General features: G+C 45.5%; 1 protein-coding gene across 3 annotated transcripts; it reads right to left on the reverse strand.

Annotated features, from left to right (window-relative positions):
* Positions 1–827: 827 nt before the first annotated feature.
* On the reverse strand, positions 828–117742 carry FBN3 (fibrillin 3). Of its 3 annotated transcripts, none has more exons than XM_080566182.1 (65): positions 117650–117742; positions 114383–114685; positions 93438–93520; positions 91059–91157; positions 85745–85840; positions 82869–82964; positions 64361–64558; positions 62986–63111; positions 52106–52231; positions 43617–43769; positions 42733–42930; positions 41945–42088; positions 41223–41342; positions 40621–40746; positions 40007–40129; positions 39035–39310; positions 38589–38642; positions 36062–36187; positions 34965–35090; positions 33294–33413; positions 32346–32483; positions 32207–32257; positions 31556–31681; positions 30602–30829; positions 30335–30460; positions 29938–30066; positions 28704–28829; positions 27634–27759; positions 27135–27257; positions 26192–26317; positions 25930–26055; positions 25463–25585; positions 24842–24964; positions 24361–24486; positions 23662–23784; positions 22346–22468; positions 21886–22047; positions 21308–21376; positions 20880–21005; positions 20416–20541; positions 19848–19997; positions 19349–19420; positions 18073–18198; positions 17441–17566; positions 16852–16977; positions 16483–16599; positions 16078–16206; positions 15429–15548; positions 14913–15038; positions 14081–14233; positions 13626–13691; positions 13260–13385; positions 12923–13042; positions 11649–11771; positions 11218–11349; positions 10500–10625; positions 9822–10028; positions 9433–9558; positions 8008–8130; positions 7167–7283; positions 6810–6938; positions 6169–6288; positions 5625–5856; positions 4223–4391; positions 828–3446 (listed from the first exon to the last, which is right to left on the reverse strand). In XM_080566182.1, the coding sequence occupies exons 2-65, from the start codon at positions 114550–114552 to the stop codon at positions 3072–3074; spliced, it is 8622 nt and encodes a 2873-aa protein (XP_080422308.1). In that variant the 5' UTR covers positions 114553–114685; positions 117650–117742; the 3' UTR covers positions 828–3071. The 3 variants fall into 3 exon arrangements, with proteins under 3 accessions (XP_080422308.1, XP_080422306.1, XP_080422307.1); XM_080566180.1 differs by having other exon boundaries at positions 117565–117721; XM_080566181.1 differs by lacking the exon at positions 117650–117742 and adding an exon at positions 116472–117483.
* Between the last annotated feature and the right edge of the window lie 26437 nt (positions 117743–144179).

Raw genomic sequence — 144179 nt, forward strand, 5'->3', positions numbered from 1 at the left:
GATGGGCTTCCTCGCAGTCCTTGGGATGCTGTGCCCTCTTGTGGCACATGGCTCCACAGCTGAAAGTGCATCTCTGGCTCTGCGAGGGAGGCTGAAAACCAGAACGTCAGCCTGGAACTAGGAGTTTGAGCTGAACTCAACCAGCTGGACCCTGGCTCCGGGACATACGGCCGAAAACCTGAACACACAGCATGTCACGTTCACCGCACAGTCGAGACAACCTTTGTGTTGCATGACCTCAGCACAGGCACCGTTCAGCACGTATACGTTTATGCACACCCATGTACACCCCCACAGCCCTGCACAGCTCCACCAACATTCTTACACATGCCTGCACCCACACATCCACCTCCAGGATACAGCTACAGCCCCACACCTCCTCACATAAACCCCCTTGCACATATACCGACACAAAGGCCACCCTACCCCTTCAACTTCCCTCCTGCATGACCCACCACATGTCTGTAGGCTCTAACTCTTCCCCTCTCCTTCTAGTCTCCTGCATGCCCTCTGTCTCCTCTCCAGACCTCTGCCAGAGGTCTGGTCTCCAGGCGCAGACCTTTGGCATCATTCTCCTTTCCCTCTGGGAGCAAGAGCAAAGGATCAGGTAAGATTGTTAATGTGTCTGTCCTGCCTCCCTCAGCTATCTTCTGCTCTGAGGCTTTTGGAGGGACCTCCAAAGCCCCTACGGGTACCCAGGGGTGCTGAATTATGCAAGGGTAGAAGAGCTGGGTGAGGCTGAGAGTACAGAAGAGAAACCAGCAGAGGGGCATAGTGCTGCCACCAACCACGGCCGTGCCCAGACTAAGAGGAAGACTCAGAACCACTTAACCCAAAATAATTTTATTGTTGCAGTTGCTTCTGATACAAAAAGGAATTCCACAAAGAGCCATCTCTCTCTGCAGGACAAGGGGGGCACAGGTTTCAGTTTCAATGCTTCCCAGAAACATCCAGCAAGAAATGTCAATACAAAAAACACCACACCAGAGAGGAATGAAGGAAACCTTGAGCTTTTTCATTTGATAGTTTTGGCTCAAAACACACACACAAACCCATCTCTGCTAATTTATTATTATTAAAGTTTTTTTTTTTTTAAAAAAAGCACCTGTTGGAAAAACAAAATCAAAACAAAAAATAATAATAATAATAAAAAAAAACAAAACAAAACAAACAAAAAAAATTTCAAACATCAGGCCACCCATCCTGTCACGAGCTCTGGAACTCTTGCAAAACCAGAGTCTGGAGCTGCATTATACAAAAGAGTTTTCAAGTTTGACATTAGCCCAAATACAGTATACATACACTTCCCCCACCCCATGTGGTGGCAGCGTACCAGGAAAAAACAATCCCCCTCCTCGCAAGTACCAAAAAAGCTACAGGAATATGCACTCCTCACAACAACAAGCAATCATAACTTTGGTGGTTAAACATAAATACGGAAGGGTGGATGGATACAGTGCACTCACGTTGATGATTCAATACCAGCACCAGCTTCTGAAAGCACCTTAGATTTGTCGATCAGGTAGTTTTGTGTGTTACCAGAGTGAATTAGCACCTTTCTTTCTTTTGCTGATGCACAGCGTCGATGCAGAACTGAAAACAGATTCATACAAAACTAGGAAATGGCATTGCAAAGACCAGCTGTGGGAAGAACACTCTTGAGGGAGGAAGAAAAGCCCACCTGGACAGAACAGTCTGGACAGACTAGTTGAGGCAGCAGGGAGACCTTAATTTTCTTAATTCATGTTTTCCAGACTCTTTTTAGTGCATTTCCTTTGTCTGCATTAACCAAAGGCTGCGTATTTCAGTTGCTATGCTGGACTGACCAAGATGTATGTAATAACCAGAAGGGAGTGACTTCCAGTCCCCATTTTCAGAAGTGCTCCTGACTCAGGGGAATCTGGTTGTAACCACTGGTGTCACAGAGATGTGGGAGCTCAGAGTCAAAGGCTGTTTGGAAAATGAAAGCCTCACTGTCCCTGCCTCTCTCTCTCCCTGCCAGGCTGCAGAGCCCACCCACCCTCATCTTGCTCCTTATGGTAGGATGTTTTTTTACAGGATTTTCAAACATTCTCATCAGTGATGGCCAGCAAACCTGCCTCTGCAGAGTGCTCTCAAATTCTCCATCCCTCTGGCAAGGGAAGGATCCAGATGCTCTGAACCAGACTCATGACATTTCTCCTGCCAGTTTAGTTTGTTCAACCACATTCAACAGTGCAATTATTTGTCTTCCTCCAGAGCTCCTCCTCACTTATATAAGGACACACTAACCCCTGGACTTGCTGGAGCTCTGGAAAAACCCTTCCAGCTCCAGTCTTTGGAGGGAGTGCACATGTTCAGCACACTGTAGTGCGCTGAACCCTATGTTCCCTACAGGATCTTTCCTCTCTGTGGTCTGGCTGCTTCATGATGTGAGGTTAGCAATCTGAACTGCCCCTTCACTCACCAGTGACCTTTTCAGTTTGACAGAGGAGCCTAAAAGGACCACAGGACATGGACAGGACAGAGAGAGAGAGAGACAGAGCAGCCGTCGTAGGTAAGGAAGGGTTTCTGCGGCACCACAATGACAATGCAGAAGCAAAGAAGGAAAAAGAGCTGTTGGGAAATGCACTAACATCACACTGTGTTGTAGCTCCTTCCAAAGCTGCCCCCAGACCTCCTCCCATTTTTTTGGGCTGTGGGGTGCTATATGGCCTGTGACCATGAAGGACAGGCAGCTTCCCCGTGGTACTGCTCTTGCCAGCTCAGACCAACAGTATCTTGTTTAAAGGAGACAGGCAGGAGCTGAGCACAGGGAGGGTGTCCCTGCTAACAAGGTTGGAACCTTTGGCAAAGCTTTCATGAGATCTTTTGTGGTGTGGTTTGGTTTTGACCCAAGCAACCCATGAAGTGGAGAATCCCTGTGCGGCCCAGGCGAGCGCTGAGCCCAGAGGGACATTTCCCATCAGTTGTACAGTGCAGTGGGGGAGGTGGTGGCAGGGGGTGCAGCGAGAGAAAAGGCAGTTGTTTCCAGATGTGGATGGCAAGGCTAAGGATTGTACTGTCGGTATGGTGGGTGGGTCTCATGGCTGTTAGTAGAGCTGGAGCTCGAGCTTCATCCTCAGTGCTTGGCCCAGCTCCCCTGCTAAGTAGTTGAGGTGGTTCTTGGCCTCCAGTTTCTGCAGTTCCCTCTTGCGGTACAGGGGTACGCTCACGATTTCTAGCAAGTAGGTGCCAGGCACTATTTTCTTGCGGCCAAGGTGCAGGTAGCTGAGCCCCTCTTTTTGGTGGATGCGGAAGTAGCCATCCTCATTCCCATGGGAGATGAGGTACCGCACACGGTTCTCCAGGGGCTCCACAGCTGGCAGAAGCTCCAGGATGTGCTCCTTGTGAGCCAGGTCGGAGAGGTTCAGCGTCATGGACAGAGGAGCATCCACATCCATGCTGGCCAAGTTCACAGTGTGATCCTATGGAAGGAGCCAGACATGTTACTTACAGATAACAAGAAAAGCTCATGGCCTGGTAAAGAAAGACTTGATTTAGGAGTTTCTGCCTCATGGGCCACCCCAAGGCAGCTCAGAGAAGTGAGTGCAACTTCTATGGTCCTTACTGTCCCCTAAGAGTTTTGTGGTTCTCTGTATCTCTGAGACAAAACCAGCGAGTCCACAGCCCTCATCTTCAGGGAAAGCTCCAATAAATCTATGTGCATTTTGCTCGGGGCCTGAAAATGCCTCCAAGTCCTATGTGTCCTGAGAAGGCCTGTGAACTTGGACAAGCCGTTGACAGAGGCCAAAGCTTCCTTTCAAGGAAGAACCCGTATTTAGACTGACAGGTCCAGTCTGGAGTCGAACACTAAGCACTGATAGTCCCCTATGGCCCTATTGGACCTGTTGCCCTATCAGCTCCTCTTGCAAGGGAACGTGTGCCTTATTTCTAGGTTGCATGCATCTCCAGCCATTTGTGGCCAAACCACGCAAGTGTGTGTCACTTAGAGTGTCCTGACCCTCCTCTGATATATTGTGAACGGTCTTCCATTTCTGCAGGAACTCTGGATTTGGTTGTCTCCATAAACACCCAAGCACTCAGTGAAGGCAGGTACAGAGAGAGCTGGCATCTCTGCCTCAGACTGAGACAACCCCACAGGAATGGACACGCTGCATGGGATCCACTACAGACAGCCATCCACCAAGTGACTCAGCTCTTGTCTTGCTCCACTCCATCCAGGATGACATAAATTTTTTACCTGGTGCCTCTCAGTGCCATTGATGCTGCGTCGCTGGCGACCCCTCTTGGGGTAGCCATTTATCTTGCACTCATAGCAGGTCTCAGGGGAGAGCAGATTGTCTTCATCCTCTTCCTGGGGGGCAGGAAGGTAGGTACCTTTCCCAAAACCCAAGCCAGAAATACAGTGTCTGGTGGCAGAAGAGCAGAGAGACCCATCTCAGATTCATGCTTCAGGAAAGAAATCTTACCATTGCCCTCACAGGTTCTTCGTGTGGCACCCAAACAAACACAGGGGATTCATGTCTTGCATGGTTTGTGCAGTGTCTTGTGTACAGTACGTGCCTGGGGGAGATCAGGCCACATCTTATTTAATAAGGCAGTAGGTTTAATCTGTTTGCACCCTGGATTAGATTGCACCTGTGGCAACACTGCAAAACATGCATCCCACACCTCAGGTCCTTGGCTGCCAGTCTCAGGGACCTGAGCTACAAATTGTGGTGGAGTTCGGGCACCATCGCCTGGTACCTGGTTACCTGCAACCCCTACAGAGAGCAGGAGGGACCTCTTAAAAGTGATTTAGAGCACAGGAGAGAAGTGTGAGATTGCTCTCTGTCAGTAGAGAGCACCCAAGCACTCTGCTTCACAAAGTGAAGCTGGGCTGGGCTGGAACAGCATCTGACACACAGCTGCACTTATTAAAGATTCATAATGCTGAAAGCTGGTCACTCACAGACAGCGAGTCCTGGGGCAGGAGGTGGAACTGCATAGTGCTGAGGGTCCTTGCAAGGAAGCAGTTCCAGGTTCTGGATCCACCTGAGTCTAAAGGCATCCAAGGCTACAAAAATGGCTCAAGAACCAGACTGGAGATGAGCTGGGGTGAGAACCAGTTACCAGTCTTGCTGATAAAGCTGGGCCAAGGTGGGTGAGTCCTAGCCTCTGAACATCACTCTAGATGCACTTTAAATGTGCTTTATCCAGAGATGCTTAAACAAAGTCTAAGAATTCCCTGCAGCAGAGTCAGCTCAGGAGATTCCCTCTCAGGGAACTGGCCCTGACACAACAGTCAGAGCTCCCTCCTTTCTTTCTGTTTTTGCTATTACCTCCAAGGTAATCCAACACCCAACATTAACCTGAGCTCCTGTGGGTTATGTGTGGCTGGCCAGGCCTGTCTGTCTACTAGCTCGGGAGTATATGTGAAGGTGTGTGAGTGTGTGCAATCTGCTTTGTACAAGTAAGGCCTGTGGGGATCTGGTGTGGAAATTTAGGCAAAAAGATACAGAGGGGTGGGCTTGGTGCTGTCACAACAGCAAGCACGAGTGGGTACATTCCCATGTTAATGTGCCCCCAGAAGTGTGCCTGGCATCTTCCTAATGGAAAAGATACCAGGTGCCCCAACACTGACCTGCTGGCTGCTCTCTTACCCTTGCCCTGCTCGGAAGTAGCCTCCAGGACATCCACAGAGATAGCCTCCGTCTGTGTTGGAGCAGCCGTAACTGCAGGGGCTGCCACCTGCTGAGCATTCATCCACATCCTGGCACCCCCCGAAGGCCTGGTCAAAATCGAAGCCAGATGGACAGACACACTTGAAGCTTCCCAGAGTGTTGTAGCAGGAGGCAGAGCCACAGGCAGTAGGGCTGGAACACTCGTTTTCGTCTGCACCCAAAGACAGCAGAACTAGTTAGAAACTCAGTGGAAGAGGATTGCCTTCATTCCCCTTCAATACAGAGCGCTGCTGGCATCAAAAGCAGTGGGAGTTCAGAGACTGGGGCAGGGCAAGAGCAGCAATTCTGGGTGAAGGCATGGCCTGCTTCTGGGGCAGGGCAGGAACTGCAGTGCTGGATTTGCAGAGATGAACCCAGAACCCACCGTCAGAGATGGTCAGGGTGGCTGGAGAGAGACTCAAAGCTAAGGCTCTTTCCCACACCCTACAGCTCCAGTATCCAAGAGCCCTCATCCCACACTCACCCACGCACTGATTCCACTGGTAGTGCTGCACGTAGCCCTGGGGACAGCCACAGCGGTAGCCTCCGAGCACATTCTGGCAGCCATGCTGGCACCGATGGTTTCCATCACACTCATCCACATCTGCAGCAATGTAACACAACAGACAGCAGTCAGATAAATTGCTGTCCTGTGGGCAGCACCAGGCGCACAGGGACCATGTGCACGTGGTACATGCCTGGGACTCAGCATCCATCAGGGTGTGCATGTAGGTGGGTGGTTCTTCTGCCTAATTATAGCTCTGCGGCTTGGACTTGAATAAAACCCTCAGTCCCAAGGTCCATGTACATCCCCTTGTAGCTTCTGCTTGGATATTTTTTGCTTTACGGCCTTTTGGTCTGCCTGGACTATTATCAGTTTGTTCTGCCTCATGCTGCCTGCGTTGAACACAGACTTTCCTTTAGCTTAGCACTTGGTGTTTTTTTGGGGAGCATGAGGTCTCTCATAGTGAGACACAGGTCAAATCCTTTCCTGGATTTCTGGGCTCCCACAGTAAGGAGTGAACCCTTCTTGGCTGGGCAGAGCTACCCTAGAGACTGTGAGTGAACTAGGAACTCTTCCACATGGAACACGTTTCTGTCAAAGTTCCAGAGACAAAGACCCACCTTCACAGTTGACACCAGAGCTGTCCAAGGAGAATCCTTTCTGACACTCACAGTTGTAGCTCCCTGGGGTGTTCAGACACTGTCCTTTGGCTCCACACAGAGAGGGCTGAGCTGTGCACTCATTATTGTCTGCAAAACACCGGCAGCTGCCTGTAAGTCCAGCCCCAAGGATAGCGCAGCTTTACGGACAGCTGCTTGGCATCTTGGTACTTAGCTAAACCTCCGTAACAGAGACAAGTCAGATGCACAGTACCAGGGTGGCTGGAGAGGGGCAGGTAAGTCTCTGATGAGGTTGAAGCTAACCCCCTGGGCACACTTGTGGTGCTGCACAGCATAGCAGTGAATGCTTCTACTCACCAATGCAGGATGAGTGGTGCTGAGTGAAGCCTGGGGGACATTTGCAGTTGAATCCTCCAATAATGTTCACACACAGGAACTGGCAGTTGTGCTGCTTGGTGGAACATTCATCCAAGTCTGAAGTAACAAGCATAAGAACATGCGTCTCAGTTTATTTTACTGAGATAGCTGATCTTTGGTGTCTGAGTCAATGATACCCGCATGTACATGGTGGTTCTGGGCATATACAGTGGTCCTGGGCAGATCAGGAACTGACACAGACCAGCCTCAGAACAGCACACACAAAGTTCTTGCATGAGAATCACAAGTCCAGGTAGCCTCTCCCCACCTCGACTACCTTGACTTCCGATTGCATACAGACATATTTGGGAGCCAGATTTTTCTCTGTCTCTCCTGTAAGCCCCAAATCCCGGACCCTCCCAGACTCTCGGACCACCTTACTTGCAGCCCGATATATCAGCACTGGGAGAGGTGGGCAAAGCCCCAGCCTGGCAGATGGCAGCACAAGGAGGAGCCCTTATGGTGACTCTGAGATGCCCGACCCACTTGTAGGATACACACTGGATTAAGGCTCCAGGAACTCAGCACAGCTCGCAATATGCTGTGCAATCTGTAGGAAGGGGCAAGGAGTATATTTTTCCTGATGAGACATATCTAGTGTTTGTAGAGGGATGAAATCAGTTCAGGAGGGTCCAGTAGGGCACCTTTCTCCTTCCCTAGTCTTGTCCTGTGTCTGAACAAAAGGACCTGACTGGTCTGTCACATTTAATCAGCTCTTGCAGTCTCCAAGTTGTCAGAGATGAGACAGGATCTCTGCTGCTTCCTTCTCCTGGGTGAATACCTTTGCAGATCTTCCCATCTTCTTGTAGAATATACCCTCGGGGACATGAGCACTGGTAGCTGCCCTCTGTGTTCTTGCAGATGAAGTTACATGGCTTAGGGGACTGGTTACATTCATCCAGATCTGGATTCGAGAGACACAAGACAGAGCATTCACAGGCTGTGCTGCTGAATGGGGTCCCAAGACAAATGCATCTTTTGCATGGGGTCCCCACTCCCTGCCTCAGACAAATGCATCTTTTCCACTCTCCAGGAAGCAGGTGAGCAGAGGAGCAGAGACAGAGGCGTTGAGGGAGCATCCCTGTTGGAGCCAGCACAATAAATCTATGAGATCTCCTAAGGAAAAGGGCTGAATCACCTCCCTGCTCAGACATATGATGTGGTGTGACCTGGTGTACCTGAGTGACATCTTGCCCAGTTCCCTCCTGGCTGAGGAGACGGGTGTATGCTCCTCTTGAGTGCTAGGAACATCAGGGATGGGGTCAGGCCCCTATTTCTGGGTGCTGTCACCTCTGCCCTGCAGGGAGCGGCAGCAATGGGCTCTGAAAACGGCCCATAACTTCGAGCAAGGCTGGATGGCACAGAGCTGGAGAAAGGTCCCAGATGTTCAGAGAAGAATCCTGACCCGGTGCTCAAGGTCGTATCTACCCTTCACACACAGCTTAGTTTCTGGGAGCTGAGACCTCTTTTCCACTCTGTACCTAGGACAATGCTGCTGGCATGGTCCTGAACACCATCTCAATACTGGACGTGTGGCACATCCTCCTCCTCCTCATTTCCTATTCCTATTTCCTATCGTTTCCCAGAGACCTGCAGCTATGATTCCAGGGGTGCCTTTTATGTCAACATTCCCCAAGCGGCATTCAGGCTGGCTGGAGCCTGTTGGTCTGCCAGTGAAAGGTCTGGCTGCTCACAAACCTTCATCTCTGGATCTCTTCACACACCCACCCCCTGCACCCCCATGTCCCTGTGACCCCTGCAGTCAGTGGGAGAAAATAAGGACCCTGGGTTTTAAAGAGTTAAACAGCAGGGAGGGATGACTTTGATGTATTGCCATACAATAGGACAAAGTCTGCAGAGCCCTGCCATCTATACACAGGGCAGTAGGGACAGAGGTGGAGACCAGGACCCAGGTGGGGGCTACAGGACCCTCTCTGCATGCTGAAAAGCAGGGGAAGAGGGAGGCCTGCCAAGGCCAAGGGCTGTATGGAGAAATTACAGTCATAGAATGGTCAAGGTTGGAAGGGACCTCTGCAGATCTAGTCCAACCCCCTGCCAGGCAGGGTCACTTAGAGCACGTTGCACAGGATGGCATCCAGGAGGGTTTTGAATATCTCCAGAGGAGACTCCACAGCCTCCCTGGGCAACCTGTTCCAGTGCTCTGTCACCCTCCTGGGAAAGAAAGGGTTTCCTTCTTCTGACTTACCCACACAGGCTGTGCCTGTGATGTCTGCGGTGTAGCCCAGCCTGCAGTGGCAGCGGAAGGAACCGATGCTGTTGATGCACTGCCCATTCTTGCAGAGGTTGGGCAGTACCTTGCACTCATCGATGTCTGTGAGAGGGAGAGAAGGACCCGTTACTGCCAATGTTGCCTTGGACCCCATGCTCCTGTGACTACGCTCTGCCAGGGCAACTCAGGCCCTCCCTGAGAGCCAGAGATTACATGCAGGGAATTGTAAATAATGTCACAGAGGCATCTTGTCTGCTCCAGGCACTGTGTAGACCTGTCCCAGACAGTTTCCAGTGGAATTCTGCTTGTACCCACGTCTCTGCTTTCTCTTCTCTGCACTAAATTTGCTTTGGCCCCCAGCTCACCTCTCCCATCAGTAGAGTACCCTGGACCATGAGGACACATTTTCTTGTACTGGGCAGTTCCAGGAAGGGGGCAGAGCTCACACTGGGGGCCCCAACTGCGCCCACTGTTGCAGCAGCACTCAGATTTGGTGACCAGGTTGCGGTTGGTGGAGGACATTTGGCACATGGTTTGCAGCACTTCGGTGAAGCAGAATCCCTGGCGGGTGTCTGGATAGAGAGAGTGGGGAGACAAGTTCAGGATGTGAGACAATGTCAGCACCAAGGATAACGGAGCAACCTGACCCGCCTGTGTCAATTCCAGCATGGAGCTAGGGTGCTTTGGACAATGTGAAAGGCAAAGCTGATGCCCCAGCAACCCGTCTTCTGGGGCAACCCAGGCCATTCCCTGCACGCTGGGACCTGGGTGTCCAGGCTAGTCCCTGACTCTACCCTTTCCAAGAGTCCTTTCACAGACTTTATCATCTCTTGTACTCAGAAACACTCTCTGGCACTGCTTGAAATTGCAGCCTGACCCGAGGATGGCAGCTCCCACTTTCTGTATAGATGAAGTGATTCAACATTTTCAAATATTCACTTGGGCAAATTCCCCTCCGATATCCTGATATCCTGAAGCACCTGAAAAGCGACACCTGCTGCTAACAAGAGACTGCTCAAGACCCACCAGGACATGGTAGTTACCGATACACTCTGTGCCAGAGGGGCTGACTTCAAAGCCTTCATTGCAATCACAGCGGTAACTTCCCACTGTGTTGATGCAGCGGCCGTTGGGGCAGATTCCAGGCTTGGTGCGACATTCGTTCTCATCTAGGAAGGAAGGAGCCATAAAGAGCTGCAGTGAGGCCCAGGACAAACTGCAGCTTTCCATGAGTTCCCATGCTAGCACTCAGTTTGAAAATCCCTCACACAATCCCTGAGGAACACTCCCACATTCTCAGACAGCTGAGAAACACATTCATTTTCCTTGGACCTCCCTCAAAGCAGGGCGGCTGAGTGCCCAGCCCTGGTTTGCACATTCTCCACCTGCAAGTGGCCAAGCTGCCAGACCAGGAGTGGATCTGGGCACAACACGCATTCCGTTTGTACCTAATACTGTACAGGTCTGGGTTAGCCAGCACTGGCCCTTCCAAAAGCAGCTCAGTGCAAAGAGGCTTGACACAGACATGGAAAAAATCAGGAGAAAGGACACTAGGTGCAATGTGTCATCCTGTGCTGGAACACATGGGTCCACTGATGAGCAGAGATTTGGGTGTGCAGGCATCTAATAAAACAAGAACTTCTGACCCATGAGGTACCCCAGAACGGACTTGTTTGACAGGATATCAATGAAGGCTACAGGTCTCCACCTAGGATGGTCTACAGCTCCACTGGGAAACCCTCCCAGCATGGTCCTTGGTACCTGTGCAGCCATCTCCGTCAGGCCTGCGTTGCATTCCTGGTGGGCAGATGCACATGAAGGTGCCAATGAGATTCTTGCACAGCATTCCTCGAGACTCACAGTCGTGCAGACCCTCTACACACTCATCCAGATCTGCAAGGGAGAACTTCATGAGACCGTGTTCATCCTTCCAGATCTACACCACTGTGGGGGCACCTAAAGACCGAGCGCTCACATCTGCAGTGCTCTGTCAATCCCTACTGCCTTGGTCAAGGCTGGCTGGCACACAGCACAGACACCAGGGTAGATGTGAGAGTGAACACAAGCCAAGAGACACCAGCCCAGAAGTCCTGCCTTCTCTCTGTACAGCACCAGAAACAGGCTAAGGGCCGGGCTCTTGGGAGCGTGTGGGACCCATATGGGCCCAGATGGCTGCAGAAGGGGTATTTTACCTCTGCACATCCTTCTGTCTTCTCGGAGGGCGTATCCAGATGGACAAGTGCACTCGTAGGAGCCAAAGGTGTTGATGCAGCGGAAGGCACAGAGCAGGGGATTCAGTGCACATTCGTTGATATCTGGGAGGCAGGAGAGAGGGGAGAGCTTGACTCTGTGCTCTGAATGGGATCAGCTGGACAGTAATGTCAGTGGACCTCCCCAGGAAGACTCTCTGCCTGTGCAGGCATCTCAGGAGAACTTTCTGGGCTTCACCAAGGCTTCGTGTCACGGTCTGCTCTTGCAGAAGGACAGACGCGTGGTGTCTGAGCAACTGCGATGGAGACAGGACCTTGGTGAGGCAGCTCCTGCCTTCAGGTAGGCCTCCAGCACTCACCCTGGGCTCTGGTCTCAGAGGAAGCCAAAGGGGACCAGCTGTGATGTACATGGAGGTAGGGACTAGCCAGGCTGACCTGACTGCTGCTCACTCACCCAGGCGGTGACGAAGTGGGGACATGAACACAGCCTAGATATGGCTGTGATTTTCTGGGTACCCAATTGGTACCCAGTTCGTGTACAGGTGGCTACGGAGGCAGGTGGATGAAGGACCCTGTGGGAATCACTGCCACTGTTGGGGCTAGGCACAGATTTAGCAAAGAGAATAAGGCACTTGCTGGCCCCAGAGAGTCTGTAGAAGTGTGAGAATTATGGAAAAGAGGCAGGGGACTGCAAGGACCATCAGGGAAGAATAAAAACCTTGTAAAGGACAAAAGAGACTCCCCAGATATCTGCTTCACACTTTTCTATGTGACATTAACCCCCAACAACCCAAGACAAGAAGACCACAGCTGCAGCGTGTCCCAGGAGAGCTAAGAAGACTCGTTACATCAGCCCTACATGTCCACCATTCTTCACTGGCTGGGGATTTCCCAGGTGAAATACCCCTCTTGTGTGAGAGAGAAAGCAAAAAACATGTCAGCGATCCCTGCCAGTTTGGCTGTGAGAAACATTCTCCCAGGCCTCAGCCAGACTGGCTCCTAAAGTTTGAGCAAAATCCATCATTTGGAAGGAAGCTGGAGCAGGAAACCCATGGGCTCCTCACGGAAAGTTCAAACTCTTCAGCTCTTCCCTTACATCTCCCAGCCAGGATGGAGTAATGTAACATGACTTCGGTAAGTGAAAGACTGCAGAGTCCAAATCTGGCTGGGAGAGTGTTATCCAAGCTAAAGGGATAGTGGAAGGAAGGAACGTGTTTACTTGGTTTCTCCCACCTCTCACCCCACAGCAGTGTTACCTTCGCATGTCATCATGGGACCTGGCTCAAAGCCCTCGTCACAAGCACACTCGAAGCCTCCCACCACGTTGGTGCAGGTACCATTCCCACAAGGGTTGCCGATGGAGCATTCGTCTGTATCTGAAGGAAGCCAGGACTGTGTTAAGCGGATGAGTTACATAGGAAAGATGCAGGCAGAGCATTCAAAAAGGCCCAGCAAAGTCAGGAGCCAGGGTTAAAAAAGGAAGGGGCAGGGGAGAAGTAAATTCAAAAATCTTTCTTTTCACACATGAGCATGCTCACAGACATCAGGAGGATAAATGCAAGAGGGAGCGGTTCTTCCCACTCAGACCCTTACCTACACAATTGACTCCTGTGTAATCCAGGTTGTACCCAAAGGGGCACTCGCAGCGGAAGGAGCCGTCAGTGTTAATGCAGGCCCCGTTTATGCAGACACCCAGGTTCTCTGAGCATTCATTCACATCTAGAGGGGAAACCAAGGCAACAAAACCTCATGTGAGCGCGTGGCCAGAAACATCTCTGTCTTCTCCAGGGCTGGTGAGCAGAGACAATGGGCTTGGGAGGGCACCCAGTCCTACGTCCCTCCCTTGCTGCCACTGGGATGCAACCCTACTCTCCAGATAGCCTAAGTTTGGTTGCTTCTACACTGATGTCCTTCACACCCACAGGACACATTTCTTCTCATCCCTAGATCAGATCTTACCTTCTCGGGTGTCACCTGGGCCTGGGATGGCTCCATGACCATAAGGACACAGCTCCTGGAAGGCAACTGGAATAAAGTAGAAAAGTGAGATATGCTTAGACATGCTTACATCCTCAGAGCTGTATGGGAAACACTTATGCCCACCTCGCATCTGGAAGCACTGAGATACTTTTGCCTTATCTAAAGTCCCACCAAGAAACAAGAGCATATCCAAAACAGAACTAAGCAATCCATTTCCCAATAACCTGACTATGGTTGCTGGAGGCTCAGGGAATATTGCAGTCTAGTAAGGGCTACTAGGTTTCAAAGCAGTACTCCCGAGATGAAGGAGCCCTCTCTGCTGGACAGCTCTCATTGCAGGTTGTCTGGCCTAACCTGCACACTTTCCCCATACTGCTCACGTTGGAGGCACACACAGACACATCTCCCATGGAGCTGGGGCTCAGCACTCCTACCATTCCCTTCCTGTGGGCACAGCTCACACGGGTCTCCCCAGCCTTCTCCTGGCATCTTGCTGCAGCAACACCGAGCCTTGGTGGTGTTGAAGGCCTTCGGGACAGAACACTTCCCATTGTCAAAACGAGTGAAGCAGAAGCTCTGGCGAGTGTCTGTGGAAGGACAGTGAGATGCACAGGTCATTGCAGACATCCAGTGGTTATGCCATCCTCCCCTTTCCCTTTCAGTATGAGGAAGGTCCTCTTCTGGACGCTTGTGTCCAGGATGGCTCTAGAGGCAGGCAGTGCTGCTGCAGAGGAAGGGAGCAGCCCACACACCCCTAAATTTTGGCTCAGAGACACCAAGTTGTCTTGGAGCTGTGCATAAACTGGTGGTAAACCAGGATATTTTATTATCATGCCTCTCTTCCTTTCCTCCCTCTCCCCCCAACACTTTCTGTCTTGAGCACACCCCTAAGGGGGCACAGCAGGCAACAATAGCGCTGTGCCAGCTCCTGACTCTATCTGTGGTGTTTGTGTTCCATAGAATCATTCAGGTTGGAAAAGACCTCTAAGATCATCTAGTCCAACCATCCCCCTACCACCAACATTGCCCACTAAACCATGTCCCCAGGTACCACATCTACCCTCTTCTTAAAACACCTGCAAGGATGGTGACTCCACCACCTCCCTGGGCAACCTACTCCAATGCCTAACCACTCTTTCTGAGAAGAAATTTTTCATAATATCCAACCTGAACCTCCCCTGGCACAACTTGAGGCCGTTCCCTCTTGTCCTAACGTTTACCATGTCCTGTACTTCCTCACCACCCTGCAGACAGAGCCACACTCACCAAAGCACCGTCGTCCGTTATCAGACAGCACAAAGCCAGGAGGGCAGACACACTGGAAGCTGCCAGGAGTATTGGTGCACGTCCCGAAGAGGCAGATGTTGGGCTCCTCCTCACATTCGTTGATATCTGGGACCATTGCAGATGCATTACTTACAGAGCAGCCAAAGGTCACTCCTTTGCTCATTGCATTAAAAGCAGGTGAAGTCAGGATGTTTGGGGAGCTCTGTTGCTCACAGGTCATCACCCCTCTTGGGGACGGAAAGCCTGGCCTTACCCTTTAACCCACCTTCAGGGCAAATGGGACAATTGAAGAGGTCAGGGTACAGCAAAACCACTGACCCTCTCCTGTCCTGGCAGCAGGCCTTGCCTTGCTCTGTGCCCAATTGCTTTCAAGAGGATATTTGGGGGTGGTGATGCATGCCCCAGGCCACCCAGGAAGAATATGGTTGCTCTGAGAATAGCCCAAGGTGACCACATGCTGTGCTAAGAATGGAGGAGGCAGAGAGCCAACATTACCGATGCAGTTGTCGTTCTGTACTTCATACCCAGGGGGGCAAATACAGCGGAAGGAGCCCTCCAGGTTCTGGCAGGTGCCGGGGGAGCAGGTCCCAGGCAGGCTCACGCACTCATTGATGTCTGCAGAGGAGGGGAAATAAGCAATGGCAGTGTCTGTGCGCAGCTCTGAGAATTCAGGTGGAGGGTACCTTTTCTGCAGTGTGGTGGACATAAGTAACCAGGGTACAACGTGCCTGTCTGTCCCTGCAGCCCCAGGGGCTGCACCAGCACAGGGACCATCTCAAGCAAAGCCTGTCCTGGCTTGCAGGGTAGTTCTTAAGGTATTGCTGGTACGACTCTGCATGCTTTAGGAGCGTGGACAAGACAATATTTGCCCTCTCTGTCTGCAGGTCTCAGCTGGTTGAAAGGCACTAGCATGACTGTTCCTGGCATCGCTGGAACAGAGATGCAGATGTAGTGGGGTCCAATCCAGTTTTCCATTGGCAGTCAAATGACGATGCTTTGACTTGACAGGACTTGGGGCAGACCAAGTCTACCACTTTAGGTAGACCAGCTTGGGGACCGGGTCTCTTAGCACTACACCGTGCCAGCCATGCCAGCATACGGCGTAACTCACTGAGAAGGACTAGCCTGCTCCCCATACACTCACCTACACAGTTCTTCCCGTCAGGGGTCCGGTCATAACCCTCTTGGCACAGGCACTGGAAGGAGCCGATGCTATTGATGCACTGACCATTTCGACATACCTGCCCCACCAGGGAGGAACACTCATCAATGTCTGTGGGAGGGAAACGACAAGAACAGTGGGAAGAGATACGCACAGCGTGAGTGTACCACCTTCACCAGCCCCTTATTTCTGACTGGTAACACATCCAACTACCCCCATAGCCACTGACAGGTAACCCTCAGCCATCACTCTTATAACAGCTGCCATGTGGCACCCAGAGTCACCCCCTGCATGCCACTGTGTGACACCCAGGGAGTGCCCCTCAGCTCTTGCCAGATGACACCAATCATCCCGTTACCCGTGTGGTCGGGACTGCGTGTAACTCACCCATGCAGTCATTGTTGTGTGTTAGCTCAAAGCCAGGGAAGCAAAGGCAGTTGTAGGAGCCAACCGTGTTCTTGCAGGTCCCATTTCCACAGGGCTGCCGGTCACATTCATCAATATCTGCAGGGAAAAGGACACAGATGATTGAGGGGCGATGTGAGCTGAGAGACACTGTCTTGGATGTGCAGACAGGGTCCAGAGAGCTGCACACGTCTATGGATTTGCAAGGCCAGCCTAGGATTAAGAGGACACAGAGGCCATGTCCTTGGCTGTCCTTGGCACTACCCAGCAGATGCTGGGGAGAGCTCACGTCCATCCCGATATCGTGATTCACTCAAAAGGCCATTGCAGGGCTGGGGCAGTCACACTGACCCATGCACATGGTCTGCTCCCCGGTGGCCTTGAAGCCGTTATGACAGATGCAGATGTAGCTGCCCTCGGTGTCAACGCAGTCCCCATGGCTGCAGACATTGGGAATCTCCTGGCATTCATTGCGACCTAAAACAAAGCAAAGTGGGCACCAGTGAGCAGAAGGGATGAACCAAATGGGAGAAGTCAGGGTGCTAACCTTTTGCAGACCCCTGCTTGCTGTGTTTATGAGCAACAGCGCAGCAGAATGGGATCTGAGTTTTCTGAGAGATGGCTCTTCAAAGAGAAGAAGCAAGAGGATTTTTTGATCTGCAATCTCTAAAAAAGTAAGTTTCATTAAAGCAAATGGCCTGAGCTGCCAAACTAAAGCTGTAATTCACAGAGATCCTTTTTCACCCCCAGGGGCCACAGTCCCCCTTTTTATTCTAAAAGTGTAAGCATCCCATAATCACAGCACAGGTCTGGCATATCCTTCGTCCTGTCCTTCCTTGGGTCCACACAGGGTGGTCTGCAAATCCAGATGAATAGCCTAGGGGAGTCAGCACCTCTCACACGTGCCTTTAGAATAGGTAGCAAACGGCTCCCATCTTACCCACGCAGGCTCCGCTCGGCGACAGCTTGTATCCAGTTGAGCATTCGCACCTGTAACTGCCGGGGATGTTGATGCAGTCAGCATTGCGCTGGCAGAGGTTCTCCCCACTGCTGCATTCATCAATGTCTGCGGTAGGAGAGAAGTGCACACCTTGACTGTGCAGAGTGCCAACAACTCACCAGGCATTATCCTGGTAGGGCTGGAGAGGCTAATTGGAATCAACTGAATTTTTACCCTTGGTTTGTTCCAAGAAGTCTCACCATTTTTCTATTGTTTTGCAATAAAATAATGCATCTTAGGTATAATTCAACTCTTTTAAACAATAGCATTTACAAACACACAAAAAACCAAAAACAAACCAAACAAAAGAAAACAAACAAACAAACCCCACTAAAACCAGAGGAGGAGAAAACCAGAAAGGAACATTCACAAAAATCAGCATTTTTTTTGTCCAAGATTTGATGTAGAAAAGTCAAATAAATTCAAGAAGGCTGAGAACGTGTGGATTCTATCTATGTCTGGCTGACAGCGCTGACCCTGATGCCCCATGAGCTGGGGAGATGCTAGTGCTACGTTGAGCTCCCCCACCCCCGTAGGCACCCTTGGCAGCACTGTCCTGGCTGCTCTGTTACCTTCACAGATGAGCAGGATGTTGTTGTAGCTGAATCCAATGGGGCACTCGCATCGGAAGCTGCCAATTTGATTGATGCAGACACCATTCGTGCAGATAGCAGGGATCTCACTGCACTCATCGATATCTAGACACAGATAACATTTGTCATCAAACTAGGAAGGCACAAAGGAAGAAAGCACCCCCCACAACTGGAATACTATTGCCCTTGTTCATTCTAGAAAGAAGATCTATCAGGGAAAGGCCACCAGGCAACCAGTGGAGCAACTCTTGCAGGATTAGTACTGGATCCTGCAGATAGTGCCAGGCTAGGACTGCTCTGCAGAATTCTGCCTACCCAACAGAGCCACACAAGACTGTAAGTCACAGGAGCCATAGGATTGCTGGCAGAGCCTGCACAGCACATGCTGGGAGGGATCCTACTCAGGACATCCACCTTGCTTTCTCCGAGTATACCGCTGCAGTAACATAGACACTAGCTCAGGCTGTGATACCAGGCTGGAACTGGGAAGATCAGGGAGGCCAATGAAACACTGAGATGGCTTGAGGGGCCCTGACTCTTATCTCTGTGTTCAGTACAATTCACCACCAGGCCTGCCAGCCCTTCAGTCCCACACAAGTGACTGACACGTTCTGTAGCATGGCCCATGCTTCTGAACTCTTGTTTCCTTGGAGTGGAAGATGAAGTCATCTCCCTCCTTTTCATTCTCTTGGGGTCAGATTGGCAATGCCATGACCAGGTGAAGCAATGATTAATTAATCTGTTGTCCCACAAGCTTCCATCTTTCAGGACTGCAGAACTTCCACAGACACTCCGCAAATTCCATAGCTTTCACCAGCACCTCTGACTTTCCATCTACCAAAATACAAACCTGAAACTTCAGCTCTCAGCACCCTGAGGCTGTAATGCCTGTGCTGCTAGCAGTACAGATGCCAGGTCTATCACACGTGAATTCTAGATCTACCTGGCTACAGGCTACTGGCTACTGTCTGTGGTCACTGGCCACCCATCTGTCCAGGTAGCACTGAGACCAACAGACAACTGCAAATGTGGAGAGCTCTGAGCAGCCCAGGCACTCTGGACACAGTCCTGAAGGCTTGGTGAACTGCTTGCAACTATGTTTGCCACCTCTTTCCCTTCTCTCTTCTACTCAAGGCTTAATTTGCTGAGGGAATGGAAGCAAACATGCTCACAGACACTGTGGGGAGAAAGTAGAAGGGTAGAGAGCAGACCTCGCGCTGCACGTGTGGGGTCAGAAGGGGCTGGCTGTACTCACCGATGGGCTTCCCTGTGTGGATGTCGATGATAAAGCCAGGGGCCTGGTTCCCACACAGGATCTGGTACTCAGCTGGAAGGGAAACACCGCAGTCATGGCCATGCCTGCTGGGCAGGCAGTGAGGAATGAGAGGGACAAGGGCCAAGAATGGCTGGAGTGAGTGGAGAGAGGATGTAACAGGTCAGAGGGGATCTGCGTGGTGCCTGGCCAGGAATCTCAGGGGCTGGCACATGGGGAACTATGAGCACGCGTATGGCACAGGGCAGAGAGCTTACACATGTACTGCAGGGCACAGTCACACCTACAGGCACACACAGAGACATGCATGCACGTGCATGTCCCCATAGTGTTCACACCTGTAGGCACTGTCTGCCAGCCACGATGCTTTCCCTTGTCCCCCATTATTTTGTTACTCCCCCTGTGCCTGAGTCTCAAAGTGCACAGAAAAGTAAGAGGGTAGCCACGATCTCGAGATGCCTTTCCAGGAAGTTTGACTTACAGCTGGCTGGCGTGGGACAGGGCTCGCACGGCTTGTTCCAGGCCTTGCCGATGTTGTAGGAGCAGCAGCACATCTTCTTGGTCATGTTGAAGGACAGCTCATTCTCACACGTGTCATTGTAGTTGCGATAGCACACACTCTTCCTCATGTCTGCAAAGGCAGCCCAGACAATGTCTTGTGCCCACCCTCAGAACGAGTGCTGCAAGCCCGAGCGAGCTCATTGCCAGGGATATGTCAGACGGCCCAGTCCTGGTGCTTAGGGACTGCAAGTAATGCACAGGCCCTGCAAAGTGGCTGCAGTGATGGGCTGAAGCTCTGCTTGGTGAGAGCTTTGGATTCTGTCCCAAAGCAGGCAGTGGCAATGCACGTCCTCTGACATGGGCAACGTGTGTGGTGTAGGGGCAGGGATGCATTCAGGCATCCTGAGTCCCAGCCCCTGCTCCCAGCACTTCCCACTCCTTCCACTCAGCCAAACTGCTCATGTCATGCTGCCCACAGCACCACCCATAAGTAGGGCACAGCCAGGGCGCTGCTGGGCCCCTTCCCGGAGTTTTGGATAATGCCATACCCATGCAGTTATTTCCTCCGTTGACTTGCATGTACTCAGGGGGGCACACACAGGTGTAGTTGCCAAGGGTGTTGTAGCAGGTCCCAGGGCCACAGATCCCAATGTGAGCAGAGCACTCGTCAATATCTGCCAAACAGAGGAGACGGGAGGTTAAAGTACTGACTGGGCACAGGTAGAGACAGGCTTGATGTGGGGTGGAGGATATGGGCTTGGCCCTAGGTATGGATAGGCCTGGCACAGGGCACATGCAAGCTGGCATAGGGACTAAGATGGCCTGGCATAGAGAAAGGGGCCAGGGTTTGTGATAACAGGAAATCTGGAAGAGAAAGGGGAAGAGATTCTGCCAACCACTCCTACAGCATAAAGGGAAAGCCCAGCACAGATACAACCACGACTCTGTTGCACACACATACACACATGCATGCACACACTTGTGCCACAGGCACCAAGCACAGTACAGCTACCTTCACAGATGCGTGTGTCCTCATTGAGGTAGTAGCCGAGGGGGCACTCACACTGGAAGCTGCCAAAAGTGTTCACACAGTTGCCACCCTGGCAGAGGCCCGGCAGCTCCTGGCACTCATCGATATCTGTGGAGGGAGAGCAGCCAGGAGGTGTTCACTACCTGGTAGACCAGACCAGGGAGCGTCCTCAAACCAGGACCCCCCTCTTGTGCTGATCACACTGCCTGCAGCTCCTGCTGACACCCAAGCAGCTCTGTCAGGTGTCTGGAAAATATCTGAGCATCCACTTGCTGTTTACCATTGGGTGGTCAGGGCTCACTCAGCAGGCACTAACCAGCCCGGTGATGTGGCAGACGGTGCTCACACACAGCTAGGCTCCCCCAGCTCCTGAGCCCCTTGTGAGGGTCCGGGTGGCCAGGTGGGCTTACCTTCCAGGATGACAGTGATGGGGTTGGGCCGGAAACCTTCTCCTCCAGGGCATAGGGTCTTGTACTCAGCTGTGGAAAAAGTCAGTCAGGGGGGTCCTGAGCTGAGTGAGCTCCCATGAAACAGGACAGGGAGGGAAACCCAGGGGAAACCCAGGAGAAACCCAGGAGAAACAGGACATGGGGGTAGTGATTGAGGTACAGATGGAGCAGCCTGACTCCTGTCACACTCTAAGCCAACTCAGCCTCCCTAGCTCTGCCTGTCCAATCCTGAATGGGATTATTCCACATTTCCCAGCCTTGTTACAAGGAACAAAGGATCCCAGTCTGGACCCCCAAGTCACAACCTGCCTGGTCTCCCCCCACCTTTCCCCAGCCTTGGTCTACATGTCTAACCTTACACAGCAGGGTCAGCCTCTCCTCTCTCATCTTCCCTTGCTCTACCATAATTATAACAAATACTGGACCCAGGACTCCTACCCTGAGCTGAGAAGCCACAGGGGCACAGCCCCTTCTCTTCTTTCTGCCCTATGCTGCCCATCCAGCCCATCCAGTTCATCCCAGATGACTTCTCAACTCACTCGTGTTGGCTGGAGGACAAAGCTCACAGGGGTTACCCCATGCACGACCCAGTGAGCAGCAGCAAGATGCCCGGGTGACACCAACTCCAATTTCTGCACTGCAGGAGATCCCCCCATCTCCTCGATCCTGGGTGTCCAGGAAGCAGTTTCCAACACGGGTATCTATGCAAAGAAAGTACTGTGTGAGTAAGCAATGAATTGCGTGCACAGGAGGAAAAACATCTCTCCAACCAGGAGAGCACCCACATTGGTGACACAAGGTGGGCCAGTCGTAACAGAAGGAAAGGACTCTGCTGCTGCTGCAGGGTTAAGCCCATCATGAACGGCCAGGTATTTTACAGGGCATATTGTGGTCCACCACTCCAGGCTCTGCTAGTGGCTAATCCTGGGCCACTACCAACATGAAGGACCACCAAGCTCTTGACAGGAAGGTGTGTTTACCAGACAGGTCCCCACTCACCCACACAGCCCACACCAGTGGGGTTCAACTCGAAGTCTTGTGGACAGTTGCACAGGTAGCTGCCAGGGGTGTTGACACACAGGCCATTGATACAGTTCACAGGGTCTGCACATTCATTGATGTCTGAAAAGATGGAAAGATGAAGACTGAAAAGAAAGATGAAGACTGCCACAGAAACCACTCATCTAACCTGGTCTTGAACACCTCCAGGGATGGGGCATCCACAGCCTCTCTGGGCAACCTGTTCCAGTGCCTCAACACCCTCTGAGGGATGAATTTCCTCCTAATCTCTATTCTAAATCTCCCCTCTTCTAGTTTAAAAATATTCCCCCTCGTCATTATCTGGTTGAGCAAACAGTCGCTCTCCATCTTTTTTATACGTCCCCTTTAAGCACTGGAAGTTCTCAATGAGGTCTCCCCAGAGCCTTCTCTTCTGTAGGCTGAACAGCCACGGCTCTCCCAGCCTTTCTTCGCAGGAGAGGTGCTCCAGCCCCTTGATCATCTTTGTCCCTCCTCTGGACCCATTCTAACAGATCAGCATCCTTCTTGTGCTGGGGGCCCCAGACCTGGATGCAGCACTCCAGGTGGGGCCTCACAAGGGCAGAGCAGAGGGGGACAATCACCTCCCTCCACCTGCTGCCCAATCCTCTGCTGATGCAGCCCAGGGTTACATCGGTTGGTCTTCCTTTGACATCGGTCGGTCTTCCCTTGTTGACTGATGCAGTCAGTATTAATAAATCTTAAAATGCTGCTAAATCAAACCTGTGTAAAAATTTCTTGAGTGACAGTACAGCTGCCTGACCTCTTCAGGGGTACCCAAAAGCTAAAGCATATTATTGAGGGCATTATCCAAATGTCTCTTAAATACCAACAAGCATGGGGCATCAAGCCACCCTCTCTAGGAAGTCTGTTTCAGTGTTTGACCACCCACACAGTAAAGGAATTTTTCCTAATATTGAATCTGAACTTCCCCTGGCGCAGCTTCGTGCTATTTCCTCAAGTCCTATCATTGGTCACTAGGCAGAAGAAATCAGCACCTCCCTTTCTGCTTCCCCTCCTCAGGAAGTTGTAGAGAGTAAGGAGTTCACCTCTTGACCTCCTTTTCTCCAGAACTAGACAACCTGAGTGTCCCCAGACTCTCCTCACAGGCCATGCCTTCCAGCCCTTTTACCAGCTTTGTTGCCCTTCTCTGGATGCTTTCAAGTACCTTAAAATCCTTTTTATATTGTGGAGCCCAGAACTGAACACAATATTCAAGGAGAGGCTGTACCATGGGTCAGTAACCCTCATCCAATGGACCCATGCAAGTCCTGTACCTGTGCAGTTGCCTCCACTCCTGTCCAGTTCATAGCCATCATCACAGGCGCAACGGAACATCCCAGGCAGGTTCTGGCAGGTCCCAAAGACACAGATATTCTGGAAAGTGCATTCATCAATATCTGCAAGAGAGGGAGAGCTGGGTACTCAGGATCTGGCAAGGTGAGGGACGGGACAGGACTCTCCTGCTCCCATTGCAAAGCAGAGCCACAGCCTAGTCACCCACTTGCTAACCCATGTCCTCATGATGGTTTTAGTGCTGAGGGATATCACCTCCTGGGTGAGCAGGACCAGGAATGCTGTGTCTATGCCTTCTCCCCTCACTCCTGTCTAGTTGATTGTTCACATATTGCCTGGATCCTCAGCTTAGCCCAGCCTCTCTGCAGGCTGGGGACCAAGGCCTGGAAGTGGAAGAGCTGACATGTCTGAAGAGTAGGTCTCACCTGGAGCTGCCAGCCTGGGGAATAGCACCTTGGAGTCAGAGCAGAGCCTACAGTTCAGCACTGACATTGTGGTACCCAGCACTGATGGTCAGGGTTCTGACTACCTTCAAGAACCCAGTAGCCTTGCACCACCAGATGATGGTGTGTCTTGCTTAGTGGTGGATCAGGTGGCTATAGTGCTGAGGAAAGACAAAGGCCAGAAAGGAGGTAGACCCTGGATATCTTGAAGTAGCTAACAAAACTCTGGGCACTTACCCTGGCAGGCCTTGCTGTCCTCTGTGGGATTGAAGCCCATTTCGCACTCGCAGCGATAACCCCCAGGTGCATTGAGACACTGTCCGTTCTCACACAGGTTCACATTGTCCGCACATTCATCCACATCTAGGGAGAGACAGGTGTGAGACTGAAATGGTGTCCACCCAAATATAGGAGCTTTTTCCACCCCGCCCAGGAAAATCCCACAAGCTTGTTCCCATCCCTCTGCTAGGAGGCTGCAAAGAAGGGGCTGCGATACTTCTTGATCCCCCCCAAACACCAGCTGAGAAGAAGGTGGATCTCTGCTGAAGGTACCTCAGCAGGCTGTGGTGCAGGGCAGGCTGCAGTGGGTTTTGGAGGTTATCTGGTTTGGGGAATCCCACACATGTAGCCAGGTCCTGGGTGAGTTTGAGAGGGGTGAGACCTTTGCCTCAGCAGGACACTCAAGCCACATTCCTGCTGCTGAGTCTGTGGGACTTACCTGTGCAGGAGAAGCCATCCCCATTGAAGCCTTCTCGGCAGGCACAGCGGTAGGACCCTGGTGTGTTGATGCAGTTGGCGTTCAGGTTGCACTTGTGCTCTTCAGTTGCACACTCATCCAGGTCTGGGGAGGGAAAAGCACCCTGTCAATTCAGACACACATACCCACGCATACACCCTTACATCCCTTTATATATACCACACACATTGATCCAGTGAGTCCCTGCACTTGTATATGTGCACCATACATACACCAGCACATCCCTACACACCTCCTACACCCACATATCCCTGCATACCTACTACACCATGCCCCAACACCCCACCAGCCACATTGCCAATTTGACATTTGTCCAAACACATCTCAATATCACACACCCACACTCCACATCCCACAAACATATGCCCTTGCTGCCACCATCACTTGTATCCTTCCCAGACAGTCACAGAGCCTGACAGTGCAACACCTGCAGCCCCCCTTCATCCTACACCTACACTTTGAAGAATCCTCATGCAGGACCCCTTGGGCTCAAGACCATTGTAAGCCAACTCAGCCCAACCTTCACAGGTACCCACAGAGCACCTGGACACACCAATATGCTCTCCTAGGATGAGAACTCACCATTGCACTTCAGCCCATCTCCAAGCCAGCCTGTGCGACACTTGCACTTGAAGCTCCCAGGCACATTGATGCAGGAGGCATGCATGTCGCAGTTGTGAGCCCCAATCTCACATTCATCAATGTCTGCAAGAAGGAAGGATATCAGAGCATGACACAACTTAGCTTCCCCAAGAACAGGTTGCCCTGGGGTTGTATCCTTGAGCTGAAGAGCTGATCTTTGTTCCCCTCTGGAATATAGAGACAAAAGGAAGGACAGCTCCCTGGCTTGGCTATAAACCAGGAAAGTGTCACCCTGACTGAAACTTCCCTTTCTGCCAGTGTGTGCCTGCCCAGGAGGGGCTCCCAGCCCCAGGGGTGCCCACAGTATCCCCCATCAGAGGGATGGTGTTCCCTCCGGGGCAGCTGCAGGAGGTGTTTGTGAGGGCTCCCACCACCACCCCAGGGCTTCACTGCTGGTGTGTTCCCACCTGTGCAGCCTGTGGTTCCCTTCTTGACGAAGTAGCCCAGCTGGCAGTGGCAGATGAAGGAGCCCTTTGTGTTTTCACACTCGCCGTGCAGGCAGATGTTAGGGTTGAGATCACATTCATTCACGTCTGCAGGAGAAAAAGGGCTTGCTTTGAGCACCACAACAACCATGTCCTGACTTTGAGGCAAGCTTCTGCTTCTCTCCTTCCTTCCCTCCCCCAGCAGCCTCGTGTTGATGTGCCCAGGGCACAGCTATGTCCTTACCGATACAAGTCTTCATGTCCAGGGATGCCATGAAGCCATCGAAGCAGAGGCAGCGATACTCCCCAGGGATGTTAGTACACTGCCCACCATCACAGATGTCTGGATTATCCTCACATTCGTCAATATCTAGAGAGAAGAAACCATTCCTGAAGTCAAGAAGTTAGAGCCAGGGAAAGATTATTGTGGGAGCAGTAGGGGGCAGGATGGAGTCACAGGAGGGGCTGTGTAACAAGTTATATACAGGCCTGGGGGGGCCTGTAAGGAGGGGCTGGACATTGAATCACAGAATCGTAGGGGTTGGAAGGGACCTCCCGAGACCATTGGGTCCAACCCCCCTGCCAAAGCAGGTTCCCTAGAGCAGGTTGCCCAGGTAGGATTCCAGATGGGCCTTGGATATCTCCAGAGAAGGAGACTCCACAACATCCCTGGGCAGCCTGTCCCAGCGCTCCGTCACCCTCACCGGGAAGAAGTTCTTTCGCGTGTTGGTGCGGAACTGCCTGGGCTCCATCTTGTGGCCATTGCCCCTTGTCCTGTCCCCACAGAGCACTGAAAAGAGGTCGGCCGTGTCCCTCTGTCTCCCACAGCTCAGGTATTTATAAACATTGATAAGATCCCCTCTCAGTCTTCTTTTCTCAAGGCTGACCAGACCCAGGTCTCTCAGCCTTTCCTCGCAGGGGAGATGCTCCAGGCCCCGTATCATCTTTGTGGCCCTCCACTGGACTCTTTCCAGGAGCTCCCTGTCTTTTTTGTGCCGGGGAGCCCAGAACTGGATACAGTACTGCAGGTGAACTGACAGCAGTGCAGAGCAAACCTTAGTCCAGAGAAATCACCTCTCCAGAAGTGACCTAAAAACGAGACCCCCTCACTCTCACACTACGTCTGGCAGGCAGTGGATGCAGAGGACCCTGGGACAGCACCTACGAGAGCCAAGCTGAACACTCACCTGCACACGATCTCTTGTCTGGCATCAGTGCATAGCCTTCACTGCAGCTGCACTCATAGCTGCCCTCTGAGTTGGAACAGTGTGTGTCACAGCCACCGTTGGTTATGGTGCACTCATCAATGTCTGGGGGTGAAGGGAGAAGTCAGGCATCGAGTTAAGTCATAAGCTGGGATGCATGCACTGCAGCAGACCTGCTCAGATTCAGTGCCAGCATGCAAGAACAAGGTGGGAGAGATGCCTTCGTGATGGGCTTGTTGCAGAGGGAACAAAGCTCCCCTGCCCAGGTGAAAGCATTCTTGCCTTCACTGTCAACCACTTCCCAGCTCATAAGTTTCATAGCTGGTGATAACCCTTTGCCAACAGGAAGGAGGTTCCCCCCACACCTGATGTTAACTTATACTCAGGCACCCTGCTGAACATCATAAGAGGTACGAAGCCAGGAGGGTCCTGGATGCATACTGGGGTCTTGGCATAGCATTTGGAGAAGTGGAGCACTCACCGACACAGCCCTGTCTGTCTGGTGTGGCCTGGAAGCCCGAATCACAAGCACACTGGTAGGTACCGATGATATTGACACAGCGTCCATTGCGACACAGGTTGTCACTGAGGGAGCACTCATTGATATCTGTGGTGGAGAGAAGAGTTTGAGCAGCCAGCCATCCTGCTACCATGTCAAGCATCATTTCATACACAGCCCTGGGTACCCTGATGTACTACTGGCTCTAAACTCAATTTGTCCTTGCTTTCTGACCTGATACTCTCCCACGTACTTTCTGTCCTGAGAAGAGAAAGCAGGCTGATTCCCCAGAGCCATGACCTGCAGTCCCTAGGCTCAGCCCCAGGCTGGTCTGATTTAACTCTACCTTCATTCTTCTGTCCTCTCTGAGTCAGCAGTTCACTGCCTCCTCCCATCATTACTTGGTGCTGTTTATGATTCCCAGGAGCCTGAAACACAGATTCCTGATCATGCTAGAACCCAGCTCAGCTCAGACTGCCCTAGGCAAGTTCCTTTTGCTTCCACACTTATTGCCAGCTTGCAGGTTATGGCTGTGCAAATGGTCTAAACAAAGCTACAAATGAGCACTAAAACTTGGTTGCTTAACACATAACAAGCACTTGACACTGCCTCACACTGCCTAGACCAATCTCAGAGATTAAAAGGGACTAGGAACCATTCCTACTTGGGGTGTCACCAACTTGCTTGGGAGGCTAGACCTTGGTTGTATGGATACAACCACAGAGTTGTTGTGTGGGTAGAGATCGTGGGGCTTCAGGCCCAGAGAATATTTAATTTACTGGTAGAGATATAGCTATAGCAGCCAGTAGAAAACCGAGATCTGTCTTCTCCTTACCAGCACCCCACTGCTCTGTATTCAATGAAGAGCAGGTAGAACAAGAGACATAAATGCAGTGAAACCCTGGGAGTCATCTCAGAACTTCCTGGTTGAGTGTGTTCTACACATACATGGGATTGGAAGAAAATTCATGGGCCTAGTATGAGACTCAAGTCTCCCTGCATCATTACCCTTGATCAGACTATGGTCATAACATAGCTTTCCATCACCTTACCTACACAAATGTTCCCTTCAGAAGTCAGCTCGTGTCCAGGCGGGCAGATACATTCAAAGCTGCCATCTGTGTTCATGCAGATCCCGCCTCGGCACAGCAGTGGGTCCTGCTCGCACTCGTTGATATCTGCAGAGTGACATGAAATGTGGTTAATTGTTCCCTTCAGCTGGGTTTTCCCAATGTGCCAGCCAAAAAAAGCCCCCCAAAATTTGTCATCATCAGAAAGAATTGTAAGGACAGAAAGAATCAGTTTGCTGCTGTATAAAGTGTGCCCACATCTTGAGCACTGTGTGTGTGCAGCTGGGATCTTTGCAAGTTAGGATATACTGTGAAAGCTAAGCAAAAGAGCCAAGGGGGTGGAGTGGCTGCCTTATAAAAAGACATTAAAGTAACTTAGACTCTGCTGTTTGAAGAGAAGTAGAATTTGATTGATGCTCACAGAATCAGCAAAGCAGTGTATATGCTGAATTTAGAACAACGGTTTACTATATGCTTCCATACAAGAAGGGTGCCTTTGGTGAAAGTAGAATGGATCATTTAAATTGGTTAAAAGCAAATACTTCTAGCCCCAGGAGGTTGTAGAGATAGATAGGATCAGCAGGCAGCTGATCAAAATATAATTAGACAAGAAGTTCATAAATGGATGCAAAAAGGTCTGGGTGGAGACATTGCTTTCAGCATTCCTAATAAAACTTGAGAACTTCCCCTGAGGCTGACATGCAGGACTGATGCACAGAGAGCCTGTGTTGTGTCTCACGAACGTCTGACTTCAATTTACATATGTTTTGCTGTTCTCCCAGGACCATCTATGGCACTCTCAACCCTTCACACAGAGCCCTTCCTCTACAAGTACTGCCATTCAGCACAGTTCTGCCTTTGCAACCAAACAAAGGTAGAAGACTCACTGCCCTGGGGAGAGCAAACACTGTCAGGGATCTCTCCTCAGCATCAGGACTCCTGCAACGCCCCTAGAAGGCAATGTAGAAATTTGGCTTGATACCAGGGAACAGAGAGCTAATAAACTTCTCACAGCATCTCTACAGGCCCAGGTCATGTGTTGTGTAATCGACAGTGCCCAGGTGCAGCCAGAAGAATAAGACAAACAGGTAGCTGGACAACCAGACACACAGACAGCAGCTTGGAATGAGGTCATTTGTCAGATCTGGTACCAGAGACCCTCTTCCCCAGGGAAAAACAGTAAGGGTGCTGCTCTGCCCTAGAGATGAGCCCTTACCCATGCAGTTCTTCATCATCATGAAGCCGCTCTCGTAGCCTTCAAAGCACTCACACTCGAAGCTGCCCGGCGTGTTGACACAGGTACCATGGCCACACAGGTCTGGTGAGATGCGGCACTCGTCGATATCTGTGGGGGATGAAGACCAGCTAGTGGTGGCAGGACAGGCTACAAAGCACAACAGCTGGCTCTGGGCTGCCTCTCTCTGGTGCAGGGCTGATCCTTCCTACCACAAGCTGGAGGAGGGTCACAGGTTGTTTGTGACTCTGCCCTTTGCTTCTCTGAACATCCCTAAGATAATTGCCACGACTCCTCTGGGTGCCACCATAATGCTAAGCATCCCACAAGGCAGTGGGATGGGCAAGAGTGGTTCAGAGGAACATTTTTTTTCCCTTACCTGTACAGTTCCTTTCCTCAGCATCCAGAGCAAAGCCACTACCACAGAGACATCTGAAACTGCCGATGGTGTTCCGACAGGTCCCATGAGTGCACAGACCAGAGAAGACCTTACATTCATTCACATCTGTACGGGAAGGTTGAACAGCAGTGTTTCAGGAGAGGGATGTCTGCAATGAACTTAGGGTCCCGGAACCAGGTTCCTTGGGCTGTAGCTGAGATAGGCTGAGCACAGCCCACAATTAACCACTCCCCTCTTTCTTCTCACCTTTGTAGAAGGGCCTGCCAGAAAGCACATCTCCTCGGTTGGCAAAGCCAGGTCCCCTTGGGCAGATGGCTTTGTACTCGTTAGAGCCGATCTTGGGACATTCTTCACAATCGATGCCCCAGGCTGAGCCCACAGAGCAGCAGCACATGTCAATCCGGTACTTGCCCGGCAGAGGCTCCGTGCACTCATCTTCATCCCACTTCATGTAGCACTGTTCCACACGCACATCTGGTGAGAGAGCAGAGCTGAGTTCCTGCCTGCAGCACCTGACCTCTGGAAAGGCCAGAGGTATTTTTTTTTCTGGGACATCAGCCCTGTGCCATAGTTAGCATTGTCCTTAGAACAGCTTTGGCTGGGGCCAGAAAACATCCTCCAAACAATGCCCAGGTACGGGCCATTTGGATAAATGGCCACCTTATTTGGGACGATATTAAAGATTATTGATATGGACATGGCTGGCCTGTGGACTGTTGGCACAATGGCCAGAAAACAGTCCCTCCTTGGGGGAGCTAGTAGTGCAGATGACCCTATGAAGGGCACACGTTTTTCATGATGTGCCCAGAAAGCAGCTGGGAGTTGCTTTAGGGCTCCTGGGCAGGGTCATTAACCTGTATTGTTAGGTTATCTGCTTAAAGTCTGATCACTGTAACAGACGTGACGTACAGAAGTGGTGGACCTTTGAAAACATAGCACGCAGAATTGACTACTCCTGATATCCACGCAAGGACAAAGGTTGCACTACTGGCTGGACCTGGGACATGAAGCTGTGGCACACTTGCTTTGATTGGGCTGCTTGCTTGGCTGCTCCTAACAAGTTTTACATGCTTCAGACAGCAGCACTCTTGGGGATTGATTGATGGCATGTGGTTGGATACGGGATGGTTGGGCCTATGTGGAGATGGCCGAACAGACATCAGGAGTCTTGCTCAGACGGACCAGATGAGGTGTTCTTACCCACACATGTCCTAGCGGTGCCGTCGAGGGTCAGCCCTTCTGGACACTCACACCGAAAGGACCCGGCAGTGTTTACACAGCGGCCATTTGGACAGACGCCAGGGAAGACTTCACACTCATTTACATCTGTTGGCAGGAAAGCAAGAGGCAGGCATGAGGGTGGCACATAGTTGTGCCCAGTATGGCTTTGAGGGGCTCCTGGAGAAGCTGGGAAGAGCCCAGAGCTGCCCACCTGGCTAGCACTGGAAGCATGTCACACTGAAAAACATGCTGCAGGCACAGGCACTGCCATACCCAGACACTTTTGCAAGGAGGCTGCATCATGAAGCCTTTTCAGAGAGGAACAGACAGAGAGTGTGGTCCTGTTGCACAGGTCCACAGCTGGCACAGAGCTGACAGAGCAGCACCACGACGCATAAACATAACTGCTGTGTGTACACACACTGGTGCTACACACCACTGAACGGCCTCCATTTAGAGCACCCCGTCTGCAGTGTTCAGGGCAGATGCCAAAGCAAGAAAGCACGAAATAACACAGAAGGTATGAGACTCCAACCAGCCGTGTCCAAACTCAAAGATGCAGAAAAACAACAAATAAACAATGACTATGTTCCCAATTAAAAAAGTCTTCTGTGTCCTGCAACGCTTTACCTTCACATGTGACCCCCTTCATCCTGGCATAGCCCCGGGGACAGGCAGTATCTGCAAGAAAACAGGAAAACAGAGGAACGTTGGCAGATAAATGGGCTGCATCCTACTTTCATGATTTGTTTGCCAAGAAGAACCTTACCAATCTCACAGCGCTCACAGGGGCTGCCCCATGCTGCTCCCAGTGTTGCACAGCACTCTGATTTCAATGTGGCCCCATTGATGTTCACCTCACAACGTCCATCCTGGATGTTCAGCCAGCATGTCCCTTTCATGCTGTCTGTAGGGACAAAGGCAAGGCTTTGAGTCAAGAGCTGCTCCTTGGCTAATGTTCCCAACTTCATAACAGCCAGCCTTTCACAATAAGCAGGTAGGAGAAACTATCCATAAGCTGCAGTGTGACTATTGCTTTCTGTCTCTACTTTATTTATCAGGCATGGGGCCAAGCACTTTGTAGCATGGACCCAAACTGCTGTTCCTTAGAGCCGTGTCCCACTGCTATGCTGTGGAACAGCATTTCTGTGCTCTTTGATACAACTACAATTGCATCAGTTCCGTGTTCTGCCCTTTTTCTATTCTCAGCCTGCTCCTCTTCTGGATAGAAAGAGTCCCTTCTGCATAGCTGCCCCAGGTTGCTATACACCAACGCCATGCAAGGCCCTGACCATCTAGGAAGTGAGTACCTTCTCATCATCTTGATGAGAAAGGATCTACTTCATCTTGATGTGCCTTAATCTCATCACACTACAAATCCATCTGGTGAGTGAGAATACACCATCATGAGCTGTAGGGTCCCCTTGGGCCCCATGCCTGTGCTTTGTCTTGCTGCAGCACAGTTAGGGATTTCTGACTGGTACAATGCCCAGAGCACTGTCTGAAGTTTCAGCATTTCAGGTTTCCTGGATGCATAAGAGATATTAATTGCTACAATTAACAATAAGAAAACACAAGATGAGAAAGAAAGGCCTCAAAGGATATCCACCCCTGGGCCAGGATCACAGGACTTGCTTCAGGTGAACAGCAAGGTCTGCTGTAGGGCAGCGCTGATAATCAGTGTCCTGGAGTTGCATCCAGAAGGCCATATCCTTACCCACACAGATGGTGCCACTGGGGTCCAGCTTGCTGCCTGGGGAGCATTCACAAGCAAAGGAGCCAGCATTGTTCCTGCAGACACCGTTCACGCAAGGGTTAGAGGTGCACTCATTGATATCTGCAGAAAGAAATGGACTGTCACTGTGGTAAGTAAGTGCTGTGGGATGCAGTCTTCTGGGCCAGGGACTTGGGGAGGCAAGAAGCAAAGAACATGAAGAAGGGAAATTTTCAGCTGCTCAGAAGTTCACCAGTCCAGGCTGTAAGAATCCTGCATGTACAACTCCAAGTATGCGCCATCTCAAAGTGGATAGGCCCTGACAGCAGGCACTGAAATTAGCAAGCTTCTTCAGCGTTGGGGGAATAGATGGATTGAGGCTAGTCGATGGAACTACTGGGAAATTGTAGGGCTTTGGCTTTCCTAATCTGGTCCCTGGCTGCTCAGACAATGTCTCTACATCTCTTCCATGCTATCTGTCCTTGCTTCCACTCTCTGTAGGACTTGTTTTCTGTTTGAGTTTGGCCAGGAGCTCCTTGTTCATCCATGCAGGCCGCCTGGCATTTTTGCCCAATTTCCTCTTTGTTGGGATGCATTGCTCCCAAGTTTGAAGGAGGTGATCCTTGAATATTAACCAGCTTTCTTCCCTCCAGGGCTTTGTGCCATATTACTTTATCAAGCAGATCCCTGAAGAGGCCGAAGTCCAGGGTTCTAAGCTTTCTGTGCTTCCTCTTTGCTGCCCTCTAGATCCAAAACCGCACCATTTCATGGTCACTGCAGCGAAGGCTGCCCTTTGAGTTTCCCATTCCCCACCAGCCTTCCCCTATGAGGACTAGGGCTTGTGAATGAAAGGCTGCTTCTATCTGTCTGTAAAAGGCCTCATCTGCTTGGTCTTCTTGATCAGGTGGCCTGTAGCAGACTGCTGCTATAATGTCCCCTGACCCTGTCCTCTGGACTCACTCACTCAGGGATGCTGCTGGCTAAGGGGGAGCAGCCACAATGTTGACCATGGCCTTTACGTGCTTGTCTGCATCAGATGTGAGGCTTCTTAGCATTTGCCATTTATCACGTTCTTTACAGATAATGAGGGTTTTGTCTAAACAGATGCATAAAGTGCCAGTGTTTTCATAGAATCATGGAATCATAGAATATCCCGAGTTGGAAGGGACCCACAAGGATCATCGAGTCCAACTCCTGTTACCACACAGGTCAACCCAAAAATTCAGACCATGTGACTAAGTACACAGTCCAAATGCTTCTTAAACTCCGACAGGCTTGGTGCAGTGACTACTTCCCTGGGGAGTTTGGGGCTTTGCGGTCAGCAAACAAATCTCTCCTACTACAAAACTGTAAGCTTTCAATCAAATACCCCAAATTTGTAATTTTGGTCAGGTTCTAGCTACAATTTTGGGAGCTTGTAGGAAATTGTTCTGGTTTGCAGTCACTGAAAAGCTTTTGGGGTTTGTATGTCCACTATTTTGAATAAAGAGTGAAATTCCCCCTGGAAAAAAAAAATAATCCCCAAATCTGGCCCTGCTCCAGCTCAAACCACTGTGGGCAAAAAAGAACCAAAGACACATTAAACTTTGAGCTCATTTTGGGCAGGATGACAAGACATAGCTCACTCTTCATAACTTGCAAAGATGCTCTCTGTTGTCTTAAGAGCCACATTACCTTCACAGGTGTCTGTCTCAGTCCTGAAGACAAAGCCCTTTGGGCAGGTGCAGGTGTAGCTGCCAGGTGTGTTGCGGCACAGTCCGTTGTCACACAGCAAACGATTGACAGTACATTCATCAACATCTGTGAAAAAGATAGGGTTTCTGAGCTACAACACCAGGGTCCGTTCTTTCAGTTTGCCAGCCCTACAGCACTCCAACAGCCTGAGAGGCACAGAAATGCTCCTTTTTGCCCAGACCAATACTATACAAGGCATGACGTGTGTAAGCAAACACATATAGGTCTGCAGACAAAACCAGAAGGTAGTTGAGACAAAAAGACATCAGCCTCGCCAACACTGACTGCTTTCAGCAACACTAGGTAGTAGGATGCACCTCTCTAGGGACTTAACCCAGCTTAGGCAGTGCTGGTATTTCTAGAGTAGGCTAGTCCACCCCATACAGCCCAGCATCTTTCTTAGCGCTCACTGCCCTTGCTGTCTCTTGAGGGTCTGGTGTTTTCATGCCTGACACCTTGGTATCATCACCAGGGAAAGTTTCTTGTACTGGTGGCAGTTCTACTCTGTGTAGGAGGTCGGAATGGGTCCTGAGGGTTCCTCCACAAACACTCCTGTGATTTATGTCATCTATCCCTCCCTTCTATTCAGGTTCTTTATCCAGTCAATGGAAGGTGGACAGCAGGTGATCTGGTGTGCCTCAATCCACACTTAGGGGGGGTCTGGACTGTGTTCCAGAGTGGCCTGCCCCTTTCTTGACTGTAGAGCAATCCTACAGCAATAGGTTTAGCGAGATGAGCAGGGGGAGATATAGTCCCATCCTCAAAACAATGCAATGTGGAAAGTATGTTAAACCCCATATGTACATTTTCTCACACAGTACCTTGTGCTTTTCCACATGGACAAGGCACCCCTGACTACAGACAGTGCTGAGGGCATCAGCTGCTGTATCACCTCAGGCTCCTGTGCAGCTGCACTGTGAAGGTCTGTGTCTGGGTCCTAGCCTCATACGCTACATGTGCACCCCCTCCCTACTACCACGGGACTATGCCACACTGCTTCCCTATGACAGACTGGGCTAGGGCTGCCCTGAACTCACCCACACAGTTCTTGCCCGTGGGATCTGACTCATAGCCCAGGTTGCAGATGCAGCGGTAGCTCCCACGCAGGTTCTCACACATGCCGTTGGGGCAGATGTCTGGGTTAAGGGCACATTCATTGATGTCTGCACAGAGAGAGAAGTCAAATTAGATGGATCATGGCCAACCACAGACAAAGAAATCTTCCATACTCTAATTCTCCATTGCTTCTTGATGTCAGTAGCCAGCTAGGGCACCCCTCTGCAGAAATCTCTCCTTCTTGTCCCACCGACCCTCTTGGTGTAACCTAGTAAGCTCTGGGGAGCCTCACCCCTTTCTTCCCAGTACTTTGGAGCTGGGGATACACAGCTGATATAGTACAGGGCTCTGAGCTCAGGAGGAGAGAACTGGACAAGGAGTTGAGATGCACCCAGACTCTTTACCACATGGAGGGCTCTCTGGTCCTTCTGTTATCTTCTTGAGTCTACTGACAGTGCCCGTCTCCCGCATACTCAGGTCAGACCATTTAATTGTCCTGCCTATTTCAGTAGGCAAGAAGGTGGAAGGTGCTGTGAGCAAGATGCTGGGGACAACTGGAGTAAACACAGAGCATGATGGGCAACCTACCTGTGCACATCCAGCCCTACCACGGAGGACCATTGCTAGAGGTAGAACAGGGAAAGAACACCCAGACGTGCTGGAGAGCACCCTGTGGGCAGCTGGACTGGCAAAGGGTCATGTCCATGGCTAGATGGTCACAGCAAAGCCCTTCCATTGGCACTGAATCCCTGTGGCCCCTAACCTAGCTGTGGTCCCCAGACTTGCATAGACTCACTGACCACACAGTCACCAGGCTGGAAGAAGTCCCAATCAGGCCAAAGTGAATTTCCTTTTCCTACTGTTTGACATAAAAAACTGTTTGAGAACAGCTTGGCACCCTGGAATGAGAGATGTGAGGACCTAAGGCCCTGGAGAGTGTGTGGTGATGGCAGGGCAGGGAAAGAGGTGAGTGTTATGTTCGGGTGAGGGCAGGGCCATGGGCCAATGAGCCTGTAGGATGTCAGAATCTCGGCTTCAAAGACTTGCGAGGTGCCTTGGACAAACCTATCCCAGCCTGAGAGATTTTGGGACTGTTCTGCAATGATGTGCAGTGGGTATCACAGGCCACTGCTACCCACTTGCATGGTGGGTGGACTTAGGCCTGCAGGAGGTCTGATAGTCAAGAGATGTGGGTGTCCCTGCCATCACCAACCTCCTGCCCTGGAGGGAGTTCTGTCCTTAAGAGGAGAGCGCTCCATGTCAACAGAACCAAGAACATGAGGAGAGCAACACGGAGGGGTGGCAGCCATATGGACAGCTCCTCCTGCTTTGTGCTGATATCATTTCACTGCCCTTTTTTGCAAACCTCTTTTTTTGAAGCAAACCTCTCGTGGCCAGGCAAAAAGATATTATCATGGCAAGAAACAGCCTCCCCACTGAACAAGGCACATTTTCATTTGTACAGCAGTGTCCTCGCAGTGCCATAGTGCCAGGTGGCAAGCAGCCCAGGCTGGGGCTTTCCAGACACTGCTGGCCTTTGTCTCCATGCAGTTGGAGTTCAGTTACATCCCCAGGGAACTGCAACCCTGGAGAGGTGCTGAGTGTAAATAGCCCTGGCTGCAGGCAGTTCTGGGCTGACCAAAGCATGTCTGACATTAATATCTTGCTAGAAAGCATCTTATCATCAGCCTGAGACTGATTTCGGCCAAGAAATGGTACCCTGGAAGGAAGCCCATGAAGCCACCAGCATTTTGCCTCTGGCTCATTCCCATTTGGAAAGTTTTGAAAGACCATAGATAGCTGGCTGCCTTGTGTTCTTCCTGCTAATCCAAGCACTGCCCAGGGCTGGCAGCATAGCTGCCTGCCTGACATCTTGCACAGCTGTCTAATTCAAAGCAGCCCCTTGGCAACATGTCTCATGCAGCACAACATGCACTTATCACCTCCCTCTCCTTGGAAGACTGTGAACCCTCTTCTGCGACCTAGGAGCTGGAGGACAGAGGAGGGAAATAAGCAAGAGGATGCAACTGGTCACACTCTTCACTCCTATCAAAGCAGTGCATAAAACTAAACTCTGTGTTCACATCCCCAGAAACGGAGTTGCTGCAGGGTGCCAGAAATCAACTACTTGATTCAATATGCAGTCTGCAGGGTTGTTTGCTTAATATTAACTCAAGGTTTTGTAGGGAGGAAGAAAGACATAGAACATCCCTATCCTCTTGTGCCCAGGCTCATGTCCACCCACAGACACTCACTAACACAGAGATATAATCTTGCATGCACTCACAACCACCCAGGCTATGCAGCCTCCCCCGAGCTTACTCACAAAGTGCTCTCACATACACAGGCATAATGGTCTAATGCTCCTCCACAGCACTGAGTCCCTTATGGCACACGCTCCCACAGTCACACAGATGTATGCACACTCAGTTAAAAGCAGATGAAAGAAAGAGCTGAGAATGACTTTAGATGCGTCTATCTAGAATATAGTATTTGGGATGCATGTACCTCTGCCATCAGCTGTTATTCCGATGCCGCTGCTGCAGAGTGCCTGGAATTCAGCTGCGGAGAAAGCACAACAGAGCCATTAGCTTTTCTGGACAGTTCAAGCACAGTGGCATTAATCTGGGATTTATTGTTTGTTTGTTAGAATGTCATTTGTGGGCTTCCAAGCAGTGTCTGTTTACACTTAGGCAATGTATATTTTAGAGCTGGTACTCACAGCTAATAGTCCAAAACTGTGAGAATCTCTGCAATGAGATTGGCATCAGATTTGCTTGTTGATTCAACCTAAATTTGTTGACTGCAAGGTTACACCCGTTTCCCCCTGCCCATGGCTTTTCCGTACCATTGCCAAGCTGTCTAGGCCATCTCGTGAAGAACCTGTCACAGACTCAGAACATCTCTGAGCACCTTCTTGGCTTTTTGCAAACCCAGACGGAAGAGGAGCTCACCAGAGTTTTTCGCAGGACAGGGTTGGCAGGGCTCTCCAAAACCATGATCTGGGTTAGCACAGCAGCACTCGGACTTCGTGACTGCTCCTGGAAAGGGCCGCGCACACGTGCCCTTTTTAATGCCTCCGTAACAGGTGCTGCGCATGTGGGTGTCCACACAGACTCGTCCATCCACCCCGATAGCCAGGCCTCCAAGGCATTCACATCGGAAGGAGCCCTCTGTGTTTATGCACCAGCCATTCATACAGATTCCTGGTGTCTCACACTCGTCGATGTCTGGAAGAGGAAGCACAAACTGGCTGTTAAGCTACCCATGGGCAGGAGAACACAGAAAGGGGCTTTAGCTTATTGCATTAGCTTATTAGCATTATTATGATGCTTTAGCATAATGTTCTGCCAGGCTCTGCTGATGATTCAAGGAAAGGAATAGGGATCTGGAGGTCTTCAGTCTCCTGAGACCGAGCCCCTTCTCAGAGCAGCAGGGTCTGTACTCTGCTATGTTAATGGAGCAGTGAGACAGAGAATTCACCTTGTGTCACAGCAGTGTGTTAGAGGAGTGCTACATTTTCCTCTTCTTCCTTTCTCCACTCTGCCTTCACACCCTAAACTTCCTGGCTTTGGGAGGTGACACACGAACCCTGGTGGAAGATACTGTAGAAGCTGGGGAAGCCATGAAGATGATGGCTTCCAGCTAACACTGTGTAAGCCATACACAGCTTCACAGCCCTGCTTAACCTCCTGTGGAAAGAGGATTTAAGCTCAAATTTGCACCGAAATAGTTGAGGTGCAAAAAAATTTTCCCTTGTTCCCACTCTGTTGTTAGGGAAGAATTTCTGGCAGCAGAGCAGGAGATGCCTGGAACCAGGCTTGTTTTTTCTTATCTTCCCTTGGCCTCAGACTCATTGCAAGTCCCCAAAAACATGTGTGACAGACTGGGAAGAGGGCAGAGGCCAAGCTCAGAGGCCTACTCACCGACACAGTAGCGTCCGTTGGGAGCCAGCACAAACCCTGGCTTGCAGATACATTTGAAGCTGCCATCTTCATTGATACACATCCCATTGAGGCACATATTGGTTGTGGCACATTCATCGTGATCTGAGGAGGACAAACAGAAAAAATGAGCAGGGTCTGAGAGCTCCAGCAGGACTCTCCTGTGCTCAGACACTCCTGTCACCAAACTTGTAGTCAAATTGCTTCTTACAGCAGTAGGTGCTAATCCTCAGGCAAAGTTCTCACTGCTACTCCTGTTAAGAACTGTCCTGTACCTCAGTCAGCTGGTCCAGCTTGCAGTAGGACTTGTACCTTAGCTTCTGGAGGCAGCAACTCTCAAGGTGATAGAGAGTATCTTGCTTCCATACCTCTGCTCTGCTCTGCTCTGCTCTCCTACCAAGAGATACCCACTCAAGATACACTCTGCCATAGCAGTGTCTATCCAGGATGAAGGGAGATCAGCACAGATTAAAGTATCCCCCCAGGCAGGATGTAGTCTCAGCTCAGATTAAAGTATCCCCCAGGCAGGATATAGTCTCAGCTCAGCTCCAACTTCCCCAAGGCGATGGATGATGACATATCGGGAAATAGCTTACCAACGCAGTTCTTGCCATCAGGGGTGATTTCAAAGCCAGCATTGCAGATACACTGAAAGCTGCCATCAGTATTAACACAGCGTCCATTCCTGCACATCACTCCATTCATGATGCACTCATCAATATCTGGCAGGGAAATAAATATAGGAAATCAGCGGCAGTTGGACTGAGGATCAGTTCCAGCTTAATCAGCTCCATAAGAAACCCAGAAAAGTGCTCTCAGTCTTTCATAGTGTATTCTGCTCCAAGATGACAGTCTTCTCCTCTGTGCAAACTGCAAAAGGTGGAAATGTATGAAAAGCTCTCTGCATGTTCTGGGAGCAGCACTAATTTTGAGATTTTAGAGCTCTGGGATCTCAGGACTTCCATGATGTCCTGGTCGATATCCTGCCCTAGGGCTCCCCTTGTATCTGAAACGATCCTATGCCTGTTCGAGCCCATAGTAGGCAGCAAAAAAACTCACACAAAAAGCCATGGACAGGCTTACTACTAAGTGTCTCAGAGACACTTAACTAACTATTAACTTAACTCTTTGATAATCCTGCTGAAATTAGTGTAGCATACAGTGTCTCCCCCAAAAGGCAGGGACAGAGAAGACATACCGATGCAAGCCTGCTTTGTAGGGGTGCTCTGGAAGCCTTCATGGCACTTGCAGTGATAGGAGCCAGGTGTGTTCACACAATCACCGTGCACACAGGGGCTGCTGGAGCACTCATCCACATCTGCAAGAAGAAAAGCTTAAATCTGTGAGTCACTAAGGGAACACACACACAGCTACTGGGAAAGGCGACAAATGCTGGCTTCTGTGAGTTGCTGCACCCATTGACAGCATGGCCAGCAAGGATGAAAGCAGTCACATTCTGCATTGAGGAGCCAAAAGCTGGAGCTGGTTGAAAGGTAAAGCCAGCCAGGCCTGAATACATGATAATGACCACGTAGAGAGTACAGTTAGAGGAGAAAGGGATCAGAAGCCTGCAGACCAGAAAGCTTGACCTCTTTCATGTCTTTTTGGAAGCTCTGCCCACTGAGCGAAGGAGGGAGAATATAGGTTGTCTTGGGAATCTGCTAAGCAGTGACAAGCAGCTAAGCCAATGGCAATGTTATGGCTACCAAAGGAGAGTTGTCACCATTGCTGGGTAGACAAATCCTTTCCATCTTCTTCCAGCTTCATTAGCTGACATGAGCCCAACTACAGCCTCTCATAGGGAGCTCTGTCTGGGATGTGGGTTGTTGGGGCAGCAGCCTAAGGTGATGTCGGGAGCTTGCATGGGGCTGGTGCACGGTGGGCGCCGACCTGTGTGTGTGTCAAGCAGATTCCACTCACCAATGCATTCTCCACGCACATCTTGCTTGTACCCCATGTTGCACTCACAGCGGTAGCTGGATGGGGTGGGGATGCAGCGTCCGTTCAGGCAGAGGTTAGTGAAATGCTTGCAGATGTCAATGGTCTGATTTAAAGTGGCAGTTCCTGGAAAGCACAGAGACAGCATCAGACAGATATTACAGCTCCCTTCCCGTTTCTGTCCTCTTGAAGGAGGAGCAGTAAGTCCACCATGGTGCTGCAGACACAAACTGAGCTGCCTCAGAATGCCCTGCAGAGTGCTGTGGTACCAGATGTGCCCTCACCCTGCTGGCATCCACAAGATTGCACAGCAAGTAAGGTGAGAACTGCTATTTATTGTCATCCAGTGCACTTCTGCAGGCCTCAGCTCTCGGCCAGGAGCTATACAGAGATGCACAAAAGAAGAGAGTCCAAGGTGGTGGGAAAAAGTCTGTTTTGGGGAAGCAGAGAGTGAAGCAGTGACGTGAAAGCTTCATTCCTGTTTGGTAATTAGAAAGATATTCTGCACTGGAGCCAGCTTCAGCTCCCCTGCTCTGCCAGGAGATGCTGTTTGATCTGCTTCTGGGCTCAGCATTCTGCATAGCATTAGTGTCACATCCCATCACCTCCACAATGTCATAATAAATCTTGTATCTGGCTAAGAGCAGTGGTGGTTTGCTCATGTGTGCACAGCTCAGAGAAGTGGGCCGGCACACAGGCAAACACGCTGTGTATGTTCTGAGACAGGCAGCCAAGTTGGGTCAGCACAGTAAGAAAGTAATTTTAATTACCAATGCTTGAACTTCCTGGGCCCATTCCAGGCAGACCTGGGATCCCGCCTTGTCCATTTGCCCCATTTGGTCCGATGCCTCCAGGTCCGTTGAGTCCCGGCCCAACTCCATTGGGCCCAAATCCAGGAATTCCTGGAAAGCTCCCAGGGAACCCTGGCACGACTGGGAGTCCTTCAATGCAAAGCCTGCGGTACTCATCTGAAACAAACCAGCTGCCTTAGTGCTTTTCCAAGAACGCCTTAAACCCCCCCGCTGCCTCCGCTAGAGTGCAGAGAGCAGAGGCAGAGGGGTGGAGAGGCAGACAGCAGGTAGGGTGGATGCTGCTGGGAACAGGGCAGATGGGTAAGGAGGGCTTTCATGCTGCACACTCTAGACCAGATGATGGGACAACTTGCCAGGGTGTTTGGCAATTGCTTCTTGGGGTGTGTTGGGCAGATGGCACCATGGGTTCCCTTCATGCAGGAAAGGAGGGGACACAGAAGGGTGATAGACTGGTACTGTAAAGCTCCATCCTTCTCAGAGGAGGGGTTGCTGGTGATGAAGGAAAAAAGACAGGGAGATAAAGATAGCTACGGTGTTACGCCTTCTGAAGGCATCCTGATGTGTGGTCTCACCATTATTGGGCCCCAGTGTTCAATTATGGTGGGAGCCAAAAATTGCTGAAGGGGTACGAGGAAAGGGATAAATTCGTGCCTTGGCTGAAGTCATCTGGCTTGCCTTCGGATGAACCCCAGGCACAGAAGCCAGCATCCCCACGCAACGTTTCTCCGGGTGTTATGTTGATGGTGTACCATGTCTGTGCAACCCTGGGGTATAACTAGGGCAGGGCAGAAGAGCCACAGGTTGGACCAGCAGAAGGTGGAGAGCCTTTGCATTGTACTTACCAGACCCGCGGACAGGGCACATTTCTGGAGTCTGACCGATGGCCCAGCAACGCCCCGAGTCACAGCAACACTGCATCTTCGTGTACTGGCCAGGGAGGTCCCCAGCACAGCGGCCCCCGATCAGAGCAGAGAAACATGTCCCAATCCGCTGGTCTGCAGAGAGGGAGAGAAGGAGACACATTCAGAGGGGATCATCATCACACTCTTGGTCAGGTTCCAAGGGCCTGTTCCCATTGGTATTTTTTCTTCAAGTCCATTATCCTAATCTGATCTTCTGTTCTGCCTCATCCTCCCACATCGTGATGTTCTCCAGCACCTTCATCTGGTGCACAGCAAGGCTGTAGGAGACAAGCTTCACCCTCTAGTGTTAGATCCCAGATTCCCGTTTAGGCTCCTATAAGCAGCCTGACCAAAACCAGGAAGAGGCAGTAGGTTGGCAACACCTCTCCACTGGATTCTCTCCGTTGGTTATTGCCCTGAACCCCGCAAGAAGGACAAGCTGGTTCTGGTTGAATTCACAGAGCAGAAAACAGATGAGATCCCCCACTTCATCTCGTGTTTCCTTACCTTCCCATTTCAAATAAATGAGATTATTTACAGGTGTCTCCTTTCTCTCAATAGTTTCTGCACTGATGGTGGATGTCAATAGTCAGGTCTGGGTTCCTTCACTCACCCACCATACACCCTGAGTTACCAGCTGGGAGAGAGAAAAGGCTGAGGATAGCTGGTCCACAAGAGACATCACTGCAGACATCAATAATACCACCACCGGACAGCCTGACTCATCCTCTCAGCAGGGGCAGATAAACTGTTCTGGAGTAAATCCGTTATTCAAAACTGCATCCTGGGGCTGAGACCTCCGTTATTCAGGTTCCTCCTGACATTGGTGTCTGTCTTGCTTATTTAGGTTACACTTGTGACCAAGGACTGTCCATCAGTGTCAACATAACAGTCCCTGAACACGACCACATCCCAGAAGCTGTAATAACAAATGCACCTCCCTTCCTTTGTGGACAAACCTGCTTAGCCTCTGCAGAAGTCTGGCAGATCTGATATTTGATTTTGACATACTTTAATTTCTTGACTGTGTTTTAAGAATGAAGTGCTCCAAAAAACAGTGTTTGAGGGACCCTTTGGAGCCTCTCCATCACCTCTAAGCATGGACTGGGACAAAGTCCCTCCTTACCATTTCATGTCCAAATATACTGCCTCAAAGGTAATTCAGACCTGCTAATGAAATCCAGGAACAAAGAAGGCTTGGTGAAAATGGAAGGAAATGTATTTGTAAATATATTTTGGAAAGTCATTATCATGTCTGAGGTATACAGAAAGCTGAGCAACACCCTCATCTGTTGACAACAGCATAGAGTCAGAGACAAACTCAACCAGACAGAGGGAGTACTGGGAAGAGTGAGCCTGGCTGTGTAGCTTAGTGATTGCAACCTCTAAAAAAAGGACAAATTTCAGCAATGTGCAAAGTGGGCAGTATTGCACCTCACTAAACCTTGTTCTCCTCTGGGAAGGTGTGGGTGCAGCGGCGTACAAGCGTGTAGGGAAAGTTCCCTGTTGACTGCTAAACTAATGAAGGTTAGAATTGCTGTTTCTTTGTTTTGTTTTCACTTGTAGCAGGACAGAACTGGTAGACCAAGGTGGCAGACCAAGGTGGTTAGCCACCACTTTGGCAAGGCTGGGGATCAAGGTACAACACTTCCAGCATTAGCCAGTGATCCCCAATGTTGTACTTGTACTAAGCAACGACCTTTCCACAGCCACCATGGTCCAGTGTGGGCCTGCACAACTCAAGCAAGGCCGTACCTTTTCTTTCCAGAATGGTTATAATGGTACCTGCCCCAAGTTCCTAGCTTCCCACGAGGAAACACTCCCTGCCAGGTTCCAGCGTCGCTCCCTAACCAAATGGACTGTTCCCAATCTCACACGCCTCTCGTCTGATGGCCTCCCATTCCCAGAGGATGCCTGTTTCAGGTCATGGGTCAGTTCCCACAGCCTGGACGGAGCGGTAAGAACAAGCCCTGGATGATGGTCAAAGCCTGCAAGCACAGCCAAAGCCACAGACACCAAGCCTGGCAGTGGTGTTTAGTGTGTGTGGCTTCTGGACAAGGCCCAGGAGACTGAGGGTCTTTCATATGTCTCGCAAGCCTTGTCTGGCACCAGGCCCTTTAGGAAAACCTGGAATCTTCCACTCATTCATCTCCTGTCCTTGTTTCTCAAGTAAATTAATGAGGGGGAAAGTCTAGTCTGATTTGTCGTCTGTGCTTTTAGACTGAATTAGCCAGCAGGCTGACACTTTCCTGAAATATAACTGAAATTAATTGCATGGAACTGTTTGATCTGTGGGCTGTAGTTACATCTCTTCTTTAATCACATCTCGGGGACTTGCAGAGGACAGTAACCCCGTTTAAAGCCAGGGTGACTATACCAGCAGTTCTTTTAGTAACATTCCTTCAGCCATTCCCCAGCACCGAGTTCAACATGAACTGTTCCTCTAAACAGAAATGTTATCCACGAAAGGGACTTGCAGTAGGGCAGACAGACCAGGAGAAAGGAACTTTGAGCAAGGGAACTGAATGCAACACAGGAATAGCTCCTAATCCTAGCAAAGCAAAGTACTAGCTGTATGGATGTTTGGGTCATCCCACATCCTTGATCTCTGGCAAATGAAGAGAGTTCAAAAACAATGCCCATATCTTTGTAGGTTTTGGTGACAGCTGCTGGTGTGTAGAAGAGAGTCTTATTTCCACACCACCTTGACAGGTTGAGCGTTATTTAACATCAGCATGAAGCCCACTCCTATTCCAGAAAGCAGCTGCTCTCTGAACGAGCCAGGGCAGCATAGTGGGGCCACTTGGAAAAATTGCATGAGCCCCTTTACCTCAAACCATTGGTGTGAATTTATCTAAATGAGCCACTTAGGACAGAGCTTAGATGAACTTCTAAACTGGAGGGTGGTAGTTTGGAATAAACCCTCTGGGCATTAGAAATAACAGATTCCACCCAGCCCTTCTGTTCTTCTATGGGATGCTTGCTGCCATAAAGGCAGTGATACATGGTGACAGCCAGCCAGTTAATGAGCAAGAAGTCATTTGGAGAATGCAACTTCTTCTCCTACAGACAGACACGTGTTGACAGGTTTGACAAGGCAGGGAGGTCACAGCAGTTTGTGTAATGGAGGGAATGGTCCGGCCTTTACTCATCTGGATGAACATTTATTAAATTCAGCTGTCTTTGCTGCAGTTTGTAATAATCTCTTTCAGAAATGAAGGTCAGAACCAATTGAAAACCCATCTGGAGCTGCCTTGGGCAGAGGCAAGGGTGGATGGAAAGAACAGTGGGTCCCTGCAGTCCCTCTGTGACCTCTTCCAGGACCACCCACATGCTGGAGGTACCAGTGAAAAGCCATCATGTTTTTGTTCAGCCTTCCTCTGCAGCTGTTATGGGAACAGATTTGCACAATAACCTTAGTAAATCAGATAAAGCTGCAAGTGAGAAATAAGGTGCACATGAGATTACACAGTGCACAGAGGTGGTGGATAGACCCACGGGTCAGTGGTCTCTGATTCAGGAAGGCTGTGGATGCTTTATAAGGTCCCACCAGGAAGGTGGAAATAGAATGCAGCAGGAAATGGAATTTGGTCTGCATATCATTTTGGGACAGATGCAACTCCAAGACGGAGCTGCCTGTCAGTGTCTGGCAGAGTCTGCACCTGTATGGCTGGGCCTGCATCTCAAAGGCAGAGGTGTGGCATGATGCCTGGGACAAGCATTACACCAGGAGCTGCACACTCTGGGTAACGGGTGATAATTCATCACGGCAAGTCTCCATTCGTGGCAGTGTGGACATCCTCTCTGTGGTGGGCACAAGGTGACTAGGATCTGCCATGCACCTGCAAATGACTGGCATTTCGGGGGGGTTAAGACATCTAAAAACTTGTTGTCTGGTTCCAGTTTTTAAGCAGCCAGTAGAAGAGATAAAAGTCTGTGCAAAGGAATTGCATACAGCAATGGATTCTCACGGCATACATACATAATTTTCTTTGATTTGATCATGAGTACTTTATGGAAGTCACTTGAGAAAAAGTGAGACACTTAGAGAATGAAAATAAATTTGAAAACTTATTTCTAGTTGTTTCTGGTTTAAGGGAATAAACTTTTTTCTTGATTTTTTAAAATTTCATTTGTTTTTCTCCACATTTACCACATTCATTTCATCACAGAACATTTTTTTCCCATCAATTCCTTTTTGTTATTTGTAAATTCCCCAAGGACTGGGAAACTATAAAAAAGATCAGGGCAAAAGTTGCAAAGGGGCAAAGGAAAATGAAAACAAGGGGAAAAATATTATCGGCTTGCCTTTACCAGTGCACAAATATGAAGACAAGTATAAAAAGTTATTATAGTTTTTTAAATTACTATTTCCCTAGTTTTGCACTTTTCATCCTGGTGAAAAACTGATCTGTTTCTTTGGAGGTGGGGCAGAAGCAGGCAGAGAAGGAGGAATAGGAAGCACTGGTACTGCATCCCAAGGAAGAACTTTTGAGGTTAATTATTTCTTCCAATTTGTGTCTTGCCTTTTACTGAAACTGAGAATCTCAAGCGGCCAAAACCAAGCAAACTAATGGTTTGAAAAAGGCGTTTGGCTCTGACTATAAAAGGACCTGAGGGTGATTAACTCAGCAGGGAACTGCAACACAGACATCAGCATGTAGCCAGAGGACTACCACCCAAGATGTCCAATGGTGTTTGGTTTGCATGGAAGAAAGGTGCAAAAGGAGCCTCATGCAGTGGTGAGGACTAAGGATGTCATCACATGTTCTCAGTTTCTGGAAACCTAACCAATTTCATTCTTGTCTGAGTAAGATAGTATAGATGGTGGTGTCCATCTCAGTGGAAAGTGATGTGAGAACAAAGGAATAATGCATCCTCTGGGTGCAACTCCCACTAAACCAATATCCATGACACACCTTGGCCACCAGTGCCACTTCTGCCGTCTCACTGAAGGAAGGCTGCAGTGCAAACAGGGAAGCTCTGGATTATCAGAAGGCAGTTTCTTTGTTTGCAAGTGATACTGTAAATTCCCTTCCTCCCTGGCTCCTGGCTGTTCACTGTTTTCTAAACTCACCTTTCAGTTCAACTGTTTTAAGCCTGAGGTATAAATGCATCCTTGAAATAATTCTCCCTCCTCTTTTTCTTGTCATTGTCCCCAGCCAAGGTCCCACCAAGTCATGGACCCCCTTGTCCTCCTGGGCCTGGACATGATGGTGCTCACCAGAGGTAGGAGGATGGGAGTCCCAGTGACTATGGAGCCTTTCTATACCGTCAGTCCCTGAAGGTATCTGGGAAGAGCTCCCCTTGGCAGCATACCCAGTTCCCTTGACCCCTTAGGAAGTGCTGAGAGCTGTTGGGGGGCTCTGCTCATAGTCCCTCCAGCTGCTTCTTAATCCTTTTGAGCCTGTGACCCTCACACCGCTTCCTTTTTGTCATTTCTTACCATCATAAATATTATCTTCTCATATTTCCTCTTTCCTGTTGCTCTTTCCCTTCCTGGACAATGACCAAAGCAGTCAGAAAGGGTTCTCCGGGCAGGTGAGGCCCTCAGTGACACCCTCACAACCTCCTTTCAATCTCTCACAGTCTCTCTTTCAGAGCACTGCTGCCCTATCAGGAGAAATGAGCAAATAAAGCAATGTGCAGGACTGCTGGCTTGCACTGAACAAGAGAATACCACGTGCATGACTGGAAATGCATCCGAACAACCATTTTACTCATTTTAAAACTATGCTTCTAAGCAGTTCTTGAAAAGCAAACCATTGTACAAACAAAGCTCACAAACTGCTAGAGCAGATTCTTCTGCTGCCTGCAAAGCACTGAGCCTGTCTTTTACAAGCATAAATGAATGAAACTGTTGTGAATACACATGGAACTGGATTCTTTGTGTCAAGCACAGATGGTTGAATCATTCAATAAATGTTCATTTCAAATGATGACGGACTTTCTCCAGCTACGCCACTGTTTGCATTTTACTGAGGAAGGCAGCTAATGAGATTTGGGATCAACTCAAGCTCAGTGTCTTGCTGTTTCAGCTGCAAAAACTACAGGAGATTATTCAAATGCAATAAAAAGGTGTTTACTTTTCTAAAGAGGGAGGGGAAAGGGATGGGAATATATGAAGTTTGCCACCATAAAGTCACCACATACCCAGTGTGGGTTCCCCATTATATATAAAGCCGTATGTGGTCGTTTCCAGTCTAAACATCTGAGAGGTGGCGGCATGACAATCTCTTCTGCTCTCTCCTGATGCTGTTCTTGTTTTAAGGGTGTCTACATTATTTATTAACTTTCAATTTTACAAACTATTTATTTGATTTATTTCATAGGATGTAAATAGTGGGTTAAAACTCCCAAAATGAGCACTAAAACCCCCTCAACTGATATAAACAGGGTTTATAAAATATGGATTCCACTGCAACAACACCCAATGGTAACTGTGTATTTTGCCAGATAAAATATTGTTCGTCCCAAAATATGACAGCACACTAGCAGCATTTATTAGCTCAGGGAAATGGCTAGAGCATGATGTATTGAGTTTAGATGCAGTCATAGTCCACTGTAGCTAACTAAGCTTTGGACTATTTTTAAATTTGGTCTTTCTAATTTTATTTAGTTCTCTTTACTTGAAACACTTGTTTTCAAGGAAAGTGGAGAAATATCCATATGACTCATCAGACAGCCTTCACACCCCTCAAGGCTTATGGAAGGACCTGGGAAACAGGGAGGAAAAGAATTTCATTCTTTTTAAAACCTACCAGGTGCCCAAACAAGGTGAAACGTATGTTATACTTTATAACATTTTCTTTCTGGAACTGGAACATGATTAATTTTTATTCCAGGTTCTAGGGATATAAAAGAGCTTGGATTTTTATATTTATTTTTTTTCTTTATTAATTTCCAGGACTTTCCACAGAAAACTGTGCCTGACATTTTCCATTGCACTAACAATGATCCTTGCCAAAGATCCTTGCCTTTCCTGTAACAGTTCCTCTTTACAGATCCTTGCATCCTTGCGTTTCTAAAGGCAAATTAAGTTTCTGAATGAAGAGACAAACCCTGGGGTTCATTTTGACTAAAGTAACTGCCCCTGCTGAAAGCAAGTAAGTAGAGAGCTGATCTATTTATCATAGATGCTGTTGTCTGTTTCAAAGAGAAATGGACCATCAAATATTTACAAGACTTGGAAAAGAATTTTGATCTGTTAAACATGCAAGATTCACTCCAGGCTCTGTAGTCTGGAGGCAAAACAGCTCGTAAGTCTGGGGAAAGCTTGCCTGGACTTGAGCCAATTCTGGAAAGCTTTGAAATATAGGCATCTTGAGCCAAACTAAGACAGAGTGAACAGGTATGTTCGAGCCTGTTAAGTGGCACACACTGTCCACAACCAAGCCCTTCATGCAGTCTGCAAGACTGTGATTTCCTTATGGGCCTGAAAGTCATTTTGTTGCCAGAAATTGGATATTGTGGGAGGAAGGTGGGCTACAAGGTAGTGTGTAAGAGCTTACACAGCAGCCTTGTAAGCCTGCAGGCTCAGCATGTGTGCAGGAATTGGTGTCTATAGTGCCCCGTGCCATGCTTGGGAAGCACCTCTTTCTTTCCAGTGACTACAGAGGGAAACCAGACAGCCAGCTCCTCAGTGCAAAGCAACTCAGTCCTGAAAGGTTGAGTTCAGTGCAGTGAAATGAGGCCAATTGAGTCCACAGCCCAACTGCTTATTAGCTTGGGGCAGTAGAGATTTATGAGCCATTACCTGTAGTCTAAACAGGAAGAAGGAGGAGATGACAAAAGTCACCATTTATTTGCATTGGTTGTGCAAACATTTGGAGTAAGCTTTCCTGCTCCTTCACCTCTGCAAAGCAAGTGGATGAATGTGCAGCTGCAGGGTGTTCCCCGTAACTGGGCTCCTCTTTGATTCAGGAAGGCCTACAGGCTTTTCCTTGGACCTTCACACTGCGCCATTAACCATGCCTTCAATTCAGTCACAGGGGGGCTGCTGATACCTCTGTCTGTCTGACATTTAACGCAGGAGAAAAGTGATAGGATAGGAGCACAAGGGTTCTACTTCAAGCAGACCACTACCCTAGCCAGACACCTTCCACCTCAGTCCTCTTAGTGTTCCTGAGCAGCCCCTTGTGAAACACTTTAAGCACTAAGGCATCTGCAGCTCAAGTTATTCTCTGTGACTTGGAGATGGGGAAAGCCCTGGTACACAGTAGCCAAGGAGGAGAGCATCAAAACCTGTGACCAGGCCAGACCATGGCAGCATATGAAAGGACAGCACATGAAAAGCAGCATCTTACAGCTATTGCATGAACAATGTGTCCTTCTGAAATGATTTCCAAATAGCTATCATGATGTGAGTTCTGGGTTTCAGTGTGACCTCTCTCTACATCAGTGGTTGTGAGAGCTATCGAGCATCTTACCAATGCAGCGGGATCCATCTGGGCTTGTCATGAAACCACGCGGACATGTGCACACGTAGCTGCCTGCTGTGTTGGTACACTCACCACCATCACACACGCTGGAGACTGCTCCACACTCATCCACATCTAGAAAAGAATAAACCAACAGTGATTATGTTTCTTTGCAAACCATCTCCTTTCCTACCTGCAGTATTGATCCAGGACCAGAGCTGGGAACACAGAGGACAGCTGCTGGTGTTAAGGACTGTCATGGGATGATTGAAACCCTTAGTGGACTCCTAGCAGTAGGTCAGTAGAGAAAACAAGACTCCCCTAAAGAGTAATTCAGAAGGCTTCATGAAGGCATCTACCTATCTCCACTGACAATATAGGTCTTTGGGTAGGTTGATCTAAAATGTTCAGCTCCCTGGAGCACAAAGGAAGCTTTAGGACAGAAACACATCTGTGCAGGTGCCTCAACAGCTGTTCTGAAGGCAGAGATGCTTCTGAAAACATCATGTTTTTAAAAAGCACTGGACACCTACAATATTCACAGAATTTTTCCATACAGGAGGAATTTGGTTGAATTTTAAGACAAGTGTGTGTACTAGACCTGTGTACTAACAGTAAGACAGAATACAATGTGTGATGAGCCCTTCTTTCCTGGAAGTGGCTGAACATCTACCTACTGATGGGAAATAGTGGATTAACTCCTTGTTTTGCTTTGCTTGCATGCACAGCTTTCATTTTACCTAGTAAACTGTCGTTATCACAACCCACAAATTCTTGCATTTTTACCCTTTTGATTCTCTTCCCCATCCCCCTGGGGAAGAGTGAGCAAATGATTATGTGGGGGTTTGCTGCCTACTGGTTTAAACCATGACACCATGGAAATTAAGGACATTATAGTAAGATTTTGTCAAAGCACAACAGCTATGCTCAGGACTCAGAGAGGCCAGGCAGCCTCAGTGCCCAAACATATGGTAATGATTGCAGAAAGATTACCAAAGTACTGAAATTCAGAGAAAACCACACCAATGATACAGCTTTTACCATCTGAACTTACAGTGTGATCTGCCTAGTGTGGAGATACAGCATACCCTCACCACAAACTGAACACAGAGACTAGTCTCATTGCCAAAGGCCTGGCTACCTGAGTCTGGATGCTGAAAGAGCTCCGACAGGAGCTTTTCGCATCCGCATCTCACTGCAGAGCCAGATTCTTCCCTCTGCCTCTCCCCCACGTTTCCTTCCTGATGCAGCTGATGTCCCCATGAGGAATTCTGTCTCCAAGCAAACATCTCCCTGCTCCCCATGTACCAAAATCTGCCAAGTAACCATCAGTCCCTCCAGATCTTCAGGCAAAACATGTTTTTTATCCTAAGGGAAAGCACATAATCCTATCCCAATGGCTTACATTGGGCCCTGTCAAAATGAGTTTCTACACACAATCCTCCAGCTGTGCCTGAACAATTAGGGATTGGATTATGGTTCTCAAGAGTCAGCTTTTTCATTAGACTGTTCATAGAAACCAGATACTAATGCCACATCTCATGAAGCTGTTTACACCTGTGAAGCTGACAGGGAAACACACTCATGACATCCCACTCTACACTGCACTGGTGTGGCCTCACATTGAGGGCACCACGTTATAAAATAGGACATAAAACTGTTAGAGAGCACCCAAAGGGGGGCTATGAAGATGGTGAAGGGAAGGTCCAGAAGGGAAGACACATGAGGAGCAGCTGAAGTCACTTGGTTTGTTCAGCCTGGAGAAGAGGAGGCTGAGGGGAAGCCTCATGGTGGCCTGCAGCTTCCTGATGAGGGTAGTGGAGGGGCAGGTGCTGAGCTCTGCTCTCTGGTGACAGCAACAGGACCGGAGGGAATCTGCATCAGGGAAGGTTCAGGCTGGATGTTAGGAAAGGTTCTTCACCAAGAGGGTGGTTGGGCACTGGAGCAGGCTCCCCAGGGAAATTCATGGCATCAAGCATGCCGAAGTTCAAGAAGCATTTGGACAGCGCTCTCAGACATACGGCCTGATTTTTGACTGGTCCTCCAACCCAGGAGTTGGACTCAATGATCCTTGTGCATCCCTTTCAACTTGGGATATTCTACAACTCTATGATTCTATAACCTGTCCCATGCACTTGGGCTTACTTTTACGCATACTGAAATATAAAATTTCACATGGGTGGTGATTTCCCAGACTTCTAATTTGTCAAGATCTCTCTCTTTAAGGCCTTTCCACACTCAAGGAAGTCAACAGCTCCTATTAATTGAATATCATCTGCAAACTTACTTGGTATGAATTGGAGTCCTGTGTCCAGATCACTCTGTTTCTAAAAACATTGAAAAGAACTTGCCCTAAAATGGAGCCGTGGGGAAACCCCACTAGTGACTGGCCACCAGCCTGATGAAACCTCATTTACTATAATTCTTTGAGCCTGACCCATCAGCCAATTGTTCACTCATTGCATTATGTATTTGTCTGTATTTGTCTATTATGTATCTGTCTTTGGCTGGACATTTGTGTCCAAAAGAATACTATAAGAGATAGTATTGAAAGCTTTGCTAAAATAAAAATAATAATAAAAAAAATCACATTACTGGCTTCTCTCTGTCAACTGGATGGGTAACTTTGTCATAATAGGAAATTAAGTAAGTTACACAGGACTTTCCCCTCATGAACCCGTCTTGACAGTGACTAATGACTGTGTTGTATTTCAAGTGTTTTTTTTCAGTAACTGCCAGAATAATCTTTTCCATAATCTTACCAGGCTCTGCAGTGAGACTACCAGGCCTGTAGATACCAGGGTCTTCTTTCTTAACCCTCTTGAAAATTAGAAAAACATTTGCTGGCTTCCAGTCAACTGGGGCCTCTCCAGATTTCCAAGACCTTTGAAAAACAATTGAGAGAGGTCTTGCGATGACATCAGCCAGCTCTTTGGGTACTCTGGGATGAATCCCATTGGGACCTATAGACATATGTGCATTCATCTGGAACAGAAAATCCCAAACAAGCTCAGAGTTGGCTGGAAGTTTATCATTCCCCCAGTCATGGCCCTCCAAATCAGGTCTCGAGGGATCCCAGGGCCCATCATCAGTGTTACAGGCAGGGGCAAAGAATCATTAAAAGTCTCTGGTTTGTGGTGATGATCCTCATCAAGTAACAGACTTATGTTATCTCTAGTCTTCCTTCTCCTGACAACACACTTTAAAAAGCCCTTTTTGTTGGCCCCACAGTACTGGCCAGCTTCAACTCTAATTGAGTTTTGGCCGCACGAATTTTCTCCCTACAACAGCAAACAACATCTTTGTAGTCCTCCCGTGTCACCTGACCTTGCTTCCATTGCCCACCATACACCAAGAGGGGAAGATGCATTCTTATTTGTTTTCTCAGTAATTCTAAAATTATGCTATCATAAGCATAACTTTGGCTGCCTTTTGCACACAGCAGACACTGCCTCTGTCCTTGCAGTGTTCCTTTAGTTCTTTGATGCTCAGAGTCCTTGTAACAGATAAACATGACCTGAAACCTAGAAAGGCAGCAATGCAAATTTACAGAAAACACTTCCCCCACCTGGGCCCCTGCAGGGAAAGAGATTTTATCATTACAGTCTACCCTGTCATTTAATTACAGGCCTGTGTTTGGTTACAATTTGCAGAACACTCCAAGAGATAGACTTTTATGAAGCAAACGCTGGTTGTACTATCAGAAATAACTGTTTAAAACATCTGCATAGCTCTCTTGAAGTTTGTTGTATCAGAGATCTGGAGGCCAGCTGACAGGCAGGCATCTTATTAGCTCACTATTGGTAGTGTCAGTCATCCAAGAAAAAGTGTATGTGAGGGGTGGGCAGGAGTGACAGCAAATACATTCCTTTCTTAAGGAAAAACAGTTAATTCAAAAAGTTAAATCAAGCTGTAACATTTTTTTTTCTTCATTTAAAATCCTAGCTCAGAAGATTCCAGTGTTAGCAAGACAATATGCAGAAAAAAAAAAGAAAAAAAAAAAGCAAACGTTTCTTGAGACTACTTGCACATCCTGTACTTTGAGAAACTGAGCTCTGGGCTTTGTTGTTATTTCACTTCTTCCCAACCACATCTGCCTTCTTTATTTTCTCTTTCTAAAGTGCCTCATAGTTTTGATTCATTCAAAGCTGAAGTCCTTGGAGAGCTTGATGCCGTGGGACACATATGTACACCTCTCATTAACACCCAGCTGCCAGTTCTGGGTAAGGAATTCTTCCAACTCCAACCTGGCTACTTCATGACTTTTCCAAATATCTGTTAAGAATTAAAGCAATATTCTGTGCACTCTGCTCTTCAGACAATGGCAGAATTCAATGCAAACGTTGATTTTGGACCTGATCTCCATTTCGTTGGGTTGGACTTGGCCTGATCATTTAATACTGAAGATGCTGGAAGCCAAAGGCTACAGAACTTCAGAAACAGAGAGAGTTGCAGCCTGCAAAGCCCATCCAACACGGGTGCCCACAGACTGAAACCCCAACCTTTCCATCTGCTAGAAAAAACAGGAACTGATGGAGAAAACATCTCTGTGTCACGTAGCAGAGGTCACGCCTCATCAGCCCTCTCTCGTGCAGCACACGGGACTCTCAGACCTTCCCTTCCAGAAAGCACAAAGAAACCACAGAAGGGAGTAATGGAGCCCTCCAAGCCACACCAAATCCATGGAAATGAGCTTTTAATGGATACAAACAATGAACTCTTTTTCTAGACATTTTGTAAGAAAATTGAAAACACGCTAATAAAATGGCTATCGTGTTCCATCGGGAGGAAAATGGGCCAGCCTACCCTCTCTGCTCATGAAAAAAGCAGGAAAACTCCCTCCGATTTAGAAACATGAATGAGATTCAACAGAGTAAAAAAATAGAGCCTTGTCTTCATCAGCAAATTCAGAATTTTGTGTGGCGGTGACAAAAAAAGACTACTGCAGACTAGCCCTTAGGGACATAAGTGGCATCTAACATGTCAGTCAACAAGTGCTGAATAGAAAGAGGTGAGTTAAAAGAGGAGAGATTTGTAATTAAAGGATCTCTTCTTCCTTGGCAGAATCTGTCTCCTGGAGATGCAGATGACTATCAAAAAGGATCTATCATGAATAGATTTAAACAGAGCTTGTTGCACAAAGCATGCAATGCCTTTCACCCCCTTGCCTGGTGTTTCTCTATGTACTTTATTGTATCTTGTATGTATCATTCAGGAACAGATTTGGATATGAGACATTTATTCCTTTTTGGGCACTGGAAAGCATCTTGGGTAAGTTACTGGTACTACATACTTCACCGATAATAGAGCTGGCATAGCATTTTGTTATTCCATACAGGAAGGGCTATTAAGACAAGAAATGAAATTATTGGCAGAGAACCACTGAAATCATGGAAGAAAAAGTTTTGTTCAGTTGGCGATTTTATGCTTGAGAACATGTGACAGAATTGTTCCCTTAAGTATAATTTTAATGGTTGCTTTAACATGTCACTCAGTGTAACAAACTCCCCTTCCCTCTGATTTCTTGATAAAGCTTTTTGTATCAGGAAGATGTAATGATTTCAGTTTTGATGTTTCCTTCCTTCATTTTGTACCATTACTGTCAGGAGTGCTTTCTTGTGTCCTCCTCAACAATGCTTTCTTCCAGCAGTGTTAAGAAGTTAGCTTGATAAAAAGCATGCTACTCTTTCAGAACTCACACACTTCTAGTCCCCTTGCAAACCTCAACAGATCCTGCTCTTCCCCTGATCCTCCATAAGCCAAGCCTAGGATGTGTCAATTTAATTGTAAGCTGACTTGCTCATCTTCGCATACAAACAGAATATAAATGCAGTCCTTTGTCCTTTGCAAAGCCAGCCTTGTCTTCAGTACCGGTTAAGAGAGCAGCCTTCCCCATCCTCAGATCCTGTCTCTCCTCTTTCCCCCTCCTCGCTGAGTTTCACAGACTGCTTATATCTTTCAGAAAGTGAGCAGGCGACTCTCTGTGCCAGAAATTTCTCATTATGTGTTGTACAGCCCCAGGCTCAAGAACTCTTGATCCCTCGAGCTCCCTCAGAATACAATGAACAAAGGCATAAAATAAGCCACTATTTGAAAGTGTCACATTCATTAGAGATGAGCTATAGAAATAACTCTGGAACTAAGCAACCCTGAACTTGGAGAACATGTAAGTTCAAATCCAAGCTCGATGTTGTGTGCACATTTTCATGTTTAACAGATAGAACAAAGACATAATTTTCCTTATGGGGATGACCAAATTTCACCCAGTGTATCCAGCTGCAACCATCTGATATGCTTGGGAGATCAGGGCCTGACCTGGACTGTGTTATCAGCATAGTAGATCTTGCATAAGAACTGCATCTTTACTCTTCAGGGATTCAGGAACTGAAAATGAAGCCTTGATTTGATGTGCCATTTCTGTTAAGAGATAAGTATCACTATGGAAAGCTAATGATATTATTTCTACTCCTGCTTATTCCCACTGATAAACAGCCCAAAGAAAATTAGTGGTACATGCTGCTGCATTAATGAAGGAGACATCATTTATCAGCAAACACAGTGACACAGGCTCTGACCTTTGGCTCAAACACAATCCCATCTGCTGACTTCACTCCCCGGGAAGAATCCTATAAGCAGAAAATACAAGCTCCTGGGAACTAGGGAAGAATTTAACACAGACATTTCATTTAGCTTTAATATTTCCTGGTTGCTGGACTTGAATGAGGCATCTGAAAACAAGAGGAAACCATTTCCTCTTCCCAAGAGAGATGGTCTCAGTGCAAGCTGAGAATTCACTATTTTCACCAGCTGCAAAATAAGTGCAAACAGACTCAAAAAGGGAATTCCTACAGCTTTGAGATTTTAGGTTTGGAGCACACCTGGATAAAGAACATATCCTCTTATGGTTGTAGTCATTATTTAGATTAAAAATCCCTGGCCCGGTGTAGTTTGGACTGTTACAGTGACTTTGGCGGTACAGACATTTCAGGAGGTTAGGAATTAGGTGCTTATCTGCTGTACCAAGCAGTTCACTCCTGACATATCAAAGCATGCAGCAAACTCTCTGAGACAAGGCTTAGCTACTCAGTTGCAAAGGACCTTCAGAGATATATCTAGTCCAATTGCCTGATCACTTCAGGACTAACCAAAAGTTAAAGCATATTACTGAGGGCATTGTCCAAATGCCTCTTGAACACTGGCAGGCATGGGGCATCAGCTCCCTCTCTGGGGAGCCACTTCTAGTGTTTGACCACCCTCACAGTAAATAACTTTTTCCTTATATCTAGTGTGAACCTCCCCTGCTGTAGCTCTGTGCTGTTCCTTTATGTTCCGAATAACACTTCATAAAATGTTAGCATCAGATGAACGCCTGACAAGATGCTGGTTCTTTATTCCCCTGGAATATATGAAGTACATGTCCCAGAGGGGAGCAGTGATAGCCCAGATGACAGTATCCTCTTTTCCTTCATGGTGGGGACATGTTGGTGATTCATGCCTGGGAAATTAGCCCTCAAAAACAATCACAACTCTTTCAGCTTAGAGCATCCCTCATGTTTATGTCGCTCTCACAGAAAGACCCCTAGGTCAGTAAGTTATACTAAAGGCAAGCACCCTCCTTTGGTGGTCTTTTTAGCAACTGAGGTGAGATAAGCTAAGGAGCAGATACTGTAGATGCTGGAGACATCTCTTTTTATGGCCATCCAGGAAGGAGAGTGAAAGGAAGCTGTTTATGGCCGCATTGAGCTGCTTTTGCAAGCTTTCTGGGAAGTGAGGACCCACGCAGAGGCCCCTTGCATCTGGATGACAGATTCAGACAATGGATTGTTTTTCATCTTGGTGTATAGAAGATTCCAGCTAAACTGATATCATATGTGCTTTGTCTGGTCCCCAGCCAGCATGGGTGAGGCAGACAAATGCAAGAACAACTTTTTGCACCCTGAGGTTGGGTGTGTGGTTCTAGTACAGCCCAACTTTTGCCCATTGGCTAGCCAAACTGCATGGGACATAAATTTGATATGGGGAACTGGTTTGTTGCCTGAGATTTGTGTTAAATGGCTGTTTCGGATTCTTCTGTTTCTAAGTCCTTGGGTGCTGGAGCACTGCAAGGAACCCTTCTGTTCAAACTTTGTAAAGTCCTATGGCATCCTGCCAGTGAAGATGCACTGAAACAGATGTTTTCTCAACAAAAAAAAGGAGTTTTCAACCCCCACCAAAGGATTAGCCTCTGAGCTGGTGTCTTACTTTGGAAAAGTTTTTCTGAAGGGCTATACCCAGGTCACACAGCATGCATTGACAGAGACACTACTAGAATTATACCAGCCGAGAAAATGTCCAGTGGTTTGAAGGAGAGTGGGCGTATGGGAACAGTCACTGGGAAGCAGTGAGATGTTTTTATCCCTGAGAAGAGACTAGGATTAGGAGAAGCCCCATAGGATAACGTATGCTGCAAATGCACAGTGCCATGGAGGTGGGTTTTTGTCATACTGACTGCTTCTAATAGTTGCCTACAGTTCTGTCAGTAACTTTGCCACCTGGAAACAAAATTCCAGGTTAAACATCTGGATTCCAGTGCATTCATCATCCCTTCTCTTCATTACAACAGAGTCTTGGAGAAGAATGAAAGGCAAGTGGAATTCCCGAAGCCCATCTAGGTGGGACACAGTCACACGAGCACAATGAACATATTTAAACCTGAAAATGGCATACATAAGCCAGCAGAGTTTCGTTAAGGGATGTGGGAAAGAGCTTTAATAACTGATGCAGGAGCAGCTGTTTTCCTTTTCACAGAATGACAGAATGTTAGGGATCGGAAGGGACCTTGAAAGATCATCTAGTCCAATCCCCTTGCCGGAGCAGGAACACCTAGGACAGGTCACACAGGAACATGTCCATAGTGGGTTTTGAATATCTCCAGAGAAGAAGACTTCATAACCCCCCTGGGCAGCCTGTTCCAGTGCTCCGTCACCCTCACTGTGAAAAAGTTTCATCTCATATTTAAGCGTCATATTTAAGGGGAACCTCCTATGTTCCAGTTTGCACCCGTTTTCATTTGTCAGATGTTTGGAAAACACAACAAAATGTTTATTCCTCCACTTCTGAGTAGTGCAGCCTGCCTGGCAAGGCAGAATAACAGCTGCAAAATGCCTGGGGGCGTCCTTCCTGTAGGTGTGTCCTTCCTGTAGGGGTCTGCACACCTCTCAGGGACATTCTGAATGGCGGTAGCGGAGCTGCTGAGACTGGACCTTAAGGAACTGGAGTCAAGCTATCAAAATAGCATAAAGAGTGCTCAGATTGGTGGCACGGTGAATAACATATGGACTGTACACAGTCCTAGTCTGCGCTCCACATTTTACTATGGATTTGTGTTTTATGGCATAGAACAGGTGTCTAAGACCCTGCTTCTGGGCGAGTTCTGAATTTAGACAACATAGTGGACAATTTATCTTAAATCAGAGAGCAGACGGTAGTCCCAGGGACTTCCAGGTAGAGTTCTGCCTTAACTACCACAAATTAAATTCCTCCAGCTTCTGTGCTGAAGAAGAGGCAGAGAGTAGTTTCAGTGACATTCCCCTCTATAAGTTGACAGAGAGTTTGAAAGTTGGCTGCACTCCCCAAGCTCCCCACAGCTCAAGGGCAAGGCTGACGCTGAGAAGACACGAGCTGCATTCCCCCCCTGCTTCGCTCCATGCTGCAGTATCTCCCTAGCTACTGCTAAGGCAGTAATGCGTTAGAGCATTCCAAACCACAAGCACAAACTGAAACACTGTACCATGTCCAAGAGAGATGATGAAAATATCATTCCCATCTACAACTCATTTGAAGACGAGCAAGGTGCATCCCACAAAGCAACCAGGAAGACTGAAGATTTTGGCAGACATCCCTGGGGTGGTATGCTTCTGCTATGGGGCTGGGACAGTATCAGGCTCCCTGGCTAAAAGGAGGGATTCACAGCCATGTTTCTGATTGGCAATTCATGTCTATGGTAACAAATTTTCTTTTGTACTCAAGGACAAATTTCAGGCCCTGGCCAACATGTCAGTTTGGAATAATGACACCTAGTCAGTGAAACAAAACTGCATTTACTTGTTCCACACCCTCATCTTCTGCAATCAGGTCTTCTGCAGTGCAATGATGTTATTTCTGATTGCCTTGTTCCACCACCATCTGAGCTAGTCAGGCTCTACCCACTTTGCCCTCCTTCTGGTTACTTTACTGAATTAGAGACAACAAGCTGCAAATTGCAAAAAGATAAATATCAATTGAATATAAGGAAAATGTTATTCACCATGAGAATGGTGCAACCCTGAGAAAAGAACCCTAAAAGGACAGGCCTTAAGTGTTCAAAACTCCACCAGAAAAGGCACTGAGCACCTGACCTAGCTTTGAACCTAACTGTGGTCTAAGTAGGAGGTTGAACTAGAGGCCTCCAGAGATCCCTCCTGTTCCATTACCCTTGTGTTGGCATTAAAATATCTTTCAGAAAACACCCATAGAAAACCAAACCAAACCAAACCAAACCAAACCAAACCAAACCAAACCAAAACACTCTTTTGAGTTTAAGAGAAGATCAGGCAAGATCCGTTCCTCATTTTCTTGGCTTGAACTCTTGGAAGCAGATAAGCAGAGCAGAAATTCATATTGCAGTGCTTTCTCTAACATGCCTTGGTGCTTGCAGTGCCCTCTCCTACTTGGAAATCAGGGTTGGCATGGGGGCTCTCTCATCTCTCTACTTTGCCAGCCTTGGACATGCCCTTAATGCAGAGAGATTCACAGAATCATAGAATGGTGATTCTCAGGTTTTTAAATGCCCTTGTGTTCTCGGAGTGTATCTGGGAACCCAGTGCTGTGCAGTTTGGTGAAGCTGTGCAGATGGATGTCGGCAGTCTTACCTTCGCATCTGTGGCTGGTCTCACTCTGCTTGTGTCCTGCAGGGCATTTGCACTCATAAGAACCTACTGTGTTGATGCAGTTACCTCCCTGACAGAGGCCAGGAATGGCTTGACATTCATCCACATCTACAGGGAAAAAAGCAAAGACATTAGAAAGTACAGCCACTGCAATGGATGAAGGTTCAGCCCAGCAAAGTGAAGAACAGGTAGTGCTATGAGAAATAGGAAGCTTTGCTCCAAGTAGGTGGATTTACATTTTTAATGCAATTACCCATTGGATTACATTAGAGATAAAGTGAAGGACAGAAAATGGACATAAAGTTATTGTTGGCTTATCTACACAAACAAGAAGGGAGAGAATAGTAGAGTATTGTTTTTCATGGCAAACATCTCCAGCCTCAGCAGCCAGTTTCACATGGAGGAAAAGGCCACAATCATTGTGGCTACCTCCTCCTGGTTCAGTCGGTGGCTGAGCTGGAGATGAGAGATGATTTGCCCTGCAGCCTTCAGAGAGCAACATCTGATGCAGGGCAGAGAGGGGAAAACAAACTGTAAGCTTGTCTCATCAGCCCAGACCCAGGAAGCTCATCCTGCAGCCATGATTTCCTCATCTGTGACGGCAAACTGAATGTGACTGGGGAAATCCATACATTGAAACTACCTCAGAATGGAAATCATCTTAACACAAACATTATAACATGTTAGAAAAACAAATATATATGTAGATATTAATTACATTAAGTATTACAAATTTTACAAGTCTCGTGGAAGTAAAATGAACACGGAGAGTAGGTATTATGTCAGAGGAAACGGAATCAAATGATAAAGCTAAACTTGAAGCATCCACTTTCATCCAAATAATTTCAAATGCTTCCTCTGGAAACTTAACTAAAGGCAGTACACTTGCCTGAAACAGTCTGACCTCATGGAATGTTTCCAGCTGAAAATATTTCTACCTGCTCTCAACTACAAGACAGACAAACCAAGGGAGAAGCAAGGGACCCAGGGCACTGCTGGTAAAGCTGGAATGTGTTGCCTGTGGCACAAACGCTGCTCTCCCCTGCACCACAGCCTTAATTAAAGAGACCAAACTTTGGCCTCCAGAAATGAGTAAAAAAATGTCATTCTTCAATGCCCTTACCTTGGTTCTGTCCACAGACCACTTTTTATCACTTGTAATGAATATTACTGAAGTGTATGTCACATGGGAGACCTAAGGTCTATGGTGAATCTTTTGACATAACTGTGGATTTAGCAAAGTTTACACAGACAGCTTTCTCTGTATTGGGACTCCTGTCAGCTATCCATCACTTGTGCTTTCAGTACGCATCCGAATGGATAAGGGAACATCATCTTACATGTTCATGGCATTTACCTTGGCAGGCTCCAGTGCGAATGTTGGGAATGAAACCTCGGCGGCAGGGATGAGGTTGGGCAGGGCACATCTCACATGGGTGACCCCAGGCCCGTCCAATGGTGGCACAACACATGGTCTTGGTACAGACAATCCCACTGAGCTGGCCCTGGCACATCTGGTTATTTACTTGGCTAAAGCAGGGACCGGTACGATAGTCTGAGGGAGAATAAAAATAACCACAGGTTAGATTAAGAAACAAGCACAAGGTCCTTTGTCTAACACTGTGTCTATTCCCCATCCCACCAGCACAGCCATTTAAGTGCAGAGTCATCAAGTTCTGGAAAAAAATTATGCAATCATGGGAAGATGAAAAATTTAAAACTAAGCTGGAGACTAGCACTGGAATTAGTAGCCACCTTTCAGATGCATGTTTCATGTGATTGTCTAGAGGTTCTCCAAGACAGCTCTTCCTTGTCCACCCCAGGTTCATCCCATGGCCTAGAGCTATTTCATGCTCTGAGTCAGTGGTCTTTAAGCACTGGCCCCAGAATGAACTCAAAACACAAAGTCAGGCAAAGGGGAGATTTCAGGGCTGCACATTCACCTGTTCTGTGGATGGCTGTCATCAATGAAGCAACTGAACTTCATATTAGTTAAGGGAAAAGATGTATATGGAGATGGCATGGTAAAAGCATCTCATGAACAGTCTTAGGGCCTGACAATCCACATAACATGAACATATGGGCAGAGTACAACAGTTCGGTCCCTGAGGACCTCCTTTCATCCCCATAACAGGGAACTCCAATGCCACATTGCCATAATCAGCAAATGCAAGCCTCATACCTCCAGGTCAACAAAATTTATAAAAAAGAGCTTATTTCAAGATGTTGGTTTCTTTGTTGTGCCCCTACACTGTGTTGAAATATAAATTATCATCCAGCATCAGTGTTCAGATTAGCTCAGAGATGTTTTTGCAGTGAAACATTTGAATTTGTCATGTGAAGTAACAAAAAGTTGTGTGGAAAGTGGTGATAGCTAAATCATGAGCCATGAGCAGTAGCGGCACACACATCTACTGACTAATAATTCTATTTCCAGAAATGTGTTAGTAAAACATAAACACACAACAAAGGAAAGCTCATTGTCCATGCTCTGTTTCTTGGCCTGCAAGCTGTCAGATACAAGCCTTTCCACATATGATCTTTGCAATTGGTTGCCTTCTTCTTAAATACTGACACGGATGTGCAAAAAGCAAAAAACAAGGAAAACCATTGAATAGATGCTTTGAGACAGGAAACTTTCTCCCACTGGTACAGCCACATTGTCAGACCTGCATTTGCATGAAACCGTGACAGAGTGCTTTTATCCTGGGCTATAAAAGATCATCTGGAAATGCTGGAAATTACTACAGGCTTTAGGCTGAGAATGCCTGTGCTTATATACCTTCCTCACTCCTGTTGTCTATGCTGAGTAAAGTCTGGGTGAGCTACATCTGTATTATGATTGTTCCACCTGGAATCATGGTAAGCATTAGCTACACAGCAAAGCACACAACAAATCCTCCTCTAACTCTGGGAAAGAACCCACAATTCCTTAATTCCAGCTTAATGTTCCCTCTTATTTGTATTTTTGAGCAGCTGAAAACACAGTCATACATAAAATTTAATACTGATGAAAGTCTCAAAAGAAGGTTGGTCTGTGGATGTCACTGAGAAGTAAGCAACAGGATGGATTTGAGAAAAAAAGGGCAATGATTTTAAAGTTACGTAGGTATAAAGCTGACGGTAGCTCATAAAAATGCATTTGTTTGGAAATCAGAACAGACGCGTATTGTGTTTGCAATGGTAAGTTACCAAATAGTCATAGTTTGGTTTTTGACCAAAATCTTAATGAGATACCAAAGCACATGGTTCTCATTAACTTCTCCTGCCATGCCAAGTATAATGCTTTAGTTTGTTCTAGTTTATTCCTAGAAAACAAATCAACATATTTTGAGTTGTTCTCTCACCCACTGTCTTTTTCTTATAAAACTGAAAGGCTCTTGCTCGAATTTTTAACATCAAGACCAAGGAGATCTCTCAATAACCATACAGGTGAACAATTTTAAAACTTTAAATTTAAATGTCGGATGTCATTGTGGCATGTATCTACAAAGGGCTCTATCTGACTTAGAAAGTCAGATCACATACATGTATAATAGAAAATTGAGACGTAACAGCACTCTGTAGAAGGCAGAGGTGAACTTGCACCTCCCACATCATCCTGCTGAAGCATGGCTGGATGCACTGCAGCAACACTTCCTTGAGACTGATAATGAAAGTGCAACTGTAAGGACAACACTCAATTTTAAACAAATAATTGACAAAAATAGATTTCCATATGTAAATTACTTTCTTGGATGGAATGAAGCTAAGGAAATTGCAGTCTGGAGTCCAGAAAGTCTGCCTGCATTCCAATTCCCATCTGTTGCTAATTTTAATGGGTCAAATTATTAAATATTTAACGAGGCAACGATCTTCTTCTTCTTCTTTTTTTTTTTTTTTAAAGGAAATATGTGTACTTAGGAGATGCCTGAAGACTTGTTACAGTCTACATAGAGGATCCCATCTTCCAGGAACTTTGTTGCAGGTAGTTGTCCTTTAGAAGTTGGGTCTTTTCTGCTGGATTTCTTATAAAAGCAGAGAAGCGCCTTCCTCATCGAAAGCTGGGATTTATTCCTGTTTCCTCTTTCATACTCACTCAGCCTTACAATTACAGCGTCCAGTGGTAGAATATGGGTGATTTCCATCCTTCCACCTGCAGGTAGCTCTCATTAAAGAGACTGCAATAAATACATCAGGCCTTATTTTAGGAAGAAAAACTTCAGTCTATGCTATCTAGTCTACGCTATCTAGTCCTTCACCAATCAGTTGTAGATTAGAAAACAACAGGCCAGTTTGCTGCCTCACTTCTCCTCTCCAAAAATAGTTTTGCAAACAGTAAATACTCATTATAGGACAGACATCAGTTATCCTCCCAATATCTATCAACTGCAACATTACACATCTCATTTTTCTTGCTTGCTTGCTCTGTTAGCTTCAAAGTAGACCATACTCAGTGCCCTTGGTCTGTCGGCTTCTTATCACAGTGGAGTTAGATTAGGTTACTGGTCATATACTTGTCCCAGGCAGCCAGCAAAGAATGCTCAAACTTCAAACCACACGACGGAATCAGAGTTGCAGCATCAAAGTGTTTGTGTTAACCACAAGAAATCTGATTCCTTGCTATGCTCTTTGTTTTCAAACCCTCACCTCCCCCTACCCCACTGGGACAGTAAGGTTTTAAAACACCAGGTAACCTAAACTACGGACTTCTGCAGATGCCGCAGTCAGTTCAGGGCTACAATGAGTCTTGTCTGCCTAATCCTACAGCCAATACAGGCCCCAGATGTGCTCAGAAGAGGAAGTGTAACAAGAACAGACCTCACTCCCAATTTCCATGTTTGGCTGGTTGTCATGGAAATCGCTAGGAACCCCTTTGGCTAATGAATGGTCACTCCCCAAACCCTTAGGGAGTGGGATCCAAGCCACTGCACACCCTCTTACACTGAGCCACATGATTCTGCTTGCAAACAGCTTCCTGCAAATATCCCCTTAAACATTTTTCACTATCCTAATTAGTGTGTCCAGGACATAAGTGGAGGAATACTTTACAGTTGCTGCAGACATCTGTCTTCACCAACATGCTGCATGGGCTTCTGCTGGAAAGTCTGTGACAGTCCAACATGAGAGTGGAGTGAATGGATTCAAGCACTCCTGATTCAGCCAAGCCAGAGCACAAAGCCTCATAGCTACCCCTGCTTCCAGCATCTAGGGTGCTACATTGATCAGGGATGTTGCCCTGGCTTTGCCTACACTATTTCACCCAGGTTCACCTTGCCAGAACACATCTCACCAACCACAAGAGGTAATAAGAATGTCACACGATTCTGCCAACTGTAATTTTTGCCAGAAATGCAGCTTGATCTCATTAAAAAGAATAATCCATCCAGACTATTTAAAATTACCACTCTGAGACTATCAAACGTTTATGTAGAACAGTTGCAAGGCACCTTCTTTATTGCTAGGTTTCCCCAATGTTAAATGAAGAAAATGGAAATCTTTTGTAGGGAATGTTTCCCTGGGATATAAGCATAACTGAATGCCATTATTTTGTAGGGAAATGTTAATTTCAGCAACTCAGTCTAATTTCTTTGAAGGAGCTCTCACACTCAACACTTCTATTAATAAGGGCATTTTTCATATATTCATTATAACTTACATGCAACTTCAGACAGCTTTTTATAACAGCTGAATTGACACAGGTTCTGAACCTGGAATATTTACAACTTCATAATCAGTTTAAATTATTTCTTTGCTGTGGAAACACACAAACAAAAAAAAAGACATTTTAAATGAACTTTTTACTCTCTTTTAACTTGTCCTTACTGTCCCTCTGGGAAAACAAACTAACAAACAAACTAAAAGGTAGTTTTTGACAAAGGACTTCTACAGAAAAGTATTTTGCTTGAAAATTTTCACAAGAAAAAGGATAGCCTTCCCCACTTCTATCACATCCATCTACCCAGCAGGGTGTCACCATGTAAATAAATGCTTGGAATGGGAATTCACATCCCTGGGTAAAGATTCAAAAGCAGGAACAATTACACTACTTTCATTGCTATTTAAAACCATAATCCCAGAAACACAAATATGCCTGACCCCGTCATGTAAGCAGTTCTGCAGATTCCACACTAAAAGGAACATAAAGCGATGGAAGAGCTCTCCTCTGCACTCTCACTCCGTCTTCTAGACTGTCCTTTCTTTAGCACCATTTAGCTGGAATCCCCTTGTGAGACAGGCCATGGGCCATGTGAATTCCTTCCTTGCAAAATAAATAAATAGAGCAGCAAGGAAGAAGAGATTTTCTTTGCTAAAAATCAAATTCCGTCTCATGATAAACAACGCTTTTAATGAAGGCTTTTTCTTAAAACGGTATGGACAAATGCTGCTTGTAAGTAATCCCCAGAGAGATACAGCCTCACTGTGATGAGGTCACTGTAACATACCCCAGGCTTTGGCAGAGTTCCACATTGCTTTCTAAAAGCTCAGCAAACCAGTAAAGGGGCGCAAGGACAGTGGATAGCAATCCTGATATCTATTTTTCTAATATCATTGCATGATTTCCATCAGCAGAAGACTTGGTCCCCAGGCCAGGGGGGCAAAGCCTTGCAATTCTTTTTGTCTGTAACCTTCTGGGCTTTTGGGGCAGAAAGCACACAAACGGGCAGTCAGCACAGCCCTGGGAGTGAGCAAGAGCTGATGCAATCAAGGCAAGGCACTAATCTGGCAGATTCCCACGCATACTTCTACCCAAAAGATTCCCATACAATGCCTGCTATCCCTGATAGGGGTATTCCTTGAACAGCCCACAGAATAGGCCAGCTGTGCTCTCAGGGACCTGCCAGGTGAGCTCATAAATTACAAATTAAAACCCTAAATGGAGCAATTTATGCTATACTCACAGACAGACCATGGACAGAAAATACCCCGGGGACCACCATGCAAAATGCACCAGAAAAAAACAAACTGAAGGGAGTGAATACAAGTCCCCCAAATATTCTGCAATTGTTCCTGTTGTAGTAAATGCAGATTTTAGTACATTGATTATAGGTTTCTGCATGTAGTGTAACCCTAAATATCTGTTAAACCTCTCAGGCTGTGCACATCCATGACAGCTTTGGTGAGAGGGTGGATGGTTGGTGCAGAGAGCATGAGGGTCTCTGTGAAGGACTCAGTTTTCATGGAATACTTTCTCCACCTAGTCATTTCCTTACCTCATACAAACACAGTCATATTCTTGATGTTTAACTTTTTGGAGTTTTGCAAAAAAAGAAAAAGCTGGCTGGGGCAGTTTATAAGGCCAGACATTCCAACTGTTGAAAAAACACATTCAAAGGAAATAGTAAAGCAAGAACTTTTTTAAGTTTTCCTGTCCTATTTTTACAGTTTCCTGTCAAAATCTTTGCCTGATGAAACCTGAGATAGAGCTTCATGTACAACCCTCCTCCGAGGGTTCTTCGCTCCAGTGGCATCTGAGGCACAAAGCACACACAGCAACAAGGAGCCAATACTTGAAGCAGTTGTAGAAACATGTGTCAGTGTTGGAGCAGGAGGCTGGCACCGCCACGCTGTGTTCTTCATCGTAGAAGAGAGGTGTTGAATCACGCCTGGTCGGTTAGTGCAAACATGGAGGTGCTGGAGGTGGTATAGGGGTTTAATAGCTCTGGACTCTTCTCTCCAAGCACATCTGCCCCAGGTGGAACCTTGCACCTCTCAAAGTCCTTTGGCAGAGATTACGGCTATGGGCAGGCTCCTGGATACCACGGGAAAGAACATATGGAGATGGTGGCTGGGATGGGATGGACTGAGCTGAACTTGGAGGAATTTCTCCTGGACAGCTGCTGATTGTGTTCACCATAGGAGTCCATGGCTGAGTACAAGAAGAAGAAATTTGTGTCTGTCAGGTGAGAAGTATTTTGGGGCAAAGCATTTATGGACTTCGCCTACCTTCCTTCTGGGAATAAGTTAACAATAACAATAAGTTAACAATAAGTTAGGAGCGAGTACTGAGAAGGACACAAATGAGTGAGGATGACTTCCAAACACTGTGGCTAGTTTTACAGATCTTGCCTGATTGTATTAATATTACCGTGTTTGAGCTGCAGTCATCTGTTGCTCCATTCAACAAAGTCTTTGTGCTTCAAAACACAGTGCAGTGCATGGCTTATGCTTAGCCCTAAGAAGGGCAAGGTGATCTTTGGAAAAGGCTTATTCACAGTTAAAATATCTTGAAATAGATGGAAGAAGTCTCAGGAGTGACCAGGCAGACACAAATCACATGTTACTTGCTTCTTTTCAGACTCAATTAAAAGAATTGAAAACATTGCATTCTCCTTAGCATCTTCTTATCCCAGTACACTTCAGCAGGCTTTGTTTTCTTTCTGCAGTCAATGGTAAGAGTATTTATTGGGCAGACTGTGAAAAACATGCAAAAAATACGACTGTTAAGGACAATTTGATTGAAGACGGCAGAAAACGAGTGCTCAGAGCTCAGATTAGTAAAACAGGATTCAGCAGCCATCCTGTATATGGAGTAAGAGATTGCCCCAAAATATCTCCCAGCCTAGTAATGCACTGTTATCCTCAATGACTTGTCACAAAATGGAACAAGCTCAGTAGTGAATACGCGAAGGCAACCCAAAGGCCTGGACCACACAATTATCCTTTGTCCCGATAAAGCACTGAAGATGTAACAGCACTGGCACTGTTTTCTAATGCCTAATGTAGGTCATTTATCTCCCGACATATCAGAATAAGCTGTTCAGATATACTCAAATCTGCTACTTGTAAATCACCATGTTTCAAGCATAATAAAATCACAGAATCATAGAATGGCTTGGGTTGGAAGGGACCTCAAAGATCATCCAGTTCCAACTCTCCTGCCATAGGCAGGGATGCCACCCACTAGATCAAGTTGCTCAGGGCCTCATCTAACCCGGTCTCGAACACCTCCAGGGATGGGGCATCCACAACCTCTCTGGGCAACCTGTTCCAGTGCCTCACCACCCTCTGAGAGATGAATTTTCTCCTAACCTCTAATCTAAATCTCCCCACTTTTAGTTTAAAAACATTCCCCCTCGTCCTGTCATTATCCGATAGAGCAAACAGTTGCTCTCCATCTTTTTTATAAGTCCCCTTTTAGTACTGAAAGGTCGCAATGAGGTCACCCTGGAGCCTTCTCCTCTGTAGGCTGAACATCCCCAGCTCTCTCAGCCTTCCTTCTCAGGAGAGGTGCTCCAGCCCCTTGATCATCTTTGTGGCCCTCCTCTGGACTCACTCTAACAGATCCATATCCTCTGTGCTGGGGGCCCCAGACCTGGATGCAGCACTCCAGGTGGGGCCTCACAAGGGCAGAGCACCGGGGCACAATCACCTCCCTCCCCTGCTGGTCACTGCTTTGTTGATGCAGCCCAGGATGAAGTTGGCCTTCCGGGCTCCAGGCACCCACTGACGGCTCATGTTGAACTTTACATCCACCAGAACCCCTAAGTCCTTCTCTGCAGGGCTGCACTGTCTTCTCCAGTGAACTTTTAGTATAAGTCCTCATAGGAAAGGAGACAATGGTTAGTACAAGGGGGGGAAATGGTGATGATAATACATCAATCCACTTCAGCCTGTCTACCCTGTATTCACATCCTGACCCATACAGAGGAAGTGTTTAGCTTTCCTGCAGGTGCTCCTGGGTTCTCTCTAGTTCCCTGAGCTCCTGAGGAGCAGGACAGCACACTGCTTCAAATCCCAGCCACAAGCATAGTGTGTGGACCCTGTCTGCCTGGACAGACCTGGATCTGCTGTGCCACTGTGAGCTGAATGCCTATTTGTAGAACTGCACTAGGGCCTTGAGTAAACGTAGGCCAAGCAACGCCCCTCTTGAGTATGCATTCCTCCTCTTCTACTTTCACAGGTCTAGGTCTGCAGTCAGCAGAGTGCTGATGCACATCATCCTTGGGTTGATCTCAGTCCAGTGAAAATGCAGTGATTCAGGTGTTCATCTCCAAACATGCTTCACTGAGCCGGTGACTGTGACGTGGTGTTGTTTTGTACTCCTCGCAGCTAGCTAGCTGATGCTGCTCACAAACCCTTGCAGAGAGAGTCTCTAGATATCAGTGAAACGTGAAGCGAGGCATTTACCTTCTTGCCAGTTTCCTCCCAAAAGGACTATTTCTGACGTCATGTCCCCTCGAGTGGCTGGTGGCTGCCAGATACATCCCAGGCCCCTTGGCACATTTGTTCCAATGTGTCATGTGTTTAGATCCGCTCTTCAGAGGCTGTCTTTGTACCCATGGATGTGAGAAAGCCGGGTACTTCACAATGTTGTTTTTTTTTCTGCTCCAGTGATGTTCTGCTCCCATATGCACTGAGCAGCATGTTCAACAACACCAGGATACTCTGTTGGACACGACACCCCTTCCCACACTGAGAACGAGAGACAAAGCCACAGGTGACTGCATCCAAGAGTGACGAGGGGTCAGAAGATATGACAGTTACCTTTCTGCCTAACTCAGTGCAGGCAATGAGGTGCCAGCTACACAGACTGGAAGACCCCAACCTATACTGTTCCAGCGTTCTCCTGTGCACAGTGAACTGAGCCCCTTACTGAGCACCAAGCAGAAAACAACAGTGTTTTGGGAGTGCTGTCCCATGTCTCAGAGGAAGAAGAGTAGTATGTGATCATCTACAATCATACCAGAATGCTCATGGGCATGCAGCAAAATTATACATGGAGGATGTGTCTACATCCCACCAGTGCTCTCAGCTGACCATGACTGGCTTTCTGCAGAGAAGAGAGGGAAATGTGGTTCCTCAGGGCTACAAATAGCTTATCAAATAAACCCACCCACAAGAAGAAAATAGCAAACTACAACTGACAATAGAGTTAGACTCCACTCATGGTGAAGTTTCTGCCAGATCTTTCAGCCTAAAAGCATACTACAAGTTATAGCAGTATATATATCAGAGCAATCTTCCTCTCTGGACTACATTTGATTAACAAAGTACTTATTCTATCCCACTGTAGAGAAATGGCAGTTCATGCCTCACCTTTGAAGGCAGGCTGAGAAGAAGGAACACTATCACATACCTCAGCTACGAGTTCTGTTTTATGTCTTACCATCTGCATTACCAGAGTACTGGGAAAATCAATTAAATGCCTCATTTCAAACTAGGATGAGAAATCTCTTTGTAAACACAGTCTTCTATTAAAAAGCTCATTTGGGAAAAAAATCTTAACCACTGCCAATAGCATTCCTCTATAAGATTTTTACTTGAAGTAATTTCAAACTTAATCTGGAATTGAGTGGAAGAACCACTGGCTGGGTGTAGGCAGATTAATTTCTCAGCCATATACTGTACTCACACCACTCAGACAGCTTTGATGGGCCTGACAGAATGAGCCACAGTAGCCAGTGTTTTCCTTTTTTTTTTTTTTTCCCCCAGAGAATTAATATGAAACCCAAGAAATGAATAAGAGTTCCTGAAACCCTGGAACAGCCTTTCAGTTCAGGGGATGCCTGTGAACTGCCAGGCAAAGCATTTCAGTTCAGTCTCATATTAGGACGGCTCACGGACCATTTCTCCACCCATGCCCAGTGTTTTTCTGAGACAACAAGGGATGTCAGCAAGACAGAGGCACAGAGGGTATCTAAGACAAAAGCTAAGGCTGTTCCACAATATAAACTGTGTCATGTCTCCTAACCCTTCAAAACATGGGACCGAAGTGGAGTGCTCCATCTGTCCTAATAAAATCCACCCTAGCGAAGAGACACAAAAAGAAAAGGAAGGTGACAGGAAGGTCACCTCTCCCTCCCCTCAGTCAATCTTTCCCCAGCTCCCCAGTGTTGAGGTCAAGGCTTTGCTCATCCCTTCAAAGTGCTGCGTGGTCTCAGCAGCACAAATACAAATGCTTTCAAAAAGCAGGAGCCGCATCCTGCTTGTTGATTGTTGCTATGTATCTTCCCACATCACTCGTTCTTTGAGAAGAGCACCTGGATTGGGGCTCAGTTTCACAGTCCGCATGGACCTCAGGCACAGCCATAGGTAGTATGGAGGAGGTATTTTTTCAATTTATCCCCAAAACAAAAACTCTGTTAGGCACCTCAAATTAATAAATGTGACATATGTTCTTCTGAAATGCAAAGGCTGAGATTAAAGACCTTTCTGAGTTATCTCAGATATCATTAAATTCCTGTAAAGTTTTCGTGGCCCCCCTTGTTACCATGATGTATCTTCTTGCATGCCTGGTCCCTGGGGCAGTTTCCAGCTGAACGTACAAAACATGTACAGCTCTACCAACTATTTCACTTAGAGCAGCATTCTGGAAGTTCAGGACTATGAGCTGAGTTTTAGAAAGGAGTGAATAAAGGGACCGTGTTTACCGTTGGCTGCTTCCTGTCAGAGTTTTAGCATATACATAGGGGGATCTGACACATCCTGTATAGCTGATTCTTTTCTCCTAATCATCCAAATTAAACTGAAAATTTGGGAAGTAAATCATTATGAAGAGGAAGCAGAAAAGCTGAGACTAAACCACACGATAAGTCTTCTATGGATTGGGGAGGCTTTACAAGCAAGAATAATGGAATATTCTGCAATATTCCCACCATCTGGAAATCTGAGTGGATTAAAGTGCCGTTTATGCTGACAGACTCATTAACATCCATCTGTACATTACAAAATGGTCTTTTGGATCACGTATGCTGTTTATATATGGCACGGAGCATCTGTCACTAGAAAAGCTACAGCTGGAGGGAACATAATAGATCACTTTGGATTCCTCTTTCCCTTAGACAAGACTGACTCTACCAGAATTAGATCTAACAAATATTTATGTTACCTGCTCTTAAACACCTGCAGTTATGGAAACAGGCTCCTTAAGCAACTCTTCTAGTGGTTAAATATTTCAGGATGATAGATAAGAGTGGAAGTCAGATTGATAGACATTAGGTGTCACAAATATGCTTAGAAATTAGGAGGATGAGAGGAACTGTCTTCCTATACAGGAAGGATCTTTAAGAAATTGATATAGCATACAAAAATGTGTTAATTTGGGGACTTGTGTTAGTCTTACTCATTGCTAATGGAGATTTCTTCCAGGACTGGAATGATAGCTGTTATGACGAACCCAGGGTTTACAAGGCCAAAACAAAAACAAAAGCAAACAACAACAACAAACACATCAAAATCATTTTGAAACTTTCAAGAATCTACAGACACAGACATAGACACATCATGGAGACTCAAAAATACTCTCTGAGTGCACATCAAAGGAGATCCTCATGTTATGCATGTGCTAACATATAAAAAATAGGAACTACAGACAGCTACACGAACAAATTACTGTCTTTTCCTCTTCCCTATTGTTTGCAGAACTCCAAGTGTCTTTGGAGTTTTCATGGTCTTCAGGTTTTGGTACCCTTCTGCAACCACAACTCTAAGTTTAGAGATGCTGCAAAGTATCAGGGAGTTCACCACAAAGATCAAGAACGTTATCAAAAAATCTCTTTTTTTCAGAATAAAAGAAGACATGTTTTCATTTAAGGTAGCAACTGTCATCAACAGCGATGGCTTCAGCATTTGTATGGGGGAAAAAAAAAGGCAAATTAAACCTCATCCTTCTTACACAGAACAATCTTCCACACCTTCATCTGCGACCAATGTTGTCACTTTTTTATAAGATTTTTTTTCCTACTTGAAAGAGGGTGAAATCAGAGACATGACATCAAAATGTTTCATTTTTTCTTTAAAGTTCAAGAAAACTATTAAATAGAATTGGCCTCTCTCCTCACAGATTCATTTTTTTTCTATAATTTTTTCCTCCAACACTGATGCAATGTGAGATCGTGTTACCAATGCTGCTGGGGCTATACAATATATCCACTAGTTTTTATCCCTGAAGATGTCAAGTAGAAGGAGGAAATGATGCTAAGATTCTTTGAGTACCTAGCTGTTACAGTATTTACCTCTCAAGTGGAGCATTTCCTGAATGAAGTGTGAAGGTAGTTAGCTTGCTTCCATTACAAAGCAGCCTCTTACTGTAGTCCTGAGTTGTTGAACACGCAGCTTGTTGAGTTTACAGCAGCAGAAGCTGTTGCATAGTGTTCAGGAACTCAGGTTATTATTGTTTAAAAATTAAAAGATCTCTCTTTATGGTTTATAGCAAAATAAATTCAAAATAAAATCAAATTAAAAGCCTAAAATGAGTCTATAATCTGTTTTGAATGCCTTCTGTTCATCAACACAGATGGGTACATTTTCAGTGCTTGCCTATCTAAACTGATACTCCAGCCCCTGTATGAAAGCAGACCCTAACAGTGCAAGCCATACTAGTGTATGCTAATGTTGGCACTAGAATCAATAGAGTTGTCTCTGTACAATGCTAATAAGCCTTTCTGAGAACCCCAGCACTTTGGCACAGATATTACCTGGATGAATGGAGCTGTGTGTTCCTCTAAACAAGTTAGCATCCTTGCCCTGCATATAACAACCTGAGATAACGGCAGCGTGCTGTGCCTTGCAGCAGAGAGTAGTCTACAGACAACTATCTTTATACTGCTCTGGGAGTTAAAGATTTTAAATCCGGCGTCAGATAAGCCCATGTATAACAACCAGGGAGTCTTTCCTAAATCCTACCAAATATCCCCTCTTGATCTGAAGATTCCAGAGATGGGATTCACGTGAATAAATGCAGAGAATTCCATACTGCAGACATTTGTGGAAGACCTGATCACCTCTCTGCATACACTCATCCTAAAGGCAATGTCTGCATTTGGTCAATGAATCCTGCCCAGCGCTGCTATCACTCTGTCACCTGTAAGGTTTCATGAGGTTGTGCGCTCAGCTGGACACATCTACGCCAAAGGAGTCTAAAGGGAGGCAATGTAGTACAAGGGGTATCGGGCACATTCCTGTGGAAGATAACCAGTTGGAACTAACAAACATGATCTGTTTTTTTCCAGTTTGAACTGGTTTTGCTTCAGCTTTCAGTTCCTTCACCTTGACTGAGCAGAAGAACCCGGGTCACTGCTTTCAGAGGTTGTCCCATTCTACAAGAAATATTTCTCCGCAGAGGAACATTGCCCTGTGTGCTTCTTCAGTCCGTGGGTGCACTGCTGATGAGGATACAGCCCTCAGGCTATAATGTGTATTTGACTGAAGACTATTCCTGAAGTAATGGTGCCATTTTTTTTAGGCGTCCTTGGGAAGAAATTTTCATGGGGAAGACTGGCACCAGAGAGATTTCTCCTGGAACCCCTTGAGATTCTTGGTTCTGCCTGTGCTGAGCTCCTTGGTAGGGACAGAGATGAGCAGCAGAGGAGCTGACAGACCACTCCGTCAAACATAAGAGCAGGTTGCAAGGCCAAGCAGTCATCAGTTGAGTGTCACCTGTATGTAAGGTATCACCTGGCCCGGTTCTGCTATACTTGAACCACGGATACTGGTGAATTTTGATAATAAGGGTGTCTTTAAAATGCACATTTCCTGGCTTTTATTTCAGGCTGAAAATAGTGTTTTTTCTTAGGTTGAGGTGACATCTCCACCTACAAAAAAAGGTGTGGTGGAGGCAAACCAACTCTTGGTTCAGAAGCCAGCCAGCCACTGCAGTATGAGTTGAACTGAGTCTGTCCTTCCTAACAGACTGGTCTCTTAACATTGTTTTTCAGTCTGAGGAATCTTATGCTTTATTTAACACTCCAGTTCCAGCCTGGAGGTGGCTAATTTGGGAACCTGGACAAGAGTAAATACACAGTGGGCTGTATCTCACCACCAATGTACTGCCTCAATTCCTCTCTCATCCCTGTTAGTGGTTAACTTACCAGCTCTCCTGCAACCCTTTGGTGAATCCTCACAGTACCCATGCTGCAGCAAAATGGCTATTATTTTACTGAGGAACATAATACGGTGGAGATGTAATGAATTTTCCAAGTACCCATAATTAGTGGGCCAGACTCAGGATGGAGCAGTAGACCTTATACTGCCTCATCCTGTGCTCAGAACATTAAATCTCCACATTATCCAGTTGTGATTCAAACCAACTGCTCCATTTCAACAGCAGGCTGGAAGAAATTGAGGGATGTATCCTACAACACCTCCTCTCTTCTGCAAGTTGACTGTGTTCTGATCTTCCTGGCCAGGTTATTCCTATCAGTAGATATGTCACAGCACAGAGCTGAGGGTAATCACTGTTATTTTCTTTGCACTCTTTAGCCAAGAGGGATACTACCGATGTTGCCTAATGCTAGAGAGCCGCATTTAGTAGTTAACAACAGTTCTCCCAAGAGAGACATCACTGTAACTACTCTGAGTGGGAAGGAGAAAGGTAGATGATGTCTTACTAAACAGTAACTGGTGTTACTGGAAGTTCTCTCCCTGTGGAGACACAGGCAGAAATCTGAGTAATTTCCAGTACCCTTATGAGACATGCTAGGAGAGCATCGGTAAGGAGTCTTGGGCTGAAACTTGGACTTCCTACTTACAAGGCCAGTAGGTTTTAGGTTCTGCTTTGAATTAATGTTTCTTCAGAAAAAAAAAAAAAAGTTTAAAATGAGACTCAGAGCTAAACTGAGAGTTACGGATGATCCGTGTTGCTTTTAAGACTGCTACTTGAGTCTCCTGTTACTGGAGACTTCCAAGGATGCTTGTAAATATGTCACATACCATGGCTGCTTTAAAAGGAGAAACTGAACAGAAATTCAACAGTGTTCATGTTTCCAGTAAGTCTGGTGCTAGGGACTTCATCTCAACTTGCCTAGCAATGGAGCAGGAGTGCAGTTTCTCCTTGGAAGGGTTAAGTTCCTCATTGTCACACTACCGATTACCAGTAGGTCAGTCACAACCACCTCACCAGACCCACAGACTTCCCAGCCAGAAGCTTCTTTGAAAAGTGTAACTTTTAACATCTCTTAGAAAAGCAAATGCTCTGTTTGCCTTGGCAGGGCAGACCCGTGTATACACAGCTGGAGAGCTTGTTTTGTCTTTTCGTACAAGTCTGGACCAAACTAAATCTCTACAGGCTTTCTAAAAATCCTCTCTTTATTTAAATAATTTTATACATTGCAAGCTGTCTCCAAAGTCTGCCCCTGTTCAGTCCCCATTTTTGGCTGACTTTCCCACCCCCTCTCCTATCCCCTCTCCTACCATGCACACAAAGTAAAGTAAGTTGGATTTTTAAGTCCATTGCTGTATGCAAGAATATCTTAAGACATTAATAATGTCTTATCAACAATGTCCATATCAACTTCAGATACCTGTGAGCTAGGAAAAAAACAAGCAACGCTATGGACAGTTCTCTAGCTCACATTCAGGAATTTTAGAGGAAAAAAGCTTGCAAGGTACAGCTTTCAAAAGAGAAAGGTTTTTGGCATAATACCTTTCCATAAATAAAGCAGTGAGTGTGCGTGTATGCCTGTTTGAGAAAGGCAAGGAGAGGTATTAAAGAATATATAAATGCAGTGGTCCACCAATATCTGAGTTTGCAGCAGAGTACAAAGGAGGAGACTGGAACAATGAAAGGTTACTTCAGTAAATGTGTGTGGAGGTTTTTTAAATTCTTGGCATCCAATAAATGTGATGCTCAAACCACAGCAGAGGCCTTTTATGGGGCACCTGCAGCATGAAGTTCAGTAGAGACTTTTGTAACCCAGGGAACATTGCACAACTATGTTGAGTTCTGCATATTTCTGCTGGCTTCTATTCAACCAGGACTGACTGATGCCTGGGCTACTGGAAACCAACTGTTATTCCTATCTCACCCTCTAAATCATGTTGCCAAAAATCCCCAACTTGGAAAAAAACCCAAAAAAACCCAAAACATTAAAGTCAAGAACAATCCAATCTTTGAACAGGGAGTTAAACAGAATTATCCCAATCTCGGGAAAGTGAGAGGCTAGAAAAGCAGAATATTTCCAGGGCACTTTGATGTTAATCCTGGGAGTTCGCACATCATCTTGGTGTTTCAGTTTCATTTCTGCTCTGTGCCACTCTGGCCCTTGCCAACATCAAATCAGAGCAGTGTCGTGAGATGTCCACCTAAGCCAACAGGAAAGGGAGAAAATTCATATCTCAGAGCCAAACCCTCAGCCATACCCACACTGGGGTAAACCTGATCTAGTCACTCAGCACATGCTGGCTGGATGAATGAAATACAGCAAAGCCACATGTCACTAAGAGCATATTCTCAGGCTCTTAGTGAAGATGTTTTGATTCATACTGGATGAGCAGCTGGCAATGAACTGAGGGAGGTTTACAACAAAATAGAACTGGCTTATGTTTCCCTTCGAAACTTTTTTACTAAAATAAAGTAGGAAATTCATGGAAAACCTTTGGTTCTAGTCACGCTTTTCAATATTTTCAAATAAATATAGTACTAAATCTTAAAAATAATTTTGCACAGGTTGGAATATTGACCTTTCAGATTTCAGGTCCACGTTAATTTGCAAATCAACAGCTGTTAGCACTGTTAGCATTCAACATTAATTTTCATTTTTGAGGGTACATGGTATTGATCTCCTTCAGCCCAACAAAAAGGTCTCCTGCTGCAGACAAGACATGTAAAATTCAGGTAATTGCTGCAGGAGTTTGATTCTATACAGTGAAAGATGCAGGAGACATCTTTCCATATTACTGATACAGAAGCTGAGTGCTCGCCTGGTGAACTGCAGTCAATCTATGTCCAACAGAGTTCTTCTGCTATCTGGCCAATCCTTAAAGGACTGTTTTGCTTGTGATCCCCTAACTGTGTGAGGTCCCTAACTATTCTGCAAGAGCTGCAGTGAGTAGTTGCAATCCTGAGCAGAATCAGTGAATGCTGACAGTCGTACAAATCTGGTTCAAGGTAACTCAAGGTGGTCACCAAAATTAGCTAGTTGTGTCAGGTCTGGATGAGATGGAGTTAACTTCTTTTCACAGCAGCCTGCATGCTGCTGAGCTTTCCATTTGTGGCTAAAACAGTATGGATAACACATTCGTGTTTTGGCTGTTGATGAAAAGTGCTTTCACAGCATCGATTTTTTTTCCCCAGCTCCCTGCTCCTCACATCCAGTGCAGTATGCTGGGGCTGGGCAAGAGATTGGGAAGGGACGTAGCATAGACAGCTGACCTGAACTGACCGATGGGATATTCCATGCCATATGACACTGTGCTCAGCCCCAGGAAAAGAAGGAGAAAGGGGAAAATAGCACGGTTATGGCTCTCATCTTCCCAAGCAACTGTTACACATGCTGAGGCTCTGCTTCCCAGGAAGTGACTGGATATCTGCCTGCTGATGGGAAGTAGTGAATGAATTCTTTGTGTTGCTTTGCTTCCACATGCAGCTTTTGCTTTCCTTAGTAAACTAACATTATCATAATCCATGAGGTTTTTTGCTTTCCTTCTATCTTCTCCGCATCCCAAGGGAGAGGGGAATGAGCAACACACAGGATGTGTGCTTGGACCGAGCTGATCCACCACACTGAAATTTTTGAAAGTTTTAGTTTATGTTTTCCCTTTTAGTGTTTAGGAAGGGGCTGACGGTGTCACCTTCCCTTATGCTGTGATAAGGGGCTTCCTCGCATTTCTAAGCCACACCCTGGTTACAAAGACAAGAAGCAAGGGAATGTCCAAGAGAAAAATACCTCTTTTGTACTGTGCACAGGGATTTATTGATATTTAACAAAAGAGCCACAAGGGGCCACGTGTGGAATGAGAAAGATCCACAGACACGAAACAGATATGCAGTCAGTTGGGATCCCAGGGAATGCTTTGGACATGAGGTTGTTATTAAGGGCTGAATCTTCGTGCCAGGGAATTGAGCAGAAATTCACTCAGAATTGAGTATCCCTAGTATATATGCTTGAATATACAACTCCTGATGCTATGCTCTGTCAGTGATAATATGAAAATCTGTTCCTTACCTCTCTCACACTGGGGGCCAGTGAACCCGTAGACACAAGCACAACGGTTTGGTCCAATGCAACGACCTCCATTCTGACAGCCGTTTTCACAGACAGCTGTTTAGAAAGAGAAATAGAAATGATTGATTTCTGCTCTCAGTAAAACCGCAGCATGAACTGTGTGGTGCTGGGCGGGCTTGGAATATCACCTACTTTGTGGTGTTCACCTGTCAAGAACCTCCTCCACATAGTGAACATACAGAGAAAAGCCTGATATTTTTTCCCAGAAAATGACTTCCTGTTTATGAGTGAAACCATTTATAAAAAGGCTATAAACTCTCACTTCATTTGAGAGGATTTCCTGTGCTCTGGAATCTCAGCTCATTCAGGTCAGCACTGGGATTTAACTGTCAAGGTCAAGACGAATCAATACAAATGACAAACTGTATAAAGGCAAACGTTTGAATTTAAGGAGAGGGGAACAGGACAACAACGAAATGTGAGAAAGGACCAGTCAGCCATTTCATCTTGCCTTGCAGAGTAAAGCAGGACAATAAACCAAACCTGTTATTCTGACCACACCAGTATATCTGCAATCAGGACGACATGGTGGTCTTGCTTTACATGGCAAGCAGAGGAACACTTGGATGGATGGATCAAACACTGGCATAGTGTTAGTGCTCATTTTGGGTGGCACTGGCATCAACTCACTACTTCATAACACTATAGTAAGATGTGCTCATTTGGGCTGGCGGTAGTATCAGGAGATGGTGCTCTCCAGGACAGAAATAACTTTTCTGGGGTTAGAATTGGGGCAGGGAGTCCCTTTGTAAGCAATAGGTAAATGATGACAAGCCTGAGAAAAGCTGAGAAGATAAATTCAGTTTTCATTGTGAACAATTCAGATTTGTCTGTGGCAATTGTGTGGTACCACTGGCTGGAAATACCCATCTTCTTCAGACCTGTCTTCAGCACACCCACACTAGCTGGCGTTCTATTATTCTCTCATATTCTGTCATAAACTGAGTGAACAGAAGATGAAAGGCCAGCACTCATACGTACCACAAGATCAAGTACTTTAAAGAGTCCATGTGAGAGGCTGAGATGGGCAGGATGCCACTGACCTATTAAAATCTCAGCAGTTGTAGTGACTAATTAGAACTGTTGCAAAATTTCCTCATGTTTTTTTTACAGGTTTTCACTCATTAAGCTACTCAGTTGCACAACACCACTGGCACATTGAGGATCAGAAGACTATAATCTCACCTGAAGGGTGAGGCCCACAGCAATCCCGCGTATTACCTCATTGTGGCCCTTCCTGGTTTAATGCCAAGCCTAGTGGCAGAGAGGCCAGGTGCTGCTGCATATCATAGCCTTCAAAGGTTACACCCATTTTAGAACTGAATAAGCTGAAATCTGCTTTGCTGGAATGCTGCCAGTGGGACTCTCCATTGTTCTCCACCCTCTCAGTGATGTGTTGCCCACATCTGAACCATTATGAAAACTCTGCTGAGGATATTATAGGTGGAGCTGGTAGCAACACATATTAAAAGTTGCCTAGCCTGCTCCATTATAAAGCCTGGTTTGCGCTTACTTATAACTTTCCCAAGCTTTAGCTATTGAGAATGAAATTTTCCATATGGTGTGTCTGCCTTCAGTTGAACTTTTTGGAAAGTTTCAGAAAAAAATCATCGAATCATAGTATCGTTAAAGTTGAAAAGGACCTCCAAGGTCATCTAGTCCAATCACCCCCTACCACCAATGTCACCCACTTAAACCATGTCCCTAAGCACCACGTCCAACCTTTCCTTGAACACCCCCAGGGACAGTGACTCTGCCACCTCCCTGGGCAACCCGTTCCAATGCCTGACTGCTCTTTCTGAGAAGAAATTTCTCCTAATCTCCAACCTGAACCTCTCCTGGTGCAACTCGAGGCCATTCCCTCTAGTCCTATCACTAGTTACCTGTGAGAAGAGGCTGACCCCCAGCTCCCCACACCTTCCTTTCAGGTAGTTGCAGAGAGCAATAAGGTCTCCCCTGAGCCTCCTCTTCTCCAGACTAAACAACACCAGTTCCCTCAGCCGCTCCTCGCAGGACTTGTGTCCCAGGCCCTTCACCAGCTTCGTAGCCCTTCTCTGGACACATTCCAGGGCCTTGATGTGCTTCTTGTACTGAGGGGCCCAAAACTGAACACAGTACTCGAGGTGCGGCCTCACCAGAGCAGAGTACAGGGGGACGATCACCATCCAAAATGTAACCTAGTTTATAATATATATGTATATATTTAGTATTTCTTCTTCTAATCAAAAGCAGGCTTCATTTGAGCTAAAATGAGTGTTTCCCACAAAAAAAAAATCAAAAATCCATTCCCAGAGAATGTACTGTTTTTCTAAAAATATTTACAGAAAAATGATACTTAATTTCTGCTAGCACTGGAGAAAAACAGGGGATGATCAGCAAAGCCTGCAACTGCTCTTCCTGGCATGGGGGATTCATGCTGAGAGTCAGGACATGTGCAGTCTAAGGCAATGTCCTTACTGTTTTGATGTGACTTTCCTCAATCTAAAACTCATTTCATATTCCGGAGAAAAAAGTACAAGTCATGTCAAGTCTTGACTTTGAGGTCAGCAGCATGCTAAGGATGGATGTGTTCACTGTGGGGTCTTTTAAATGCCACGTGGAAGTTTGGATGTGAAGTTGTGAGGAACCAGAAAGGTGGTGGCACAGAACTTTGGCATCAATTCTCCTCCCAGCCAGGCCAGGCAGAACAAATGTAACGTCTCCTAATGACAGTAAGCTGAGATTCCAATGGAGAGGAGAATATAGCGAGGCCATCAAAGTCTGCAAACAATGCATCAGTATGTGTAAGGTGTACAGCATGTGTTGCAAGTACTTACGTTGTCCACAGTATGTTCCGGTATAACCTTTCTGGCAGAGGCAAGATTCCTCATTGCAGCTTCCACCATTCATGCACCTCACATTGCAGGTTTGGACTGTGGAGAAAAGCAGAGAAATATTAGAAGACAATGCAACAAACTGTCTGTGACAGGAGGTGGATACCTCACAAATAAGCGATGTTCAAAATCTAAAGGTGATGTTAAACGTCCATTTTTTTTTCAAGTAAAATGAATTAACTTGAATTCCCATTACAGGGTATGAGCCCATAGTGTGGTTAAACGCTTGCGCTTTTACTGAAGTATAATCACCCCAGGGTTTCTTACAACTATAAACACCATAGTCTGTTCCTTATCCCTTAGACAGAAGGTATTTTTATTGTTCCTGTACCTGGTAATATTGAACTGCTGAGACAATGAAAAGCCACAAGTCTTACAGGTAGTGTAAAACTATGAGCAGTTTAGGGGACACGATTCTTCAAGTCCATCTCGTACAGGATAAGGCAGGACATTGTCCTTTCTACAGGATGTCCTGCCATAGCTCATGTGACTGAGAGTAAGGGCATATTTACCCATATTTTCCTTTCTTTGATGACTCCATCATTCTAAACATTTTTTTTTTCTTTTAGGACACTACACATTTCAAATATTTTCATATCTTTTAATTATTATTTTAGATTTTTGCTCCATTTTCAAAATACGCTTTTCACATTCTGGGCTGTCAATCTTTAAAATGTCTTCTTATTAAAAGCATGTTAAAAGACCTATGAGATGTTTTGGGGGGTATAATTTATTTCATGGAGGAAAACCATCAACTTTAAAGACATTTCTTTTCCTTTTACAGTGATTATGTGGCCTTATTGATGAGTTTCATCTAATACAAGAAGGTTTCAACAAATCTGAAAAGAAAAGCATGTATTATCTAGTCTTCTTCCTATGTTAGAGTTCAGCTTTTACAGTAGATTATGGAACACTGAATGTGAACACTGTAGAAAAACAATAGTAATAAATAAGAGTCAGTCAGTTTTACACTGACGTAGACACAAAGCTAGTATTGGCTTTAACTGTTTCATCACTATTCAACGGTTAAGGATGTGGTATTAAAGTAAACGAGCCCAAAAGGGGAGGTTTATTGCTAAACACTGAATTACAAATACAGGTCAAACAGCTTTCATTCTTTACTGAAATGCCTGGAACAATGCGGTCTTAATTTGTGAGATGTGACAATTCAAACTGCAAGTGCGTCAGGCTGTAGTAAGCTATGTGAAAACTGTTTTGCAGCATGTACACCACAGTTCCTGCATGCCAGGAAAGGAAGGGCTGTGATTTGGCAGCTTGAAGAAGTTGAGGCTGCAGAGCGCGTACATGAGTGGATACTCAGATGTGGCTGGTGTATTCTCTGTACATGTAACATCAGCTCCAAAAGAGAAGGGTTGGGGCTAGCGTAATTGAAATGGCTGCCCAAAAGGTAGTAGAAATCAGAAGTATCCAATAAGGATAATTACATGGTTCACGCCTTGTTCATAGAATGCCTGACAGGAAGAAGGAGTGGAATGGGAAGTCTCGGGGCTTTGCGTTCAACATGGTCAGCACATGTGCTGTACGTTTAATCCATGCATTTCTAGTATGGTTTGAATTAGTCGTGATGTCTACAATTCCTATTGCTCTGTGGCTGGAGATCAGGCCAAATTTAGATGAAAGCTTAATCATTAAGGAAACTGAGCTTGAGGCTTCAAAGCATTGCCCAGATTGTCAGACATGAGACCAGTCTCTCTGGGAAATGGCTCTGTTTCCAGCACATTCTTACCCTACACCCCTCACCCCTCACTACAATTAATCAGCACTGGGAAAGCAATTACATACAACAAATCTGGGAGGGCTGCCCAGAGACAGTAGGAAGAAGTAGCTAGGAAGCGTCTGTCTGTCAGAGTTGTCCGTCTGTCGGAGCTTTTCCCTACAGAGTCTCTCAAGTTTTGCATTCAGGGCATTCAGCAGGGGGTAAGATCTAGTGAAGTTAAGAAATTTTAGTAGTTCAGGTTCTGCATATAAGAAAAGCCTTGACACTTATCCAGAATTTTTCCAACTAATTGGCAAATATACTATTTCTAGCCCTGCTTAGGTCCCGTTTCTTACTTCTGCTGTAATCCCAAATACCCTGAGGTCCCATCACCATTTCACTTATCTCCAAGGCTAGCATCGAAGGGTCTCCTAGATTTGGAGTGCTGAAGAAAATCTTTCAAATAAGAATTTCAAGGCCTATTATTCCTTGTCAGGATTTTCCAAGCAAAGACCAAAGTTCTAGGAAAAAGAATAACAGCTCTCCCTAGTTAACTTTTCCCATTGGATTGGATTCATTCTACATTTTATTTTAAAGGATCAGTGTCTGCAGCTGTTCTGCCAGCCATCAGCAGTGGAGTTTGCAGACAGGTTTTATGTCTGCTTACTGACTACTACTATCTAAACAGTCACTTGCAAATTACTCCTAAAATACCTTACTCTCCCAAGTAAGAAACCAAACTTTTTGTTATGACAGAGAGAGGCGGAGTGGCTTTTATTGCCTCTGGAATGCACTATTTGTCTGTTTTACCTCCCTGAAGCATTCATGATAAATGCAGATCTAAACATCCCCACAATGAATGCCAGATTTAACGAAGCTTCTGCAGAGAAACCTACCCCTCCACCCCCACCCTCAACCCGGAGCACATGCTGAAATCCACCCCAGGCTCAGAGGAATGCCAGGTCTGTGCCCAAATGTATATACTGCTTACAGCATTCCTCGCATTCCTCTGTGATTGCTAACATATGGACCCTCACTCCAGAAACTTTTGTGTCTCCAGCACCTTCCATTCAAGCAAAGCATTTGGGAAGGTTTGTAGAGCTATGCACACATAGGCTTCAGTGCTGAGCACTTTCTGGGGACATCTGCAGTGCTGTAGGACAACGTGGCGCTTTGGAATTAGATTCTGGGAATTTCCTTCTTTCAGTCACGCCCCGAATGTGGTTTTGAGGTTTGAGGGGGCTAGTTCTCTGGCCTTCAGTCAGATGCCTGCAAGTCACTTTGTTAACAATAGTTTGCCTGCAGATGGGCAATAATGGGAAATAAATTTCTGGGTTGTCTCTAGAAATGGCCACAAGACCTTAAAAGATGCTATAAAATCCCATTAAATTCTGCATCTCGCATTGTCCTGGCAAAATCATCCTTCTCAAAACAATACACAGCTCTGAACAGAGCCACAGCTCTGCTCCTTTGCTTGCAGGTTTTTGTTTGTTTGTTTGGCTGGTTTGTTTGTTTTTGGGCACTGTCATCATCTATGGATGCACCACTTACACATTCAGGTGCAAATGGTCACCCAATATCCCTGCCCACATCTGGAGATCTGGAGTGCAGGCCGGCCCCAATTCACAAGAATTTGAGAAACAAATGAAGCCCTTTCGGGCAGATCTGCTGGCTTACGCATAGTCCGCACTGACTTGGGTGGGTGGTCTCTGTGCTGGTGGTGGCCCTCGTCTTGCCAGCAGGAGTGCAATTATCTGCACCCAACGAGCTCCAAGGCTGTTAAGTCAACCTGCACACAGTGATGCTTCTCAGATAGACGTCCCTTGTCTGCCCGGGGAGAGACTGGGACAGTGAGGGAAGGGAGTGTGAGGGGCTGCACACAGATCCTACAGGCCCTCCTGGCTCCTCTCACGTATGGGCAATAGTGCTCGATATCCACATCCTTTTTCTCTCTTAAGTGAAGGATTCACATAATTTTGTCTGTTTCTTTCTGCTGTTTAGTGAGTAGAAAGAACTGTCTGGAGCTTTCTGCAGGTAACCAGCAAAGGCAAAACTACCATCTGACCATTTGCCACTGGGTATTCCAGTTCAAGGCTCAGCGTAAGCCACTCTTTCGTACAATTATGTACAGACTCATGTGTGTGGGTACAAGGGCTTGCTGGATGTCCCCATTCAGCCTCCCCACAGATCAGGATGGCCATGAATTTGTCTAGCCAAGCCTTGAAACTTCCCAAGGAGGGAGATCTTCTGCACCTCTGGCGACCTGTTCCAGCATTGCACCACCCTCCAGTGTAAGAAACTTTTCTTTGTGTACAACCTGAACATCCCAAGCTGCAACCTACGGCCAGACACTTCTGTTATCTTGCCTGCCACTACTGAGAGGGGTTTGGCTCCACTGCCTTTGTAGCTGCACTTCCAGTAATTACAGACTACTACTGGATCCCTCTCTGACTCCTTGTAGACTAAATCAGAGCAGCTCCCCCAGCTTCACCTTTGAGGACACGTGTTATAGACCAACCATTTTGCAACCCACTGCAGATCTAGTTTCCTCTCATCACTTCTGCACTGGCAGCCCAGAACCAGACTCAGCATTCCAGCAACAGCCCTGCTAGTGGCAAGCCGAGGGGATAACACCTTCCTTTGACTTTTCCGCCATGATCCCCTTAATCTAACTCATGGCGCGATTGGCTTTACTGACCATCACAATGCCTACTGACTCATAACCAGCCCAGTATCTACCATGACTCCCAGCTCCATTTCATCAATACAACACAGTGGAAAAAGGGGCACGGAGAAACACTATTGAGTAAACAAGACCATTAGCTATCAGGTTTTAGATTCAAACAGGAGTGCCTTCTGTGCAGAGTCATGTGCTGCAGAGTAAAGGAGTGTTTGCATGCTCTAGCCTTGAATACGTCTTGCAAGAATTACTAGAGGGTTATGGGAATTGCTGTCTGGATATTTGACTGTCACTCCTCCAAGTCCTCCATAGTTTGTTTATGTGCTATGTTAACAGAAACCTCAGCCACCTAGTCTTTTTCCCAGAACTTTTCAGGTCTTTGTCCTGAAAGTCTGAGATGGCAGAAAAAGGCAGAAAAAGTGGCAATGGAATTTCTACATTCCCAACACCGACAAGTGCATAACTTCGTTGTGTCACTGAAGTTCTCTAAAAACATTGGGCAATTCTCTCGGACGTTCAAATCACAGCCTACCAAAACTTAATAAACTTAGCACTGGAAAAAATAATTATTTGGTTAACAAAAGCAGTGACAGATTTAATTCCACTTCAAGGAACAGCCAGGAGTGGATGGACTCTTTGGCAGCAGTGTTGCTATTTGCTGCTGGGAAATTCAGTTTCTGTATCCTGTATGATTTTTTTATACCAAAGTAGCAGAAATCACACACACAAAAAAAAAATAAAAAATTTTTGAATGCTGCCCAATTCAGGTTAGAACCTTGTTGCCCATTGTGACTGGGAAAATTTTAAAAGAGCATATAACTAATTCAGGGGGAGGACAATCACCAGCAATGTTTTCTTACCTCCAGCTGAGCCACAGTTAGGAGAAAGTTGTCCATTGGAGCACGTACACATGTTTGGCCTCGAACAAAATCCATCACCACAAGAATTCCTGCAAATTGCTGGAGGAAGAGAAGGAGACAGTGATTAGCATAAGGTGCTGCTCTGTGAACTTCCTCACAGGCTCATATTTGGCCGCCAAAAGGGTGTGAATTCACCTTGTTTTAAGAATAAGCTGGGGAGGAAGCTGTGGCACCTCCTGAGGACTCCGCTGTGGGCAGAGCAACAGCAAGAAGGACTCATTCATTCACAGGGCATGCATTCCTAGAGAAATCTTCCTTTTATCACACACTTTGGCTGGGCCTGTTATTTTATTTCTATTTCACCAAGCAGAGGACGGGGAAAATGTGGCACCTTTCACTATTTTTGCCTGCTAAAAATGTTTCTCATCAGAGACAAGTGACATCCACACTGAAACAGGTTTCCTTATTTTTTGTGTGTGTGTTTCCATGCAGCATTTTGCAGTCCATAGTTTGGCACTGAGCTAAATGACTGTTACTGAGATTCATCTCCTGTTGAATGAGGGGCTGAGCCTGAGTCAGCCAGAGATGAATCAGCAGGATGCCTTCATATCAATCCATCCTTTCTTGTCTGGGACCCCTGCTAATCTCTTTCCCTTCCTGTACCATGAGAGCCAAGAGCTGACAGTATTGTTCCACCTGTGTAAGCACAGATTTCATTAGAGTCCCATGAAACTATCTCATCTCTGTGTTTTTTATAAATACAATTATAAGGCACAGTTCCCTGAGGACCTCCAGCCCAGATGGCATGTTTTACAGCTATGAGAAAAGTCAGCAGACAACCCTGAATGTTGCTAACCCTGCATGCCACAGAGCAGCCATTTGGTTGTAAGTTCCTTAACCCTTCACTGCAACCAGCATTAAACTGAAGACTTGTATACTTCCCAGGGCGTCCCCTGTCTACAGGGCAGTGGATTTCCTAAAGTAAAGAGGATTTTGTGAGTTTGCTTGTCTCTTCCCATCGGGAAAAGAGAGGATGCAGAACTCCATATCTTACCACCACCAGGGGTGAAGTCAAATGCATTTAACTCCCAAGTCATTATTCACTTTTGGTTTTTAGTGAGTAGAATGCCCAATTCAGGCACTCAGACACTGGCACTGGTTACTCACTGTGCACAAGGATGCATAAACTGCCCGCATCACTCATAATAAGCTTGAAAGTATTTCCTTTAAGAGGAGAATATTTGTGGCTCTGGGCTCAGTTTTGTGCATCTGAGATCCCTGACATTAGGAAATATTGATATTGGGAAACATGAGGCAATTCTCACTAAGATGACTTCTTTCTAAGATGCAGTTTCATCTCTGAAGGTGGAATATCTTCTGAAACATGTAACCTGTACTATGTCGGAGATTCTGCAAGATGACCCTATTGTTCTCCTCAACTTCAAACCTCCCACTGTTAATTATTTTTAGGAAGCTTTGCAAAAGGCAATTCCAAGTGTGCTCTAATGCAGAAGATTCCTTTAGAAAGCTAAAATACAGGGAGATATAAGCATCCTACAGTGCTATCTGCTATTCGGTGTGTCCAGGATACATTTAATATATTCAGGACACCATGCATTTACAGTGTGTGTTTGCTATGTTTCAGCGTGAAGCATGACCAAATGGAGGTACAATTATACCTATCGTCTCCAGTAAGAATCTCATTTATTTACCCCTGAGCTGACTTGCAATTCCCATGGGAACATCTTCCAAAGGGCAGACTCCTTCATCTCCCCATAGCTTATGCCTTTACCATACAGAAACAAGCCATAGATCCTAAGCCTCTTAATGGATTTTATAGGTGTATATCAGCACTTGAGAGTGTAACAATGATCTACTCTAAATAGTAGAGCTATCTGCCAAAACAGAGGTGTGACCTATATAAATCAGCATTCTCCTTTAGAAAGAGGACACCGAAAGAAAAATGCAAATTCCTGCTTGTGGACACTTTCTCATGACAACATGCTTCCAATGGCAGCACCTAGATCTTGTCTGAGCAGCTAAATTATTTCATCTAACTACAGAGCTCTAAAATTACTCTTCTGGAGTCACTAAAAGTGTTCCTTTGAGGCTAATCTTCTAAAGCAGGCACACAAGTTGTCAAGCAACATGGAACAAAGTGGCAATTTGGCAGAAGACAAAAGGCCATGCATTAAATGGGACCAATTGCAACAACCCTGTTTTAATCAAGGCGAGCAGAGATGAGAATTCCCAACAATCACTGCTCCTTTCCCAGTGGATTATGAGATGTTTTGTCATATGCTGAAGCGTGAGATGTGTATTCCTTCCCACATGGCAGTTAGCTCCCTTGGTGCCCTTAACAGGAAAATTGATACTCACGGACAATGCACTGGTTCCCTCCGGGCAGCGTCTTCCAGCCAGGGCAGCAGTAGGAGTGGAACCTCGAGCCACAGACATTAGGTCTGAAAATTAAAAACAATTTTTCCTCTGTTTCTGTACAGTGCCATTGGATATTCAGCGCTTATTATCTCTGTATGAGACCAGCTGAATAGTCTCTTGCATGACATTTCTCTGCTAAACACCATTCCCTCACTCTGAGCTTAAACAAGCCATGTTTAATTCCCACCAAATGGAGTCAACATACATTACTTTAATGACTGACTTCTGACCTCCCTGTGCAGAAAGCCCCAATTAGCTACACATTTGAGTGAAGGGAACTGAGGGCATATATGACTGCCGTCATTTCAGCTATAATGCACTGTGCTAGGATCATGGAGCTCAGAGCTCAAGCTGCACAGATGGAGCTCTTACCGACAACCACTGGCTTCATAGAATCATAGAATCATAGAATGGCCTGGGTTGGAAGGGACCTCAAGGATCATCCAGTTCCAACCCCCCTGCCACAGGCACGGATGCCACCCACTAGATCAAGTTGCTCAGGGCCTCATCCAACCTGGTCTTGAACACCTCCAGGGATGGGGCATCCACAACCTCTCTGGGCAGCCTGTTCCAGTGCCTCAACACCCTCTGAGGGAAAAATTTCCTTCTAAGGAAGGGAAGAAATCTTCTAAGGAAGATGAGCTTCTAAGGAAGATGAGCTTCCTGCTGATCTGATGGCTTGCACAAAATGTACAGCTGTCACCTCCTTGTGTCCAAGACAAGTGCCTCCTCCAAACTGAGAGATACAAAGGAGACTCTGCAGGAGCTGCCTGAAGTCCAGCAGGCTGTCTGGAGAGGTCAAGCCTATGTGGCTAATTATCTCCACACTTGTTAGCATGTGGAATAAATGTCTCTCTGCACATACTTCTGTAAACTGCTCATGGTGAAGGGGTCTGTTTGCTGCAACCACAGCAGCTGACACCAGATCCACTCCTGCACCTCCAAGCCGCCAGACAAAAACAGAGCCCCAAAGGCTTAGAGTGACCCTCTTAGGACTATGGAGGGGTGAGGAACTGAGGCACAGCCAGGTCTACCATTATACTAAGCTAGAACATGTGTGTAGGCTCCCAGTACAGGAATGGGCCCATATCCACAAAGTTAGACACAGCCAGTTGGAGACCTGCATTTCCACATAGGAACAGCAAGACCTAGACACCAGACAACCCTAGAAATCACAGGCAACTGAGTATTTTGATAACCTGAACAGGGCAAGGGCATCTGTTCCTTGTGCACATATCTCATCAGCCCTGTGTATGTTAGATAAAGTCCCGCTCTTCCTTTCTGAGTGGCAAAGTTATGCACATTCCAAACCGTCAATCAGACAGGCCGGACATAGTTTTCTTTTTTTTTTTTTTTTTTGTCAGTTTAATCAATGTCATGCATCAAAGACGGCTAGAAATCCAGCCCAAGCATATAATTCAGCATGGCATTTACAACATGTTGTGCCATGCTACACATCCGTAAATGAAATAACAGACTTTCAAAGAAAATTTCCCAAAAGAAAACATGAAAGCCACAAACCCATGTGATACCCATAGTCTTGTGACATTGTCAAGTGTGGAGTCTTGAGAATGCAGCCCCTTGCAGAGATGCTAGGGCTCTACCAAAGGATCAAACATGAGGGACGGCAGTAGAGAGGTAAGTGTAGACAGTGTTCAAACCTTGGCTGGACGCTGGCCAGCAATCCTCCAACGTCTTGTGCAGTCCCTGAGGGATCACATCTTTTAGAGAAGCATGAGAATTTGAACTAAAATAAAGAGTGAAAGATACACTTTGGTAGTTTTCCAGTTTGCAGTAATCCTCATTGTTAAAATGGCTTTATTCAGGGTCTGAGTTTATCTAGCTTTTACTTTCAGGCATTGGATCTTGTTATATCTTTGACTGCTGGATTGAGCAAAGTCTCTTCCCCAATAGACCAATGTAGCCTCTATCGCCCTTTCATTTTCTCTTTGACAAGGGAAGGAAAATATCAAACTAGTTTACCAGGATCCACGGACCCAACTTTATATCGTTTGTTATTCATTACGCCATCCTCATTCTAATTTTTATTGATTACATTTTATGTCAATCAGTTCAGCAGTTTGCTTGGGGCTGATTATTGGCAACCCGTAACTATCACCATCATTACACAGAGAGGGTGGCTTTATGTGAATAAATCAGATTAGGAAGTTTCTGCTATGTAGTTTGGGATGTTTCTGAAACACCAGAGTTTCCATCTGAGCATTAGGAAACACTTCATCACGGTGTGGGCGACGGTGCACTGGGCAGGATGTGGAGTCTCTCTCCTTGGAGATCTTCAAAAGCCATCTGGACGTGGTCCAGGGCAACCTGCTCTGGACGGACTTGCTTGAGCAGGGGAGGTCCCTTCCCATCTCAGACGTTCTGTAAGTCTATGTTCACTGCAATCCATTTCATTGTTAAATACACTTCCACAGCTACGTGCATATCTCAGCTACCGGTAGAAATATCTCTAGCTATATGGCTACTCAGCGTGGGAGCTAATGTATGGATATAGCAGACTGGAACAAAAAAACAATATCTGATTTTTAAAAAAATGTATACAAAAGCATTGGCTGCTTTGTTTATTTTTTATTTTTATCCTGAAAATATGACCATTTTCTCCAGTTAGATCAGCAAATTCATTTCATTTTCCATAGAACAGTCTCTTTTTATTTCCCTGGTGGTTTCTAACACCTCTGCTACTGGTTTGTGTTGCTGCAGATGGCAGCTGTGAGGAAATCACACCTGGGAACAAGCCCTTTACAGAGCCTTAGTTGAGAGCTGCCTTCACCCTGGGTATTCCTAGGACTGATACTTTCAGACCGGAATCAGAGCATCTACATTAAAAGCCAGAAAACAAGGCTTTCTTGGCTCATGTTTCATCATTCTAGCAAACTGAAAAACTGAACCCCCACCACCAATCAGAACCAAACTGCTGCTAAACTCTTATGTAGTTTGTATATTCTTTGGCTACATCTAGAAGGAAAAAAAGAAAAAAAAAAGTGACCTTTATAGATGAAAGGATTTCAACATCTAAAACAATCTGAGCGTCTGCTTCCACCTCCCAGGGAGTCCAGAGTACCTCACACGCCAATATGTTCTTTGAAGTGACTCAGTGGAGAACCATAGAAAAAAATGAAATTCCAAAAATGGCTTTCGGGAAAAAAAAAAAAATAGCAGCTCAATATCACCAATCACCTTGCAGGAACAACTCTAATAAAACAATACCTCTTTAGCTGTTTCTGAACAAGTTAAGCATCTCAAACATTAGTTTCTGGTTGGATCTAGTTTGTTCTCACAAAGCCTTTTTTTTTTTTTTTGTGTTTATTAAACCGCCTGCACAGCATGACCCAGCTGAGTACAGACCTCCACTCTCTTCTCCTTGTACCCTTAAAAAATAGTACACTGCTCCTCATGTGAATTTAGATGTCAAAATGGACCCTCTGGTATTCTGCCACCAGCAAGGAAAACGCGTAAAACAGTTATTGTCTCATCCTCCCTTCATTCCTTTAAAACGGCATCCCAAACATTGCCTCTGCCCTTGTAGGAACTGTTCTAACCATGGATGTTGTAACTTCCCTCCCATGCCATGACGTGCCTACTGCAGAACTTGTCTTGTTCTTCCTCAAATCCCGAGGTGCCTGTGGCTGTGTGCCATCAGTCTATGTTTTCCTGAACTTCCTTTTGCTTCTGCCTCAAAGTTTTGCCTAAGCGGTGGGGATTTTTTGAATATTTTCTTCCTCTGGTTTCCATTCTCAAGGTTCTGCAGTGAGCCAAGAGTGGGAAGGCAGAGGGTGCTGGGTTGGCTGTGCACCTTGGGCACAACAGCCAGTATCAGAAGCACTCTGTAGAGTCCCTTTGCCAGATTCCAGTCTGTATTTTGGCAAGAACTTGCAGTGGTTTAGGGCAACAGCTTCCTGGCTGGGAGAGGCTGGTGGATCCTAGAATACCCTGAATAAGCTGCCTAGGCATCCACAAGTTTTTCACCTTTGGCATGCCTGCAGCTGATGCACAGGAGTTACACAGAAGACATGCAGCAATCGTGAAGCAGACATACAACATGCATTCAGAAAACACACAGCAAACATAAAGTAGACCCAGCAGATACACACTGGATGCACAGCAGACATAACAGAAACATAGTGGATGTACAGCAGTCACAATGATGATGTGCAGCACACACCCAGCAAATCCAGAGCACAGCAGACAGAAAACAGAGACCCAGCAGGACATGTACAGCAGATGTGCAGCAGACATGCAGCAGACATGCAGCAGATGTGTAGCAGATACGCTGCAGGTGTCTCTTTCCAAGTGGAAGAAATATAATGTTTTCACAGGGAAAATTGAACTGGGCAGAGTTTACAATAACGACAAAACCACTGAGCTGGCCTAAGAGTAAACTCTAAGGAACCCTCTACTGAACACTGTTATTTCTATGTAAATGCGATCTTAGCTTCTGCTTTCCATGGTGACTAGAAGACCTCTGAGCAGCACAAATATTGAATGACTTTCTGGTCAATGAAGGGTGCTGCTTTCCTTCCCTGTTCTAGTTTTCCCAGAGCACGCAATGACCTGTGCAGAAACTGTGGCAGCTGTTTTTCTAGTCGTGCTGCTTTTGCCCCGTGCTCTGTGGAGCCTCCTTCACCAAACCTGCCAACACAGAATCAAGAGCTCTGCTACAACACCATCAGATTTCGTGCTATGGTCAAAGGTGGCGAGTAAATCTGTATTTTGACTTTGAATGGGCTTACTTTTTCCAACAGTCTGGGCATCTGTTGCTTCTCCTGTGACTAGCAGATAAAAGGAGACCTTGAATGCAGAACTGATTCTGTTGCCTTGGATTTAAGTGCCCTGCAGATGGTGGAACATCCTGGGCTACAGCTCCTGATTGCATTAGGTTGGATAAAATACAAAGCTAGCTAGTACTGCCACTGATACTCAGTTGCAAATCTCCAGTAGGAAGTAGACATACATCATTAACTCAGAAGATAAAGTTTACTCTGAGCAGATGGGGGCCCTATAAAGCCTAAGTTTCAGATCTCAGGTACCCAGCATACAGAACAGATGGATGGATGATTATTCTTTTTTTGGATATAGGACTCTCTAGTACAATAGGTAAATTACCTAATAGGTAAATTACCTAGATGGTGAATGAAATTAGATTCCAAAACAAGACCTCAATAAGGAGAATTGTGTTTTGTAAGAAAAAAAAGTCTCTTCAGCAAATCTGTGACAAAAACAATTGTGGAAATAAATAGCAGTTATCTTGATCCTGGAAGATACATTCTGGAAACACATGCTCTTATCAGCAAGAAGGTATAGATAAAAGGCATGCCATTTAGTTGTTAAACAGAAAAGAGCAACCACGCGTCATGGTGAAGTGCTCCAAGGAATGGAAAGGTGAAAGCTATAGGAAAATTTGTTCAAGTTCAGTAAACTTGTGACAACATTCTGATGGTTACTGGTCATCAAAATCTGCAGACATTTCAGAGTCCGAAATTAAAAATCAAGAGACTTTTTACTTGTATTCACTGTCAGCTTTATCTTCTTGCTAGCCAGCAGTAGCAAGGTGGTCTTATACAGACATGATGTAGTCCTGAAGAGGCATAGTTATAATGCTGAGACTGTGCTTATGCTCTTATGACTTTTCCTTTGGGTATTAGAGCCACAGAAGTAAGACAGTGTGTGCAGACAAGGAAGAGTCTGAAAAGACCTCAGATACTAAAGAGAATTTTTTAAGTGAAACTGAATATGGACAGAAGAATAATGCTAAGAAAGGACAGAAGGAAAAGCAATGGTGGCCATTGTGTCTTCTTTGTCCACTTTAAATAAACAATAGAATTACAGAGATAAGCAGAGACAAAATAAGCATGAATTTCAATTGATGGCACTAAATCCTGCCTGCTGGCAGGGACTACATTTGAGAACTGGGAGATGCCAAGAAAAAAAAAAAAACACTTCAGTAGAGCAGAACTACAGACATGAGATGTGAAAATGCAGGGCTGTTAGTAAGAGAACCCTTTCTCCCAGATCCACAATGGAGTCTAAAGCATAAGCAAGCCCTGGAAGACAGACCACACCACAAACTTGCCCATAGGCTCAGGGTGCCAGTCTGCTTGTGGGGACAGAACACAAGTGGAATCTGGTTGTTCCTGTAAGCAGCCTGGGAAATACAGCCTGAAGCACTGAATTGTTGCCTAATAGCTGAGCAAGCAGCCCGAATGGGCTCAGTCTGCCAGTTATTGTCAGATGTCTAGTGTGACCCCAGCAGAAAAGTTCTCATTGTTAAAGGTAGAAGAGGGCAGACAGCACAGCGTGTGATGTTTGGGCTAAGAATGTTTTGCAGACAGATGCTAGACAAAAACTAAGTAAAGTTACCCTGAGCTTCCTGCTTAACCACGTTACGTTGTAACGTATATTATTACGTTATGTTTAACCCCTATGTCCTCAATACATGGACATTATCACACAGATATTTGCCCAGCCCTCCAGCCGTGGGAAAAGGAATGCCCAGCTCGAGTGAAGCTCTGGGTCTTCTTCAGAAAACTCTGCACAGTCACCAAAGGGCTGCTTTCAGTAATAACTGCAGTGCCCTGCAAGTAGCGCTTCTCCTGCCAACCAGCAAGACCCACAGCTAATGAAGCCTTGGCTACGTGTAGCGCGTGCTTTCCAGAAAACAGGCACTGCAGCCCAGGATTTGTCTCCCCTGTCGTGGTTAATCGGTGTGCTTCAGTTGTCACTGGCTTTCAGAAGTGTTATTTCCATTCCTTAAATTAGAGGAAGACAGAAGTGAATGAAAATCAGTGTACTGCCAGGGCTGGAGTAATTCTCAGAGGTGCTTTGGTCTGCACAGGGTTATTCCCTGGCTGCTCAAACGTTTTCCTTCTCACTGGCCTCATCTTCTCTCCAGGCAAATGAATGATAATTTCAGCCAGTGTAGGTGGTTATGAAAGACCTGTTACCTGCCCTGCTGCCCTGCAAATGATAATTTCAGCCAGCGTAGGTGGTTATGAAAGACTTGTTACCTGCCCTGCACTCACTTTCTATAGCATTAACGACATTGTCTCCATGGGCGATAATGGATCGATCCTGACTGCCCACTCAGACCCTTGGGAACTACAGAAAGTGGTGCTGCATTTCCATCAGCATGACTGCACAGGTCTCCTTTATCAAGCTAAAGACTTCCTGGAGAAAGGTTATGATAAAATGAAAGCAGAACCTGGTCTGCAGTATCCCTATTTTCCCACATCTTAACCTAACTCCTTCCCATGTTGCTGCAGAGCTATACCCACCCACTCTGAGATGGTTTTCACTTGTTCTTTACCATCTTCAGACCACAGAGCCTTCACAGGAAAGCAAAATATTAGTCCCTTTGTCTTGTTTGCCACACTGCTGTCAGTTGCTTGGCACTATATCAGCATTTTTAAATACTCTTAGAAGGCAGCTTTCCAAGGTGGGAGACTTCAGATCTCTCCAAACAGCAGGATATAGATCTAAGATAAAACTGAATAGGCTCATAGTGTGTCTGAGGAAACAAAGGCCCTTACACATTCAGCTCTCCAGGGTCAGGTCATGAACCATGTTCTCACTTTAAGAGCAGCCAGTCTCCTCCTGTTCCAAGGACAGCAGACAGAAAGCAGAAGCTAAGGAGGGCTTGCAGAGGTCCAAAATTCACACACACTCAATAGCAGAAAAAGCCCCCAAATACCCTTTGCTTAAGTGGACAAAGGTCTGCTGGCAAATAGGACAAGGACCTGGGGAAATAAGTACTGATAGGACCAGAAGGATTCATTCAGGAAGAATTCACTGCAGCTGATCACTTTGGGCCAATTTCCTGATGGAAAAGCCCCTTGACCAGTGACTGAGCTTCCTTAGCACCATCCCTGAGCTGTGACCTTGGAACTACTCTGCTCTGGTGCACGCTCAGCGGCCCAGCAAACGGTTCTCCCAGCTTGTTGATTACTTTGTGTATGGGTGGAAAAGATTGGGCTGGGAAACTGCTACCAGAACATAGGGACCCTTTTCCTTATCTATCAGCCCTCTATTTCCCTCATTGATACAGCCTAAGGCTTCTTCCTGCTGGGTGGAAACAGATTTTCAGTCTTCTAGCTGTCTCATGAGAACTACTTTCCAAGATATTCTCTGCTCAGTGGAAAAAGGAGTCTGAGCTAAAAGGGTCCAGCTGGGATATGCACTGAGCAAATGACTTTCTGCACTGGTTTGAGTTTCCTGGCGAGGACAGAGATGCCAACGCTTTACATCTCTTGCAAGTTTTCTCTGCTCTCCTTAGTGCAATAAGAACCCGTGGAGGATACCGAGTAGGTGCTTTCAGAAATTAGTACATTTTGTAATGTACTTGTAATGGCTTTTGTAAACTTTGTTAATAAGATAAGACTTAATAAGACTGTTAATATAAGTATGGCTTACACTTTTACCACGTCCCACATGTAAGTTAGGCGAGTGACCAAAGACAAATGATTTCTTCTCTGTTTCAAACACAACAGTAAAACATTCGGTAAAAAACATTCTCCTGCCCTGCCAAAGTACAACTGTGCAGGATAGTATTAGGGCTGGAGCCCGGTGTTTTATGGAAGGGTGAGCAGCAACTTCCCTAGACATCACATTGGGTCTACAGCTGGTGGTTTCAGAGTGAGGAGCAGCACAACTTCACTATCCAGCCACAAACCTAATGATCACGAGATAAGAGACTTCCTCATTGATACTGGCCCTCAAAATGGGCAGGACAGAATATGGTCACAAGAATACATTCAAATGCAGACCTTGAGCCTTAAAGGGAGTGACTGGAGGAAGACAAGAAGTCAAGAGATTATTTTCTAGATGTTCTGGACACACAGTACACACACATTTCTGCGTAAAAGCTTCGCTGTTACCGATATTCATTTGGCAAATGCCAGGTGCAAAGGCAGCATTGCTCCTCAGCAACTGCTGACTACCCGCAGCTATCTGTAAAAGAGATCATCTGAGCTCCTAACCAATGCAAAATAAGCTGGTTTTGTTCAGAGCATCTACAACAGCCAATGGAGTCATGCTGAGACCCTGATCAGTGATCGTGGTGAAATCCCCATTCAACAGCATCCTTGCTGGCCAGCAGGACCCCGTGAGCTATTTCCCCGTCTTCTAGCTCATACTGAGGGTACACCTGGAATACTGTTCTAGAGAGATATGGAGAACCTGGAAGGGGGCATCCTTGGACTAGAAGTTGATGACCTTTGTAACTGCTTCAAATTGTCCTCCTTGCAAAGTGCTTAGCTACTTCTTTTCTCCAAGTGCTGAACATAGCCCTGAAGGTCTCTGACTCATGGTTTGTTTTCAGAATGACTGCCTCTCTGGTCAGTGTGGAAGTAAACATTTTAGCGATTTATTTGCATGCATCTTGAACTCTCACTTCCATGATATTTTGGGCCTATTTATCTTGGGTACTAGCGATCTGATAAACCTCTTGTAAGGATTCACGGAACTGATCTCTAAAACAAACTCTGAACTCTCAAATTCCCACTTATCAATCTCCAGACTCTGCTTATCAGCTCCGTAGAAAGACCCTGCTAGGTAGCAGTTTAATTTCAAAAGATATGACTAAAGCCTGTTCCTATTTGTAAGCACAGCCATATGGCATCTGTCAAGGGTCCATGTAGTGCAATACCTATTCTCAAACAGTGGCCAAAAATGGATGCATGCAGAACATTATGAGAAGAGTGTAAATATAGGTAATTATTCCCCCCAGCATTGCCCTCAATTCTACCCATTTTCAGGTCAAGGATGTCCTGGGATCAATGTAATTTCTTTGAATTTACTAGTCTTTGGCAAATGTCTTTTCTATGAACTTCTCTAGTCCCTCCTTAATCTTTTGTTCACTTGTGGTTGGTGCCACAGTTTCCTTTGAAAAAGAAGAGCTCCCTGGTTATATTAAAAGCATTAAAATTAAACAAACAAATACCCTTACAGATCTTTTGCCTTTACTCAGCGTAAAATTCACATGCTTAAAGTTAAAGATCTTAAAGATCTCACTGGGGATGAGTATCTGCATGAAGGTCAAATAAGAGCTTTTAACCCATCTTCAACTGGCCATAAGTTGGAAAGGAAAGTGAGTTTAACTTCTAACTACACTACTATAAAGATTGGGGTGTTCCAGTAAGACATTTTTTTATGCAGGGAAAAATGGATGGGACAGCCTGCCACTGAAGTCATGGGAGTCAAGACATCAATGAACAGTGTTTCAGGTGAGTTACTATCCCAGGCTTTCCTTTAAAAAGACAAAAACAAGGGAGATAAGGTCCAGTGATGACCTTCCTCCAGGTCCTGGAGGAAATGCTGTCTGAGCAAATGAGTGGTGTCCCTAGCAGAGATGACCTAGGTGAACAGGAGATTCCCAAGATGTTCCCCACCCTCATCTGCCAGTCTCTGAGGTCCCATGCTTACTTCCAGAAATGTTCTTTATTTTATTTTATTATTTTTTTCCCAATGGAGTTTTTTGAAAGGCAAGAAGCTGTCATTTGCCACTACTGGCAAATGTCCCGTTCCTCCCCCAGTGAAGATATGCTCTTACACACACTTTTGGGTGTTTAGCTTCCATAATTTGCTCAGGCCCCATGGGAATTATATTCTCCAATTATACCATTCCTAGTACATGCAGATGAAAAAGTGCTAAATACACCCTCTCCTGCTAGAGCACAATCTCCTAATTTTAGGATCTCATTAAGTTTGCTCAGTCTTAGTTTTCCTTCTGTTCTCTCTGTATTCTCTGAGTATCTTGAGAGACACGTAAATCCATTTGGGGGTGAAGCAATTCTGACATCTTACATGGGATGAACGAAGGCCCCTTAGTGTTACAAGAAGGAGGTTTTGCTGATAGTTACTGCCTTTCCTGTCCCTTGTTTGTTTTTTTTTAATGTCTTTCAAGTTTCAGATAAGGAATATTAGGAGTAGGACTCAATGGTCCTTGTGGGTCCTTTCCAACTCGGGATAGTCTATGATATTCTGATTTATGGGGAAATCAAACTATTCAGCAACAATAGAGATTTGTCCAATTCTCAAAGCACTAATGCTTGTTCAGTTTTAGGAATGTACATTGGGGAAATCTAAAGCAGCATAAGTGGCAAACCATTTAGTGTTACCCTTTGCTGTAAATTCACCAACTCAGTGATGATTTAGCTAGTTCCAGAATAGTCAGGATTTTTGATTTGATACTGCAGAAAAAAGGTGTGTCTGCTATCCACAGAAGACATATTTTAGGGATGAGACATGGAAAATATTTTTAGATTATTTGCCCTTGCAGCTTATTCTCTTATCGTGAAGTTCATGCCTGTGCTAAGTCAAATAAGATTAATTTGTATGAACATTACCACTACATTCTCTAGTCTGACGGGACTGAAGCATGTGGCTTTTCCAGGGAAGATGATCTTGCTTCTCTACCCAAGCTAGATTTTTTTCCTATTATTGAATATTCTTTTTGGTTTTGATCTTAGCCTGATTTTTTGTTAGGCTCCAGGGACCATCTCACACAATAACTGGGGAACACCACTGCAGGAATCAGTCACCCTTAGTCTCAGTGGAGATCACTCAGGGGACAATAATTACTGCCAAATGTGATAGTGGTTTTTGTCCACGTATCTTGCTATCCACAGGGATTTGGGATTGTGTCATGGTGTGAGAACAGATTTTAAACAATGTTGACTTTTGGATCACTGGCCTGTAGAGGAGCATATTTGCGTCCCTCTATTTCTTGACTTACGCATTTCCTCAAATGTATTGCAATTATTCCTTTTATCAGCTTTACAGTTCCAGGATTGGGCTATCTGTATATTTGTGTACTTCCCCAGGCCTATACGTGCTCTTGTGATGGATAGTTTGCTAAATAATTTGCAAACAAGAAAGTAGAGCAATACCCCTAGAGAAGCCAGCTTCTTGTATCAGCAATAAATACACAGGAGAAGTACGCCAGGCAACCCCCTGTTAATTTAAGTTTAATGACTCAGTCCTGAAAAGGAGTTGCTTAATTTCTCCCACCACAGAAGTCATTCTCTTGTTCTGTAAAGCAGCACAACATATGTTCAGCTTTTAGGAATTAGCTTGTCCCAAAGATTTCAATTACATTTGGTTCTAAGAAAGCACTTTTAAAGGTGCAGCGATGCTAACTTTCTGTTAATACCAGCAGAAGTTACACACCTTAGAACTGGCAACAGCTATTTCGCTGGGTAAGACTGTGAGTACAAAAGGACTTAGAATTCAGAACATCTTGAAGTTGTTTGCTGAGATGACCTACAGATCACTTTCCTAAGGCTCTCGGTAATACCCAAACTATGACAGCCAGTGTGTTGCTGAGATGAGCCCAGGATGAGGCTGCTTCATGCTTTGTCTGGCACAATCACCAAACTTCTCTGCAACAGGGTGAAAAACATGGACCAAGACAGTAAAGGCAGACAAATGACCACATGTTGGACTTACTCAAATAGGGGATTATCATATTGGCAACAGAAACATTCTTCTCTGATCTCATCGAAGTCCCAGACTTGTGATGTTTCTCACAATTCTGCTACCAGACCTTTTACTTTCCCTGTCTCATGGAGCTGCCCCTACTTCAGTCCCTAAAACCTCAATCCCACTACTCAAAAAGTGATGTGAACTGGCACATAGCTTCCTCCTGAGCAAACAGGCTCCCCAGGGCAGCGGGCACAACACCAAGTCTGCTGGAGGTCAAGAAGGGTTTCGGGAACCCTCCCAGACACACGGTCACACAGGGACTCTGGACACACACTTACAGAGAGGGAAAACCGGGCTGAGGATGTTGCCTGGCTGCCACTGAGGTGACTAGCTCACATCAAAATAAATCCTTATGCTTACAACAAATTTCTGCTCGAGCTTAGGTGACCCAAGCCATGTGAAGCAGACTGCAGGATACACCCATCCTTGGAACAACTATAACATTGCACACATGCACGGTCATCATGCACTGATGCGTTTATGAGCTGCATTTTGGCCATTTCTGGTATACAGCAGTAACCTCAACTAAGTCACCGCAACAGCAGATCATGAAGAGGGAATTTCGCAAGAGTCCCCAGACACCAGTGGTGTCAGTTAAGGGTTGGCTCCTCTGTGTTATTCGTTAGTAGGTATTTCCTCTTGAGATCTATGAGCTTAAATAGACAGGATATACAGAGGAGAGAAAAGGCACTTTGAGAGAGAGCAGAACCATGCTAATATTAATACACATCTGTTTTCTTTTTACCTTACTTAGAACTAGAGAATACAAGGTTTATTTTGCTTATGAAATAATTACATCAAAAATTGCTCCCTCTCCCCTGCCAAAAATCCCTAAGTCTCAATTTTTCTTTAAAACGTTATCTCAGTTGTGGACCAGGAAATGGACAAACTGAGCCAAAATGAAAGATTTTGGTTTTTATTGAGTTATCTTAGGCTGTCAAAACCTTTCCTTTGGCTGTTGGCACCTCTATTTTGATGTAAACGTCCTAACATCAAAAAACTATATATATTATTATTAGTCATCTCGTTTATTTAACGAGCACTATGGTTAAATACCAATTGTTGTGCTGTATTTTCAGTACAAGCCAGGCTATCCAAGACTTTCAGGAATCTTTTGCGTTTCAGAACGACAACCCTGTCTCAATATCAGGTTTATCAAAAAATATGAATAGAAATGAAAATAATTTTTTAAAGATGCGTGATTATTTTTCAGTTTCATAAAACTAAAGAAGAAAAATGCAAGGGAAGCCTATTGAAGACTGTATGGGTTTTGGATTCAGTCTATTTTGCTTAATGCCAAGTTCAAGCCTAGTAATGTTTACAATCTTTTTTAAGCACTGTGTGTCTATAAAATCTTTTGTTATATATCTTCTCTTTGTCAGTAAGTCTATTATTTCCCTTTATTCAGATCTTCATGCATTTGGTATGAAGGATGGTAAGGAAAGTCTTCTCTTTTTTGAGTGTATTTATGTTTAAATCTTATATATCAGCAAAGAATCACAGGGAAGACTTTCCATTGAAATAAACTAAAAATGCAATTGATTTCCAGGAACTGCATAACACTTTAATTTGGAAAGCAGAGTTACCAACTCTTCCATCTTTTTTTTTTCCCTTAAAACTCTGAAACAAATTGAACTTCAAATCCATTTCTTAAAAATTCCAAACAAACCCCTATAACCTATTAAACTCTATGCCAGACAATCTCTTTGCCATGCCAACACTTGCCTTTATGTTTCCCGCCAGTAAGAAGAAAAACCAGCCTAGACAAGAAGTCCAAGATCAACTATTTAGTAATATAAATTAAGACAAGGAAAATTTAGGAATGAGAGTCCTAAGTCAGAAGTCTCCAGCTGTTGCCTTAATTTTGTTCCTTCTGTTGGTTGAACTTCGGCTTTATGACTAAATCTCAAAGTTTACATGTGTGAAGTACAACAAATCCAAGTGCAAGGTGCTGCACCTGGGCCGGGGCAATCCCAGACATGAGTACGGACTGGATGAAGAACTCATTGAGAGCAGCCCTGCAGAGAAGGACTTGGGGGTTCTGGTGGACGAAAAGCTCAACATGAGCCAGCAGTGGGTGCCTGGAGCCCAAAAGGCCAACTTCATCCTGGTCTGCATCAACAGATGAGTGGCCAGTAGGTGCAGGGAAGTGATCGTGCCCCTCTGCTCTGCCCTTATGAGGCCCCACCTGGAGTGCTGCACCCAGGTCTTGGGCCCTCAGCAGGAGAAGGATGTGGATCTGTTAGAGCGAGTCCAGAGGAGGGCCATGAAGATCATCAGAGGGCTGGAGCACCCCTCCTATGAATGCAGGCTAAGAAAGCTGAGGATGTTTAGCCTGAAGAAGGGAAGGCTACAGGCTGACTATACCGCAGCTTTTCAATACTTAGAGGGATCTCATAAAAAAAGATGGAGAGCGACTTTTTGCTCAGTCAGACAATGACAGGACAAGAGGTGACAGTTTTAAACTGAAAGCTGGGAGATTTAGATTGGATGTAAGGAGGAAATTCATCCCTCAGAGGGTGGTGAGGCACTGGAACAGGTTGCCCAGAGATGTTTTGGATGCCCCATCCTGGAGATGAGGCCCTGGGCAACCTGATCTTTGGGTGGGTTGCAGGCCTTGGAGCCCAAAGACCCACATTCTCCCCATGGCAGGAGTATGGTGGGAGAAGGCAAGAAAGCTTTGCCAGAGTCTAGCCCTGCTCTTCCCTGTCATGTTCGTCCTCATTATATGGTCTGAATTTTGGGGTAGACGTGTGGTGCCAGGAGTTGGACTCAATGATCCTTATGGGTCCCTTCCAACTCAGGATATTCTATGATTGTTGTTAAGTGGAGATGTCCCAAAACAGAATCCTTGGAATTGGACAGTCCTAAGGGCATGCACTTCAAGGCCTTGTAAGAAAAACAGCATTTGACATGTGGGCAACCATAAGCAGCCCAGTTCTTTTCAGGCAATGATTTTTAGTAAGTACTGTAGTCCTGTTGTTTCTCTTCAAGTGCACATGTGTAGTTTCTGTCTGTCAGTGGAGTTGGTTACATACCCCACAAATTTTCTTTTTAAAGTATTTAGATTGCCCTAGTTCAGGGTCTTTTTCGCAATCTCTCCACGCAGTAAGTGTGAGTCTGGTTGCCTAAACTGGAAGATTAAATTAAGAAGTGGGACATTTTAGCTTCCAGTGACTTTTAGAAGCACCTTGGTTCTTTCTCTAAAGAGCACTTCATTATCAAGGGAATTTTTGACAACTTTGAAATCAAGAAATTGATTTTTTTTTTTTTTTTTAAAGGAGTCAAGCTGAGCTTCTGCATTGAAAGGACTCTGACAACTGCACTTTGGGGAAACCAATACCTCTCACTAAACTTACAGTAGCAGCTGGGATGGTAACACTGCAGGAAAGATTTGCTTAAGCTTTATTCCTTTTAATGAAATAAGAAAATTATAAAAAAATTAAAAATTATCCTTGACCTTATCAGAGGCAGAATCATGCCCTGAATCATGAAACTTCTGACCAAACTAGTTTTGTTTTGGGCATCAGCTCTTTTTAAAGGCATGTTTACAATAAACCTAAAGAGACAGCGTGGAGAAAATTACAATTGCTGCTGGTGAAAAAAAAAATCTGTTGTTTGTCACGCAGAGCATCTGTATATGGAAACACAAATCCCAGAGACTGATACTGCTGCTAAGTAATTAGGAGAGTTAATCTGCATTTACAGGAACAGCAAACACCAGGAAACACATGGGATTTAAAGGTGGTTTCACTGTGCTCTGCTTCTACCAGGACTTCAGGTCGATGCAAACTGACTGGTTTTGCCCCTGAATGTGACAGCCCTGTCCTCTCCCCATTCCTGGCTTCTCACTCCAGTGCTGCATCATCCTTTCCACAAGCACTCAGGCAGCAATCCAGGTCAGAAAAGCAATTCAGGAAAGCAGTGCCAACACTAACACGAGGGCGTAAGCAGTGTGAGGGTAAGATCCCGTCACACAGGGACAAAAAAGCTGATAATAGCTAATAATTACTGTACTAAGATGCTTGTTGAACTGCAAGACCAGGAATAAAGTCATTAAAATGATGCTGGAAATCATCTTTCTCTATGCATATCTCAGAGTGAATTGGAAAAGTGGTGAAGCTAGTCTCTGCTGTGCCCAAGCTTCCCTTGACAATAAACATCATCACAGTGTCAGCTCCAATTTAAATTGGTGCTGTACAGCCCAGAACCATAGCCCATAGCTTTCCCTCTCCACTGCACCTGAGCTTCCAAGCTTACGGATGCACAGAAAGTTTATCTACATCCCAGCAATTCTTCCTGTCCTTTGCAGTCACAATGTGCCCTTCCTCTCCATTCCCCAACATCAAGTGGAAATTAAGGTGTCAGCAATCTATGGCAGAGCAGCTTGTGAACTCATATTTTCTATATCCAACAATTCATTTAGACATTTCTCCATCTTCTTGCATAAATCATAGCAATGGAAGAGGTATGATGTATGTCTGTCTTTCCCAAATATTATCTCCTCATCTATCTTCTCAATTGCAGTGGCCATTTGCTAATTAATGGGCTTGACATAATTAGTTCTGTTTAAAGTCAAGCTATAGCTGAGCTTTTATTCTGACTTGAAAAAAACAGACAGCCATGAACCTACAGGAAATCATACTGCCAGCAAACAGCTCAGCTGGCTGCAGACTAATCATCTTTTCTTTCCCCTTTGTTAAACACATTCTTTCTCTTGGAAAGTGTTCAATAGTTCATTAAACTAATAATCCCATTCAAATCTTGCCTCATAAATGGGTTTGTCAGCGCTGTTTCTTTCAGGAGACAGTCATTTTAAATTGCCTCTACTTTAATGGGTTTAAGGATAGATTAAATCATGGTTTTGGCTGTGACTTATTGCTCCACATTACTTTATTAGTTATTATTTGTAAAGGCATTGGTGAATAACATGCTCATTTATTTTGCATTTTTTTCATGCTTTGCATTTATATCATACTTTCTCTTTACTAAGGAAGACCGGGTTGGGAACGGAGTAACATTCCAAGTAATGTTATCCAACAGAACCATATACAATCTTTCCTCCTACATTGCTGATGATGCCTCTTTTTACCAAAAAAAACTGATTTGCTTACTAACAATATATCTATAACTATCCTCATACAAGGAGAGCTTGTGTCAGTCACACAGGAGTTTTTAGAGAACCGTTTCTCACTACAAGCTCTATGATATCAAATGATTCTGTGTATTTCTATTAATACTAATTGACTAAGGGTTCACAAAAAGTCACTGGACACCAAAGGAGAGCAGATATCAACCGCTGCCTGGGCTTACTCAGGGCTTTTCAGGGAAAAACTTAGGGAGTTATTTGTAGAGTAGGCAGCTGTGCTATGCGCAGAAGTAGGAAAGAGCACCAAATAAATTCTTGTGTATTTGATTCTTCCAGAGTTGGTTAACACTTCACTGTGTAGCAAGCTGGAAGGAGGTGGAAGACAGTTGGGTAACACCCCTCCATACAGTTCAGGTATGATTCTATTTCCTTGCCCAAACTTAAATATAATAAAACGTAGAGATGGAAAGAATCTATGGTTCCATCCATTCCGGAGAAAAGGAGGGACAAAGAAGAATAAATCACAGAATCATTTAAGTTGGAAAAGACCTCTAAGATCATCAAGTCCAACTGTTAGCCTAGTACTGCCAACCATGTCCTGAAGCAGCACATCTACACATCTTTTGAATACCTCCAGAGACAGTGAATCAACCACATCCCTGGGCAGCCTGTTCCAATACCGCGCAACCCTTTCAGTGAAGATTTTTTTTCCTAATATCCAACCTAAACCTTCCCTGGTGCAACTTGAGGCCACTTCCTCTTTTTCTGTTGCTTGTTGCTTGGGAAAAGACACCGACCCCCACCCAGCTACAACCTGCTTTGAAGTAGTTGTAGCCAACCCAACCATCTTAATACGGTCAAAGCTCTAGGCATGAAGAAAAAGCTAAGTAATGTGTAAGATGCAGATAGCCTTTGCTTATAACCTTTGGTTATATTTTACAGCAGCAACAAATCCTGATACCTTAAAGCAGCAAAAAACAGGTCGGGGAAGATGTTTATCCACAACTGCCACTCTCTAGAGCTGTTTCTAGGCAGAGCAGGATGAGGGACTAGGACAGTCTGGGGAATCTACAACAAAAGTTACTGGGTCTGGGACTCTTCAGGGGATGGCTTTCAGTGGCTGACAGCCCCATCTACAACAGTGCAGATGGTGACATCTGTAGCTGCCTTCTCGGACCAGTAGAACACTGCTTTAAATATTCTTCAATAGATTTCTCATCTCAAGTGGTTTATCAGAGACAGAGAGAGGGAGATTTTAAGCAGAGCAATTGCTGAAGGGCTAGAAATCCTGAAGGAGAGATTTCAACACAAATCCAAGGAGACTGTCAGAGTCACTTGACACAGAGCATGGGAATTGCCTGAGGCAAAAGCTCCAGCCACTCTGAGTTTTGCCAGCTTTCCTTCCATTGTCCACCACGATCCTCTCCCTTGCAAAAAGACTGCTCTCCCAAGGGCTGGGAAACAATGAATCTTCAGTTATCTTAATTTATAGTTGCACAGATTTCCCTAAACAGACCTTGCACTTATCCCAGTGGGGCCTTTTCTCTTCCTACATCAATTGTTTCAGAGGGCATTAAAAAAGCAGAAGACAAAAGGAGAGAGGTAGCAGTGTGGTCCTTAGCTCTCAGCAGAGGACCGGGAGACCAACACTTCAGGCCTAATTCCGAGCCTACCTCAAATTTACTGTGTGGCCTTTAGTTGCTTACACAACTCATAATTTGGTATTACTTTACTTAAATGATAGCTCATGTCTGAGGCTTTAAATTAGAGAAAAGTTTTCTAACTTGGGAGCTTGGGCTTCGTTTTTAAAGCATTTGTGGGATTTGGACCCTTCAGATTCCCAAAAGTCAAAAAGAACTTAATCTGTAAGCTATTTTTGAAAACAGTATCTGGTCACCTAGGTCACCGAGTTTCATAAGATCACTGGATTCCAGGGACCTCCATTCTTTTCTATTCCCATTATGAACATAGTGATCAATCACATATTGCCCTGGGCTGCCCGACTGAACAAGAGTTTCTGGATCCGGCAGACAGTCACCCCATCCTTTGTAAGAAATGTCCATCATCCTTTTAATCACAAAGATTTGGAAAGTTTTTTTTCCAGGGGGATAAATGGACTACATCCACAAAGATACTTGAAAGAATCACAGCAAAAGTACTTGTGGGTTATAATGGAAGAGACATAGGGTGGTCCTGCCCTGTGAATGAGCTAATGGCTGCTTTTGGTAACTAGTTTTGAGAAGAACAAGTCCCAGGGCAGCTGCTGTCCACCTTTTCTAAATCCACCATAGCAGAAACAATTGGCTGTGCATTTTTGAATTCAAAGAGCAAATGATGCCAGCACCACGGCCCTGCCCATGGCAGCTCTACTGCCAGGTTCTATGTTCCAGCTTCAGCCCACACATACATGTTTGTCTGTCTCGGCTGAAAGTGTGGTGCTCCATCCCATTCAAAAAGCATTCTCCAGCAAGTGCTGGAGGACTCTGGCACAGCCCAGGCTTTGCGCGTGTATCACGTTCTGCTCTGATTCTGCCCACGGACACAGGAACACTTTCCAAGAACTACAGCCAGGCAGACTTAAAATAACTCAGAATCAGTGCTGGGGCCAGGAACCATCTTGAGAACACACAAACACAGCTGAGCTCCAGCACAAGCTCCAGTATTCTCTAGCTGAGCCCTGTATCCCTCCTCAGGTGGAAAGCCCTCACAAGTCCAGTTCTCACACTGATTTGGCTATGGATGAGACCACAAGCCACAACTTCGCAACAGAGGACTGAGTATGGACGCCTGCCCATGAGCAATGATCGAGAGAACAACCATTATGTAAAAGCAGTCATCAGAGGCAATAATCTCTCAGTACAGCCCAGAGCATCAATTGGTAGCAGAGAGACGAGTGACAACAGGTTTGAAACCCAAGCTGACAGCATCCCCGCTAGTGACAGTGGAAATCCCAGCCAAAGCCATCGCTCCAGGCAAATGTCCAGGATCCTTCCCACCAGCAGGCAGGATGTGAATGGCTCCTCACAGTCCTGGTGCGAGCCCCTGTAGTACTGTGATCCACTGATCAAAGCCGCAGAGCCCAGTGCACAGCACTCTGTTCACACAGGAGGAGTCTGGGTTCTCTGCCTGCTTGGCTGTCTCCTGTGGTAAGAGTTTTCCTCCTACCCTGGGTCTGCAGAGCAGATTCCTTCCTAAACTCAATGAAAAATAGAAAAGGCAATTCTGTAGGCATGTCTCTATGTGCTATAATAACAAACAAAGTTCTGCTTTGTAAAATAGAAATGAATATTAAACATACCCTCGTAAAGTGTCTTGGCCTCTTCTTCTCACTCTGTTTGCTGGCTGTCTTTCCTCATAGCCTGCAAATCTGTCTGTCTGCAAGTCCCCTTCATATTGACCCTGGGTTTGTTCCACATACAAAACCGCTGTACATCCCAGCATGAACCTGGCCAGCCATAATACCCCCATGATGGCACGGATTCCACGATTCCCCTGGATGCCCCGAAAGCTTCTTCCAGCTGGAGGGTCCCTGCTGCCTTGGTGGAGGATGGGTTTTGGCAGCAGCCCCTAAATGCCAAGGTGCCTTTCTGCTGTTCCCTTTCTAGAAGCAAAGACAGAGGAAAGAGAGAGAAAGACAAACAAGTGTTCTTAAGGGCTTCCATACTTTTAAAATGATTGTTCACCCCAGGCTGTCCCCCCCCCAAAGTTAATACAGTGAGATCATACAGTCACACTGAGTTTGGCTCCTTGTGCATGCAGCCAACATGCTCACACTGTCATTCTGCACCACATCATCGCCAAAGCCTTCCTTTCCCAAGAGACAGAAACCAAAAGATCTCCAAGGGCTACAGCTCTGCTCTTGTATTCAATTTTCCTGCCTTCCTGGGGAAGGAATGAAGAGTGCCCTGCGTGTAGTGGGTCATGATACCAAACTTGGCACGGTCCCTAGGTTCAGAGGAGCAACACGAGATGCAGGGCTATGAAGCAAGAGGAGACTAGCACTTCAGGGAAGGGTGGATCCTATTTATGGACCATCTTCCCAGGTCCCATAGCTCTGCAAAATTGTATTGTATTCAAGCCAGGCTGGATATGTGACAGAGATTGAAAACAACCTCCCAGATACCTGGTACTTCAAGCAGTCAGAGGAATTGCTAGAAAACACATCAGAAGAGTATATATGCCAGTGTTGAGGTAGGCAAAAGGGTCGCGTGTTCAAGATGGAAGACTGTGAGGTGGGGCTACAGGATGAAGACATGGTTCATTAAGCTAAGTCTGGTTTCTGTGGAGGATGAAGGAACAGAGTAGAGGAGGAGGGTGAAGGGACGAGGTGGAGAGCTGGGTGTGCTGGGAGGTATGTAGGAGCAGAGACCCTTAGCTGGGCCAGGCAGCTGGGAATGACAGGCCACAGGGAGAGGGATGGTATGGGGTCCAAAACTTCTTCAGAGAGCAGGGAGTGGGCCAAAGGAGGCAGACACCTGTGGTTATGGACACAGCTTGGGATGAGCACAGCATTGCCAGCTCTCCCGGGCTGCACGCCAGCAACAGAGCCCATGAGCCAGACCATAGGGAGGCAGAGACCAGGTCCAGGCTGTTGCCCTGAAACACACCAGGGCAGTTTCTCAGTCCCCAGAGATTTTCTGCCTTAAGCAAGCCCACGTGGATCAGTCTTGATGAACAAGACCCCTTCCTGGGACAAAAGATGAGAGCCCTTCTCCCTCCTTTGGGGGCAGTAACATGGGGGAGAGGGATCTGCGGACAGGCTCTGGACCCTGTCCTGGGCCAATATGTGCAGAGCCCAGGAGCTGAGCCCTCAGGAGAAGCTGAGGGCCAGCTCATGCCACGGAGTACTATGGGCAAGGCACCCAAAGCAGTCTCTGGAGCAGCTTAATTTTAGTCCTTGCGGTCATTCTGGGTCTGATGTAGCACTGAGGGCAAAAGGAAAATAGACCCAGGTAAAGGGCACAGATCCTGGCACAACACAGACCGAGGAGGAGGAGTGCAATCAGGACTGGGGTCTTCCTCAGTGATGAGGAGCATGGCCCCAGGCTTGGGGTGAGGGTGCAAATATGGGCAGAGGGTGCCAGGAACAGGCAGTGCTGTGAGGCTGGGCTCAGAGGGGGAGACCAGGGAGGCTATGAGAAAGCTCAGTGAAAAGACTGAAAAACGGATCACAGAGGAACGTTCTCCCCAGACTGCACCCCCTGATCCTGTGCCCTCTTATTCCTCCCCCTAGCCCCCATCACCCCTCCCATTCTCCAAATCCCCCAGCCCTGCACTGGCATGTGCAAATGACCCTTCAGCTCCTCCCTTGCCCACCCCCACGCATCGGAGTTGGGGTCCCTTCCTTGCTTCTTCTGGTCGGGGGAGGGTTAGAAAGCATCTCTCACCTCAAGACCCCAAAGTTTGCTCCTTCAGGGAGGAATCCTCACAGGTCTCCCCTCTCCACCCAGAGTGGAAATATCTGCTGCTTCTGAGAGAGGCACAGGCTTTAAGTCCGCTCCTGCTGGGAGGGACAGGGCCCCTGAGCCTCCCCTAACTGTCCCCCTTGCTTTCCCACAGCAGCACTTTCCAGTTCCAGCCCAGCCCCAAAGCAGGCAAAATCAGCCCAGACAAGGCAGAAAATGCGTCTGAACAACAACAAAAAGAAATTCCTCACAACTCCAGAGCGGTGTCCCAGCTGGGAATCTCTCAGCTCTTGAGGGCATGCATTTTTCAGGCTCTAATATTTCAAATGCAGTGAATGAGAAAGACAGAGTGGGAAGGAAAAGGCAGGGCTGGGAGCAGAGGCAGAGACAAAGAAACTGCCTTTCCTGCAGCAGCCTTGCAAGCTCTGCTGCTACTTTGCTGCACATGCCTGTCTGCTGAAGGCTGGAATATGATTACCTTCAGCTAGACAAAAGGGAGAGCATTTCCTTTCCTCCCAGAGTTCTCAAGGTAGCTCACGAATGGAAGCGAAGTCATTAAAAGCTGAAAGTTTTACACTTCCAGAGATTTCCAGCCTTCATGCAGAAATTTAAGCTGAAGAAACTCCAGATTTATCCATTTCCTCACAGAGAAATCAGAAGCAAGACAAATGATCGATACACAGGCACGTACTATGAGAGCATTAACAAAAGTCTTACTAAGAGAGTATGGAAAAGTCATTTACACCATCAAAAGAGAGTTAAAAAGGCTCAAAAATTATTTTCAGCTTTGAGAAATTCCATCCAACACCACTTGTAAGAACTACACTGACAAAGCAAGGAGAGAGCCAATCACTAAATCAGATTTAAAACTGATCTGCAAGTTTGGAAGGACTCAGGAAAGACTTTTCAAAACCATGCCTTTGAGTTTGCAAATTAAATTAATAAAAAAATGCATAAAACTTAAAAAAAGATACAATTAGGCAGACAAAGAATTACAACATCAATTACAGATAGAGAGAAAGAAAACCGATCCTAGCTATGCAGGATTGGATTTAGTCCGAAACTTTTTAAATACCTTTACGTCCTGGAATTGGTGATGTACCCAGAGCTCCTTTGTTTAGTGGAGATCTGGGCAGAAAAGAAGGGAATAAAACCCTCACCCTTGAAGGAAGAGAAGAAAAGGTACAGCCTAATCCAAATTGGACAGGGGGAGGGCCTTGCGGTGGAGGAAGGGGTGCAGGAGGAGTGGGAGTAGCAAGGGACAACCCTACCGCATTCTTGAGCCAAAAGTTTTTAACTTCAAGGAGGGACTGGGGCGGGGGGAGAGGTTGGGTTTAGCAAGAGACGTTTGAGTGCAGACATGATTATCACCTAGCCATTCCTTGTGAGTGGAGGACTCGCTCAGCTCAGTTAATTAGGGAGCACTTTCAGTTCAGCTGGATGCAGTGACTGCTCGTCCCAAATTTAGGCTGGAGCTGCAGGAGGCAGAAGGGCATTAGTAACAGTGACTTCACATCAAAAGATCTGATGAAAAATAATCCATTTTCAATTTGGGGGTGATTCCTCATCTCTTTTTTAGAAAAGTGATTGTGTGTCAACAGTAGCAGGAAAAAAAAAAAGACTTTCAAGTAAAAGGTACTTTTCTTGCTGATCACTTTCTTTTACTCAGCACAGCTGATGTGAAACAATTAAGCAAACACAGGTAACCTGAAGGTTAAGTGACCCAGCCCAGGACCTTTACACTCAAAAGTTACCTGGGCTCCAAAAGAGGAAATCTTTGACGTTACAAGCATTTTCACTAATTAAATAAATTAATAATTCTATGATGACCTTTGAATGCCAGCTGTGAGGCTAATTCTGCTCTTTTGTTCCATGCAATACTTTTTTTTTTTTTTTTTCCTTTCTCTGCCTCTTGCTTAGGAGTCTCCCGGGAAACCCCAAATCAAGTTGCTTTTCAGGTCAAAGATGTTCGGATAAGGGTCTGAACCAAATGGACCCTAAAAGGCTGTGCCCAACACACCAGCAACGTGAGGAAGCTTCCTTATTGTCCTACCATCTGGCTCAGGGCTCAGTTACCTTTTTACACTCAGCAGCTGAGGGTTCAGATACAGCTCACAATTCAGTTTACAGAGGTGCAGAAATTCCAAGGCAAGCCCCAAGCTCACAGGGAGATTGTCATCTCTTCTCCTGCTTCTCTTTGAGGCGTCTTCACTGCCTTCTTTGTTCTTTTTGCTTTTCCTAATTAACCCCCTACTAGCTTTATAGAAGTCAGAGTGATGCTCAGCCTAATTAACAACAAACTTGTGGAGACTAACAGGGAAAAAGCAGACCTCGATTTTACAAGCAGCCAATAACGGAGCATTTCAAGGAATGCAGTTCTGTCAACAAGTCTGTAGTGTTTTTTACAGCTCAACAAGATATATAAACTATTTCCTGGGCCCGACCCTGCAGTGCCTATTTATGTTAAAATAAATGTGAATTTCACCTGATTAAGAATGGCTGAACTGCTCATACAGAGCAACACAGCAATGGAAGTATAAGAAAATATATTTTTTCTCTCTCTCAAAGGCACAGCAAGTTGGAGGGTACAACTGTTGATGCAAAAGATTCCCTTTGTCAGCCTTGTCTAGTTCAAAGCATGTTAACTCCTATATTGTATTCATAACAATGTTTATGTGATCAGTAGATAATTAAAGGTATTCTGGCACATAAAAATACACACAGGGTCTTTGTTATATTTTCAGGAACTCTGGAAAGTCTATGGCTTTTGACCATCACATATTTTTAAAAGTAAGTGTCCAAAAGGTGATACTGCATAAACGAAGAAGTGTTCTTGTTTCCTTTTTTAGGTGCAAAATCAACCACAGATCTTTACTTTTGGAATGCACTTGTAATGCCAGATAAATTTTATTTGGGTCTACAGTCTGGTGTATCTGGGCTTCTGAAGACTGTTCTTTATGCTTAGAATAGATGCTATCCTGTGCCTCACCTCTGGCATGGTCCTGCTCAATCCATTTCCTCTGTTAATTCACATGTAACTGATCTCAGAGAACGCATTTAATTAACATTTCCCAGGTTCATTTGCTTTCCTCTCTCTAAAACCTCTCTCTGAGGGGCTGCAGCTGAACACAACCCTGCAAATGACTGGCACGCGAGGGAAATACACTTTTTTTCTACATTCCCTATTGAATGGTTAAGCAGCATTTTAAGCCGTTCAACATATGCAAATCTCTATGAACATGATGCTTTTAGCTCCTCCTTTATTTTCTAGACTGAGGCTTTTCAGCACAGCTGTATCTGATTAAGGCACATCAAGTCCCAGGATTCAGACATTGCAGCAAGATCTCTTTCAAAGTCTCATTCAAGCCTCCAACCAGTTCTTTATTTCCCCACTGTCACATCATTGTTGCTGGCCACACGGAGTTACTAACATTTGTATAATTTCTCTAGCTCTCCAGCTGCTTTCCCCTTGGGTGGCTGAGTATTTTGGTATTGTTTTTGTGCACAATAATACATTCACCCAAAATGTTCCTGGGTCTACCTGCTCTGAGGTATAGAGAAGGCAAATGAATACCTAAGCATGTTATCTACCTCTAATGCTTGTGTCCAGTATAAATTCAGAGCAGGTCTGAAGTTGGAAGAAAGTCATCTTTACTTCAGGCAATATTGGGGTGTATATCTGCCCCCCGCAAAACAAGAACTAGCAGTGAGCCCACTCGTGCCTGTGGAAGTGGTGGACCAGCTGATATTTCTCAGCTAAATTGTTTCATGGTCCACAAAACTGCCAGGGAGAAACTCTGAAGTGGAAGGAGCAGTAGGATGGCAAAATGTACTCCCAGCCAGCCCACAGAAAATTGCCCTAGATATTCATATAAAAAAAATATATGTCCCAGTGTAGTTTTAAAAAGCCATATGGAGAATCTGTATTTGTAGGAATAAAGATCTGTAGACAGATAAGTATCAACAACATAACAGATCTATCTTTAGCAAAGTTTGCTATAGGACAAGTACAGTAGCCACTATTTTAACTAAGGCTGCCTAACTGAATAATATAATTAAGTTGGGGAATTTTATTAGCTTGGCCTTTGTGGATTCCAAATCATGCCCAAAGAAAACTCTTAGTACCCAAACTTTCATTTTCTGGCTGTATAATTTGTCTAATAAAGATTATTGCATTTCTGTTGCCTTGAAGAAAAAGAAAACATTCCTGGTTCAGTATTCAGATGTTCATGGTACCTTTTTAGGATGCTAATGACTTGATGTGAGTGCTCGGGGTCTCATCATGTGAAGCTCTCCAGGAGTTCCTCGTGTGGGCAATGGTAGAGCTGTCAGTACATATGATGTCCATGTCCTTTTCTCTGAAATGTTACTTAATCTCTCTACCTTACACCCAAACCAATTGCTATAGATCACCTTTTAATAGATTGTTTTGTGTCATATCTGTCTCTTTCTACTTAACTGTGCAATTAAACATGGGCTTTCTGGCCTGTTTTTCAGAGTGAGTGCCGTCTGAGACATTGCTTAAGACTCGGAGACAGTTGTGCTGGTGCAGAGCCTGAATAACTCAGTAAGCATATATGCATACAGATGGACTGTAAAATATCTTGGAAGGTTATTTTTCTGCCATTTTTCATCACCTAATCAAAGTAAAATATAAAGCCCAACACTGCATTCCTGATATATGTGGTAACAGTCAATTGTCATATTGCAAGAAATACACTCAGATCATTTGATTATAAACTAATCTGATCTATACTGTTTCCAAATGTTTATTTTTTTTTCCATCTCAGCTACCTGTGAATCTGAGTGCTTTGATATTAGAAGGACATTAAACCCCAAAATATATAATATTTATAATAAATATAAATAAATAATAAATAATAATAAAGCCCAAGTGAACAACTAAAGAGGTAAACATGCTTTTTATATTAATATACTGCAAACTGCCATCTGTTTTACCTATTTGTATGTCATACATGGAAATCAGCTATTAATCTGTAAATTAAGTCATTAATCTACTTCTATGCCTCACATGAAGCTGTACAGACGTCTCATTTGATTAGTATAATTTTAAGCAGAATGAGGACTGCTGTCTTATGAAATGAAGATTCTAAATTTTTCCATGGTGAAACACCTTTTATTCTTACATAAATATCAGTAAAGCAAATCACAGGTGAGCGAAAATTTACTCATTGTAAGTTTTACGTAGAGGTAGCAAATTCAGAAAGTTTGTTAGCAAGAGGTGAGAGATCACGGAACCAAGGTTTGTACCATTGCTAAATCTGTGAATACAGGTCTGAAGAACATTATAATCTCTGCCCCTGCCACCAAGCTTCTGTGAAGTGACAGACGCACCACTTAAACGGATAGTTTCATAGTTTTATGATTTGGAGTCCCTTGTTTTTAGAGGCCTAGCACAGAACAAGTAGGTTTCCTTTGCAGAAATGATCATAGAATCAATGAGTGGCTTGAGTTAGAAGGGAACTCAAAGATTATCTAGTTCCAACCCTCTGCCATAGGCAGGGATGCCACCCACTAGGTCAGGTTGCTCAGGGCCTCATCCAACTTGGTCTTGAACACCTCCAGGGATGGGGCATCCACAACCTCTCTGGGCAACCTGTTCCAGTGCCCCACCATCCTCTGAGGGATGAGTTTCCTCCTAGCATCCAATCTAAATCTCCCCTCTTTTAGGTTAAAAACATTCCCCTCTGTCCTGTCAATATCTGATAGAACAAAGAGTCGCTCTCCATCTTTTTTGTAAGTCCCCTTTAAGTACTGAAAGGTTGCAATGAGGTCTCCCTGTAGCCTTCCCTTCTCCAGGCTGAACATCCCCAGCTCTCTCAGCCTTTCTTCTCAGGAGAGGTGCTCCAGCCCCTTGATCATCTTTGACTCTCCTCTGGACCCACTATAACAGCCCCACATCCTTCTTGTCCTGGTGGCCCCAAACCTGGATGCAGCACTCCACGTGGGACCTCACAAGGGCAGAGCAAGGCCTTACAGAAGTCCAAGGAGATTACATTGGTCGGTCTTTCCTTGTCAACTTACGCAGTCACTCCATCATAGAAGACCACCAGGGTGGTCAGGTACCATTTGCCCTTGGTGAAGGCTATCTTGGATCACCTCTTTGTCTTGCATGTGCCTTGACGTTCCTTCCAGGAGGATGTAAAATATGTCTCAAAATAAGCAAATATTTTTTTTTCCTGTCAGCTGCACTGTTTAAAATGCCTCCATGTAAAACAGGATAACGTCTTGCGTTAGTTCACATGGCTGTCAGGCAGAGACACTAAGAGTGAAATTTTCAAGTTTTAAAAGGTGAAGCATAATATAAAATGCTTTTTATTGATTATTATCATTAATTCTATTCATTAGAATAGAGCTGTACAAGTAATTGGTTTTGTTTGTTTGTTTGCTTGTTTCTACACTGAACAAACTAACAGAAATAAAGGAAGGGAAAGAGAGTCGTTAAGGGCGATTTGCTGTATGAAAAATCAACACATTTTTAGCTTGACATAAACATATAATATGATATTAAACTTTGCACTTTGGGTTTTGGATTTTTTTTTAATCATTATATTATATATATATTTATTTACTGAAGTTCCTAAAATTCTGGTTTGATAGGAAAAAGTACAACATACAATTTTACAATTAATGAAATATTTGTAAATAATCATCTCTCAAAAATATTTGACAACCTCAAAAAAGATTTATAAGTTTTTCACTGCATTTGGCCAGGAATTTTTGCCATGTCTCTTTTGGTCTTAGACTGACTGTGGGCAAAAACCAATGCATATAACCATCCAACAGGGAAGAGAAGATCACTTCTCCTAATTTTGGTGAGCACTAGGTATCGTGCACTGCATGCAACAATCTAATCAAAAAATGACATCAGATCATCATTTGTTTGTGTCACTATAATCATTAAAATCCATAAGGGAGAATGTTTAAGGTTACCTATAAGGTTGTGAACCCCATTTTCTTTTTAATGCCTGACTTGGCTATCTTTTGGCTCTTTCTCTGGGCAATACATGGTATCAGGATCTTGTAAAAAGAAGTATAATGAGAGAAGGGAACTTTTTTTCTGTCTCTTTCACCATTGTCAGTCCTGTTGTTACACATTATTACACTTCTCTCCTGTATGAATGGGTAGCAGATGATGCCTTCAGTCATATCAGTGACTGTCAAAAACATGTAACAAAGCCTAACAAAGCCGAGTTAAGGTTGCTTTAACTTTTCTATTTTTGACTTCAGTGAGGGTAATCTAAAATTAGTACATGTTGCTTCTTGCAGGATGACACAATTGCTGTCAGGACAGCAACAGTTCTTAAGCATGAAGTCATCTAAAAAAATCAAAATCAGGCTCTTGTATTCAGATTCTTGCTGTGAACTGAGGTCAGGGAATATGAGATTTATACTGCTGCTCCAAGATCCCTGCAAGGCTGTGTCCTGGCAGGCCCACAGCTGCTTGCTCTAGCCTTGAAATCTCTAAGAAATCAGAGATTTTATTTAAGGGATATGGTGTATAATGGTCTGAGCAGGATGCAATGAAGTGCGTATGATAAACCTGCACTACCTGAGAGCTTTGCAATGCCAGGGCATGGGATGCTGCCAGCAGGTAGTGCTGTGATCGCTACAACCAGCTGCTCAGATAGTGAGGATGGAGGGGGTCATAAAAAGAATTCTAAGAAGCCAGATAGCTGTGTTTGTGTACAGGTTACTAGTCTCCACTTCTTCTTGATAGGGAGTTGATGATGCTCTGTTCTGGATGGAGCTGTGGCACCTGGACTCCTCCTGAAAGGCAGGTAGATGTCCCTCGGGTCCAGAACAACCTGCAGTGCTCTGGACTAGCTAGTCCAGAGCTGCAGAGTATGTCCAGAGACATGTTCCTCAAAGAACAAGACTTGTTCAGAAATAGGCCAGAGTCAGATCTGCTAGGTAATGGAAGGGAAAGACATGTGCCCTGAATGTGCTTTACTGAAAGCTCTAGTGTTATCTTCCAGGCTGGGTTTTTGGCAGAACAAACCAGTAATCCTGAAGTTCAGGCACTGGCACAGCAGAAGACATACAATAGTGTGTGCAGGAAGCCAAGTCCAAATAAACCTGGCAAGTTAGCAGAATGTCTGAGAGTCTGGGCAGATGGCATGGGGGCAGACACATAGCAAAGGGGCATGTGCTGCTCGCAGCCATTACAGACACTTAAATTACTTTTTTTTTTGTTTTCCCCACAACAAAATTTTTCTTGACATGCTGCAGGAGCACAGGTCCCACATAACCTTGGTATTACATAGACAACATGTTTTTGATGCTGTTCCTGGGTGTTCTACAATGTAAGTGATTTATGCGGGCTCAAGGCAGTGCTCAAAAGACAAGTTCCATCTTTCTTCAGATCTGCTGAGAGATAATTAAGTCATCTCTTTGTGCTTCAGGTGTCATGCCCCCAAACGTGGGTACGATGCCATCTTCCTTTGAAACATGCTTCTGGAGTGAATAGGAATAAAAAATAAATGCAGGGAATTTCCAGAAACTTCTTGTCCAATTTCATCTCAAACAAATTGACATCAAAAGTGGAAGCTATCAACACCATGTGAAGAATTTAAAAAGTGTGAGGAACAAATTCAGACAAAGGTTTCTTTAGGGAAATCGTCCTACAACAATAAATATTTCATTCACTTCGGATTGTCATCAGGTATTTAACATCAAAAGAGTTTTATCATCTTATCTGACATTCTAAATAATTCAGGCCAGAAATTTCACTGCCACACATTCTCTTTTACTCCAAACTAAACAACCCAAGTGTCCTCAGCCTCTCCTCACAGGCCATGCCTTCCAGCCCTTTTACCAGCCTTTTTGCCCTCCTCCGGATGTTTATGAGTACCTTAACATCCTTTTTGTGGAGCGCAGAACTACTCACAATACTCAAGGTGAGGCAACACCAGTGCTACGTGTAGAAGGAGAATTGCCTCTTTTGACTTGCTGGCATTGCACCATACCAGATACTATAAAGAAAATTAACTCTATCCCCGCCAAACCTATAGTACAGTCATTTACCTTTGTTGAACTTCATGCTGTTGTTGATTGTCTACTGCTCCAGTGTATTTAGATCCTTCTGCGAGGCCTCTCAATCCCTCACAAAAGCAAGTTTGTTTTTCTCTGAAAAAAAAAAAAAATTTCATTAAGATCTCCTCCAAGTAAGGTAGAAGGTCTAGAGCAGGACTTATGAGAGGAGGGGTGCCTGTTATTGCAAATGTCCCCATTGGGCACGCTTCAGCATTGAGCATTGCTTGGTACTTCTAGAAAGCCAAAGCTTGCTCGGTGTGTTGCAAAGGGATCCTCAGGAACGAGAAGGGCATTTGACTTCCAGCACACTAAGTGACGCGTAGTGGAAGGACAGGGAAAGGGACCAGCAAGCAGCTTCTGGTGCATTGAGCAACCCAATCACTTCAGGCACTGGAATGCCATTTTAATAAGGTGGAGCTTTGTTTCATAGATTTCCCAAAGTGGAAAGGCTTGGTAAAACCAGAGTGACTGAAGTGCCAAAAAAAGAGCATTGGGTGGCAGTTACTTATTTTCTTTGCCCTTTGGGTCAAACAGTCCAGATTTTAAGCCCATACACAATGGACAGAAATGATTGAGGTTGGGCAGAAAAGGGCAGCTTTCTTCTAGACATGTCGATCATGAGCAGTCCTCTGTTCTCAGTGTTGTTCACGCTGTTAGCATGCGATGCCAACCTGGCAGAGGAACCACCGCTATTTTGGGTGGCCCACAGACACTAATGGAGCCTGCAGTTGCCTTGCCCTTGCAGTAGGGTTGCCTGACATCATTTCAGCATTTCTCTCTGCAACAAGACGGGATCCCACATGGGGAATATGTGCTGGCTAGGAGACAGCCCTGTGCTATAGATGCCTGGGCAGGTGCCACACTTGCCAATTGATTCCTTCCCAGAGCTCTCCTGGTTTGCTGTAACAGAAGTCGGTGATGCATGGCCAGAGTTATAGGGCTGGCTGTGCTGACATTGCTGTCACACTGCTTTTGAGGCAAGTGTGCACAAGCCCAAGGAGTAGCCAGTGACGCTCTCATTAGCAGTTCACCTTTCCACCAGCTCCCTATGTGAATCTAGGTCAGCCTTCTGGGGCGGGTGGCGGAAGGTTGGGTCCAGCAGGGCTGTGGGTCACTGCCCAACTGCCAGCTAGGTGGATTCTTGGCTATATCACTTTTGCAAGAGTTAATTCGGATCAATTTAGATGAATGCCTATATGCCGTTCTGAGACTTTGGGATTCAGTCAGAGCCGTTCAGATGTGACTGGGTCAGATTCAGGCCCTAATGGGTTTGCCACTGGAAGTCACAGAAAGCACTGGCCTTGGGAGGGCTGAGTGACATTGCATGAGGGTTGGGGGGACAAGGGGCCAACAGAAGCGATCAGATCCTCACTGCTTTGTGCCATTCCAAGGGCTGTAGAAATATCCCTTGGTTTTGCACATATATGAGGCTTTATGTAACAGGACGATGATGTTCCTGTGACAAACATGTACTTGTCTGAACAGACCTGTCTGCTTTGCTGGAGCCAACAGTAAGGCTCAAACCAAAGGTACCCACTCATGATAAACTGCTACCAGCGTCCTGCTCAGACTGAGGCTCCTGTCTATGTAAGATTTGCAGTCTTAGAGCTTGTGATCACAGTTGCAACATTCCTTTTGTTTTCTAGGAATTCGACTCCACCAAGGAGGGAAACCACAGGGAAATTGTTTCAGTGTGCGCTCTGGATTGGGAGAGAAGGGATGGGGCTAAGGCATGATGTATAACATACAACTCAACAGCCAAGATGTTTTTAAAAAAACACCATGCTTTTATTTAAACTAAGGAAAGTAACTTTTTTCTCTTTAGCTTGGCAGGCAGCAGCAGCCATGCTGAGCCCAGGCAAATGTAGATCAAAGCCAGGCAAGTCTGCTGCAAAAAATCAAACACTGGACATTTATTAAAATTTTATTCATAAAAAGACATGCAGTGAGTGCAGTGGGATTTCACTGTGGAACTTCTGACATACATGTGAGCTGCCTTATTTAGAATGAAAATCATGTCTTTCTCCTGCCAGGAGTAAGGCGATCCCTCCATTTCCTGTGAAATTCAAATCAGGGATACAAACACCTTTCTCCTTGCCCTCATGTGGGCTGGAGTCTGCATGCAGCCCTCGCTTGTGGGGTGGGGGATTCACAGCCTTGGAGGGGTCGTTCCCTTGAACTCTCTTGGCACATGCTTGAAGGCAGAGAGTTCCTGCTGCAGCTGTCTGCGCTGGTCCCAAAGAGGCCCACATTATTCTCTTTTCCTTTGGTTGAATTCAAAGTCTCCCACTCTCAAACCTTTTCATTTGTAGTTCTTTTCTCTCCTTTGTGCAATCTGTAGCACAAAAGTTTAACTTGGCAACAGTGCTGGAACAGATGGAGAACACTGGACCAACTCCCTAGATCCCAGGAACTTCTTCTGCTCAATGCTGTATGCAGGATTTCCAGCCACTTACTGCTTGAATCTGCCAGGCAAAGTCTAAAAACAATTTTCAGATAGAGAAACTGGGATTTTCTCTAGGACATCAGCAATCAGTGAGTCACCACATGAGTGTACTCCCCCAGTGGAAGGTCCAAAGTGTGCACATTTCATGTGGACTAGTTCCAAAAAAAAAAAAAAAAAAAAAAAGAAAAAAGAAAAAAAGAAGAAGAAAAAAAGATAATTTTAGGGAAACCTGTAATATCTCTTCATATGACTCACTTTGTAGAAGTATCAGTGTGATAAATCCACGGCTAGTTAATTTTGAAGATGAAGATCAGGCAGAGCTCTGTGCTTGCCTTTCAAGCACATCCACACGCTTCTGAGCTCAGACATGGGCAAGGCACAGGTTGGAGTCATTCCTCAGGGGAGAGAACATCCTTTTTCCTTTCAGCACAAATGAGCAACAAACATGTTCGTGCCCATTAACATTGTGAACAGTCCAAGCCCAGGGCTGTCAGTTGGCACAAGGAGTCATAGCAAAGGAATGAACCCACAGGGACCGGAGAGGTTCAGGAGGGGAGCAGAGGGCAACAGTTTCCCCTTTTCAGTTGTAGAGTACTTACTAGTCTTTTTACAACATGCGACAAAGGAGAGATAAGGTAAACTTCATAGAGTTTACAAACAGATCTGAAGTGGTGATGGGTAGAATTTTTCAATGGAAAGCAAATTTGCTGAAAAAAAATATTGTGTGGTGTTCTGAAACCATCTGCAGGTTTTTTCAGCTCAAAAAAAAAATCTGAACGACTTTTTTTTTTTTTTTTTTAAGTAAGAATTTCAAGTTTCTGTATTTCTTGGATTTTTTATTTTTTTATTTTTTTCCAAAACAGAAATATGCAGGGGGCCAGATGGGATGCATGTCAATGTGCTGATGAAGATGGTAATGACATTGTGAGATTTTGTCACCTTCGAAAGACCAAACACATCCTGGGATGTATTAGCAAGAGTCCAGCCAGCAGGTCACAGGCAGCAATTATTTCCCTCTGTGCAGTACTTGTAAGACCACATCTGGACACTATCTCCAGTTTCTGGCTTCCCAGTCTAAGAAAGACATTGATGTATTGGAGGAAGTCCAACAGAAGCCACCAAGATGGTCAGGGAGTTGGATTACATGATGTATGAGGAAAGGCTGAGGAAAATGGTTTTGTTCAGTGAGGAGAAAGCAAGGGGAGAAAGATCCTGTCTACAGCCACCTAACAGGAGGGTAAAGAGAAGGCAGAGACAAGTTTTCTCAGACGTGTACAAAGAAAGGCCGGGATGAAATGAACACAAGTTGGAGCAATGGAAATTCTGCAGAGATATAAGGAAAAATGGTTTTTGTTTGTTTGATTGTTGTCATTGTTGTATTTTAACAAAGAATGGTTGAATACTGTAAAGAGACACACAGGGATGATAGCATCTTGAGCCTTGGAGATAACACTCAGCATGGTCTGACAACATGCTTGAACTGGATTTGCCTTGGGCAGGTGGTTGACTAGACATCCCTTCCAACCTACATGAGGTCCCTTCCAACCTCCAGGTTTTAAAATTAAAATAATAGCTCCATCACAAATTTTGTCTGTCATTTTTAGGGTTGATTAAAAAAAAAAAAAGTGAAGACAAGTGCAATATTTCATTTTAGGTCAAAAGGAAAATTTCAGGTTTACCTAAAGTAAAATTGAGATCAATTAAAACTAATAAAAATGTAGGTGAATCAAAAAAAAACCACATTTGTTCTATTTTGCAGAACATCCTAAAGGGGGTAGTACTGAAGGGTCTGAATTATCATCCAGTAAGTATAGGGTAAGAGTGTGTCAAAAAAGAACTACTGGGTGACCATGAATGATATTCTAGTATTACTCATGAACACACAAGAGAGGAGGCCTGGCATTTTCCTATAGCTCTCAGCTGAGAAATTCTCAGTGAAGAAGCAAAAATGAGAAAACTAAGAAAAAATGTTGGAGAAAACCCTTTTTCTTTTGTGCAAGTGTCTGTTTTCAAAAGCCGATGAGCTGGTTTTATAGCTCATGAATTCAAGCAGAAAGGTGAACATTGAAACGTTATTGTGGAAAGACAAGACATACAGTACGCTCCATCTGAACACGGTGCTAAGTTTCTAAGTAGGAAGTGAAATAGGAGTGAAATCTCACATTGCCCCATGCCACTGCCCGACTGAATGCACCACCTCATGAATTGTAGAGAGGCAAATGACAAGCATCCCTTGCAAAAAGATGAAAGCAGATAGCTTAATTAGCTATTTATTTGGATAATAAAAGCTGTCCTGTGTATGTCCTTTTTTTCTCATTCAACACTGTTTTCAGATGGGTAATACCTGTGAGGTCATCTGTTGTGTTCCCTGCCAATGCATGATGTTATATTGTATTTTGTTTTCCTTTCTCAGTAGACAAAACAACTCCATGTTAGTTGAGACCACTGAACGCAAGTTTTGTTCTTCAAAATTTGTCTATATTTGGTACTGCACTGTTCAAACAAGTGATTCTTCAGGACCCCCAATAGCAGAGCATAGACCGAAAAATGTGAATGAATGGCTGTGGGGAAAGTTCCCATCATCTTTCTTTGGACTGACTATGAATGTTTCAAATGCTGGCATTTTCAACCCATCCCAACCTAGCAAATTCTGGCAATGTCACTGAAAAGATGTCCTAACACTCTGACCAGGCACTGGAGCTTTCAGCTGACTAGAAAGCCAAGGTCTGTAGAGGGGTTTAAAAGCAATTGTGAAGCACAGTATATTTATGTTTATGAATTCTTGCAGCTATACAAAACATTGTGCTAAAGCAGCATTGTTTTTCCTTGAATAGATTCCATGTAACACTGACTCTTTCTTGAGCTCTCGACCTACTATCAAGCAATGGAAGCATGCCCTTTAATAACTTCTAATCATTTTCTTTCACATGATGCCTTCTCAAACTCTGCACAAGCTCTGCTAAAGTCAGAGATTTTAAGAAAAAATGTTTGATTTTTGTGTGTACACAAAGATGTACTAGAAGAATACCTGGGTAAAGATGAGGATCCCTTGTGAAGGTTATCTTGGATGCTCACATGTGGAGGAGTCCTGCATATGCCTGTTCTTTCCTGTCTCTTTTTCAGTCTTGGTCACTTCTAACACAGAATATGGGAAGTCCTGTGTGTTTTCAGTAAAGACTTCCCATCTCTAATGAAATTATCTATACCAGTGAATTCAGCTCCCTGACCATGTAAAGATAAATAAAATTGTACATTTTCGTTGCATTTATGGCCACCAGGCTCCCACATGCCACCAAGACTGTCAAAACATGTTAAAGGTCATTCTCCCGTATACCAACAAGAAATCAGTTTTCAGCAGCATAAGTGATGTTTACTGATCATAGTAAGAGCAGCCTAATTACAATCCAACTTGGCCACGAGCACCTGTTTTGTTTTTTTTTTCTAAGTACTCCTTCCTATATTTACTTCTAAAGCTGAAGGTAATGTTCTAAGCTATCAAATAACTATAGTCTTCGGCTTCAGACCTGGTTGTATTTTAAGGTAAAATTAAAGTATTTTTCTATAGGGCATGGGGCAGTGAAAAGCACTGTGATTGATTTGTCTGCCTGTTCAGAATCAGTTGGTAAATGCAAAATTAACTCAAGTTTTATACTGAATGAGGCCATTCTTTTCTTCAGTTCTTCTCCCAAGATTTGCATCCATGGAAGTTTCTGTGCAAAGCTGCATCTGTACTGTGATTATTGTAAGACCACAGAGGCAACATTCAAGCTGGAACAGTGCAGAGTTTGCTGTAACAGTACTACTGTCACACAAAAGCAGACCAATGTCACAGAAAACAAGCCAACCCATGCAGCAATATCAGCCCTGTATTCTGTCTGCAGTAAACTGCAATACTTTAAATGCATGAGCAAAGCCTTCTTCTGCCACACATGTGCCATGCTATGCCATAAGAAGGGGGAAGCATCTCCATTCGGATTAGTAAACTAATGGGAGCTCTTCTCCTGCCCTCAAAACAACCATCATAGCATGGATAATGTCCAGATACTTAAACTCCCTTCCTGCCCCAGAATAAAGCAGACCTCACTTATCCCTTGAACATGGTAATTGGATGGAAGAAAGTTCATTGGCTTACTCCAGACCTGGGTACTAGCAGTATATTAGGCTGGACTATCACGGGCATGCATAGACCCATACGAGGGTCAGCATGGTGACGAGTTTAACCTTATTGTCTATAAAGAATGCAAAACCTTCAGGATACATTTGAAATGAATTATTGAAAAACACAGGAAGACTAAAAGTGTTAAGCACAAATTTTGTCCACCAGTTACTAAATGACAATGGCCATTTATAAATGGCTAGACAGCCTAAGAGTGCAGGATTCCTGTCTTTAAATCATGAAATCAGTGCAGCTTTTAGTGTTGTCATAAGTAACATGCACAGTAGATGTCTTTGTGTCTTTGGATGTCTGGCAGAAGATCATTCTGTTTCTACTGGGAGTTGCATCATTATTTTGTCCTCTTGTGAATATTATTAATATTTCAAGATCTGGGGAAATACATTTTCCTTTTTATTCTTTTGGTTCATTAACAGACTGCTTGTCAGGGCTTTGTGTGAGTCACCATCATCCTCTGTTATGAGTTAGTCTATCAGCTGATGTCATGGTTTGGCCATAGTAACCTGAATGTCTTTAGTCCATTGCCTGAAGGGTCTCTTTTCCAGTTCAATGTAATGAGAGAATAAACCAAGTGCCAGAAGTAAATCTGTTTCATTTTAACATATATGGATTTGAGCTAATAGTTCAGCATTTTCTTCTCTGGGAGGTGCAAAACACCCTTTTTTTTCTTAGTTCTCTTCCTATTGACAGTTAAGAACTAACAGCAGAAGCACATTTTCCTCAGTGCCAACACCTACATGACTTATTTGTTTGAAATAGTCATTTAATGCTGTCTCTTTCTGGTGTCTGACATGATCCAGGCAATGCATATTGGAGGCTTTCAAGAAATGTGTAGATGTAGAACTTGGTAGCATGGTTTAGTGGTGGACTCTAGTACCAGGTTAAAGGTTGGACTAGAGGATCTTAGAAGTTTTCTCCAACCTGAATGATTCTATGATTCTGTGACAATCAAATTTGACCTTCTGAATAACATAGGATTAACTGTATGCCCTGTGCTGTTCCCTATATTGTCTATTTGTGGGAGAAACATTCCCTGTTCCACTGCACCACTCAGCAGGAGGAGGTAGAAGAGGGTGAATGGTGGGGAAGGTGTTTTTAGGTTTTTGTTTGTTTGTTTCTCACTGTTCTAGTCTGCTAGTGATAGGCAATAAATTACATTAATCTCTCTGTGCTGAATCTGTTTTGTCCACGACGGTAATTGGTGAGTGATCTCCCCATCGTTATTTCAACCCATGCATTTTTTTCATCATACTTACTCTCCCTGTCCTTCTGAGGAAGGGAAGTGAGAGAGTGATGGGGTGGTGGTTAGCTTTCCATCAGTGTTAAACCACAATGCCATCACCTAGCATCAGCAAATCACTGAAAAAAAAAAAAAAAGCTGGGTTTTCATGCTTCAGAAACAAAGACTTCTCCTATAGGTGATGAGAGTCTGGAACTAGAGAAAGAAGGTAGTCTGCAAGTGACAGTGACACATTGATTAATCTTGCACTAGTGAACATAAACATTGCTAGATGAGATCAGACTTTTTTCAGTGCAGAAATCTTCCTTTTATTAGTATCATTGCTTTCTATTACCATTTTGTGATGTATTTTCTTTCACTGTATCATATGGCAAAAGGCTTGTGCTGAACTGCAGCATTCTGGTACAGGATATGGTGACTAGAATAAAAGTAGACCCAATGCAGTCAGTGGCTATGTATAAAAGAAATGACTAGTGGACGGAATACTATTGCAATCTGTCAAGCAAAAGGTAATAAATAAATAAATAAATAAATCATTAGTGACATACACGACAGTGAAGCATTCTTTGGTCATTTCATCACTTACTTTCAGCATGTTTACTCATGTATGCACTAGTGGGCATTCAACACACTATCTGTTATACTTAAAAATAGCCTTATTAGGGCTACCTACAATCATATTTATTAAAGGATGAGAAGAATGGGTCATACATTGAAGCTAAATGCAAATCAGTGTTGTTTTCACTGTTTTATATAACGCACCTCATAATACACAGACCCCACACATAATACATAATACACAGACCCCACACATATTTGTACTTGTGACTCTTCTTTCCCTGGATCTACTCTGTATCCCACTGAAGCTGACATCTAAGGAATGTGCATTTGAACAGTTTGCTATTTGTGTCACCTTTTTAAGACTCAACTGCTAATATGTTTTTGATGGCACCTTACTATGTTGACTTTGACCTTACAACATGAACCACTTGGTTCTCATGCCATGCCCATTTAAGAAGTACATATACACAGATCCAGGTGATTAACATATTTCCTTTTAAGCCTGGCAACTCCTGTCATTCACAGGGAACTCAGGATTGCTTCAATATGAGATGAAGACAAAACAGACTCAAGACTTCTTTAATATGGCTAGTATCATATGTAAGACTACTAGTTACTTAAAACAAAAAGCCCAGCTTCCCTGCTGCCAGGTGCAACTGTCCTTATTACAAGCAGAAAACACCGGTCAGAGCAATCAAGATCCAGCAGCTCACAAAAGTTACTGTTAGTTTTGAAGTCTTTCAAGCAACTGAGTTGACTGCACCCCAAGAACTCCTTGCATCCTTCCTAGAAAGATCATACTTCAATTCATTCCAGTTTGCAATTTATGTTTACTTCCCCCAGAGTCATGGTCAGTTTTCCTAGGCAAAAAATCATATGGTATAACTTTTTTGGACCTAGGTAACACCATAATTAATCTGGAAATAACTTAAACTTCCCAGTTTGTCTGAAATACCTAGGTGTTGCTGACCTACGGACAACACAAAGAGCTCCTGGCCAAACTCAAACAGAAAAAGGAGACTTACAGAGAGTGCAAGCAAGGACAGATGGCATGCGACAGATACAGAGATACTGTCTGAGCAGCCAGAGATCAGGTTAGGAAAGCCAAAGATTGTTTAGAATTAAATTTGGCCAGGGACATCAAGGGCAACAAGAAAGGATTGTACAGGTACACCGGTGATAGAAGGAAGACTGGGGAAAGTGGGGGCCCTTTCTGGAACGTAATGGGAACACCTGGTCTCCTGGGATATGGAGAAGGCTGAGATACTCATAGAATCATAGAATATCCTGAGTTAGAAGGGACTAAGAGGATCAAGTCCAACTCCTGGCTCCACAAAGGTCTACCCAAACATTCAAACCATATGACTACTCAATGACTTTTTTGCCTCAGTCTTCACTGACAAGAGCTCTAGCCGCATAGCCTGGGCCCCAGAAGACAAAGGCAGGGACTGGAAGAATGATGAATGCCCACTATAGGAGGAGATTAGTTTTGAGACCATCTAAGGAACTTGAAGGTGCACAATTCCATGGGACCTGAAAAGATGCATCCACAGGACCTGAGGAAAGTGGCGGATGTAGTTGCTAAGCCACTATCCATCATATTTGATAAGTCGTGGCAGTCCAGTGAAGTTCCTGCTGACTGGAAGAGGGGAAACATAACCCTCCTTTTTTAAAGGGGAAAAAGGAAGACATGGGGAACTACAGACCAGTCAGTCTCACCTCTGTGCCTAGCAAGATCGTAAAGCTGATCCTCCTGGAAACTATGCTAAGACACGTGGAAAATAAGGAGGTGATTGGTGACAGCCAACATGGCTTCATTAAGGGCAGATTGTGCCTAACAAATCTGATGGCCTTCTACGATGGGGTTACAGCACTGGTGGATAGGGAAAGAGCAACTGACATCATCTACCTGGACTGTGCAAAGCATTTGACACTGTCTCCCATGATATACTTGTCTCTAAATTGGAGAGACATGGATGTGACGGATGGAGCACTCAGTGGGGAAGGAAGTGGCTGGATGGTCACAATCAAAGAGTTGCAGTCAACAGCTCGATGCCCAGGTAGAGATCAATCATGAATGGTGCTCCTTAGGGTCCAGTATTGGGACCGGCCTGTTTAACATCTTTGTTGGTGACATGGACAGTGAGATCAAGTGCACTCTCTGCAAGTTTGCCAATGACACCAAGCTGTGTGATGCAGTCAACAAGCTGGAGGGAATGGATGCCATCCAAAGCAATCTTGACAAACTTGAGAGGTGGGCTGTCCTGGTTCTAGTTAGGACAGAGTTAAGTAGCTCATAGTAGCTGGTAGGGTGCTATGTTTTGGATTAGGATGAGAAGAGCGCTGATAACATGCTGATGTTTTAATTGCTGCAGAGCAGTGTTTACACCAGGCCAAGGACTTTTCGGCTTCTCGCTCTGTCCTGCCAGCGAGCAGGCTGGGGGTGCAGCAGGAGCTGGGAGGGGACAGACCCAGGACAGCTGACCCAAACTGGCCAAAGGGGTATTCCATACCATCTGACGTCATGCTAAACAATATATAGGGGTGGCTGGCCGGGGTGGGGGGGCCGGCTGCTCGGGGATAGGCTGGGCATCGGTCAGCGGGTGGTGAGCAATTGCATTGTGCATCACTTGTTTTCTTACACATTATTATTGTTAATACTATTATCATTATCACTATTATTATTATTATTGTTATTATTATATTCCTTATATTCCTTATATTATTATATTCCTGTCTTAATAAACTGTCTTTATCTCAACTCACCGGTTTCACTTTCCCGTTTCTCTCCCCCATCCCAGAGAGGGAGGGGGGAGGGTGAGCGAACGGCTGTGTGGTGTTTAGCTGCCAGCCGGGTTAAACCACAACATGGGCCTATGCAAACCTCATGAGGTTCAACAAAGCCAAGTGCAAGGTCCTGCATCTGGGCCGGGGCAGTCCCATGCACAAAAGCAGGCTGGGCAGAGAATGGATTGAGAGCAGCTCTCATGAGAAGAACCTGGGAGTGTTGGTTGATGAAAAGCTTGACATGAGCCAGAAATGTGTGCTTGCAGCCTGGAAAGCCAACTGTATTCTGGGCTGCATAGAAGGCAGCATGGCCAGCAGGCTGAGGGAGGTGATTGTCCCTCTACTCTGCTCTCGTGAGATCCCACCTGGAGCACTGTGTTCAGCTCTGGGGCCCCCAGCACAAGAAGGACATGGACATATTAGAACAAGTCCAGAAGAAAGCCACCAAGATGGTCAAGGGGCTGGAGCACTTCTTCTGTGAAGACAGGCTGAGGGAGTTGCAGTAGTTCAGCCTGGAGAAGAGAAGGCTCTGGGGATATCTTACAGCAGCCTTCCAGTACCTAAAGGGGGCCTACAGGAAAGCTGGGGAGAGACTCTGTCGGGGGATGTAGTGATAGGACAAGGAACAATGGCTTTAAACTAAATGAGGGTAGGTTTAGATTAGATATAAGGAGGAAATTCTTTACTCAGAGGGTGGTGAGGCACTGGAACAGGCTGCCCAGAGAAGCTGTGGATGCCCCATCCCTGGAAGTGTTTAAGTCCAGGCTGGATGGGGCTTTGGGCAACCTGATCTGGTGCAAGGTGTTCCTGCTCATGGCAGGGAGGTTGGAGCTAGATGATCTTTAACGTCCCTTCCAACCCAACCCATTGTATGATTCTATGTTTCTATGATATGCAGAAGGTTAAATACAGTTTAGCAAAAAGGAAGAAGCTTAAATAGGATTTTTTGTAAGTGACACAAAATAAGCCAAAGAAGGCAATCATAAAATGAGGCTCAGTGCTATGTACATTGAAATAACTATCTACAAGGATTTTCCCATCACTTTAAAATTAGTTCCACCACTTTAAAGTTAATTGTTTGCAGCTCTGTGTACAAGGCCAAGTTCTCAACAATATGGATGCATTAATGCCTTTACTATAGTAGAGGTGGAGAAACACTGATTTCATTTAAGGTTAAAGCAAAAACTTGTTCTCACTTGAAGGTTCTCCCTTTTATTAAAAGAAGAACACTGATGCAGTGAAGTACAGAGAATATAGTGCCAGTGAGATAAGGCCCTGAAAGTTTCAGGTTTCTGCAGACTGTCAAAGTACGTGACTTCCATAAGAGGCTGACAAGCTTTAGTTTCTTCCCTTTCAGATTGCTTTAGCTAGGCTTTTCCTTTATTCAGCGCTATAATGCTGACTGAAAATGCTGTTCTGCCATCTGGTAAATCTCCCATGCTGTGAGGAAATGATAACTAGGCTCTCTTTCCAGCAGGGATATCCAGTTTTGATTACTAAGACTTGAGGCTTGAATTCATTTGCAAAAAGACACTGTTAAGAGTTCGAAATTCTAGCAGTCTCACATCCCATAGAAATATTATTTAAGTGAAGTTTTGGCAGAAAGTATCAGGAGAAAGGAAAGTCCAGATTCTTATGTTAGAACTGACTGCTGATTGGCATGATATAACCAAGTAAGTCCTAGATGAAGAAAAGAATAGCAAGTTGGTCTTAGCAGTTTGAAGGGGAGGAAATTTACCACTAAGCAAGCAAGGCAGCCCTCCATCATAGTCACAGAACCTCACCTACACTGAAGTGAATTTGGTTAAGAGGAAGACAGAAACAAAGACATTAGGAGGAATAGAATATGATTTTCCAGTATCACAATTGTGCAGCAGAGGAGTCCAGTGCTACTTTTATTGCAAAGGAATACTTTTGCACAGGTGGAAAAAAAGACCACAAAAGTTGTCAAAAGGCTTTACAATGCACAGGTGCTATAGCCAAAGAAAACAGGGAAGTAAGAGTGATTACATCATTTTACTCCCTAAAAGCCAACTAGTGTTTATTTGTAAAGTTCACGGTACTTGATTTTGACAAAGTCCTAAATAGTTCACAAGGTGTAGCAGGCTTCCTGTGCTTACATCAAGCAAAGGCAGATCAGCAATTGCTAAGTCTACTGATCAGAAAGGGTTATTCTAAGGGCCCTGATGGCATTCTTCCCCACTTCCAGAGAGCTTGGGTGCCCAATTTTGAGACAGTGTCATTGACAGCTGCCCCTTTCACCTCTGAGGACCATGTGGAGAGCATGTCCAGACAGCTCTGCTATTGACTTGCTTGGTGTACATGGGACTGTCTCACCCTGGTTATTGTCTCCAGACTTGATCCTCACCCCAACTTGTAATCCTGGGCTGACCTCAGATCTGCCTTATAACTATGGACTTCGCTGATGATCTGGACTCCTGGTGGACCCTTGATACCATCCCTAAGTCTGCCCTGCTTGACTTGCTCCAGTACTGTGACATCATGCCCTGACGTGCTGCCCAGGCCATCCCCCTTCACTCCAGGCTCCCAATCTCTTCAGGAGCAGCCAGCTGCTGCTGCTCTCTTACACCCATAAGCTCGTGTCTCCTTGGTTGTTTCTGCAGGGACACAAGCAAGAACATTCTGCAGAAAGTTTGTGTTTTTTCTGCAGCTGCATATCAACCGGTGTGTACAGGTTTTCCTGGTCCTACTTACTGGAGACATGACTCCATTCAGGCTTCCTCTGGATAGTGACTAAATGGCACATGCACAGAAAAAAAACCTCACACACCAGAGGAGAACATAAACATCAATGTTATGTGCACAAGCTTATGAAGACAGGGCTATGTGAAACACATGGTTCCATTTTAATAAATGTTCTTGCATTTCTAGTGCTTTTTTATGGCTTGTTATTGAGCTGTGAATAGCAATGCTTGGGGTTTTTTTTGTTATTGTTGTATTTTATGAGGACAACACCATGTCCATTGCCTCAAACATCAGATATTTTGTTGGGGAAGATAAGCTTCCAGCAAGAGCTCTTGGCTCCTGTCCAGGTCTCTGTTAACTACTTCTGTTTTTTTGTTTTGTTTTGTTTGTTTTGTTTTGTTTTGTTTTGTTTTTGTTTTTCTGGCTCAAGTTTTGAAAGACGTGGATGGGTAACGATAGAGTGGTCAAGAAGCCCTGTATGCTCTGAAATATTTTATCTCATCTTCCTTCTTAAACAATTTCATCCCCTATGGTTGTATTCTTCGAAGTCCTTCATATTTCCTTTGTGCTTACAGACACAATTTTCTGACAGCCTTTGGTGTGCAGAGAAGAGGCTTGTCTGCCTTGCTAAGACAGATGAAGTTGAATATCTGTAGTATAAAGGCCCGTGTATCTCATATTGTTGTGAGTACCTGCCTCACTGAAATAGGATTTGATCAAACATGAGTGTAGGTGGGGGAAAGTAATGGGAAAAGATAAACCTTTCTCCTTACAAAAACATGTAAGTACCTTCATTAACAGATCTTGGGCCATCCTACAGGGATGAAGTTTGGAAGGGCAAACTGCCAAAAGGCAGGATCAGGCCTTTGGGCTGGACGAAACCTGCCTGAGTTTCAACAAGGGGGAATTCCTGTCTCCAGGTCTGAGTGTGGTTCTGCTCTCCTGTACAACACACCATTTCACCACAGCACCTGACACTTTCCTTCTCCTCTGTGGGTGCCCCAGTCTGTTACAGTCAAGAGATAGGACCAGGTTCTTCTGAGTTCCCCTCTGAATATGTGGAGGCAGTGCTGGGAAGGGGAAGATAGTAGAAAATGTATGGAGACTAGACAATGAGCTGGGAGCAATGTGCCAGACACAGTTCTCCTTGGCTTGTCCCAGTAAACCTTGATCACAAGGCTCAGGACTTTCCAGGACATTTATTCTCTAAATGCCGGGTGGAGGAGAAACACCTTGTAGTTGCTCATATCAGGGAGCACAGGCAGGAAGGCAAACTATTTTAGGTCAATTGCTGTAGCAAGATGTGAACCTTAGATGACATAAGCCGCCTCCTCCTCCTCCTTCTCCTCCTCTTCCCCCTCCTCCTTCTCCTGCTCCTCTTCCTTCTTCTCTGCATTTGGCCATTCTGTGTTTTCCAACTTCTTCTATCACAGTATCATTGTTTTCATTTCTAAAGCCCCACCAAATACAGTCCAGCCTGCATGGGCCCTGGTCTATAGCAAAATGTAAACAGGCAGGCTTCCTTCCAGGGGATACAGACCCTCCCGGAGAGGGCCAAGAGGCCAATTTGTGAAGACATAACATGGATAAGGAATCCCACCTGATGGCTTAAACATCCATGGTTGGAGGGGTAGAATCCCAGAAAAGTCACGTTCTCTGAAATACCTCATGAGTAGTTGCTGCTTTTAACACTGGGGTCAAGAAATATTGTCTTTCTGGGTTAAGGTTAGACATGAGGTTGCAGATAAAGACCAAAAGGAGAAAGCAGTTATATGCCGTAAAGTAGGACCGTGGACCACTACTTTACGAAGTTAAAAATGCAAACAGACATGTCACCAGTGTAACAGAAGGGGGTATATACCGAGTTCAGAGAGCCTCACATGTGCCCGATTGATTACAGATTTCTGAATATCCCTTGTTGCAAAATCTTATTTAGGAGCCAGTCTCTTAGTATGTGGCTGGGATTCCAGCTGCTTGGTGAAGTGGATGAGCATGGGCATTCAACAGGAAGGATGGAAAATTCAGACCAGCTCTAACCCCACTACTTCAGGATCGTCTGAAGCAGATTTGCCAGGGGTAGTTGGAGGATCATGAGTTACTTCTTAATAGTAAATGCCAAATCCACTTTTCAAACCATTTATTTTATGTATATATATTGCTGGGGGAAGGGAACCAAATTAAAATGGCAAAAAACAAATGTAACAGCACCATTTTAATCTTTTAAAATCTTTCTAAAGAAAAAAATATTTTAAATGAAAATTTTAAAGTCTTTTTAATTTTTTAAATCTTTTTTTTCCATCCACCAGCAGGTGGAAGAATCCTGTACTGACACAGAGAAAATATTCAGACACCTATAATATTCCTCGACACTTTTGCATGCTGCCATCCCACTGCACACATCTGCAAGACCTTTAATCTCCACCGCCCTCTTTTCCTGGCATCATGTTTAATTCCTGTTACAGTGTCTTGTTCGTAAGTAGGGAGACGGATCTGTTGTGGTCACTCATGTTTTCCCCATCACTCAAAGAAATGCACTGGAACAAACACTGAATTCCCAGCACTGATTGTACAGTGTGCCTGCCCAAGTGAAAAGGGAGAGAATTCCCTCAGTAAACACTCCTAATGATGTACGAGCTAGAGAAGGTCCTGTCCCAACTCTGCTGACTCCTTTGGTATTTTAGTGTGCTGCATCACCTCCAGCATTTGCCGGGCCAGGATACGCAGCCCTTTCCTACTGTGCTCCTTTTACAACTGAGGCCTGTGCTCTCCCCCTTCTTTCTTCCCTCCCATGTTGGACAGAACTGTGTTTATTTTGGTAAAAACTAGAAAGGCCTGTTTTCTGCTAGCTGCAGGGAAAGAGGGTTGGTTGAATGAGAAGGAAGTACATAAAGAGAGGAAAGCACACAGGTTAAATGGGGGACAGTAGGCCTCCTTCCCCTAAATATCACCCAAACATCAGAGGCTGCTATGCCACACCGGCATCGTGAAAGAACACATGGAGTCTCAAGGGAAAAACAGGCTTTTCCAGCATTCACCAAAATCAGTAGGATTCTGCCCACTTCCTAGAACATTCCTGGAACTGAGGACTTGCAGAAGTGCAGTTCTCCAAAGCCGTCACGTTCCATGTGGACAGCTGCCATGGCACTGAGCTGAGGGCTGTGCTCCTCTCAGGCTCAGGGCTGGAGCCCGGGACTGCTTCCAAGCTCTTGGCCACTTCCCCACCCTGCTTGCTTGGATCTGCTGGGGTTAGTCTAGGCATTTCTCCCTCCGTGCTAAGGACAAAACACAGAAGTCCTGCTTTTTTTCCAATGCACCACTGCAACATGGTAAGCCAGCTTGCAAGCAATGCACAGCATTCACAGCTGACTGAAAGAACAATCTGCTGTGGCTCAAAGAGCAGCAGCTGCAGGTATTGTGGCCTCGTGCAGTCCCCGCAGTGCTGCACGCACACAATTTGGATGGCTGTTCCTGATGCACCTTGACTTCAAATCAAAATAACTCTAATAATTTATAAAAGGAGAGAATATCCTGCTGCATATATGGGGAATTTGAGAAATATGACAAACTATAAATTACAGTCTGACACATCAAGATGTGTTCTGCATTTCAATTCCATTATCAACACACTTGAAGATACTGCCCCCGTGGTAGAAAACAGGCACATAGGAAATTTAATCTGTGCCAGTTTGGGGTTCTCAAGTGTTGCACTTATCCAAAAATGTTACAAAGCTGGCAAAAAAAAAATAAAATATATATATATATATAAAGTTATAGGGCAAATCTCTCATTTCTTTTGACACTTCCACATCTTTTGTATCTCCCTGCCATATTTTAACTTGTGTGTGAATAGGTCCTGGCAGGCAGTTTACACAGCCACTGCACTATCTCATTAAGGCAGGTCTCTGCTGTCCCAGCAGCTCTTTTGCTGGTGGGCTAGCTCATCTGGCTGACATGTTCCACACCTGTGGTTACTGTGCAGATCTACTGCATCACCTACTGTGATTAAATGAACCATTTTGCCAGGGTGCCTAACTTGTAAGTCCAGATATTAGCGAAGGGGAATCCAGCCTTTCCATATATTTATACATGTACATATATATAAATATTATAATATATATATATTAAATAATCTACCTTTTTCTTTTCCTTAAGTCAACTGATAGGAAATTTCCAGTATTAACTCTAGGCATCTCTGCCAAATTCTGGCTGAATATGAGTAAACACTTTTTTACTGTGACGGTGCCAGAGCACTAAAACAGGTTGCCCAGGGAGACTGTGAAGTCTCCTTCTCTGGAGATATTCAAAACCCACCTGGATGCCATCCTGTGCAATATGATCTAGGTGGTTCTGCTTTGCAGGGGGGGTTGGACTAGATGATCTCCAGAGGTCCCTTCCAACCTCAGCCATTCTGTGATTCTGTGGAAATGATGTAATAGGGGCCCATGAAAACCACCCTGTCAAAGCAGCTGAATTGCCTTCATTCAGATTTAAAGCTTAAAAGAGACAAAATGCATTGCAAGTCATATCTCTCCACTTTATTAGAGCATTTGAGATGGTTACAGTCTTGGAGAGAAACCAGAGAAATATCTAGCTACTGTAAGATGGATACAAAAGAAATTAAGGGAATAAACACAGAGGAATCGTGAATGGTCCAGAGTGATGGCAGGAGAGGGAGTGAAGACAGTCACACTGCTGGAGGGATCAGAGGATCTTGAGAGT

Source organism: Anser brachyrhynchus (assembly GCF_964034855.1).
Source record: "Anser brachyrhynchus genome assembly, chromosome: 23".
NCBI classification, from domain to species: Eukaryota; Metazoa; Chordata; class Aves; order Anseriformes; family Anatidae; genus Anser; species Anser brachyrhynchus.

Excerpts from the sequence above, each read along its gene's own strand:
- FBN3 (XM_080566182.1), bottom strand. The coding sequence starts at position 114,552 with ATGGGGGTATTATGGCTGGCCAGGTTCATGCTGGGATGTACAGCGGTT. Across the intron at positions 21,006-21,307 it reads CATCACTGTCATCCTGGAAG|ATATCGATGAGTGCCAGGAG; the intron begins GTAAGCCCACCT and ends CTCCCTCCACAG. Across the intron at positions 16,600-16,851 it reads GGAGCAGACCATGTGCATGG|ATATTGATGAATGTGACCGG; the intron begins GTCAGTGTGACT and ends TTTTCCCTGCAG.